Source organism: Blennius ocellaris (genome assembly GCF_963422515.1).
Source record: "Blennius ocellaris genome assembly, chromosome: 13".
NCBI classification, from domain to species: Eukaryota; Metazoa; Chordata; class Actinopteri; order Blenniiformes; family Blenniidae; genus Blennius; species Blennius ocellaris.
The window spans coordinates 6,625,155-6,769,333 of NC_137662.1; the positions used below are offsets into that span (position 1 = coordinate 6,625,155).

Sequence of the window (144,179 nt, forward strand, 5' to 3'; positions counted from 1 at the left end):
ATCCCCCTTTAGATTCAAACAGAGACATGGATTTTCATGGATCTTCACTGTGGCCGGAGTTTTCAGGAATCATCATTTGTGGTGAATCGTAACTGCGTTTATGTGTAAACGTTTTTGCGTTTATGTGTAAAAGTTTTTTCAGATAAACAGGCATATAGGCAACGTGGTCTGAGGCCATGTTTCCACGTAGGCTTAATTTCTAAACGAGAATCGATAAGAGAATCGAATCGTTACGTAGAATCGCTTCAGGAACCAGTCATGACTGTCCATTTTATTTCTATTGATCAACTGATCCAAAAGGATTTCTTCTTCTACTGTTAAGTAAACGTGAGATCAGGTGATTCTTGTGTGCATCTGCAGCACTTTTACCACCATGGAGAGTTTGGTTTTGGTTTATCGGTCCTCAATGTCTTTTTTAGCATGTGCTATTTTAGCAATTTAATGCCAGTGTATGCTCCCAGAGAGAGAAAAATGTTTGCACAAGCTTACAAAAAAAAAAACCACACATGGAGTAGACTCCAGAGGAGCTGAGTTCTTTTTTCTTTCTCTCACTCTCTCTCTCTCTGTTTTTTTTTTTTTTAAATTACAATCCTGTGAAAACACCAGTGTAACTATGCGCTTTTTGTTACTGGCCCATTCAACTGTTTCTCTGTTTTTGTACCATTTAACAAGGAGCATGAAGCGACAAGTCAAAAGGATTGCAGCCCTGCAAGTCTTTCCACACAAACTACAACATGAGAGGCTTTGAGAACCTTTGTGGCTTTAGTCTTCCGACCTTTCAAAATGTAATGTCAATGGGTGACAACAATAAAAAGCCCAGATTCACAGGAGTTCAACAAAAATGTGCGCCACAGTTTCTCTCTTTCATGTTCTTTGTTGTTGGGTTTATGCTTCAGTTCAGCCTTTGTTAAGAAGAATCCTCAGTCAGAAATATTGATGAAACAAAACTGCAACTCTTTGGATAAACACAGGATAATAAGACTTCCCTTCAGGCTGGAAGATTTAAAAAAAATTTAAATTCCACTTTTGATGCTCCGTGGGCTCGTTTTAAAAATGCAGAAAGCCAATAAGACCTGCTGCTTTTTTTTGACGCATTATATGAACTGACAAAAAACTGTGTTTCTCTTTTTTCCTCCCTGAATGTTTTTAAAAGACGAGGTAGCCACCGTTTTATGTGAACACATCATTGAAAAGTTTCTTTGCTTTAGAAAACCACAAAATAACCACAGAATTCTGCAGCTGGTTTAAGTTGCTTTAGGTGATTTTTAAGTAGTTTAATATTTGATACCTGTTTTTTTTTTTCTTCTTCTTCAGTGTTCCTTCCTGTGGCAGTAAACTGATAAAAACTGTCATTCGCATTCGCTCTTCCCTGAACCATCAAAAGGGAAACACTGCAGCTCACCAGTTGCAGTTGGAGCATTACGGAGAGAGTTATTTATTCTCGGGTGTTTGTGAAGATATAAACTGAACTGAACGCTTGCTCCAATAAATACGAATAAATGCTCCCCGTCTGCTCATTAGATTGCTATTGTGAGCGTACTTTGTCCCCAGCTAGTTTTGCGGTTATTTTCACACTTTGCGTAGTCGTCCCATGGGCCGGACCGATCCGCCTGGCGGGCCAGAGTTAGTCCATGTTTACACCCCCAGAGGGAAACATCATTGAGATCTTCAGGTCTTCTGCGGTAGATTTAAAAATATAAGATAGAATTATTCTAGTGCTTCTGCTCTCAAAACTCATCACACACAAATGGAGACTTTTGAATGTCTGTGATTTCAAATCTTTCATAGTTCCAACTCTTTAGTTTTCATCTTCATAGGTGCAGCATGCAGCAAATGAAGGTACTGTTTTCAAGTGAAAAAACTTTTGTGGTGCTTTTGGGCATTGTTTTACACCAAAAATGGTGCTCAGAACTACTGAAAACACAACTTTCGGAAAAACTGCGCACCATGGCCATAGTAAATGGTTCTTCTGCACGTGCATGAGGAGATGGACAATAACAAACATGGCGGACTCCAGGGCGTCATGCCTGCCTGTCCTTATTCTCCAGGGACTTTGCAATTTTTTTAGTTGAGTCACACAGAAAAACAATCCAGCTAAGTCTCCATTGTTGATGTTTATAGCGTAGTGTTCTCTGCATGTGTGTGTGTTAAAAAAAAACAAACAACCAACAGCAGCAAACTCACAGCTCCACATGGTAACTGGTTCATTTTCTTACGTCGAATTATGATTTTAAATGTAAATGAACAAACAGACAAGCAGTGAACATGAAAGACCTTAAAAGACGCGTCAGGGAGAAAATAGAAATATACATAAAGTGGCTGGTGAACACCTCCAGTGGTGAAAATGAACAAGAAATGCAGGAAATAGAGTGTTGAGGAAAATAAATAAATAAAAACAATAACGATCCGGTCTGGCGGTGGAGACACATGTAATCCATTTTTGCTACTTTTTTTTTTTTTTTTAATAAACACCTGCAACCTTTCTAAAAATGATGCATTGTCGTGTGAACGGGGTCTCAGACTTGAAACCAAAATGACCTTAACTGCGATTGTCGGACAACCTCACAGCTGAAGCAGAGAGCAGGATGAGAAACAGATCGGGCGGTGCAGCGGTGATCGGTGCTGGCAGCCTGACGGCCATTTGTCTCGGAGAAGTTAGAATTTCATCGGTCTCTGTTTGGACCGAAGCCAGCACACACACACACACACACACACACACACACACACACACACACACACACACACACACACACACACACACACACACACACCGCAGACGGTAGAGGGTGGGAGTCGGTGGGGGTCTGAACAGCCAAACAATTAGTGTCGTCTGCCCTGCGACACCCGTTAACCCCCAGAACTCCAAGCTAATGAGAGGCGTGTAATAATTTCTGTCTGGCAGACAGAAGCAAGGTGTGCTTAATAAAGTGAAGAAGCGCACAGAGGCCATGGTAATTAGATGTAGAATCACGGTCTGTAATGATTTTACCCTCTTCCCCTTTCTAAATCAACAAATCATTGCTGTTTGGTGTACTGAAGCAGAAGCATTATAAGAGATAATTACAGCAGAGGCCCATTTAAAGCTTTTCGCTCACATTGCTGACCTCTGCAAAGCGAGAGTTTAAAACAACGCCACGCTCTCGTGCTGCAATTACTTGTGAAAACAAAAGAAGAGGATGAGCTCATCAAGGTGAATCTATTTTTAGTACGTCTATGCCATATCTCTGAAACGCATGCAGCTAAAGTTAGTGGGTTGGCCTGTATAGTACTTGTAAGAGTGGGTGAGCTTGTGGAGCCCCGGGAGGGAGACGGAGGGAAAAATCCCTACAAAGACTCTGGGTTTGGGCAGTGAGCTAATTAAAGCGATGGACCAGATGGTGCAGCCTCGGTCCGGACATAATGAGACGGTGAGTGGCGAGACGAACCGGACATGGCAGGACAGCTGGGGGGGGGTTTGCGAGGTGACCAGAATTCAGGAGTCTCCCTCGAGTGACGCTCGATTCCTGCAAAGAAGACGAGAAAAACACAAAAAAAACCGTGACAAAAACATTCCTGTGAAAAGTTTGGAGCATATTTTTCTGAAGAAACCACCGACTCAGGTGGTGTTTACCTCCGTCTCCAGAGCGTGTTTGCTAAACAACTTTTGGAAGTGAATAATACCTCGCCAACAGTGCACTTCTATCTTTTTTTTTTTAAATGTTGCTGTTATTTTCTAGCACATGCTCAATCATTAGATCTTGGCAGGTGGTTCTTGGTAAACACCAAATCCTCAGCACCTGTTGGCAGAGGCTTTTCCTGTCTGCCACCTCTCACCAACGCTGCTCCAACCGACACACTGTTTGGCAAATGAAAAACAGCGAGTGCAACTAGTTCCAGATAAACAGTGACGGGTGTGTGTGTTTTTTTTTTTTTTTTTTTTTTTTTCATGAATGGAAGTGAAGTTTAAAAGTCCCTCAAAAGCAGACATTCAGGCGAAGAACTATCTTTCTGGAAAGATGATCCGTGCTCGTGCTGCGAGGAAGAAGCCGAGGCCGGAGGGCGCGGGCGACGTTCCCAGGCGTGAAGACACGAGGTTCCAGGGTGTGAGACTCTACCTGGTGGAGAGGAAAATGGGTCGCAGCAGGAGAAGCTTTCTGACCCAGCTGGCCAGGTCGAAGGGCTTCGTGGTGGAAGACGTACTCAGGTTTGGGGGGAAAAAAAACGCTTTGACTTTTTTGCTGCTCGCTGACTGAACCGGGCTCGGCTCCTAAAAGCTTGGCTGAGTGGAAGAGCACAATGGAGGTGGATGAGGGAGCATTTTGCTGTATTTTCGGTGACAGATAGAGCGGCCTGACCTCGTCATTTGACTTTCAAGCCTGCATTGTAATTATTGTGAAATGGGGGGCTAAAGTAGTCCAGCAGCCTGGCAAACACTCATTTCAGAAGCCCAAATAAACAGCTATTTCTGATTTTGGGACGCAGCGCTGTGAATTATATATTAGTATGAGGTTGTTAAATCTGCATTGACTTCCTTTCCAATTCAAAACAAAGCAAAACCAAAACTGGCACTGCAGACGTCTATCTGGTACAGACATACTTGACGAGAAGATATTCATGCACCTTGTCCACCGGCACATGTGACTACAAAAGATGTAACAGTAGCTCTGGTTACATGGACCAGAAGTTATGAAACTAAATATTTTTGACGCTTTAAAACCATCAACCTGATTACTAAATTCAGTGTTCACACAATTTGATCTCTCATTGCTGATGTAATATCATTAACACGGTTCACAGTCACTTTCACTTTTGTGGTACAGGCGGCTGTGGCTCGATTAGCCGTCTCCCAATTGGAAGGTTGTAGGTTTTTATACTCATGTCTGCCTGTCCACATGTCGAAATGTCACTGAAGCCCAATTTGCTCTCAATAGATGGATTAGTTGCCGTTTTACATGTTGCTGAGCCGCTGTCTCTCCTTGTTCTGCCCACCAGCAGTAAGCCTCAGCTTTATACAAGTTTGTTTTGTCATGACGACCACTGTTTTATGAAAGATGTCAAACTTCCGTTGCATTTTGGGTGTTTGTTTACGCAACAAAAATGCTCGGAGTCACTGAAAAAGCACTTTTTTGAAAACACTCCCACTTCGCCACGATGCAAATGGAGAAAAACACAACTTTTCAGAAAAAGCTGCTACTATGCATTCACAGCACGGTCGCAGAAAATAGTGCCACTCGTCTCAAAATGTAATTAACATGATTTTTCTACAATTTAAGGTTAAGTAATTGACAAAAACAAGCTGTCTAATAATGTATATTTATGGCTTCCATGTTTGAGAGAAATGAATGTATGTATTTCTATTGTGGGACTGATTAACAATCCATGCCTAATGACTGCAACAAAATTATTTATACCATGTTCTTTCATTGAATGTGCAATTTCTTAATTCTTAAATAAAGTCAATTTCACTGCTTAGATTTGAACTTCAGTTACCTTCCATCAGATCAGTTAATATTACAATACTGACTCACTTTGGATTGATTTCAAACAAACGTCCTGAAAAAAGTAAAATCAAATTGGCACTTATCCATGATATAAAAAACATGTAAGCAAATGTAAATTAGTACAATAACTTCCGTCTTTCAAAATAGCCTATCTATATATATAAAAAAAGGAAATAGCTGCCATTTGAAGGCACGGGCTTCTGTCTGGGATGTTGTTCGGACCACAGCTGAACTGAGCTCATTAAATATGTTTCACTTCCAAGTTCATGTTAGTTTTGTAATCATTCAATACAGTCTCAGTGTTATTTATAACTCTCGATCCGGATTCTAATTTTAGTGCACAGTGTTTAACTGCAAATGGAGAACAATCAGTTAATAGATACAAGTATCTCTGTGCACTGGTTTAGACGGCGTTTTCAAGTGAAAACAGAAAACTTCTGTTGTGTTTTTGTTTGCGCAGTGCTCGGAGCCACTGAGAAGGCAAGTTTTTGAAAATGACTCTGTGTAAATAGTATATAGTTCTTCTGCACATGTGCAAGAAGACGGACATTAGGAACAACGTTGGCCTCTAAAGTGTCGCGACTCCCAGTTCATATTCTCCTGCGACTTTATAGTTTTATAGTTGAGAGTCACCAATAAGTAAAGTCATGCTGGAAACAACTGTTATAAAGCCATTTTACAAACCATTATTCATACATTTAGCCTTTCCGATGGATTTTTTTTCTCCAGCGATGCATAAATTACCAAACTAAGTAGTGTTGGTGATTTCATATTTTCTTTCTACTGCACAATTATTATTTGGCTTTAAACTAGTTTGTAGCTACAGTTTGAATGCGGACCTATTGGAGTATTTTTGTGTTGTTTCACACATCACACATGAAAAACGAATGGAGAAGATGGAGAAAAAATAAATCCTCACAGAGATATTTACACTCACACTTCCATTTGCATTGAGACTTGTGCTGTTTTTCTAATTGCAGAATGTATTGTCCTGGTAGGTAATTGGAGAAGCACTACAGTCTTGAGAACGGATAATTAAGAAAGATTAGGACATTCATCCTGCCTCTGCCTCACCTCAGTGGACAACCCCCCCCCCCCCCCCCCCAGTCGTAATTCACAGCTCCAACACAAATATGTTTAAGTAAAGGACAAAGAGGTTCAGAAATCGTCTCTATGACAGCAGCGAGGAAGCTTCCGCCATTAGAGGAAAGGTAACAAAGCACACACAGAAACTTTTTTTTTTAATGAGATTGGTAAGAGTTTTTCTGTTTTCTTTTTGTTAAGTCGCACTTAAGATGTGATGTTCTGTATTGCTCGTTCTGCGCCACGATGAATCATCTATTGTGCGGTAATTATGGAAGCAGCGTGCAGTCTCTTTTTTTCCCGTCTCTAATTGGAAGTATCTTTAAAATCCCAAACTGTGAGCGCAGCAGAAGGTCCCCCGCTTGACACCGACGACGCTTCAGTGTCAGGTTCCTTTGAGGCCGGCGATACTGTTGACGCAACCTTTTTTCTTTAAAAACAGAAAACAAAAAGTTGACCTTTTTGCTTTTTTGTTCCAAGACATTTCAGGTACAAACTGTTTGAATTTTACCATATGATTTAGCTTCTCTCAAAACAAACAAAAAAAAAGGCAAATGGGTCTCACAAGCAGAAACCCTGTGTGTGTGTGTGTGTGTGTGTGTGTGTGGGGGGGGGCTGCCAGCCGTGCGCCAGCTTGGCCGTGGCAGCATTCCCAGAAACACAGCTTGAGCGCTCCTACGGTTACACTTGGCTTGATACAATTGTTTGAAACCAACGTCAGGAAGTGGAGCGTGCCCGCCTCAAACTGACATTAATTCTGCAAGCCGACAAAACTGATATCAGCAGCAGTTTGATCGCAACACCTCCCAGATCTAGTCGTACACAAGTCTTATGCCTTGAGCATGTGGTCGCACGCACACGCACATCCGCGCGCGCGGAGTTCAACACATGTGCTTTAGAGAAATCAAGTGTTATCCATCAGGCTTACTGGCAGGTCTCAATGGAATGAAACTCTCGCTTTTGAGCTCTGGGTGTTTCTGCAACGCAGAAGCTTTGGGACATGTTTGTTGAAGTTTATCAAATAAGTGTCTCTTGCAAACTAACAATCACATTGCAATCTCAACAGTAGAACATGGCAGCTCATGGAGTAGGGATCGGTTGGCCTTCGGAATGAAACGATCAATATTATTATTGTGAGGCAACGAAACAACGATTGGACAAACTTTGAACATGAAAGGCTAAACCCTACTGGTCAGAGTGGTTTAATTCTGTGTTCTTTTACACAGTGTTTCAGTTTGACACTTTGATTCAGAACATGCAACATAAAGGGGAGCCCCAATCGCATTAATGCAGAAGACACATCAGGGTACAGCTGGCACACAAAACTGGACTTAAACTGCCTTATAAGTAATTTCCTTTTGACTAATTTCTGTACTGGCATTGTTTATTGTTTTATTCTTTTCATGTGTGTTTTCCAGGAGTCTCTCACTCCTCAGTTCTCATCCAATCGATTTCCTTGTGCTGCTTGTTTCACTTTATGCACTATTATGCTGCGATGCTTCAAAGATCTTGACTTCCCTGTTTCTCTGTACTTTTCCATTCAGTCTTTGTGTGATTCCCTCCGGTGTCTGGATCGCCTGGCTCCCCCTGGTGTGTGTTCTTGATTTGATTAGCCTCGCCCCTGATTGTTCCAGCTGTGTCTTGTTTACCTCTCCTATGAGCGCCTGTCTCACCTTGTCTTCTCGTTGGTCCATCTGTCATTCTTTCTGTTGATCTTCCAGTAAGTCTTGCTTTTCTCACAGTCTTTTCACCGCCATCTGTCCCGACGTTTGGTTGTTATTTTGTTTGAGATCTGGACTCTGTCTTTGTTCTGTGAGTGAAATTTGTTTTTGATTCGGGATCTAGATTTAAGAAGGCTCTTTTGTTTATCCAGGTGTCTGTGTTTGTGTCCATTTCCTGTGAGGCTGAGAAACGTCTCTGGAGATCCTCCATACGATAGCATTTATTTTGTCCTGCTGAGTCCAAACTATATCGTTTGTTACAACATTAACACCAGTTGTAACTCCTGTTTGGTGAAAGAAAACAAGTACTTGGCAGTAAATCTGTTTTTTTAATCTCTTTTCAATAAATTGGTATGTGACTGTGATATTAGAGATGATGACTAATCCGACTGTTGCTCCGACAAACGTATCTGCTACTGCTGTATCACATTCAACTGATCAGAATAATGAATCTCTGAATTGATCCGTGCAGTCTTAACAAAATGTCGCAAAAAGAATAAAAAGCATTCACAATAAAATTTGAAATATATGATATACAATATTACTTCTAAAAAAAATCCACAACGGTAAATAAATATGTTTGAAATGTTCTACATTAAATTGAAAAGTGTGCAAAAATTAAATACAGTCACTCATTTCTGTACACATAACATGTGTGAAACTTATTGTTAAAAATAGCAACATGAACTCTGCTCTCCCATACTGTTAGGCGTTAATTAAAAAAAAAAAAAATCATGGATATGCAAATACTCAGGTATTTTTCAAACAATAGCTAGTGACAAACAGTGCAGGTTAAAGGTCAGGAAGATTGTGAGCGAGCCCAAACGGACTGAAAAGGGACGTCTCAGACATCCAACCTTAGAAGCAAGAAGAAAAACTCACTTTTGAGTGTAAATTTGAATATTCATAATAAATCAGCAGCAATTTGCACACTTTTGAGAACTTTGTGAATTATTTATTTGTTGGCTAGTTCACTTTATCAGGACAACATGGGTGTGGTTTTATCAGCTGCAACAGCAACGACACAGCTTCTAATCTGGCTCTGATTTTGAGTTCCATGCTGGAAATCGGAATGTTGCAGAGAAACACGAGGCAGCCCATTTCCAATGCAGAAAGAGAACTTGATGGTTAAAGTTGATAGAAATGATAAAGAAAATACTTTTTTTTACAGGCTGGATATATACACCAATTATAACATCGTGCAGGACTCTTTGCTGCAGAACAACCCTGATCCACTGAGGCATTGAGGACTCTTCTGGTTCAAACGTTTTCTACCAGCACACGCTTATTGAAATATCAACATTTCAGGGGTTCCACCATACAAACATACATATATACACACTCACCTATACCCATGCTGCACGTCTTTTTACCAAATAAAAATGACAATCAATCTGATCAAATTACATTCAGAGAGAAATGATCAAATATGTTCAAAAGAATTTCCTCTCTGTGTTAAAAAACCTCTTAAAAAGCAAGCGCCTCTCTGAAAGAGGGAATAATCATGGCTTGCTGTAAAACAGTTCCATGGTCAGAGCTCATCTCCTCACACAGCAAAAAAACAAGGTTGACCTTGGCAGGTCAGATTTTTAATGAAGTTCACTGTAACGTTGGTTATCACAAAGTTCTAATGCCTCAGTGTCTCTTTGGGACCCGCTGCTATAGAACACTGAATGTAGCTTTGGTAACTTGTAACAAAATGTGAGCAGTGCATCATTCAAGCCCTGAAAGATGTGAGACGTTATTTAATCATCAAAATTCTTGTGCTTGTCCAGCTTTGGAGAAAAATGTTTCATTGCCGTCTAATATATACTGACCGCTGATCCAGAGAAACTCAGTGTTATTCAACTTGTCAGTGGTCATAATGGTATGCCTGATGTTCTCACCAATTAGATTTAAAAGAGAAGACCAAGTTTCACGAAGGTAAAGGACGGACTTCAAGTTCTGAAGGTCTTCTAACGTTCTACCTGCCTGTCATGAGTTCAGATGAAGCCTTCTGGTTAAGATTCTCACTCACTTAAAATTATCTCCTGCTGCCAATGTGAAGGAATTAGATTTATCGTGACCTAATTGACTGAGGATCCTCATAGATGTAAAATCCTGGATGCTCCTGCAATGCCCTGAATTGTTTGATTGGAAGTTCTCATTAACTAGATCTACCTAACAAAAACTCTCCTGTCTCGACCTTGGCAAAGACTGCATGGTTGCAAAGTGGTGATTTTGTAATGCAGCTGGGATCTCAATATTGCAGCCATGCTTTAGCTGTTCGGGGATCGACAGGGTAAACAACAATCACTGCAGACCCTCAGTGCCTCTCTCCACCTTTTGATAGCTGAAGTCACTCAACCGGTGCCTCCTTCATCTCTGCTGAGACACTCGGAGCAGACTTTTTCTCACGTCCCTCCTCTGCTCTGCTTCCTGCCACTGCGTCTAACTACCGTACCCAATCAGGGCGCCCAGCCGTGCATAATTACCCTCAGCATGCCCCTCCTCTTCCTCTCCCGGCGGGAGTAAATCAGTGGAAAGACTCCTTAAGGAAGGTCCCAGCAGAGCTCAGGCTGAGGCCTAATTGGCCAAATCGCAGGCAAAACGAAGCCTCTATCTGCTACCAGTATGGCCACTGATAGTCCATGGCTTGAAAGAATCCTCCTAAGCATGAAGGCATTGGCAGTGAGGAACAATGAGATATCTAAGGAAAACAACCATTATCTCCAAATGCTTAAAAAGCTTGCGGTGTGAACAGTTGCCGGAGCACAGTCACAGAGATATGGCTGATGAATCCCCTCGAAAGTCATGAGGGTTTGAGTTGCTATGTTGGAACAAGACTGAAGATCATAAGGGAGGGGAATCAAAAAAAGAAAAAGAAACTCTCTCTTGGAGCAATGTTTACCTAGATATAATCTTTCCCTGAAATTTTGGAAGCTTATCTTAATGTGTGAGCGGCACAGAATGCAAAACGGCAGGCTGACATGCAAATGAGCAAGAAAGTGAGCCCAGCACCAGATTGTACTTCCCAGAATAAGTGAGACTCGGAGCTCAGACACAAGGACGGGCTAAAGTCAATGGGCTTTGATATGGAGAACTCTCTGGAGCCGTCTCTCTCTCTTGCCCTGTTCCTGTCAGTGATACCCTCCTTTCCCTTCCAAAAGTGAAAACCAACAGGCTGATCAAAGGCCGACTGTGTCCAGAACAGATTTTCACAGCATGGCAGCATTTCCTCTGTTTGACTGTTTCAGCTGCTCATCTTCATGTAGATGCTCAGGATAATTGCAAGCACTAAAAAGAATGAGGAAGGCATTATGATCACCAAATAACTTAAATAACTAAATCCTAAAGGCCTCATCAAATGAAGAATAAATTGCTCATATTTGTCTCTTGTGTCTTCAGGCTATTTGTTATCTCCTGAGCTGTGACAAATAATTGTTGAAAGGTTATTATTAAAATATTTTCACATCAAATTTTCTCCTTTTCTCTGATCATAAAACAAGTCAAGTGTCTGATTATTTGTTCAGTGCTCGAGGGCCTTCACGAAATCCACTGCCAATAGAAATATTAAGTCAAACTTTATGCCCCTCCCCTCCCTGTGGGCTACATCGTGGAGCTTCTGCCAAAACATCACAGTGAAGCCAAACGGACCAGCTTTTATGAGCATACAAAGCAGGAGTCTTCAAAATGAAATGTCGGGTCTGATCTAGATTCAAGAAATTCTGTTATAATATTTCCTAATTGTTTTTTGTTTTAATAAATTAACACCAATAACAAACAGAGGAGGCTGTATTATGGTTTGACGAACATTTGCAAAAAAAAAAAATACCAAGGAATTTGTGTTTTGGCATAAACATTTAGTGTTTACATGGCAATGTGTTGAAAACAGTGTTTGCTGAAATCGATGCAGTTTTCATGTAGGGCCACTAGTGGGTGCAGTTAATTGTTTTTGTAATGAAACCACATACACATACACACAGAGAACTATATATGCCATAAACATTAACAATGGGAGTACACTTACATTTGTATATATGGACGACAAAGTTGAATCGTTTTTATGAGTCCCTCAACTATAAATCTTCTAAGTCCCAGGAGAATATGGACTGAGAGTCATGACACTCTGGAGGCCACTACTGTCGTTACTGTTCATCTACTTGTACATGTGCAGAAGAACGGCCATGGTGCACATGCTCAGTAGCGGGGTTGCAGGCAAGTTGCATTTTCCTGCATTTACACAGACAGTGTCGGAACGGTTTTGAAAGAGTGTTACCTTGGTTGCTGCTCAAGCCTTTTCAGCACCATCACAAAAGAACATAATGAATCTTTTTGAACTCACTTGAAATATTTTGGGTGTGTAAACGGGTTTCCCTTCAAACAGTCATAGTCGTAATAGAGACAATACGAGACGTTAGTATCTGATTGCAAGAGCATGGTGAATTTTAAATGTTAGCTATTTGCTGGTTAAGTTGGTAGCAAACGGTGAAGCCTGAGACGCTTATCTGAGCACTTGGATGTGAGAGTTCACAGAGAGTCTCTCAGTGTCGGTTAATTGACTTAAAGTAAATCCAGACTCTTTAAACTAGACCCATACTTTTAGATACCCATAATCCCAACAAAAAAAAACAGTATTCTTTGAACCAGCCCTCTTTAAATGCATATATGATTTTCAAAATGTCTAGATGTAGTTTAAAGTATTGGGGTATGGTGATAATCTAAATGTTACAAACAATCCAACTGCTAGTTTGAAGATTCTGCGTCGTTTTGGAAGGATCTGGTCTCCTATATTATCCTTTATTATAACAACACAAAACACAAATTTAAAACTAAATTCTTGTTAGTTTAAAAAGTTAAAATACAGTTAAAAGTGTGGGTCTTTTTTTAGAAATATAATTTTAAAGATTACAAATTCGTTTTTAAAAAATACCAGACCCGTGTGAAGAGGAAAAAGTCTACTTTCTTAATGCAGGACTGAGAGAATATACCTCAACTTTAATGAAGACAACACCATCATGTTTGAAAGAGTCCTTGACAGCTCCTCTTCTCCCTTGTCCGCAGTGATGAGGTCACTCACGTGGTGTCTGAGAATTGCCAGGCTTCGTGTCTTTGGACGTGGCTGAGAGGACACGGCGTGAAGAATCTACCCACGATGCACCTGCTGGGCATCAGCTGGTTCACTGACAGCATGAGAGAGGGAAAACCTGTTGCTGTGGAGACCAGACACCTCATTGAGGTGTGTATGTGTATGTACGTCTGTGTGTGTGTGTGTGTGTGTGTGTGTGTGTGTGTGTGTGTGTGTGTGTGTGTGTGTGTGTGTGTGTGTGTGTGTGTGTGTGTGTGTGTGTGTTCAGAAATATCTCTACAGATAAAGGGTCAGCACTAGATGGCACTACAGCCAAACACAGACTCTGAAGAAACAGTTATTTAACACTTCTTATGAATTTACAGAGAAGCAGTACTCAGTACATTCTGCTGCTTGCCATGCATATCGCCTCTGTTTTTTGTTTTTGTTTTCCTTCTGTACATCTATAATGCCAGCCCTCCCCCCTGACAGGTGGCTCTTAAAAAGAGGACACATCTGACTCTCCCTTTCTCTGTCTCTGCTCGTCGCAGCACACTTCACCTCGCTGATAGCGAGAGAAACATCCTCCATATTGCGTGGGAGTGTCAAATGAACCCATCAGCTGGATGTCAGGGCTCTGAGCGGCACACTAACAGAGATGCATACACCAGCTCACAGACGCTCACATATTCTCCCCCATGAACGGTGCTACCAGGGCTTTCCAACATATGGATCCAAAATAAAGAAATATGTCGTCTTCCTTTTCCTTCCACAACAGAGAAAAAAAAAAATTCTCTCTAGTTTGCTCGAGTCAATCGACATTTCCTCAGAACAGCCTGGAACTGTATTCGCGGTCACAAGGAAAATTGCCTTCTCACCTTCCACACACACACACACACACACACACAAAAAAAAAATTGGCTGCATCATTAGCGGAGAGGGTTAATGATGCCATGCTGACATTTATCGACCCGTCTCTCCCGGTAACCGCAAGCCCACTTCTGTGCTTGTTTTGTGATGCGGCCCCTCGTCGAAGCCGGCGAGGTAACGCGAGAGTGGCATTTATGTGCGCGCCACTTCCAGTAGATTTTTATGAGAAATAAATCCATTTAAGGAGCTACCATGTAGAGATAAAAGATTCCCGAAACGGGTTTACTTCTTGGGCACATTTGCCTGCGGGCGTCTCATGATAGTCTGGTGATGCAATGTGTTTTACCATCATAAATATTCGACAGCAAGTCAGGGAAGGATTTTAAGTATTAAACCCATTGAAATGTAATGTTTTCCATTAGTTCTTGGTTTGCAGACAGCCTGTTCAGCCCGTTTAAGTGGAGATGTGGCAAGATGTAAGAATAGCGTGTGCCAAAGTAGCGAAAGTGGAACTGATTGCTGAGGATTTGGGTCGTGAAAATGCACCTGCTTTTAACTTGGAAAGTCTGGGAGACGAACGGAGAATTGGTGGTTATTGAGTGGGTGTGAGGGGACAAGAAGATTCCCCTCAGGAGGTGGGAACCTTGGTGACCTTTGCCCCGCTCGATGGCCCGAGTGGATTTCATTAACTCACTTGTGTGAACTCGTTGGCCTACGTGAGAGGCATTAATGTGGATGGAGGGACAGTGCAGGAGTGAGTGATGTCTTTCCTCTCTGCAGATGTGCTGAAAGTGCATCAGATACAGTCTTGAGTTCACCTACACTAAAAAGCACCATTGAGATGACGATCTATTTTGGATGGGAGACCTGGCAAAGGTGGCAGCTCATATAAAGAAAAGACCCACAACTTAAACTCAGCAAGATGTCATGGTAACAAAAGGTATAAGTGGAGATTAAAACAAATTATTTTATTAGAAGACACATTTTTAAAGCAGAAAGTCATGCAATTTACCTCTGTTAAACTGTTTCATCCAGTTTAGGATTACAGGGGGCTTAAATTGATCAGAGCTGACAATTGGAAAACCACTACGTCTACGATCAATTTCACTGTAACAGATCAACATCAATGCATATTCTTGGACCACCTTTAAACTCTGCACAGAAAAGTCCCCCCTCCTCCAGCCTGGGGTGAAACAGTGTGGTCATCTGTGTAGCTGCGGAGTGCTAACCACTACAAGTGTGGAATTAAAACTAGATTTCCCACAGCTAATTGTACCGTTGTTCGTACATTGAAACTAATAACTGAAGCTTGTTGCTTTTGTCTCACATAAAAACAGTTATGGAGCCGCTGTCTCTCTCTGCTTCATGAAGACTGTTTCGCATTAATGGGAGCATTTGTCTCAACAGTTTCTCTTGACTTATAACTTCGGTTCACGACTAAAAGAAAGATGGAGGATAAAAGCTGCAGAACTGACTTCCCTCTAAAGATCGACGGGCCTGAGGAGAGGCCAGGAGAGACAAAGGGCCAGTTCACACGACAACAATTTCAAGTGAAAATGCAAAACTTTCGTTGATTGTCGGTGTCAGTTTACACGGCAGTGGTGCTACTCCTACTGCACATGAGCACCATGGCTGTGGTAAAAGGTTCTTCTGCACATACGCAAGTAGATGAAGAATAACAAACATGGCAGCTTCCAGAGTGTCATGACTCCCAGGCCATACTTTAGTTTTATGGTCCATATTGGTAGTGTTGCCACTGAGAGTCACCCACCATAGCACTCACTTCATCCTCTGTCCATACGAATGTCGGTGTACTATCAATTGAAAATGTTTATAGCATATTGGTCTTGTGTGCCAATTCAACCAACAGTGTCAATTCACGGCCTGACATGCTAACTACATGACAGACATCATTTTCAAAATGTTGTGTAAATGTGACATTTTTCTGGAATGGAAACGCAAAAATAATGAATTTTCCCTGAAAACGCGTAAATTGGGCTTCAAGGCAGAGCTGCTGCTACTCTGCATTGAGAAATGGTTTTCACCTAATGTAGGCTACTTATGGAGGATAACCTGGAGAAGACCCAGGACTCGCTGGAGAGTTTATAATATCAATTGGTCTGAGAGCAACTGATCCTTCCAGAGGAGCTGGAGGATGCTGCCAGGGACAGACATGTTTGGGCTTCTTTGCTCTCCATATTGCCACTGCAATATGTTGTGGACTAAATGGGACAAAGTTTGGTTTACTATTGAACTGTACTCCTTTTTTCACAGGAGGAAAGGTCTCTTGTGATTTCAATCATGTGTGTGCTTTCTTTCATTACAAAAACAAACAGCACCCACTAGTGGCCCAACATGAAAACTAAACTGTTTTTCTGTGTTTCTGGAGTTTCCGTGCAAAGGGTCATTTTCAGAATGTTGCTGTTAAACACGAAGCACAAAAACTGTGTGTTTCAGTGGGGTAAACGGATGCCAAGTCATAACGACAATCAAGTGATCATTTTAAATGGCTTGCAGAACTTTTTTTTTTGTTTTAAACGGATGAGTGTTTTGAACTTAAAATTTCTTTGTGACTGATTTCACGATCCAATGTGGGGTATGAAAAGCCCTCTTGGCTAATTGCTTCAAACCTTTGGTGCATTAAATAGCATCCGCTTGGAGAAGTGAAGCGACACGCAAGCAAAGGTTGGAAAGGGAGTTGGGCGCGAGATCAGCCTGAGAGCTTCCACATGGTTATAATAACTGGGCCCAGATGGGGGGGAAAATCAACCTCTGCATGCTGATGCACAGACAGTTTGTCTCTGTGGGCCAACAATCCCATATTGGATTAAATAAACGCCAGACGAGGTGGAAAAGTGCTGGAGAAGCCAGCCCACACTTCACCGCCTGTTGTATTTAGATGGAACACAGTTAGGGAGTTTCTAAGGCAGTTGCACTTTTTGATTGGCAGAAAAATTGTGCCGTGAAATGTATTTAAAGTTATTCCATTTCTTCTTTTTTTTTTGGGGGGGGGGGGGGGGGGTAGAACAGAAAAGGCTCCTGGCAGAGAATAAATGATGAACATTTTTTTTGACTCCCTCACTGATTGATTCAGCCCAGCAGTGTGAGAGGTACGAGCTCTTTTCATTATCTTTTTTGAGGCACCTCTGTTCCTCTCGCCACTCCAGTACCAGTCAACACTGCGTCGTGGCAATCTCTCCATCTTCCTCATCCTCCTCTTCTCCCACCCTCCCACCCTCCCCGGATCGCTCTCCCACCCCAATCCATGGGTAATTTTATGGACACAATGTTCCCTTTTGTGATGTCTAATTGTCTGCGAGAATATTAATATTACATTGGTAATCCTTTTGACACATATATTACACATGGGGAACCATTTCTTCATAGAATGAAAAGGCAATTTACAGGAGGCAAATTGGATGATGGCAAGCAGATTTGTAATGCCACGGGTTAGCTAGCGTAATGGATTTGGATGCCACCAGACTGTGAGATGAGTGTCATTAGCCTGTTGCCCTGGAGACGCACAGTCATGAAAATAACTTCTCCGAGGCAAACAGCGGCATTTTTAAGTAATTCAATTTGAACTCCTTGCTTTGTCCTCGTCGGGAGCCTGTCAACAATTCAGGATCAAATAATAGTCTGATAGTCAGCGCTGTAGCCTCCCGGCAGGAAAAATCCCAGGTCCATTCGGGGCTCAGGGACTTTCTGTGGAGTTTGCATGTTCTCCCTGTATCTTACTAACACCGTCAAAGACGTCTTTTAAATAGGGTTGTTTTTAAAGGATGAGAGAAAGAATTAGCCTCTAAGCCACTCGCCGATACCAAGTGCTGATATTTACTTTATTATTGACTTATTAAATATCTGATGGTATTTTTTTTATATTTATTTAGAAAAAATAAATCATGTGGTCGAAGAACCCAAACATTAAATAAAAACACAGACAACCTGATTTAAAAAAAAAAAATGTTTTCGAAGAAGTTGCAACAATAAATGTAACTATCAGTTGTTCAAATCCACTTTCCATACACTTCTTAAATAATGTGAATGAAAACAAAATTAGATGGTGGGCTTTGATTATATAAGACTTGAGTTTTGGGTTTGTAATGTGTTCAGTGGTTGATGGGTGTGGACAGCGAACAGCTCATGAGCACCTGGATTCTTTTACTGGGAAGCCATGCTGGTGTAATACATGCAAAACGTGGTTGAGGTGGAATAAATAAGGGCTTTCCTGCAACAGATGTCTCCTGGATGTCAGCATATGTTGCTTCAAAACCTCCAAATATGGTTCAGAATTAATGGAGTCCACACAGATGTGCATCACATGCCAACTGCATTAATGCACCATGGCAGTCTCATGGATTATGGGTTTTAGAAGCCGCTCTCATTTAGAATAGAGGATCAATAAAATTCTCAAATTCTGTGTTTATATTTTTTACAATCCATTGTTAAGTTTCAACATTGAGCACCGTGTGATGACATGTGATCACAGACACTAGTTTTCCAAAGAGTTAATGTGGCCATGCAGTGGTTTCAATTTGAAGATTATGGGCCTGATCTACTAATTGTCCAGAAAAAAGTGTGCTACATCACATTTTTGTGCAAATACCTTGCATTTCCACAGTGCACACACTTCGCAGGTGATCAATGAAGAATGAGGGGTTTGCTGACGTGATACTCTGTATATATGAGAACAATCTCTTATCTCACCATATTTTATTAGAGATGCACCAATACCAGTGTAGCTAATGCAATTCAATGCACATTTTTTTTACATGATTTGTTTTGCTAACCAGGTATGGAATCAAAACAAATCCAGTGAGTTGACAAGAAAAAGGGTTAATCATCATTTTAAGTCTTGCCTGCTATAGATTATAGTATCATTGTAAGTTATAATTTGGCATTTAGTTTTTAAAAATGATTATCTTAATAAAGTAAATAGGTTTCATCCCTTTTTAAATTCCCCCTCCGTTTTCCGGTATTCAATATTAACAGCCTTTGAATATATTAAGGGATTTCTTGGGTTGAAGGACAAATTCACAATATGAAATGTAGAAAAGACAAAAACCACATGCTCATTCATAAAGTTCACATACTGTACCTGTCACTTTGCTTTAGTTTTCATACGCTAAACACGTTGTGACCTTGTGACCAATAAATATTTACCAGGTACCCTCTGATACTAGTTTTAAAAAGCTTATTTTTCTTCTAATTCTTATTTCAAGGTTCGATTCATTTCAGTCTACTTGTAAAAAAACATCTGGGCATTGCAGAAAAAAGGCAAAATGCATTTGGATGATTGTTTCTTTTTTTAAGACCAATTTGTTTTTCTGCAAAAAAAAAGGTTTTATCAGGTCCCATGTTTTTGAGGCAAATGCATGTCATGGGTTGAGCAGTGGACATTCCAAGTGACTCATGACAAACAAATGATTCCGCTTTTTTCATTGTGTCATTTACTGGACTGGCTGATTGAAATTTAAAGAAAAAAGTTCATATTCTTAACTTAATTTACCAAACAGCAAACCTCAGCTTCAGGATTCAATGAGATGAATGAATTTATTAAGTTTTGACTGAAAGGAAGAGAAATGTGAAGAGGAGGCCTTTGACTGTGGAAGGAAACCAAACCCACGTAGGCACAAGGGAGAACCTGCACACTACAAACAGAGATGCTGCACTGTGTGCTGCCATGTTTTTTATTTTTTACATTTGCCCTTCTCGTCTTCATCCTCCTTCCTCCTTGTGTACTGGGGTTAGGGTCAGATGTGAGCGCATTCAACTGGGGGATCGTGTCCACAACAATTTTGGTGTTCAATTTGGATGTCTTCTCTCTCCGCCTGACACTCTCCTCCTTCAGCCTGACCTCCTCCTCCAGGGTCATTCAGGGAATACCAAAACCACAAACATTCATTAGAAACTTGTCATTTCACACAGTACTTATGCAAACTAAACTAAAACAGCTAAAGTTGTGTGAAATGTTGGAATTAAACTAAAACAAAGTGTTGAAACTGGATCTCTACCTTGATGAGCTTGGCCAGATTCTCCAGGTTAATCTGGGTCAGTGCTGCCTTTTCACGCAGGTGCTCCTCTTTTAAACAGGCGACCTCTGCTGCCGCCTTCTCCTTCCTAAGCCTCCAGCAGCGTATTAGACTCGGCCTCGGTGTTCTGGGGTGATTTGAAGCTCCTGCAGAGAGCCTCCTTCTCTGCGGTCAGCTCGGTGACTTGCTGCTGGTGTTTCTTGACGAGAGCTTCCTCATGAACAGCCACCTTCTTCTCCGTCATATCCTAGCACACCTCCAAGTGTTTATTACTGTCGCCCCTCATCTTGTCACTCAGAGCTTTCAGCCGGCCGTATCTCCTCTCCTTTAAGTCTTTTGCCACCAGAGCTTCTTTCAGCGGGCGACCTTTCTCCTCCAGCTGGGAGGCCATGGGTTCGTTTGTTCGCTCTGCAGCACCTCTTTCACAGTGTTTGGCTCTGAATTCAGCTGGGCGACTTGCTGCTGGCGTTTCTTGTACAGAGCTTCCTTCTTTGCAGCTACGTTTTTCTCCCACATGTTCCAATGCACCTCCCAATGCTTGTTGCTGTTGGCAAGCTGAGTGCATTCAGCTGGCCCTATTGCCTCTTCTGCAAGTCTCTTGAGCTTTCTTTCAGCTGCCGGCCTTTCTATCAGTTGTTTTTGGGCGTCCAAGGCTCTCACCTGACTCTCCTTCTCCTGCTCTAAGCTGGTGAGGCACACTAACTGCTGCATGCTGACATCGCGATAACAGAAGAGTGATTCATGCAGGGACTTGATTTGGAGGGAAGTCTCGCTTTGCTTTTTGTTCTCCACCTTAAAACCAAACACTGTTCAACACTGGGAAGCTGTATCAGATGCTGTGGCGATCTCAGTCATTGTGCTCCTGACTGGTTGTGTGTTAGTGAAGGACTGAGTCCAGGCAGCCCTCTTTGGGCTGCTCTAAAACCTCGCTCTCACTGCACTGAATGTGACGGGAAAGCAAAGCGTACCCAGCACCCACTCTGTTGCTCGGTCCCACCACAGAGAATATGGTTAAAATGTAGGCGTGGTTGTGAACGACTCAGGTATGTGACATCATTACGTGACTGTAGTCTCGGCTAGGGATCGGTACTTTTCGCATATGAACCGATAAAGTACAGATAGTTGGTACCTGGGAATCGACACCGATATTCAAAAACAACAAATTCATGAGATTATTATTATTATTATTAGTTGTGTTGTTTGTTGGTAGCATCACTGATATCTCAGCTCAGGTCTTAGTGTGATGTGTGTTTTAAACACTATTAGTTTAAAAAATGAATGCTTTCTTTAAAAAATGTTTACCATTTGCTTGGAGGTTTGGTGGACCAGATTGGAGCCTTTTGTAGGCCAAATTTGACCCACAGAACTTCTGTTTCGTCTCTTAATGTCACATACACCCTTTAATCACATAATCGGACTGAAATTCTTCTGAATTTCCAAGTACTTTATATAATTTGCTAATTCTAAATTGCCCATAAGGGTGTGACTTTCTTTGTATTTGCTTGGTGACAAACTCTCAGCTCTATCCAATAGAGCATGTTTTGAAGATGGATGGTTATTACGGTTGGACATGACTGTGAACATGTGTTCATCATTTCCTGATTATTTCTGTTCGCAGGACACTTTGCCGAAGTTGCCAGAAAGTACTTCATCCGATCCTGCGCTCACGGTTTCTCAATACGCCTGCAAGAGACGAACCACCACAACAAACAACAACACGATTCTCACGGTAAGAAACCGCCTCTTGACAACAACTGCACAGTGAGGAAAAAAAAAAAGAAAGAGGCATCACTCCCTCTAATCTGTTCTGCGCTAATTGGACGGCTGGCTCGCTTCACTCACCGACACTCTGACACAACTCTTCCCCAAAATACATTAACCTGCAAATGAGCAGCATCTGCAGCTGCAGCACATCGGAGGCCCAACAGCTGACATGTGTGTGATCTCTGGCGCGGGGAAAGGTTTGGCGCGGACACGCCCCGGGGCGCCGTGAGCACTACGCCAAGATGGCCAACGGACGTGACACTCCTTGCAAGCGATGATGGATCCGTCCCCACCCTGCCATCTGGTTGGGCTGAGGGGGTGGGGGACGGGGCGGCGGAACAGCGAGCGGCTGGTTATGGTGCCATTCTAGAAGGGTTAGCCTCAGCACCCCGCTTCCCGGAATGGCAATGCAGGTAATTGGCGAAGGTGTTGATGAGCGTGAAAGAAAGAGAAAATGATGCTGCATCGGCACTGTCAATTAAGACGCAGGTGCAGAGGGAGTGTAAAAACAAACCCGTTGCCAACTTGCATATTTTCCAAACCAGCGTGCTTCTGAAGTTTGACAAGAAAAAGAAGGAGTTTATAACCACAGATTTTTGTAGTGGATGTGATAAGATATTAAGTGGAATTGACAGGTCTCATGGAGTTTGCAAGAAATTAAGCTCTGTGACATTTTCTCTCTTTAAATGCATCTTCTCAAGTAAACAGGATCTAGATACCATGATGGACTTTCATTTGATGTTGTGTAACGATTTCAGACCAAATGTGTTGAATAGTGCTGCTGCAACCTAAACAATCATTCAGTGTGTCTCTAAAGAGGAACAGGAAGTGAACGATGAAGACGCATCATGCCTCACTTACTTTTTTGTGAATGCCTTGGAAACACTGTCTTTTTGCTATTTTTGTCCATGAATGAGAATTTAAGCATTCTGGGATGTGCAATATTGCTGCGGTGCGTGTGTATGTGTGTGTGTGTGTGTGTGTGTGTGTGTGTGTGTGTGTGTGTGTGTGTGTGTGTGTGTGTGTGTGTGTGTGTGTGTGTGTGTGTGTGTGTGTGTGTGTGTGTGTGTGTGTGTGTGTGTGTGTGTGTGTGTGTATAGAAGCATGGAGACCTATTAAGCAGAGCTTACAAGAGATTCTGCGATGCATCTGTTTTATAATGACTCTTTAGTTCCTGGTGACGCTAAATGTTCATAATGGATAGCAAACACGTGTGCAGGTATTCACCCACGTGCACACACACAGACACGTGTTTGTCCACACACAGGAGCCGGTACAGATGTTACCCCCCCCCCCCCCCCACTAAACGCATGCGGACACACGCCTGCACACACACACACACACACACACACACACACACACACACACACACACACACACACACACACACACACACACACACACACACACACAAACACACACACACACACGCATCTCACCTGGGAAAGGACTGCTGCTCAATTTCTTATCCCCTCGCTTCTTTACACGGCATTAACTCCATAATTAGCAATCCCACTCAATTTCCCTATCCCCATGATTAACTCATTATCTCCACATAAAGCCACATCGGAGACTTTCTGATTAGAGCGAAAGGTTGTGCGTCGCTGCGGACCCGAGACAGCCGTGCTCAGGTAACACTTCACTGAGGCAGGCAATTACTCTAACCATTGGAGATGGGCAGGAGGGTAGGAAGTGTTGCTTCACTCTTTGACTGAATGGAACGTCTATGTTTAGGAGTTAAAAAAAAAAGAAAAGCCGTCAGCCAATAGACACGTGATATGATGCTGTCTTGTGGCAGCTCAGGTACTTGATTGTAGCACCGTAATGATGTAATCTCAGTGAATCCATAGATACTGACAAAAGCTTTTGAGGGGACCTGGTGTATTTAAAACATCCAAGTCTTACTTTGTGCCTTTTTATGAAGGTCCTTATTTGAGCTTCTGTTTCTTGAAAGGAATTTAGGAGGTTGGTAATCATCTCCCCTGTAATTTAGTCATCTACATAAAGCAAACCATGACTGAAATGAACAAAAAAGCAAGTGCTTCAAACAAAAACTCATTAGTTTATGTAAATGTGGCGTCTGACAATGGAAAGTATTTGGTGGTTGAGACTTTAGAGATGCAATGTTTCCTCCAAGTCCTGTACAAAGCAGGTGGGATACTTTTAAGTTGGCCACAAATTCAGGAACAGTTCCACAAACATTTTGAGAAAGAAACACTTCTGTATAGCACTTGCTACATGCCAAAGTTGCTGAATGCCAACAATACAAGTTCTCTTCAAGAGAGGCCAAACAAACTTAAAACCAAAAACATTTCAAAATCTTTGAACCATGAAAGACGGCTTCAATCGATGTCACAAAAATGTAACAAAGCACTTCTACCACCAAGAAAAATGACAGTTATGGCTGCCGATCCAATGTGAAACAGACAGCGAGCCTAACTGTATGGCTATTTTGGATTTCGGGTCACAGTGGGCTGGAACAGATCCCAGCTGATCCCAGTGCAGTACGCTACAACAGCTTCATTCCTCAGACCAGAAGACTCTTGAACTGCAGATAAGTCTGCTGTCAGGTCTTGAGGATGATGCCGTAATCCAGTACAATAATTATAAATCCAGTGCAATAACAATCATTGTTTGCATTGTTAGCACTTTATCCCTGCTTTATTTTGTGTGTGTTTCTATACCTTTACTGTGTTTTTTTGTTTGTTTTTTGGGGGGAAAAAAAAGCCTAGTTTAAGCCTTGTGCAGAAAAACGTTGTTCTTGTAAGCACCTGTGGGCATATGTAATGAATGACAATAAAGCGATATCTACCCACATCCTAGATGGCACAAACAGAGACAGGTCATCACATACACTCACCTTCACATCTATGAGTGATTTCAAGTAAAATCAAGCCAAAAAAAACCCCCAAATGTATTTAGACTATCGGAAGAAACTAGACATGTTTGCAACCAGGGAGTCATCAGTTGCCCAATCATATGTATTTCAGCACTTTTAAACTCTGCAGGAATCTTTGCAGAGTCATTGATCACCACTTTGAAACACTCAGCCTTTTCCTTTGTGCAGCTGGATGAGAGAGAGCTTCGGCTCATTGTCCTGCTCTCACAGTCTCACTTCAAGTCTTACTATGATTAACACTTCCCTTCCTAAAATGTCTTCGTTATCTTCCATCTTCATCAATCCTTTGTTACATTCAGTGCATTCAGAACCAGAGGCACAATCACAACATTCTGTTCGTCTTCTTCGACCTTGGCCCATAAAGTTCTGCTTTTTTAATGTTTGGTGTATGATATAGGTTTTCTCATGTCTCATTGTTTTTAGCCTCTGATTGAGAACAAGTAAGTAAGTCAATTGTAAAATTAAGCCTTTGGGATTGTGTTTTTGATGAAACAGCTCTTTTGCATTTAAAAAAAAGTGTAAAATAATCATGCATTGGTATAGCCACACTGAACTGAAGTATTGTTGTCTATGTTTTGGCTCTATTCAAGCAAATAATCTGTACATCATATAAAAAAAACAACGTAAACATGTGTATGTATATAATCTTTTGGCTTTGTGGAAAATCTTTTTATCAAGCAACATTTTATCAAAGTTTGATCTGAGAGAGTCCAATTATTTGGCTCATAATTGTGGAGATAATCTAAATTCTATCTTGAAAAAGGTCCATGTTTTTCACCATTACAAGATGTTGCATTGCTGGATGTATGGATCACTGCTGCTGCTTCATGAAGTCTCAGAAAGATGCTCAAAGAATTTGACAGTTAATTCTTTATAATCCAATAATATCAACACATACATGTATTTGTCAATGTACAAAATCCAACACAGCTATTTGTCTTTGACCAATCATTATGTAATTGTGATTGAAGCAGAGATTAGTCATTCGGTACATTGGTACATACAGTGTCGCAGTCACAGTGTCCTAAATAGGCAAAAAATAAAAGTCCAACATTTGCAGATGACTCAAGGAATCCTGCCTCGACTCCAGTAGCTTTATTCACAGTTATTCAATATTGATACAACTTAAGAAGCTTTGCAGAATGCACGCAGTAGCATGTGTGCCAACAGAGGAATGACATGACTATGGATGAAGGGACGTGGAACTTTTAAAAAGCTTCCACCGGCATTAAAACTGGATTTTTTTGATGATCCCCAGAGCTCCTTAGAGCAGGAGTGTCAAACATAAGGCTCGTGAGCCAACACCAGCCTGCTAGAGGCTTCAAACTGGGCCGCCACACTACCGAGCAAATTATCAAAATTTCACAGAAAACATTGATTTAACTAAATTTATTTCTCAAGAATAGCGGACGCAACACTGATCCCCTGTTTACACAGTAACGTTTTCAAGTGACAACGGAAAACTGTTATTGCATTTTTGGGGGGGTCAGTTTACAGGACAACGGTGTTTGGAGTCACTGAAAACACAACTTTATGGAAACGTCGTCTACGTGTAACACAGCGTAACGCTGTTACTGCACATCCGCACTGTGGTTGTGGTTCAGTTCTTCTGCACATGCAAGTAGATGGACAATAAGAACAATGGCGGCTTCTAGTGTCATGACTCCCAGATTTCTGTGTGAAAAAAAGTTGCCATGTGAATACAGAGCAAAAACAGTATGTTTTCACGTGAGACGTTGTGTAAACGGTGCTTTAAACTTGTGCAAAGATAGCTACTTCGTTGTGAAAATGCAAAAAAAAAAGCATCAGCCTCAAAGCCATGTTAGCAGGATGAGTTCGTAAAAACACCCATGATGCAACAGCTATAGGAGATGTTTTTCTGATATTTCATTATATTTTGCACCAGAATGTTTCATTAAAATTGGCTTTATGTTGAGATTGATTTGGGGATAAATTCAACATGTTCATCACAAAACTTCTAAAGTTGAAATGTAAAGGTTTATTTTTAAATCTAAAGTAAAGATGACATTAACTGTACGTGTCCTCTGAAGTAAAATGTGTCTCACGGCCACTAATCTTGGGGAAAATGTTTTATTTGAGAGGTTGTGGCGTGAATACAGACCTTCAACCATTTTGGGCACCATCTGTACGAGGATGTGTTGTTGTTATTTCTTTCTTTTCTTCATGTTCTTTTTAAGAGCAAAACCAGATCTGAAAAACAACCTCCCTCTACTCGGTTAAAGGCAATTCCTAACTTGTACGTCAGCAGAACTATTTTCAACTGAAAACTCTGGCTGAGAAAAGAGAAAAAAACAATTTGGCATTTGAAAATAGAAAAATTACTACAAATGCCTGTATAACCTTTCTCGCCATTAGTAACTGCACATTACAGCAAGAGAAAAACTTACTACAAAACAGACTACGGTGCATTATAGCTGCTAACCCTATTATATACCCGCTAATCAAAGCTTTTATTCAACACGAAGCAAAAAGCAGAGCGACTCATTAAAGATGTTGAATTGTAGATTGGTCTTGTATTTATGAAGCACGTCGAGGTGCCATGTAAACACTGCGAAAGTGTCAAAACATCCAACACTGTTGAGGATTTCACACAGCGCATTTTCGCAGATGTGTCTGCGGCCATATCGTTCAGACTGTTGTGACTTTGTGGAGTGGGAACCGTACGCAAACCACCAGAGTGTGATTTATTAAAGAAGGAAAAAAAAAACACAAAAAGCTGAATGGTTTCCACAACGAGGTTGAAACATCGGAAATAAATTACAGTTGTAGTTTCTGACTTCATACGTTCGAAAAAAATGAATCATGGACTCCGACCAAAATGAGATACTGTGTGATAAATCTTGTTTACAAGCTGCTACAATCACAGTCAATCACAATGAAGAAACTAGAACCAAGAACAAACTTGGACTTTCAGTTGCAGCAGGAGGTGATAATTAAAGGGCTTTTTGTTCAGAAGTATCTACATCTCTATACGTAAAGGTAAAACCAAAAGCTTCTTCACTGTCCAGCCTTTCACACAGTTTATACTGTATCTATTAACCATTGTAAGCAATCAGTCTTGTAAATATTAATATTTTCTTATTGATATTTAAATATTCTATCTTATTAATGTCTTATTCTATTTTGAGGGGAGCAACTGTAAAGAATGTCCTTATGGGATTAATACAATTGGGCTGCATGGTGGAGCAGTGGTAATACTCTCACCTCACAGTGACCAGGTCATGAGTCCTGTGTGGAGTTTGCATGTTCTCCCAATGTGTGTGTGGTTTTCATCCGGGTACTCTGATTTCCTCCCACAGTCCAAAAACATGAGGTTGATTTGTGATCATAAATTGCCCCTCGAATTTACACTGGTTTCCTAAAGTTGTTCACTGTGCTTGTAGACATTTTTAGGAATCCAGAGGGTGTTTATACTGGTTTTTTAAAGTTTGGACAGGGTTTATGAACATTTTCGAGAGTTTCCAACTGGGTTTAGACTGGTACTGTATAGTTTTGGATTGGATTTGGACATGTTTTCAGGAGTTTAGACTGGTTTTCTATTGATTTGACTGGGTTTACACATTTTTTTTTAGACAATACATATTTGTCATAACATTTTCTTGACTGGGTTCTAGCAAGATGTCAGGAGGGATTTTTTTTACTTGGTTTTCATACATTTTCAGGAATTTTGGCTGGGTTTATATAGGACTTCAGGAATTAGTTTTGGACTAGATGTAGACAAGTTTTCAGGAGTTTTGTTACGTTGTGGTATGGTATGGTATGATAGGGTTAGTATTAGTTTGGTGTGCAGTTTGGCTAAAACTGATCGAGTGGGAGTCTTTTAGAGTCTGTGCATCGGCTGTTAGATGACCTCCCACAGAGCTGAGTGGTGTAAACATTCTATTTCAAAAGGATGAGTGGATGAAACCATATATTGGATGCAAAGGCATTCATTTAGAAAAGAAGACAGAGATCTCACATTATCACACCAACACACACAAGAAAAACAGGCAGACTGCCTGAACCTCCAGGCCACCCTCAAATTGACACCAGCAACTCCCACCCCCTTTAGGCAATTCACTCATCTATTTATGAGAGCCAAGGTCTGAGAATGAAGCTGGTTGGAGAAAAACAAAGTTGTATATCCTTGAAGACAGCTTTGACACTTGTACCAGCAGAGTAGAGAGACATATATAATCGGTCACACACCTGCACTCAAAGGTCACAGATTACAGGCAAAATGCATTAACAGAACAGAAATTAATTCCATCCTCAGTCATGTCTATTCAATGACATTTGTAGTGTGTAATAAAGACAGTTACTGAATAACACCAAAACATATGCTTAGTAAGTCCTGAAAACTATTAACAATGTGGATAATTACAATGGGCACTGAAAAACCATTGGTGGTGCTTCCGATAATCAGGCAGTTGTTAGTGCTTGGTGATTATTATGAGAAAGATATTTCAAAACCCCCCTTTCACTTGTTACAGGCATTGCGTATTAGTACAGTCATTAAATATGTGATAAGATCATGATTATATAAGCATTTAAATGAGCAGAAATGACAGGTTTAAATCACAGGCACTTGCCGTATGAGTTAGTGAAGTAATTCTTTAGCACTTCGGGCTTTCAAATGATGTGATTCATACTGCCGGCTGCATGTGTAGGGGATGCATGAGACAGGCAGAGGAAGTGTCAGGAGGAAACCTGCAGTGATATTCAGGAAGGAGGGAGCATCCGGAGGACGAGGAGGAGGAGGAATGTGGTGCGGAGTGGCGTCCTCGGCAACATCTCAGCACCCCGGTGAGGTGTCAATCACACACCGGTGGCGACGCGTCCCTTCACTCCACAGCTATGCTCTGTTGATTTATTCATCCCATCTTCCTCTTTGTCCCTCAACATCTTTGGCCATGTCTGTTGTCGTCCACCACCTGGATTCTTCCTGCCTATTTCTTTTTGGGGTTTTTCCCTCCCCCCCAGACTTAATACCTTTTCCTATCACCCTGTACATACTGTGATCTGACTCATTCTCCTTGTCACGTTGCTCTCTCTGTATCTGTTAAAATCCCTGCTGTATTTACAAGAAGAGCTTACACCCTCTCCTTTTTATATGAAAGAAAAAAAGAAATCTACTTAGCCTTGAGTCTTGCGCTGTCATCATTTTACCGTAAGCCTGGCGCACGCTGACACAAAAATTGACATTTCTGTCTTGGCTGATTGACAGGTGGCCTCAAAACGCTTTCCTCTTACAAACACAAACACAAACACAAACACAAACACAAACACAAACACAAACACACACACGCACGCGCGCACACACGTACGTTGACAGAGAGAGAACACATTGACAAGACTAATGAGTGCACGGGGAGAAAGAGTTGGCGAATGGAAGTGGTCTGGGAAGAAAACAAGCTAAAGGTCCTCAATTTGTTTCCCTGCAGCACAACTTCTCCGATGTATCGATAAAAAAAAAAAAAATGCCATGGATGAGAAGACTGGAGCGCTGAACCCTAAATATATCAAACCCATTCCTTCCCTCAGTCGGTCGAGTTAACTGGAAGAGGCTTACAGCAAACACTTACAGGATCAAGAGATAGATCAAACTGTTGCGTTTGTTGTTTCTTTGTGGGGGTTTGTGATGGTGTAGTGGTTTTCACTCTCACCTTACAGCAGAATCGAGACAGGTTCAATTTCCTGCTACAGGCTACTTTATGTTGAGTTTACTTACTTGTTCTTTCAGTATTTTATTTTATTTTTTCACGACTTCAATTTAGTGACTTCAATTTGCCTATAGGTAGGAATACGTGCAGGATTGTGTCCTTTTGGGCTGGCTCTGGATTCGATTGTTGACAAGTTGCTTTGGATCAAATCCAGCCTACTGCAGATCTAAGTAGGATCAATTGTTTAGAAAACTATTGAATATAAAAACTCGGGATGCACTAATTAACAATGCAGTGTGTCCAACACTGCATGGAGTAGCCTACTATGGAGTATTTGATGTAAGCAATGTCAACAGTAGGTAGAAGAGAGATCACGAGTGATGCCCGTGGTTTGAAGATTCTTTAATATTAATGAGAATGACAAAATTAAGATTGTCATTCAAAAGGCGAGATCTAGTTTACAACTTAATCACCATGACTACATGCTATAGAGGTTTGGAGCTCACTCACCTACATGTTACACATTATAAAGTATGCCTGATACACATTGAAAACAAGATCAGTCCATAGTCTATATTACGCATAGGGCAGTGTGTAGATAGACGCTTGACACTGCCCTGTGCGTAACATGAACGCAGTAGTACAAGATTATTGGAGCTTCACATAGGTGGTTCAAGGCAAGGCATGGCATTCACATATCGTTTGTGTGTATAAAATAGACAAAGGCATTTACAAAGTACTTATATCGGTATACTGAATTGACAACGGTTAGTATTCATACTTGTGCTCGTCATTTTAAAAAGTGTTATTGGTGCCGTCATAAAAACCTTTCCTTGAATTTCTTTAAAATCTAGTTTTCAGGAAGTGGCTGGGGGGGTTGAAACATTTATATGTGTGAAACCACACATACACAGACATAGACAGGAGCACACCTGTACAGGTGAGCACCCTCACATTAGTGAATAGAGGGGGAGGAAACCTTGACAAGTAAACCACCTAAAAAGCAGCCCAAAATATCTGCCTTTGTAAAATGATGGCAAAAGTCACTGCACCGTGGCTCTGCTGCGCCGGGTCCAAGTAGAGAAAACAGCTTAAATACTCCAAACACACAGCAGACGTCCAGTCACCACCGGATGAAGTGGCTGTACAGCTGAATATATACAGAGATACAGGATGGCAAGCACAAAAAGATGAGGAGCGATCAGCCACAATGCAAAGTACACAAAACAAGCCACAAAACAATTCGTGGACTGGCCCACAAGAGGCTCCAAACTGGCCCTGGAAACAACCAAGCAAATTGTAAAAACTGCAAAGAAACTATAAAAGGACATCGTTTTCAAAACATTGCTGTGTTAATGTGAAATGCTTCTTTAGCAAAAATGCAAAAACAATGCTATTATCGTGCGCAAGTCAGGATGCTTCATACAGACCCTTTGTCATTTTTTTGCAAAAGTCTTCCCCAAATTAGCAAAACAATAAAGCCCAAACCTTATAACACATATGCATTGTTCCAAAGTTCAGATATTATGAGTATTTCTAATGACTTTCATTAAAAAATAAAGACACACACAAATTAGTTTGCACCATCTATTACAATTTGCTTTCAACATTTGACAAATGGCCCGACTTTTTGGGAATTGAGGTCGAATCCAAAGTAGTAAACGTTCCAGAACAACGTTCGCTCCTCCATCATTAGATATGGGACAGATAAAATCCATCTCCGGGATGTTAATAGTGTTAAAACTCTTCTCAGTGGGTTCTCTGACCTCCTTTCATGGTTTCTCTTTGTGCATGCAGCGAGGCGGGCTGCTGAGTGAACATGACTCGCAGGCATGTCCGTGATATCCGGTGGTGGGGGGTAAATCGCCACGCTATATCAACCCCCCCAACCACCAGCACCACCCCTGCCACCCCCACCAGCAGCCTTAACTCCTCATTAATTAGTTGGACGCATATGAGGGGTGGATTTTTGAGCCTGCAGCACCGACACCACACAGCTGCTACGACAACGTGACAGCTGACAGGACTTTTACAGGACTGTGTGTGTGTGTGTGTGTGTGTGTGTGTGTGTGTGTGTGTGTGTGTGTGTGTGTGTGTGTGTGTGTGTGTGTGTGTGTGTGTGTGTGTGTTCTGTTTTTCCACAGGTGAGTTGATTGAATGTGACAGTCTAAACTTCTTTAAATTCAAATAAGTGCATTAGCATTTTGGGATATTTTCAGATTTTTTTTTGCCACAAATCGAAATCTTTTTTTAATTAAAATAAAAAGCTATTCAGGATTCCATCTTCCTTTTAAAGACAATACAGTGTTTCCTCTTCTCTTCTCCTCTTCACACACACTGATTCCTGAAGACAATCTCCTTTTTATCTGTATAATTTAAAGGTTAAGGGTAAATTCTGAAGTAAATATTTGATGTCAGATTGTAGTGAATTGGATTAAAGAAACTGGCACTTAATGCACGGCTACAATAAGACTGTTAAGATGGTTGAGTCAGACTCAAAATGAAAAAAAGTACTTCATGAAAACCAAAAAATCGAAACCTTCAGTTTAATTTACGATTTCTGCAGATGATCATCCAGGGTTGCTGTAATCCAGGCAAATATTTAAAATGTAAGTGAATATTGGGGCTGTTGTTGCACAGACGTCCGGGATGATCAAAAAATGGCAAATAGCTGATGACATTGCACGACAACATTGTTCGACTGAGCTGTTTCGTTAGCAGCACTTTGAAATCTTCATCTGTAAACACGCAGTGAGCTGAGTGGAGGAGTGACAAGCAATTTGTATTTCAGCAGAAGACTTTTATTCCCTCCGTTTGAAGACAAATATCTGTACATCCTCTTCCTCATATGAATGAGGAAGATTCAAAGTTGTGAAGAAATGATCCAAGCAGCGGCTGTGGGAGCAGTGATCAACACTGAAGCTGCAGCAAAAGACGACTTGAAGAGTGAGGACGTTACATTAATAATGGCTGAATGAAACAACTAATTTATTTATTTACAAAATATGACATTACATCATTCAGTTTTGTTAATATTAACTTGTTGTTTCTATTCAAATGATAAAATCATTCCAGAATGGCCCACCAAGGCTATTACTATCTTTTAAAGACAAAATGAAAAAAAAAGTTTGCTTCAGAGTTAAAACTTCAATACAAGTTTTTATATCTTTGTTTCATAAAAATATTGCGTTTACAAGATTACATTTTGAAAATGATCTCTGTTTACATGGAAATAGCAGAAACGCTGAAAACGTAGTTACGAGTGAGTGAGTCACACGCACATGCGCGCAGAGGACAATACGCTATAAACATTACAGACGACGAAGTTGGATTGCTACCCCGGGTGACTCAACTAGAAAACTATTAAAAAAAAAATCCCAAGAAAATATGGACTGGGAGTCGTGACACTCTGGAGGAAAATGTTGTTGCTGTCTGTCGAGTCGAGGACGTGAAGAAGAACTGTTTACTACGGTCGCGGTGTGCATGCACAGTAGCAGCATTTCAGAAAAGTTGCGTTATCCTTCATCTTGACGGAGTTGGAGCATTTTCAAAAAGTAGTGTTTTCCCATTTCCACGGAGACGGAGGTTTTTTCGACAAGTTGAATCCTGATCCGTGTTAATTCTTAAACTCATTTATTCACAACAAGCATGTTTTTTTTTAATGACAATATTTGTTGGTTATGGCACCCACCACTAGTATGCCGTAGTTCGAGTTGCCTCATTGTCTCATTGAGTAAAAGTCTTTCTTTATATGAACACATATCATAGGCATAATTCTTCTAGAGTAAAGAACTCAATCAGTTTTTTGTTCCTTTGGTGGCTCCAGCATTCATTGGTTCAGACTAGATTTAATAACCTGACAGTAAATACAGGATTAGCACCTCAAGCACTTGGTGCTAAAGAGGACTATAATAATGAATAGAGAACTGAGAGCATTTCTGACATATCCTTTAAAACCTCCTACCTGTCTTGATTGAATTTTCTGTCACCTCACCGCCTCTCTAAAGTTTGGAGGTCGCTGCCTTTTCACATACTGCCCATCCTTCCAGCAGCTGTCTACATTGTGGAAAATAATGTATCTGCCTGCGCTTTCACTCTGCAAGAAATCCATGTCCGCCTCGATGTTGTGCTCTGGATAATCTCATTATGTTTGGATAATCCACATTTTACAGTGTGGCTGTTATTTCCCGGGAGTTTCTCGGAGCATTGAGCCTCTGGTGCAACCTCTATTGCACACACACAGCCCTGCAACACATTCTAGACAAGTGTGGCCTATCACCTTCGTAGTAACAAGCTGTGCGGAGAGCCTGGCTATGTGTGTGGGTGTGTGTGTGTGTGTGTGTGTGTACCCTTGTGTGATGTAAAAGGGTCATTTCCTTCCCGTGTGCTGCTGGAAACGGGTCAGCGCGTCTCCTGGGTGAGCCAGGCTAAAGTCTGCTGCTCACTGACCCGAGGCTCAATGCCTGTGCGGGGCTGCGGGTGGCGCAGTGACCTCGAATCGCGGCTTGGCCGGAGGAGAGGAAAACGGAGGCAGGGGGATGTTCCGGGAAGACTTTGGTTAATGCTCCCCTACTGCATTAAGTTCAGGTCCTGCATTCAGCATGTCTCAGCTGTTCGACCCCGCACCGTCTCCGGGCTCCGTGTGCCGGCAGGTCGGTCTTTCTGCTGCGTGACATTTCCCTGATATCAGTTCTTATTATTGTACTCGGAAACATCACCGATTCATGAGCTACAAAAAGGGCAAAGTGGAGACACGCTGGAGTAAACATTATATGAAACGCTGACCCAAATGCAGAATAACAGACTAATTTCTTAGCATGTGGAGAAGAAGGCTCTGCACATCCAGAGGCTGAGAGTGATGTTGACTGGAAATAATGAAACAGTAGCAGCAGAATCTTACTAAACAAATACGTGCTTGATTACAGTTACAACTTCTTTAAAATAGTGGAGCTGTGCACTCGCTGCCAGTGTTGGAAGCATGTTACAAACCAACTGCCACTACTTTTGTCAGTAAGCTGCCATTAATTACCATTGTGACAAAAACTAGAAACTTTCAGATGAAATGTTGTGTGTGCCTGCCACTCGCTGCTGACTAGTATCCCCTCCGTTTTTGTGTTTTTACCAAAATCTCATCCACCTTGACTTGACCACTTTGATATGTTTGTTTCTGTCATGGTCATGTTGTCTTCTGCAGCGTGCCAAAAAAAATGCCTCCAGCTTGCAGAACAATGTAATTTGACACTTGCAGTTGAAATTAGGTCAACAAAACAACAACAGTTGACAAAGTCTGTGCACACACCATTGTGGCCAACTACATTGTTTCTGTGTAAACAGGCGTCGTTTTCAAAGCGTTGCTTTGTGAACACAAAACTTTGAGAACCCCCAAATTATGCGTTTTCACTTGAACCATAGCATAAATAGTGTCTAAACTGTAAATAGAGTTTAACACAATATGAAAAGCTCTTGAGGGATAGTAAAATGAAGGTCTTTGATCATCCCCCTTTTTTCCCCACCATGATGCATTGGTTTTTTCCAGTTGCTGCAGTAGTTAAGTTCTCTACATGTGTTTGTTTTTTATGCCTTAAAGCTGGTGTAAGAGTAGAATAAATTATACCTCCAACTTTATTCCAGATTGTTCTGATTTATTTGTACAGTGTGTGCTGCCTATTATAAATAATGGTCACTCTCATATTGTTAGCGCCTCCTGCTGCTCTTTGTTCCTCCAGCCCGCTCCGTCTCAGAGCTGTTTGATTTGTTAGTCATAAACCAGAAAAAAAGTGGTGCTTGTGTGTCTGATGAATAGCTGTGGTGACGACCATCCAACTTTTTCCTCAGTGACATGTTTTTCTTCTCCGTTCTGCAACAATAGCTCTTCACTTCAGCGGTCCAACCCAACACGGTGCCAAGTGTTCCGCCACGTGCCAGTACGCTCTGCTATTAGAGAGTGTGGCGTTCAAGTTGTTTCGTCGACTACTTTTCTCTCACTTCATTCTCTCAAAGTGCAAAATTAGACTTTGAATGTGAAGGCTGGAGGAAAGTAACAAAATGAATGCAATTACTTGTTCTTTTTTTCCTCACTCGGAGAAAAGTCAACAAAATCTAACACGTTGAAAAGACAATGAAGCAACTACTTAATGCCTGTTTACAAGGGCAACAAGTCTTTTTCAGTTGGTGAGGGAAGAACCACAGGGTGGCTTTTTAAAAAGCACAAAATAATAAGAAGTTACATTTTCATCAACAAAACGTTTTTTTTCCTCACTGTTTGTCAGACCAGTTTTATTTATTCTTTGCCAAGCTGTTTTTGATAACATTTACAACCACTAAAGGCACTGAAGCATCCCTGATATGACACAAACTTTGACATCACGGCAACTGTAACTGTAATAAATGTGTTGCTGTACCAGGAGTGAAGACTAAACTGTGGACCACACTAAGGTCCTGTTTAGACAACCACCTCTCCATGTGCAAATGGAAACGTTTGTTGAATTTCGTCCACGACTCGGGAGCGCTGAAAACACAACTTTTTGAAGACAGCTTCCAAAGCGGAACTTTTTGAAAACGATCTGACTTTTCTTAATTGCTGCTACTGTGCATTTGCACTACGGATGGAGTGATTACTTCTTCTGCACATGCACAGGTACCTGGACAACAACAACAATGGCGGCCTCCTGTAGTCCTAACCCATTTTCAGTGTTTTTGCTGGTTTCATGTGAATAAACATAGTTTGACTAAATGATGCAGTGTAAAAGGAACTTTCTGAAATGTTGATATTGCACATGTGCACTGTGCTGGTCAGTTGCGTTCAACAGTTCTGCAGCTGCAGTTGAACTCTGGTGCAGTACAAATATGTTGTGAAATCAATTGTAGTAGACTGTGGATCGGTTTGAAGCTGTGAACACGCTATGCAGATTCTGTTGCACAGCTTTATGTTCATGCTTTCTTTGAGAAGGGCTTCAATTGTTCCGTAGAGTAAAGCTGCATAAAGGAAAAATATAAATAAAAAGATCACGTCTGTATCTATGTGGTTTTGGCACCATATTACTGCAGCTAATTTACAATTTGGTCTCCACCAATTGCACACTTTGATCGGCGCTAACTGGAGTGGAACCAGCCTGGTCAATTTGATGTGATTCTAAAAGTAAATCGTCTGTATACGCTGCTGCCATGATAACTGTAGGTTGCATTACTCGTGAAGATGGTGGCTGATGCTGAACACAGTTGTACTTGAAGTTGTTTCCCGTTAAAACAGATTTTCTTTGGATATGCTTCCAACCTGTGATAAAATTGCCACAATTGATTGTTGGAAGTTCTTTCTTTGAAATTCTGTTAAGTTTCCATCACAGAACATTGAGTGGCATCAATTCCCATATGTGACATTTTTTATAATGTAGAATCGAGTGAAAAGCAGGGAACTGACAAGAATGATACAGAGCTGATGAATTCAAGCAAAAAAAAAAGATAAAAAGTCTCAATATTCAGTAATTTTCAAAAATATATGACTATATAAGAACTGTGTGTGTGTGTGTGTGTGTGTGTGTGTGTGTGTGTGTGTGTGTGTGTGTGTGTGTGTGTGTTTGGAAACAGGCACTTGCACCACTTCCAATAGCTCGAGCAAAATGTTTTTTTTTTAATAAGTTTTAAATTTAAAGCATTAATCAAATGTACTTCCTGAAGTCGCTTAACACAAAAAAGCAGCACCTGTCTCAACGTTCAGCAGTCTCATTGTGTTGTTTTGTAATGAGGAATCAGAAGAAATGTTACCAAAGAAAGGGTTAATCTATGGACAGAAAAACAAACACTGGTTAATCTTTCTGTGCGTCAAACAGACTGAGAGGGTCTGAATCACATGTCTTGATTTAGTTCGAAGATAAATCTTTAGTTTGATTTCATTCATAAATTATTAGAATATTAAAGCAGCAGCGTCAAATCATTGTACCACATATGTGTGTGTGTGTGTTGCTGAGTCCTATTAAATAATGTCGCTGTATCTCACTTATACTGTCTGGAAGTTCTCACTTAAATAAAGTGAACGGCATTGTTGAGGAGGGAATGTACAACCCAACCAAACATGGCTGCTGCTTTTGGTTCCATGGTAACACATCCACAGCTTTTCATCCACAGCCGCCGAATGTCAAAGTTGAGTAGAGTCAGGGTTTGAAACAATGGTTGAACTCTCCAGTAGATTCGTACATTCATCCTGCGTTGTGGCTGGAGCCCGTTAGAGCAACCCCTCCCCCCCCCCCCCCCCCCCCAAACCCCGCCGGGGCATCCCCTTGTGAAGAAGTGGAAAATGACAGGTTCGTCTCTGGTGTTCACCAGCCTCTAATGTCTCTGCCCGGTCATCCAGAAGGAAAGCAACATGCAGCCTGTTCTTACTGTATGGGAGCGATGGCGGGGACAGGAGCAGAGACGCAGAGGAGTGATGGAGCATGGAGGAAGCTCCATGTCCCTGTCTGGTTCTCTCTACAGGTCACTGCCTCTCACATGTGAATGCACACCAAACACACTTTGCCCACCCGATCCTTTCCTTCTTTTCCTTTGTTTGAATGCAAGTGGTTCATAAAACCATACAGCTTTCACATGCTACGTCTTACAGCTGGACAATCTCTTTTTCATGTCTTCACCACCACCACCACATCATTGTTCTACCTTCCATGACCTGCCCTCCTCTTCCTCTCCCTGCAGGATGCTTTTGAGGTGCTGGCAGAGAGATACGAGTTCAACGAGATTCAGGGTCGATGCCTGGCCTTCAGGAGAGCCTCGTCTGTCCTGAAGAGTCTGCCCCGGGCCATACGGTGTCTGGGGGACACAGAGGGTCTGCCCTGCCTGGGGGAACACTGTAAGGCTGTGATGGAGGCAAGTCCCAGATTGTGCAATTTTGTCATGAAACATCATTTAAACCAAGAAAGCTGCACGATATGGAATGAATTCATGTATTTGAAAAAGAAAAAAAAAAACTTTCAATGTGGTGTTTGCCACCAAGAAATGATGCAAAGGTTAATTATCTAGCTGTGCAACCCAAGACCTTGAATTTATTTATCTGAGATGAATGAAACACGAGAAAAAAAAATCAAAGGGTAAACAAGACTACAGACAAGAAACAGTGGGAAACTCAGAAAGTAATCATGTAATGAAATCTTAAATCAGACTTGGCATAACCAAACACAACTGGAAACTCATAAATATCAAAAGCAGATATAGGATTAAACCTATGATTATAACAATATGGACAACCAGTTAAGAAGGATGTTATTCGACACGTTGGAAACAAACTGGACAGTAATCTATGCTTCAATGTCCCATTGTCTGGTTATTGCCGTTACTACATGGATCCAGAGAATCCAGAGGGAGAAATCAGAAACACGAGCGGCAGTCAGGAACATTTGAATCTAAAAACACAAAGAAAGTACAGGGAACACGAGGAACTGCGGGACGTCTGATTGACGATCTGACAACAGACACACGAGGGAGAAGAGATTCAATACACATGGAGGAAGTGACACCGGTGGAACGCGTTGAAACAGTCAGACACACAGACGAGGGGAAGAGCAAGTGAATGGAGATGTGGACAAAACAGTGAGTAACTAAATAAGAAAGGAAGTGGCAAACAGGTCAGTGACGCGGATTTAACACAGAGACAGAAGGAGACCTGATACGACCAAGGATTATTATCAATGTCTTCTACTATTAAGTAGAAAGTATTAATACAACCTCCTGAATCACCACTTTACTGATGTTTATAGTTAACGCCATTATATCCAGTATAAAATAGAAAAACTGACAGATCACAAGGTCATTTAAAGTTGAGGTTTTGGTTCGGAGGTGTATATTTGGAGTATCAGAGATTAAAGGTGATATTGTCAATGAAATGACCAATAGAGTACAAGTCAGAGAAAGTGAGGACCTGTTGAGAGTTGAAGCTTATTGTGACTATCTTTGACAACTGCAAATCTATTTTTGACAACCTCATTGCAGACAAAACCTCAGACCACCCCCAGAAATCTCTGGTGCTCCACCCAAAGGGGACCCATGCCCCAGATTTGGAGCCACAGCCTTCATCAATATTTTTTTTTTTTTTGTGTGAAACCACCTCCGTGTGTTAGAATTTGCACTTTTCCCTTCTTTCTTGACACAGTTGTGCGTAACATTCAGTCTGCCATCTTTCTGATTGGACTAAGGACAGACTAGATGCTAGATTAACAAGACTGGACAGGCAGGGGCTACCTTGTTAGCTATTTCAATTCAGTACCGATGAGCAGTGCCCAACACATAAACATTAGTGGAGTGACAACATGATTTATTTCGAAGTTTAATGGCTGAAATAACAACTTTTTTTTCCTGAAAGCTTTCCAGAAGGAGACTCCAATGTGAAACTTCATCTTGTATGACACATTGGCTGTCACATTTGAAAGTACGTTGAGTTCAAGCTTTCAAAAACACATATATAAATATATAAAAAAACAAAAAAAAAACCAGTTCTATCATAGACAGACAGGCACGCAGAACATGCTACAGCCTGACAGATACCAGACACATTTATTTTTCTGCTTTGAGGAGGTAAAAAGTCTCATTGGGTCACTTCATCCTCCTCGCCTAGAGTGGAGCTCAGGGCAGAAATCGTGACATGCTGTCAGGCAAAGTGTCGGGAGATGTTTGCTCAGAGAGAGCGCAGGGTCCCTGCAGGATAACAAGGTGAGTCTCTGCCACAGTCAACCTAACATACACGCCGAGCGACTTCCCGAATCTGTCAAAAGTGCCTGCAGCGGACCGGATTCATTAAACTAAATAACATACATTTTCTCACGTATAGAGGCACGCAGGCTGACCTCGGCTCCACGTCTCTTCCTACACAATCAGGCTGCCGCCGGGTTTGTCTCTTTGAACAGATCGCCGCTCAAAACAAGAAAATAACAAGACTCGCAAAACAAAGTGAAACCAAATGGGGTAAAAACTAAGCGCTTGATGTGCCCGTGCACATTGGAGTGACACTGTCGGCGGAGAATCAAGCGCTCGCTACTGACTGAACATCCAAAGTGGGGTTTGAGATATAAGCCTACTGACATCAAAGTCTGGGAGCGCCCAGGCAGAGTTGGGGATGAATAGTCACAGTATGTGTGTGTGCGTTTCTTTTTTTTTTCCTCTTCTGTGTGTGGGTTTGGAGAAAGACAGAGTCAAGGCAGCATGTGAAGAAGTGAGTCAGTCCCCAAGCAGGAAGTGTGTTGAAGCATTATCGCTGCGTTTTGAGGTTGGCCTTCGCTGGAGGGTTGAAAAGCAGAGGTGGACGGGCGGACGCATCGATGAGCAGTGGAAGAAGCTTCAGACTCTCCTGTACTCACAGTTCACCGACTCGTTCTTACAGGGTGACATCTATTTGAACACAAGCACATGATGCTGCCAGATATCTGCTGAATGAAGCGGGTGCATTGTTTAAATTATACATTAAAAATATGATTTAGAATGATTTCTTTCAACATATATTTTACAAAGCCATCACGATTGATTTCCACAAATGTAAATAAGCAAATGATCAGATGGGAAACTCACTGAGACAATGTGTTATTGTTGGTTCATTTTAAAGATTACTTGCTTGTGTGAGTCCAGAAGACCTTTGAAGGTGTGCTGTGATACTGATTTTTAATTCCTTGGACCACTTTTGATAAATACTGACAACGACAGCTCATCAATCAATGACTATCAATGACATGCTAACTACATCGTTTCAGTATTTCTGCCACTTCCGTGTAAACTGACGTGGTTTTCAAAATGTTGCTGCATAAACGTGAAACTTTCCTGAAACGAAAATGCAAAAAGCAATTAGATTTTTCTTGAAACGTCGATGTGTAAATGGTTCCTTATATGACATCCAGTTCAGACAAGAGCAGTTTGACTTTACTGTTTCAACTCTGTTATTAGTTAGAATATATTTCATCCATCCTGATGAAATGAAATGAAAAAAAAAATACAAAAAGAGTTGGGATTGATGAAAACAAACTGGTGAAATCTTGCGCAGTATGATTACTTAGCAATAGGTCAGTAACAGTGAGTCACTGTAAAGTATCAACCACAAGACTGTGGGAAAAAATAGATATTTGACAGGATCAGATAAATGTATTGTTTATGTTACATAATCTTTGGGCCCACATGCGGCAATGAACGTGAAATCGACACAATTCTCACTGCCGACGACTTCGAACAATCCTGAAAACATTTGTTGGTAAACACAGTCTACAAATGCAATTTAGAACTCAACTATGCAGGGGGAAAAAACATATGTATCATGAATCTCCTTCAAGGGAAGGCTTTGATTAAATGAGTTTCAAACCACATTCTGCATAGATTCTAACAGGTTTAAACATATTAAAAGCTACGATCTGGTTAGTTGTAGTGTTGTTTTGCACCTCTTGGCCACCGTAGGTTTAGGCCTGTAACCAGCTGGAGGCAATGCTCTTGTCCCAAATAATAGAGTTTGTGGGATTTGCATTTCATCACTCTGTTCTAATTTACATTTACACAACTTCCCAACTTTTCTGGAGCCGAGGTAGTAAAACACAAACACAGAAACTCATCTTCTTCACTTTTACAATTTCCCCCCATGGAAGATATTAACCAGATAACTGCAGCCTGATTTTACACCTTCACGTAATGAAGACAGTTAAAATGTGACCAGCAGATTAGCAGTGCTCTGCTGAGAGCCGCAGACAATTAAAAGAAGAAGCAAAGTTGTTTCAGAGCAAACAATGGAATCGAGGGAAAACAGTACCTTGGGCTTTTTATGAATGCCATAAAATGAGTATTAATCCCAGGCCCCGCAACAACAAAGTCGTTATTTTCTTGAGGAAAGGAATGGAAATGAGAACACCTGATTTAAGTGGAAATGGTTTTAAAATGTGCAACGATTTGGAGCTATTTGTTAATAGTTGATGGAAAAGACACACGGGAGGAGGGGGAGGAAGAAAAACATGCCAACGCTAACACAGACATCACTCCCCTTGATAATATCGTCTGCTTTAATGTTTTCTAGGAGATCCTTCAATGTGGCCGTTCTTTTGACGTGGAGAAGATCCTCTCTGATGAACGGTATCAAACTCTAAAGGTCAGTGGATGAAAAACAATTCTTGTCCTTTGTCCGCTTTCCTTACTCATGAGCTTTAAAATGGGTCTGATAAATCATTTGCATGTTCTATCTGTTAAGGAGAAAGAGCTCCTAAACAACCTTTGAATGCATGTATCCCGCCACCCCCTCCTCCCCTCGTTTCTGAGAAAAAAGCCTGCCATTTGGAAACATGTCTTCTTGATTGCGTCCTTACCTCGTTTCCTGCCAGCTGTTCACGAGTGTGTTTGGGGTTGGACCGAAGACGGCGGAGAAGTGGTACCGCGGAGGGCTGCGCTCTTTCAGCGACGTCCTGGCGGCACCCGGCATTCATCTGAACCGGATGCAACAGAGCGGTACGTCAACATCTCACCATCACCACTCTGCCGCCGCATAAATTACACAAGAAGAAAAAGAAAAAAATAATAATAAACTCTAGTTTTTTGTCATTAAATTCCTCCGAAGGGGGAACGGCGTCTCATTTGGGACCTTTTCATTTCAGTTCTTTCTGGTCCCAAACTGGGCTACTTATGTGGCTGTAATGTGTTTTCTCTGAAGTCAGATTAAATCAGCAGGGATTTTAACCCCACTAAAAAATACAAAATTCAACCATTTGAGTGTGTGTGTGTTTTTTTCTCTCTCCCTAAATCAATGCATAGTGACTGCCATCATCAATCAGGGGAGAGCGTTCTATCACAGTGAATGCCACCAAAGGTCTCTGCCTCCCAGTGGGGGGGGGATTCTGATTGGGTTGTCATGTCCGTAGTTCATATATTGGAAAAAAATATATATTTCGTCAATATTTTTGTGGTGACTTTAGTAAGTTTAGGTTTAGTTTGGACAGAGTTGGCATGATTATGAAAACTACACTATTGACTTTATTACACCTAAAATGGTCAAATTTTACACATTATTCAACATTGATGAATTAACGATTGTGTCTAGCAATTATTTCTTCACAAAAAAGGTGATTCGCTGAAAAAAAAGATGGTTAGTTAAAAAAAAAAAGTACTCTAAATACATATTTTCTGAAATACTGAAATGATAATTTCCATACAAAGAGTGCTAAAGTGATGCAGAGGAACAGTAACTCAAACAAACAAAAAAATACTTTCTATCAAGAAATTATTGTTCTTGAGCAAAATTCTAATGAAACTTACATCTCAGCCCTCAATAGTAAATTTCTTATGTGGCCCTTTGGGAATATTTGCCTCAAGGCATGGTGACGATAATATGGCAGTAATGCAGGATGGCTGAACACATAATGCCTCCAACCTCCAAGTGTTGCTGGGTTAAAGGCATTAAAAGGGTCTGAAAACTGAAGGAGTGTGCAGAAGAGGAACTTCTGTGATTATTCTCTAAGATGATGCAATGCTCAAATCTGAAGGAAACTAGCTGAGTGCACAGAAACACGGAAGTACATGAGCGGCCAGACGTGTAGATAACACCCGCTTCAGTTGTTGCAGTGACAGAAATCCCGCAAAGCGCCTACATGCTTAAATGAAAGACTGACACGCTGTTTTCATTTTCCTGCATCATTTCTCTGCCTCCCGGGACGTTGCAGGATGCGCATACCCTGCACAAGGTGGTAATTGAAACATTATACTGCGCTGCTCGCAGGTTTCCTCCCTTTCACTTTGATACTGAATCCGATGATGCATTATTCTGACAGACTTCTTCATCACACTGGTCACAATCCATCATTCAGAACACTGCGGTCTCCACTCCGTGCTGAGAATTAATGCAAGATTTTGACACAGGAAATGTGTTTGAACCCCAAATCTCTCTGCCGTGTGTAAATCTTAAACCAGGAAGTGGTTAGTGGCAACGCGTATCATTTGCGTATGGAGTATGAATTCGGCTTTTTGACATTTAATAAGCACTCGTATCGGCAAGTAGCTAAAGGTTATTACTCATACTTGTACTCATCCTTTAAAAAAGTAAGCAGGCTATCAGTGCATCTCTAATTAACCGTAACCTGCCGTAATAAATAGGCAGATTGTTTCTGTCATACATGGACAGAAAGGAGAATTAATGCAGCACAAAGACAACAGAACATACAAAGCGAAATGCCTGAAATACACCAGACGCCCATCAATCCGTCACTTTTGATTTAGCGCACTTCCCAACAGTGGCTGGGATCCTCCTGTGTCTGCGGCAGGCGCACACTGGTCGTCGCCTCCTATCAGCCGGCAGAACATATCCCATTTTTACCTTACTTTTAATTCGCCCTGACTCTCCACCTCCCCAGAGTAAAAGGCAATGATTGATGGCTGGCTGCTCGACTAACAACCACGTGGTCCTCTCCCCGCAGGTTTTCTGCATTATGGAGACATCTCCAGGGCTGTCAGTAAAGTGGAGGCCCGAGCCCTGGGGAACATTATTGACGAAGCTGCCCATGCAATCACGCCGGACGCCATACTGGCACTGACAGGTGGCTTTCGCAGGTACAAGACTTGTCTTCTCCTTTCAGTGTTGATATCGGAGATGAAATAGAACAGCAGTGCTTTTTTTTTTTTTTTTTTTTTTTCACCCCCACTGCTGTTAAGTCTATATTGGCGATGCACAAAGACATTAGATGAATCTCAAGTGGTCTGCTCGTCTCCCTCGTGGTTATTCCTCATTGTTATCTACTGGCAGAGCGCGGGAGTCACACGGCGAGCGTGAGGGAAGAGGCGTTAAAGGCAGAGGTGTCTAACTGCATCCCGCTGTTTGTAAAAATAATTAGATAAAGTGGATTAATTTGACATTTAACGCAGCAGATCAGCCCTGCCTCATTCGTTTGTTCTTGATGGCACCAGCAAAAGGCCTTGATGGCGCCGGGCAATAATGCTTTGCATTTACACGAAGGCATTCAAATGCATTCAAATGCATTACGCTGAGTGCTCTCGGAAAACTACCCGCTGAGTGCAACTATTTGCTCACAGCCGGCTCCTCCCTCCTTTGCGACTTCTTTGTGTTGCTCTTTTTAATGCGGACTGCTTTGTGCCAGAGTAAGTGTGCGGCACTCTGCTCTGTGGCGTTGTAAAATTCAGCCACAACCCGTGGCGTGTGAGGTAAATAATTCAAAGCAGCCTGGCAGTGAGGACAGGCGCTCGCCTCTCGACTGGGCCGACGGAGCCGCCGCAGTTTAACTCAGGCTTTTTAATGGCGTCCGAGCAACAAGCGTTACATGGTGCCAGAGGTCTTCTCAAACTTACTTCTGTTTGTCAAACTTATTTGTGTTTGCCAAATTTGTCCGCAAACCGTGTCCGTAAAGGGCTTTTGAAAAAGTGGTAACTTGCTGTTTTTATATTTTTCAGTCAGGAATTCACACGGTCATAACCTTCATGATTTGACTTCAGGACTGTTCCTCTTCACAAAGTTTTTTCATTAGTTATTCAAGGTCAATGAAAACAGTATTTTTATTTTACTATATTAAATTCGTTATTTTGACGCTACAAAGAAAAATTTACACAAATGTCATAAATGGACTCTTTTCTTAACTCTGCAAAATGATAAATGGAGTCTGGACTTCAGCCAAAACATGAACGGTTCTCAATATTTGATGATTCAAGTAATGTGTGTACATAATTTATTTGTTGAGCCAATGACACATTTGCTCTTTGGTGGACTGTAAAGATAAAACATTTTTTTCTGTATAATCACACCAATCTTCTATAGCTTGTTGGCAACAATGTTCAGAATTCCTAACAAGTCCTTTATTGCAGTGATTCCCAGCCTTTTTTCTTGAAGGACCCACATTTTTACATCTGTAAGTGTGCCCCCCCCTGTCTGTCGCTACAATGAGAACCATCAGTTCACTGGCCTTATGATTGACATCCTTGCCTTAAATTCTGGAGGGCTTTGCACTCCCCAATAAATGTCAGGTGCCCCATATTGGTGGATGATTGTATGTAAATTTATGCAAGATTCTCACAAAGAATTGGTCCCAATTGAAGGATTGATCCAAATATGTGTTTAACGCCATAACAATTGACTTTAGAACAGGTGGTACTTCAAGCAGTTCCTCCATGAGGACATACTGTATGTGACCTCTAAGAAGATGTTAACTCATTATTATGAAATATTTATCTGTCAACAATGAAATTCACAGTATATCCCAAAGTGTATTCATAAATAATCTATTAAAAGTCCACTCTAGACTCAATTAATGTAAAGCCTGAGTCGTCACAATAGGCACCTAGTAAAATTTTTAGGAGGCACTTCTCAAATGGCTTTTGAACCTCGAGCATTGAACTATTTATGTGATGTCCATTTTCAATATTTGCGTGTGTGTATATGTGCATGCTTTGGCATTTTGGCTTTTTGTTTGTCGAGCTCTTGTGTTCCTTTCATATGGTATAAAATAAATCTCACACACACAAACATATGGTGAACTGGGCATAAAAGACCCAATTAACTGAAAACCTTCTCCTCAAGGATCAGATAAAACGCTCACAGTGGCTCCAGAAAACATCGATCAAATCTCAAAAATGGTGCACTTGAAACGAATGAAAAAGTTGACTTTGTCTGAGCACCATCTGTGCGGGTTTCGAGAACATTTCAAACAGTGGGTGGCATATTAAACATTTTTTTACTGCTCCCAAATATGTAGTGTCTTTGAAATATTTCCTGTTTCATTTTACTGATTCAGAAACTGCAAAAGTAAAGAAAAAGAATCTTCTTGCGAAAAAAAATATTTTTCCTAGAAGCAGATCTAACTCCATATTCACCGGAGTATCGCATTTTACATGTAGTTAAGAGAAAAATGTGATCCTCTGCTTTAACCAACAACATTGTTCTTTTATTTTGTGCTGAGCTTTGTGAGATCGCCAGATACCTAAAGCACCGTTTACACGACAACATTTTCAAGTGAAAATGGAAAACTTTTGTTGCATGTTTGTGTCTGTTTCCATGACAATGGTGCTCAGAGCCATTGAAAATAGAACTTTTTGAAAATGGTCCAACTCCCGTCTCTGTGGAAACGGAGGAAACACAACTTTTTCCTTCAGGGCCTAAAACACCAAATTATAAATGTGGAGTTTCCTTGAGTTGTAACCATCTCCAATGCCTAATCTGCATTATGATGCTTTAACAGTGGTTGTTTTACTAATTTCACTACTTTGACTAATATGTTTTTCTGTTTTTTATTCTCCTGTTAAGCACCTTGAGCCATTGTTTGATTTTAACGTGTGCTACACAAATATTATTATTATTATTATTATTATTATTATTATTATCCTCTTGTTTCCACCTCCTGCACCGAGCCAATACAGACTGTAGTGTGTAATCAACCATCAGAGACACAACTCCCATCAACTCATCAACTAATGATTAAAATTACATGTCAGCACATAATTTTCAACACGTATTAAATTAGCAATGAGATTCATGAATATGCACTGATTACACACTCTTTGGTTGCTTCAGTTTAATCTTTTTCTATCTCGTTTGATTATTTTATTTGACATTTATTTAAAGACTTTTCAATAGTTTAATTATTAGCATTTAATACTAGTTACGAGTACATTTTGTGTGTACCTGTGACTCTATTGTCACATTTGGGAAATTACAATATTACTTTTTGTTTTGCATCTCTTTTTACACCTTGTTTTAGTCGCATCTCTCTCCAGGGTATCATTTCTTATTAATTTGTTGCCCTCATATATATTTCGCTCCCAAAAGTTAGTCACACTCTAAATCCAACATCTGCACCTTTTTTTTTCTCAAGAAGAAACAGTCTAGCATTTCTCCTTAAAGATCAAACAGCCTCACGTTAATGCTCACACGTCGGTGTATAATATCTCATATACTATATCTCAGTGGATGTGAGGTTCTTGAATAAAGAAGGTATCAAACAGTAAATGGGGAAAGGAAAAAAAATCTAATATGTTTTATCTTCAAAAGGATAAGTGACAGCTGGAATTATGTCTGATTATGTAAATAACATCTCCTCAAGGGGTAAATGTAGTAAGAGAGATGAAGAAAGTGATTAGAGCATCGTGGATAGTTAACATCAGGAATGAAGGGGAAGAACTGCTCGAGATTTATGGGCCAGGACTCTGCAGCAAAGTGTAAAGGGGGCCTGCGAGAGAGCTTTTATGGCTTCAAACTTCAAGCACACGTCTACTTCATCTCATATTTGGCGCAGACTGTGGGAGGATTATGTGAGACTTAATTGGAATCACGCGGAGCCATAATTGAAGAACGATGACTTGTGCATCATCGGCCTGTTAAGTAAGTCATTTACCTTTATCTGGTTGAAAAGCAGATTTCTCCAGACATGGTTTAGGCGCAGCGGGCGGCCATATAGCTCCTCTATCACACCAAAATAAGTTGAGTTAAGATGCCGGCAGCACTACTAATAATCTGCTAATTCTCCTCAGTGTCACATATTTGAAAATGTTCCCTCCTAAAGTCCTGTCAAAGCTCGATTTAATTACCTATAATTTGCAATGTGATGTTGAGTCTCTTATTAGTTTCATCTTTTGCGCGCACAGACACACACGCACACACACACATATGTACTCAAATAGATGTACTCAGTTTGGGCAAGTCTTTCATCTCTGTGTGAGATACACAAAGACATATAACTTGGCACCCCAAAGTTTCACGAAATAGGCGCTGCAGTAAACTCGAGTTTAGTAAACACTGCCTCAACTTCAGAGGGAGGCAGCGTTACGAGGATTTGTTGATGCCACTGACATTAGCCTCATTGAAAGGACATTTGTGGAAAGGCGGGTGACAAGTCTTAAAGCAGTTTTGTTGGGTGGGGGAAGAAGAGGGGTGGATTAAAAATAGGTTAGGCTTGGAAAAAAAAAACCAAAACCCCTCAAAAAAACAAAACAACCCTGCTTCTACCTTCGCCACGCGTGAAAGACTTGCACGGTGTCAGCAGAGCACCGAGTCACCGCTGCAAAACTTATTTAACATTAGATTTTGTGGGAATATGACTGAATGTGACAGCCTGAGGGCGGGGGGTAGTGCCTCCTTTCAAATGTTCAAGTGTGCGTGTGTGTGCGTGTGTGTGTGTGGGGGGGGGGGGGGGGGGGGGGGTGTCGCCATGCATTGTTTACTCTGAGCAACAGCTGAGATATTCCTTATCAGTTCAGTTCAGGGTGTCGTGGTTTTTAAGATCGACTCTTTTATCAGCTCACCGAGGGAAAGAGCGGAACAGGCCCACAAATGCACACTGCTCTTTTCAATGTTTTTTTTTATCTCTTATCTTCCAGCTTATCACCTTGATTCTCTGTGCTGCTGGAGACATTCAGATCAGAGGGAGCTGATATTGTGTGATGCACAGCGACAAATGAAGTTTTCCTTTTCCCCCAGAACAGAGACTCTTAAGTGCTGCTCTTCCTCATGCAGATGGCCACATTCAATGAAACCTTCCAGCAGCAGCAACACTTCCCACATCTGCATTATTCATATGCATGTCACCTTGTCATATGCACAAATTTGTAAATAACCATGTATATTTTATGGCCTTTTGTGCAGAAAGCCTCAATAATTTAACATTTTTCCACACGCAATAAAAGAGTGGACGAAGGCTAAATTCACATCAGGTGTTTGTGCGATGTGCAGCTCAATATAAAGTAACACAAGTGTGTTGTTGTGCACATTGTTATTAACAGACCTATGAGAGCTTTGTGTTTTTTTTCCCTTTAAAGGCGCACCTCCTGCTGAGCGGCAGCAGAAGGTTTAATGCTAAATAAAAGCAGTGTTCTGAAGGTGCACCATTAATGGTGAGGAACAAGACGAAGAAAAACAGCCTCTTTGCTGGAGCGAAAGAGCCTGATGCGCTGTCGTCGGCTTTTCTGCTGAGTGAGGGGGAATTAAAGGTGCCGTGTGCTCTGACCTGACAATGCTTTTTAACTCCGGTGCAATCGGGAGGAAGCTGAGAGGGGAGAAAAGAAGATATCAGCATTAACAATGACATTATTTAATATCAATCTGTTTTCCTGTTTTTATAAGTTCTGGTTTGGACTGAACTGACTCATCCTGAGAGTCATCTGTGGAAATCACACCGGGGACAACACATAATGCTCTCTGGGTTGTGTCAGGGAACTTTTACGAGTATGAGCACTCTGTGCAGTATCGGACCCGATAAGAGATTGTTCTCATATAAACAGAGTATCACGTCAGCAAATCCCACGTTCATCATTGATCACCTGTGAAGTGTGTGCAGGGTGGAAGTGCAAGTTATTTGCATGGGCATGTGATGAAGCACACTTTATTCAGGACACAAGTAGATCAGGCCCATAATTGTCAAGTTGAAAGCACTGCATGGACCAATTTGGAAAACTACTGTCTGTGAACACGTCATCCCACGGTGCTCAATGTTGAAACCCAACAATGCATTGAAAAGAATAAAATGTAAATAAATAAAACATATAACCCTTCTAAAAACCATAATCCATGAGGGTGACGCGGTGCATTAATGCAGTTGGCATGTGTTGCAAATCTGTGCGGACTCCATTAATTCTGAACCATATTTGGAGGTTTTGAAGCAACATATGCTGACATCCAGGAGACATATGTTGCAGGAAAGTCCTTGTTTATTTCACTTCAACCACGTTTTGCATGTATTACATCAGCACGGCTTCCCAGTAAAAGAATCCAGGTGCTCATGAGCTGTTCGCTGTCCACACCCATCAACCACTGAACACATTACAAATCAGGAAGATGAACTCAAAACTCAAGTCATATTAGGAGAGATTGAAAGCAAAAATAAATCCCAGTGTCTCATTTTGGTTTTATTCAAATTAGTTAAGAAGTATGTTACATTTAAGTTCCAAAAGCGTTTCAGGATTTCTGCATTTATGATGCACAATATTTGGGTTCCATACCCACATAATAAAGTTTTTTCTCAATAGATAGATACAACTAAAGAGCATCAGATTCTACTGAAACAACTATTTATGAATTGCAGTAATGGAGAACACAGATAATTCAGATATACCAGTCAAATAATTTGACACAGTTTCTCATTCAGTAGTTTTTGTATATTTCATATCACACATTACACTACAGATTAATAGTGAAGCAATGGAGCTTGAAAAAAAACCTCATATGGCAATATGTAGTAAACAAAAATTATTTTTTTTTGATACATTAGATTCAACAAGCTTTTACGCAGCAAAAGAAGGATTCATGTCTAATTTTGTCCATTGCTTTTAAGAAGTCATATTCGATATAAAGCTCTCAGTAATGTCCTGCTGTTTTCTCAGCGAGTTTGCCTTTGTTAGTCACGTTCATCCTGCCCATATCATCACAACACTTAAAAATTATTAATTGGTCATTAAAAAAAATACACATTTTTGAATGAATAAATATAAACCTATGAATAAACCTTTCGTGACGTACATCAATTAAATGCTGACACACCCAGGGTTCGAATTACAACGTGGCTTTCGGGGAGCCCTATTTTCCGATCAGACTTCTCAAGTTTGTAGAATAGGTATGCCGCATGTTTTTAGAGCTCCCCCTAAATTTTTCAAATTAGGCTTTCAGGGGAGCTCAGGTCCCTTTCAGGGGAGCCCAGCTCCCCTTAGCTCCCCCGTAATTCGTACTCTGGACACACCTATTCACCTATTCAAACGTTAAAACAAAAGTAATGCGACTTCATCTGTGCTGACTCCCCTTGGATCTCTGCTGTATGACAAGAGCCAATCAATCTGGAAACTTCTGAGGAAATTTGGGAAATATTGTCAGATGTAAACACTGATCACACTCGCTTGAGCCGTCCTCATGAGAAAAGATGTTGACTGGTACTGTATGTGTATGTATTGCACATTCGATTTTCCCATAGTTAAATAATTTTTGATAGTTATTGTTATTTATTGTGCTAAGCCCCCTCCCTACCACCCCCCCAAAAAACTATGCTTGCTGTCGATTTTACTCCAGCTCTGTTTGTTCTCGCTGTTATTTTTTGCTATTCATGGCATACACTTATGCTGCACACGCGAACGAGATTTGCCAGCGCAGCAGAGGGCCGAGGCAGTGAGATTCAGCTTAACAACTTAAGAGCACGCTACAAGCTGGAAGTGTAACGGAATCTCGGCTTGGCCAATTAAAAGTGTTTGGGAGCTTCGGCGGGAACTTGCTCACTCAGCAGATGGAGATCTGTGATGCATTCTCAAACAGCCGTGTCCTACCAGTCAACTCATTAAAGAAGCGTTTCCACATAAATACCAGCGAGGATAAACACGGCTGTGAAAGCGAATCCTCTCACCGCGTCTATTATTTTAAAGGGAGGGTAAATTATATACAGCCGCGATGCAAATTAAATGACTGCAACTGGAAGCGGCATCTGCCGGGTGAACCTGTGAGCCAGGCACTCGTTCCGTTAATGCCACAGGGGTACATCCTCTCTGCCGCTAACGCTAACCATTAACATTATCATGCCTTGCAGAGCTCTAATAGCTGTTTTCGAATACTTCTTTAGCTCCCTGAATTAGCCACAGTGACCTTTGAAGCTTTCCCACGAGCCATCTGTGGCCTCTCCCCGTTCCTTTAATGTCGCTTGCTCTCGCCATCCGTCACTCATTTGTTAGTACCAGCGAGGAGGGATCAAGGCGCCAGGGCCAATGTGGCTGCAGATGCTTCACCCCCTCCCCAACATTTATTGTCTAATTTGCTTTGTTGTTAGCTGTAAGGCCAATGGTTCGGATTTGGCCTGTAGTTTATCAAAGGGTTTGTGTGTGTGTGTGTGTGTGTGTGTGTGTGTGTGTGTGTGTGTGTGTGTGTGTGTGTGTGTGTGTGTGTGTGTGTGTGTGTGTGTGAGTTGGTGATTGGTAATGATCAGTTCGAAATGATGCACGGCCTTTTGACAGGTGGCGGCTGGTGTGGGCCTAATCTTTGCTTGCAGTCAACATCAGTGCTGCAGGAGGGAGGATGTTTTGTCCTTTGAGGGGCCACACCAGCACTGGTAGTTTGTGTGATTTTGCTTGTGTGTGTATGTGCTTCTTTTGCAACGGATGGAGGGGAAAAGAACTGTCATGGGAGGCTCTTCCTTTAATCACAGGAAACCTCTTTCAGGATTTCCTTCTGACGGCTGCTTTGAGGCGTCCTGCATGCTCTGAGTCGAACGCCTCTGGCAGGAGGTCAGCATATCACCGAGCCCACACACACACACACACACACACACACACACACACACACACACACACACACACACACACACACACACACACACACACACACACACACACACACACACACACACACACACACACACACACACACACACACACAAACACACACACAATGCTTTTACTTCTAAATATTACACATTTCCACTTTGGAGCAGCTTCCCTTTCACTGCTTAAACAGTACCTGTGTGTTGCTGCTTCTTTGAAGTAACTTTTTTTTAACCTTGCTGTTTTACTCGGATGCTCACAAGCATAACAAACGAAATCTTTGTGATCATTCCGGTCTTTTTTAAGCTCATCATTTTCAGTCATTAACAAATATGAGCATATCTAAACATTTATAAACCATAGCAAACCCGTACACATTGGCAAAATTCTGAACACAATTCTGTTTGTGTGCATTTACAATGACTATAATGGAAAAATATTAACCTGACCTGGAGCATTTCTGCAAAATATCCCCTTTCAAATAGGTAAATTAGAAGACCTGCAACAGAGTTGATAAGCAGGGACTCACCGCTTGTTGTCTCCATCACTCATATCAGACATCACATCACACACTCCCGTCTCTGTTTTTGCCTTGCCCAAGTGTCCTTGGGCAAGGCACTGAACCCCGAACTGCGTGGATGAATGTAGAGTGAGTGGTTGGTGGTAGTTGGAGGGGCTGATGGCGCAGTTTGACAGCCTCACTTCCCTCAGCCTGTGGCTGTGGCTACATCTGTGGTTTACCACCATCGAGTATGGAGTGAATGAATGGTGCAATGTAAAGTGTCTTTGAGTGTCCTGAAAAGTGCAGTATAAAACCTATGCATTGTTCTTATTATTATTATTACAGTAATACTGACACTTAAATTGGACTCAACAACAATTCATCATCGATATACAACACAGTTATATTCATGTCTCTACATCGTGATGTGGTGTAAAGAATTTGTTCCAATGTACAAATGTTATTCAGTGATTAGATCAAATTCAACCCTGTGGTGACATGCTACCATCCAAGCTTTTTTGGAACATGTGCATTAATGTCCAACTGAAATGTCATTGTTCTCAATATGGAGACATTTCTTAGAATTTATTTTCCAGAAAATAACATTTATCCTGATGAATCAAAGGAGACTTGATATAGGAAGCATGTCAACAGGATGTTTCTGTAAGTGTGAGCGCAAAAGCCAGCTCATAGACTAGATCCACGTAGGTGTCGCCAACTGCTTTGGTAATTGTGTTGACTGGAACTGCGTGTGCAACCCCGGCACAGCATGGACCAATCTGAACTGGCTGAGAAAACTGTGAACATAACGCAAGTAGGAGGAATACATTATCAGCAGGTGGAACGGGAGTGCACTGAAACAACCTCTCAAATCAGCTCATCTCTTGACCTCCGCAGCGTAAATGTAAAAATGCTTTCAGAGACCAGAGATCATCTGTGGATGTTATTCCCATGAGGACATTTACTGTATATCACACCTGATATGTTGGTCTGTGTGATCCCCGCGTCATTCACGTCATCAGGCATATTCTAAAAAAAAAACAAGCAACAGTATACATAAGTATATGTAAATGTCTGTACACCATTATAAGCACAACAGATGTTGTGTCAAATATAAGGTCCTTGGGTCAAATCCAGCTTGCAAGAGTCTCTAATCCAGACAAACCACCAAGGAAAGTGTAAAAGTGTCAAAGAAAACATTGATTTCTTTTTAAACATAATTTGACACAACACACTGCTGAGACCCGAGCTGAGATATCGGCCACAAGGCCATGAAAGAAAGCTGCCTTGTTGCCATCAAACTAGCTTCCTTGCCATGCTGTCAGGGTAAGTTTGTAAAAACATGCATAATGCAACAGGAGAAGTTTAGGCGAAATTCTTTGGACATTTCATTGTAATTTACATCAGAAGGTTTCATTAAAATTGGCTTCATGCTGAGACTTCAGACATTTTCTGTAATACTGCAAAAAATGAGACAGTTTACCCCGTGTACTCCACCACAAGGAAAAACTGTAAATTGTGAAGGTTATTATGGCACTATTTTACTCGAGATAAATGTGGCCACTTAACTAAGTTGTGTTTGACACCCCTGCTCTGAAGTGTAGGTGATTGTGAGCGCCTGTTTGTTTGTCTATGTTCTGTAATGGACTGGTGATCTGTTCAGGATGTAAACTGCCTTTGCTCATACTCAGCTGGGACCAACTTCAGCACCCACCATGCTAAATTGGATATATAGCGGTGTAATGATATATTTGCATTATAAGCAGTGCGGTTGATTAACTAGCATAGTGATTCAATAATATCATTGCTCACAGTCTGGAAGTCGTTGATTGTGTTTGTATATATTTAGGAAGGGGGCATAATCTTTTGTTTATTTACACATATTCAAATATTGGATTTTAATAACAACACAAATGGTATGCATATTGTCATATGATAACATATGCAATGGAATACAAATGAAACTATTCATACTTAAGTGACAACTGGGGAGCTTTGTTGTATTTCCTAAGATTAGGGCCATTGTGACTTTTTTATAATTTCCCCAAATATATGGTGTAGTTCCAACAAAATTACAAATATTAATAAACACAAGAATTAGTTGAAAAATGTAATTTACACATTATAAAAAATAGATCTTGTAAAAACGTTGTCTAGAATGTAGAACATTGGAAAACCGCTTATTGCTTTTGTGTTTGTTAGTGAGAATGAGCATGTCCATATTGTTTTGATGAATGAGAGATGGGGCTTCGAGGAGAGAAGGTTACATTAATCTATTACAAAGCAAAACAGGCAGAGTTCTTAGTGAATCAACATGATTCAAAAACATACTACTTATCCTGTAGTGGAAAGAGGGAACACAAAAATTCTAACTTGTGTGCAGATAATGCCTTTGGAGCAGGTTTATGTAATAAAATACAAACTTTGTGTCCTTGTGGAGAAGGAGATTGATAAAGGTCTCTGCAGTGTTTTTCCTACTTTGGTGCTGCACAAAAGAAAGGAGGTTCAGCTGGAGGTGGCAGAAGTGAAGATTCTGTGATGTTCATTGATAGTGAGAAGATAAAGAATAAGGCCGCATTAACACAACAATGTTACAAGTGAAAACGCATCGTTTTTGCCTTTTCGTTTCAGAAATGTTTTGCATTTACGTGTCACAAACATTGATATTTACAAATATTGAAAACTACGCAGTTCTCGTTTTGGGCCACTAGTGGGTGCTGCTGGGTTGTTTTTGAAATGAAACCACACACGCACACACACACACACACACACACACACACACACACACACACACACACACACACACACACACACACACACACACACACACACACACACACACACACACACACACGTTAAATTACTACGTTGACTGTCCACAATGAAAACTACCCGGTCTTAGGAGAATATGGATTGGGAGTTATGACACTCTGGAGGCAAACATTGTCATTGTCCATGTTGTTTTCGGCCGTTTACGTTGTGCTGGAGCCTGATTGTTATCGATAACTTCAACTTTGGGAGTCGTTTTCAAAAAGTTGCATTTTCAGTGGCTCTGAGCAATGGAAACGGACTCCCAACGCAATGAAAGTATTCAGTTTTTGCTTGACATCGTTGTATAAACAGGCCCAGATTTCACAGTACCTACTGTAGATGTTGGATGAAACATTCGAAATCCAAAAGTGTCCATTCATGGTCAATGTTAGACACAGTGGGATGGATTTGCTTACATTTTTTTAAAGAGGCAAATTACTTTGGTATGCAAGTTCTTTCAAAATTCACAGCAGTGTCCTAGGACAAAAAGAACTATTTAGGTGTTGACGGAAACTCAAAATGCAACTTGCAATTTGAAGTCGTTGCCCCATAAACGGGTCCTCGATATTATTGAGCAGTTCAGAGTTGGAGCTTGAGAGAGCAGGATGAGATACTTCAGACACTGGGAGACAAAGTGGATATATATTGGGCAACGACTGTACCTCTACAGTCTTTAGTTTAGAAAATTTGTGGATGTAAAGATGAAGGACATGAACAGTCGAGGAGGCAGGGGAGGTGGATTATGTTTTCCTCAGTTGAGTCATGGTCAAAAGCTTAAGGAGGCTCATAAAACATCAGTCTTACCATCGTGACTGTTGCAGCAGGAGATGGCAAAGAGAAAATCTACTGTCATTACTAATCCGGCAGCGTCTGTGCTGCATCATGATGTGTACGAGAACAACTAATCACATCGGAAAAGGCCAATGACAGAAAGTAACAGCCCCCTTAGGCATTGCAAATGCATACAAATTCTCACATATATTACTTTTAATATACCCACATCAAATGAGAATAGATGTGACACGTTGCAATAAATTGTATTCGCCAGGAAAACATTTAGCCAATGATACTATATGTGAAAAATAGAACGTTATGGTGAGACACAGCAGGGAAAAACAGCCCTAAATGCTCATTTGGATGTTTATATGACAATAGTCTCGCTAATGTTCTTTGTAAATTTCCCCTAAACTCATCAAATATTTGCATGCATAAAATGTTGTATAAACCAGGCCATAAATGATATATGAATCTTCAAATATTGAGTCGGATCTCAACTTGATCCTGCCTGTGTAAATAGACATCAGTCCACCGCTAAAGCATTCAGTATTACCTAACTGTTATTGAAGTGCTAAACAATCTTTAATTTGACATATTTGGGCCCTTTTCACAAGTTTCGATTTTTTTTTTCTTTTTCTTTTCAGGAATCTGTGCTTCCACTTCAATTACATTCAGTAAATTGTCCAGGTTTATTGCTGGATATGTTCTGAAGGTTGTTGCCGAGCTCTTTTGACCATATATCATTCAAAGCTTGATTCATTGTACATTTTAATCCAGAAAAAAATCTTTGATGGTTGTTGACAGCACTTCTTCACTTCAACCTTGACAAATCTAAACTATTGATTAGTTCTCATGTAGTGTTGATAACGCATAAATGCAAATCGTACAGTTAATTTTTCCGAAATGTCAGCATGATGGTGTAGTTACTAGCAGGGTCACAAAACAAAAAAAGACTGGGTATTTCATCTGATATTTTTCAAGACATTTTGTATTTTGCGTTATTTCATCGCCTGTGTGGGTTTTCCTTAGCTACTTTACTAACTTAAATACTAAGTTAAATTCCCTACAGGCATTAGACGAGTGTTATTTATTCTAAATTCGACCACATTTCAAGTGAAAAACACAAAGTTTTTGCGTTTTCTTTTCAAAACTGTTTTGCGCTTATGTAACAACATTCTGAGACTAAAGTTTGTTTCTGGCGCCAGAGAGCACCTGTCCTACATGTTCTGGTGTTTTCCCTTCTTCAACACTCCTGAATCTAATGATCACTTCTTCACCAAGCTCTTAGCAAACGCAATCTGGTGTGCCAGGTGTGTGAGACACTTATACCAAGCAGGCCAGGTGCTCCCCAGGACCCCTGCAAGAAAAAGGCAGAAGCACTGAAACAAATGTAGTTTTCATGTTGGACCACAAGTAGGTACTGTTGCTAGTTTTTGTAAGGAATCCATACACAGGCAGGGGACAATATGCTATTAGCATTAATAATGGCAAGTACATGGACATTGGTATAGAGAGACGACCAAGTTGCGTTGTTATTAAGGTGACTGTGAACTATAAAACTACCGAGTCTCAGGAGAATATGGATTGAGAGTCGTTGCACTCGGGAGGCAAACGTTGTTATTGTCCATCAACTGGCATGTGTGCAAAATAACCATTTACTACAACCTGTGGTGCGTTGTTGCAGCGTTTCAGAAAAGTTATGTTTTCCCTTGTTTCCGCCATGTTAATGGAGTTTCAAAAAGTTCTACCTTAGGAGCCATTTTCAATAGTTGTATTTTCAGTGACAAACACCCATAACACAATGAACGTTTTACATTTTTACTTGAGAACATTGTCAAGTGAACCTGGCTAGCTGTTTTGTAGGTTCCTTTTTTTAGGGTGAGGGTTATTTTGCTGCCTTTACAAAATAATCTCTGAATTGGAATTACACAGACTTCAGTATAAGCAATCAGCTGAATCCTGTTTGGTGCCTTTAATCCATTGTGAACTGCCTCCTCAGTAATGGTGACTGGAGCTGTCCTGAATAACTGCAGTCGATTTGAAATCTGTCTGCTGTAACTGATTTAGGGCGGCTGATGTCGGACCGACACTCCAAATGGCCCTTTTATTTTGAGCACATCGTCTGTGAAGGCAGCGTTTCTCTCCTCAGCTTTTTCTTGAATCCGTTCCTGCCAGATAATCACTTGATAATCACTCAGCGCAGGAACACCTTCGCTCGCGGATGTGCTGACGGAGAAAAGGCATTGTGCGAGCCAAGTCGGACTCCATATGGTTCTGCTTTATGACACTGATCTGAGTGGAAAATGATGATTCTCATAAAAGTTATAGCTCTGACAGCTGAGGCAACAAAAAAGGAGCTTTTATGCTTAACAGCTGAGGACAAATGACTTGTTTGAATAATGAAAAAAAAAGTCAGAGCCATTAGCTTGGCCTGTGCTTTTAATAGCCCCGTCTGCCACCTTCCCTCTTCATCAGTTAAAGACTGCGAATAAAAGGTAATTGATCTTATTGTTTCATGGATACAGTGAGAGGGAAACTGTGCTCTTTTTCTTCAGAGGTAAGGAGTTTGGCCATGACGTTGACTTTATCGTGACCACAAGAGAGCCGGGAAAGGAGGAGCGTCTACTCACCAACATCATCCAAATATTCAAACAACAAGTAAGGATTTTGTTTGTTCACTTTCCCTCTTTTGACATGAAAGAAAGTGTTATGGCTGTTGAAACACCCGATTTATGTAATTACCAGACATTTCACGTCATCAAAAAGCTGCAGAATTTGCATGTGCTTAATTTATTGGCATGCGTTTGCCCTCGCAGCAGTGTTGAGCACGGTGCAATCACTGCTCTGAAGATAAGCCATGGCAGTGCAATGACACGATAAACTGAACATCAGCTTACTAAGTAGCACCTAACCATGTGTCACACAACCACAAATTGCAGCCAATGGGAATGACTACAGGACTTTGTATCACCACAACTAGAAGCGAGGTAGCTATCAGATTACATGACCAGATGAAACTGCTAAAGGAATGAGAAAACATCCGTCACTGGTTGTTCCATTGTTGTTCAAAAGTTGCCTGACGAGTGACTCTGAGCACCATTGTGCAAACGCACACCCAAAATGTAATAAAGGTTTGGTCGTTCATTTGAAATCATTGCAGTATAAACAGGTCCACGTTCAGAGTTCACAGCAGTACTTACTGTATATTTTGGGTGAAACCTTCGAAATCCCAAAGTATCCATTCATCATCAGTTTGACACAGTAGGACGGATTTCTTAAAGAATCAATTTACTTCAGTTTGTCATCTTTTCAATAGTCCCAGTGGCGTCCTTGGAAACAGGCAGCTGGCTTTTAAGTTTCTGTATTTTCTTTCATAAATCTTCAAAAGACATGTGACTTGATTCAGATAGTTTAGTTGCCTGCAGTGGAAGGAGGTGAGTGGATAACAGGTAAGTGAATATAGTCAAAGAAAAATAGCAGAATTTAACCAGTGACATTATAAACCTTTAGCAGGGTTGTTATGGACCATAGATAACCCTTTAAGGAAAAAAAACAAAACAATCTTTAATGGGTAAAAGAGGAGAGGTGTCTGAGAAAAGAAGATAATATAAACAGGATAAATGCGGAAAAGAAACCGACTGTGGCTGATTAAAGCAGTGAATGTAAGAACAGTCAAAAACTGTGTGAGAGCGACGAAGCAGAGACAGACAATGTTAATGGATGCGTATGTTTACAAAGACACAACGGTTTAATTATAGCCTGCACTCCAATGACAATTATTTGTTGTTAATATCAACGACACAAGTGCCTAATTTAAACACAGTGGATAAAACACTTTAACTAATTACATCAAACTCTTGATCACTAATATGCAAATCAAAGCTCTGTGGTGATGATATACAGTGTACAGTACGATGTGAGTGAGTGAGTGAGTGAGTGAGTGAGTGAGTGAGTGAGTGAGTGAGTGAGTGAGTGAGTGAGTGAGTGAGTGAGTGAGTGAGTGAGGATGGAAAATGCTTGTTGAACTCAGACTGTCAGGATTTGTTGTTCTGTTTTCTCAGATTTACTTTACAGATACATTCTTTTATTGCATCTTTGGAACTAAACCAATGATTGTGTTTGAATTTAACATCTGAAGGTGATTGATCAAATAATGATATAAGCAACATTTCATTGAAATGTGAAAATATTTCACATACCACAGCAGAGTTGAGCACTTCTGGTCCTTGTGGGCCATATTTCTAGAATTATTCTTAAAATGGCTTTCTGCTCCAACACACATGAATGGACCCAATGTGTCATTGGAGAAACACTTATATCTATGATGTATTTTCATTTGCACATAATTATACAAAAATTAATCACTTTAACCATCCATCTGTCCTTCCACCCACCCACCCATCCATCCATCCATCCATCCATCCATCCATCCCTCCATCCCTCCATCCCTCCATACATACATACATACATACATACATACATACATACATACATACATACATACATACATACATACACAGCTTGTATTGGGACAAACTATAACAACTGATAAATCAATTCATTTCCCTTCTTGGACCATTCTCTATCAGTCCTATGTGTATAGCCTTTGCATGAAACAACAGACTTAAGGTAATTTGTTGGAAAACATTTTTTTTAAATAATTTAAATAATAAACACAGATAAAAGTGAGCCATTCACCAAAGCAAACAATCCAGCTCTGAACCGTAATTGTCAAGAGCAAAGGTGTCTACAAAAGACTTTAATATAAAAGTGCCACTGCTATTTCACTACCTTTCAAAATATGGTAGAAAATGATGCACAGTGGATTACTGCCTTTTGTTCAGTGCATGGGTAATGAAATCTATTATTATTCTTTTTGCCCAAAGGCAAAGTCTTTGTTGTCTTGTGTGTCTTTCATTATGATCAATGGCTTGAACGTAGTTGTGTAAAGAAAAAAAAAGATTGGCGTTGCTTCGGCAATGTGTTTAATTTTCTTTGAGAGTTTCATAATGTCTTCGATAGATATTCTTTTTTATGTGCTTGGCCCTATTGTCTATGAAGGAACTAGCAGATACCAAAAACAAAACATAACAAAAAACAAACAAACCCAACAATATACCACTGCTTCTTCTTTTAGTGTCCCAGTTCACACACAAGTGAGGCTGCTATGTCAGTTTAACCTTACGTCTTTGATCCATTGAACTACGCTGTTTGATTCTCCTTACTAGACATTTTTTTTCATATTGTCAAAACATTGTCAACACACATTTCTAAGTTGTGTTTGTGGTTTGGCGGCTTCAGAAGTCTGTGTGGGCTGAATCGAGTGTTAGTGCTGATGCTTTGTGTTTTCAGGGACAAGTAGTACCAGACGAAGGAGAAATTTCATACTAAGAAGACAAACTGAAGAAATAACACATCAATATGTCTGCCTTCAGATCAGCTTCACCTTGAAAAAAAAAAAGTCCTTTTAAAAGTAGATACTTTTCTGCTGAGCATGATGTCGCATTCTATAGCATCCATTTGATCTGCAATGGATGCTACACAAAACACATTACAGGTTGTCTCAATTACACAGAAATGACATAGAAATGTATGGTACATCATGTTCGGTAAAGAGAGAGCTCACAGAGGGGTGGAAGGACTTTTTTTTTTTCTTTTTGTCAACCCTATCTTCTCCCTGAGATAAGTACACAGTGAGCGAGGGTCACGGGAGGAGATAAGTGCTCGCTGAAGAACAGGATCACGCCGTCCAGCCGAGCCACCGGCTTCTTTTTGTCATTGCTGGGTTTAAAAATAAATCCCTCCACCTGCCGTCCCCCTTCCATCCACACCTCCGCATGCCCGTGCTCCTTCAGAGGTCCAGCGCGATGATAATTACCTCCTACTTACTGCATGTCATTGTGGGGAGATCTTGCCACTCAGAAAAAGGAGAACAGGAAGGGGGAAGCAGGTGAAAAGCAGGAGAGTATGTGCAAATGTGCGGGGACAAGGAGTCAGGACGGATGCGAGACAGTGATTTAGGCCAAGCGGGGCAGGTGTTAAAAGGATTTCGCAATCGAGAGAATGGGACAGCACAGTACGACCGGAAGCTTTTCTTCTCATTTTGGGGGGTAGAGAAAGGGGCCGGTCCATTGGGACAGTGATTAAGTGGAGGTAGCAGAGGTTGACTCTAAGTCGTGTAACCTTGTCATCTGCAATCGGGCCCCCGGGGGCCGACGTGTCTTCACTCAGGCCTAATATCACAGGCAGCCCCTGCACCCCTCGGCCCTCGCATCATCCATCCAAGCACCCCTCTTCAGCCTGCAGGGAGTTAAAAATACATCTATCTCCAAACGTCCTTGTAAAAAGGGGTTCATCATTTTTTTTCTCTCTCTCTCTCCTCCCTCTACTGCTGATATTCTGAAAGCATAACTTGGGGGCAGAAGCAAGGTCAGCCACCAGCTTCGGTGGCAGACGGATGAGATCCAGCTTGGCCCTGGTAATAGCAACTGAGAGACATAGAGAGCCGCATTTCATCCCACGTCCATCTATCATCTCTGTCTCTAAATACTGTAGAAGTGCTGCTTTCTGAAGGCTGAGCTCTGTATGGATCGCTGTCATTACAATGCCATTCAGCACAGACTTTATTGTTCCGCATTTAGTCTGAGTCAACATGGTTAGGGAATCAGAGGGGTTTCTTTTTTCCTTCAGATGAATAAGTGATTCAGACAGGGCTGGTTTATATAGCTGAGGGCTAATTCCCCAATCTCTCGCAGTTAGTCACTTTGAAATCTGCAAAAAAAAAAAAAAGAAAGAAAAATGAAGCCACAATGGCTATTCTGACTGACACCAACAGGACATGCATGCAGATGCACAAAAAAGTGCTTTAATTTCAGCAATCAGTCTCTTTAATTCCAGCGGAACTGTGTGTCAAAGTCAAAGCTTCAGTTCAAATGGCCCGGGCCAACACAAGTTAATCTGCAACTTTAAGGTCGGAGCTTCAAGTCACATTGTGTGAACCAGACAGAATGCTAGATGAGATCAGAGCGGCTGCTGCACCCCGACAACTTATCCACTTGATGCAGGTGGCTGCTGCGACCACCTGTCAAAAGACACTAAGTAAACAAATCAGGTAGAAAGAAAAGACAAGGCATTTATGCAGTATCTCAATTTTAAAAAGGGGAATGCTCACTTCATTACTTTTTCCCCCCCAGCACTCAGAGGTGAAGCTTTGGGGGGAAAGATTATCTTCCCGCTGTCCTCCTCTGTAATTCTCTCTGTAAACAGTTCTGCTAGAATGAGCTTACTCTCAGATGCTCGCTGACACTACCTGCTGCGTGGGAGATGATTAGAGAGCGCTATTGGGCTAAACAGCCCCCGGCGACACTGAGACGAGGGAACTTCACGACACCCTGTTTTCATGGTGGATTTGTGAGCGTATGTGTGTCAGTCTGACAGAGAGAGCCACGCCGAGCTGCAGCGTATCAAATGCGCGTGGGCAGGAGGGTCGCAAACCTCATCCGGCGAAGGGCATCCGCTTCCAGGTACTTAATGATCTGTGCAACTGTCACCATAACTCATTAATACTTTTCTCGTAAGGCATCACTTTGATTTAAGACTGTAGGAAATCCACTTCCAGAAGGAGATGAAACATTTTCTGGAATGGGAAGTGACCTACATTCACAGCCTTGTGTATCAGAGGAGCCGCGGACCTCCTCCCAGAACTTGTCTCAGCCGTGGCTCAGGGGGATTTTAATTTCAGATTAGTCTGTATTTAAGTGCTTTTATACTGTCATTCTGGCCTCATTATCTAAGTAGGAACTGTCACTGCCCAGAGCTAAGATATAAGTGAGCGTGAAAGGAACTTTAAGAATCCAAATTTCTGCCTCCTATTGGAAGGTGAACCTTTCTTTATCTGTAATTGCGGCGTACAGTCCAGGGGTTCAGCAGCAAGTGACATCAAGAATTTTTGCCTGCAGTTGCACAATAACTGAGTCCACTCCTGTAGATAATTGGAGGAGGAACACTGAGAAAGGAGCGTCACAGTTCTTTGAAATCTTCTGCTTCAGTTTTTTTCCCCCAGCTCCAACACCTTTGATTGGCTCTTGAATCCACGATAAGCCTGACAAATGTGACTTTTTTTTGTCAACCACTGACTGAGTTGTGTACGGCGCGGTTGTACATTTCTGTGGTTACTCATCAGTGAAAATATAGCCTGTGCTTCATTCAGTGAAAAGTCCCTTTTCTTCATCCCTAGGTTCACTGACAATTGGCATACTATTAATTGGCACATAATTGTTAATAATAACATCACAAAGTGGATGAATATCTAAAATAATACAAAGATCAATCAGACAAACATTGATCTCCTTTCAGACAGGTTTGCATTGCTTTAAATGCCTCACAAATGATCGATCAGGTAAGTCACAGCAAGTGACAAAAAAAACAAAAAAAAACGTTTTTTTAATGTAATCTGTCTTTCAAAGATTGTGCCAGTGATTTGGGAATTTGAAATTGGCTGTAAGTGATTGTGGATGAAATTCCACATTTTTGGTGGATGAACTTTAGAGTCAAAGATCAAGGCAACTCTGAGCATTGTTGAATATAATCCAACACAGTGAGGACAGGCCTCACTGTGTTGGATTTCCCACTAATGTTTTCTTCAGTGGACTCTGGGAAATGCTGTCCTGGTCTGATTACTGGTCCTGTTCGATGGCTGACCAGGGCTGTTTAGGGGCAGCTATTGGGGGAGTCCTGACAAGGTGTTTAATGCTTTGTGATTAACCTCAGTCATCAGCTGGACGAGCAGAGTGTCTGCTCACTGCACTCACTTCCCCAATTATCGCTCTTTAAGGAGAGCGAAGCAGATTTATGGCCAGTGAGAGGAGAGCAGTATCCCAACAATTACGCCGGGCACTGGAATTAAATTGACAATTTGTAATCTTAATCGTCTTAACACTCCAGCATCCAGGGAGAGGCATAATCAGCCGGGGCAAGGCCCCGAGGAAATCAATTCATGGACTATCGGTCTTTCCCTCCGTCCTCTCTCTGTAGATCTGTCTTTCTTTCTCCTCCCTGCTATCTCCTCATCCACCTATGTCACACTTTCTCGTACGGGTCCAGCACCATATTCTCTAACTCTCTTGCGCTCACTCCATTTCGCTCAGCTCCACTCTTGTGGCTTTGTTTCTCATCAGTGACCCGCTCACTGTCTCTCTCTTCAACACGCTGACATCTTACTCGGCAGAGATTTCCATTATCTAAGGAGTGCAGCCATTTACCAGCGAATGGGCTCCAGCCATCAACTACAGCTGACTGAAGGCTCGTTTCTCTGTTGGATCTTACTCTGCTATCCCATTTTCTTACACCACTCCAGGCTCAAATCGGATTGATGACACATGTTCACACAGAGTTTTTTTTTCTCTTTGCAGGCACACAACTCCTGTCTACTACTACTCTGTTCTAATGTCAAATTTTCAAAGCTTTTATTTTAACCAGCTGCAACTTTAAAAAAAAAAATCATGTTTCTGCTTGTATTTATTGTACAAGTTATACCACGTTTTCATTTAACAACTCAAAAACAGCTCGTTTTATCGCAGTACTGCTCACACCGTGGAACTTTTTGAAAATGCCCCAACGCTCTGCGGAAACGGAGGAAATGCCACTTTTCCAAAATGCTGCTTCTGCACACCACGGCCAGAGTAAATAGTTCTACATGTGGGCGAGTAGATGGACAATAACAACAATGGTGGCCTGAGCATGTGCAGAAGAACCATCTCCAGGGACAGAGACCATTGGAGCGTTTTCAAAAAGTTGCGCTCTCAACAGTTCTGAGTGCCATTGTCACATTAACACACTTTAACACTCTTTTGGGATCAAAAGCAAAAGGTTTTTACAGTTTTCACTTGAAAAGGTCATTGAATAGGGCCTTAAATACGTTCATAAACTGTATCCTAAAACTGGCTTTAATGGTTTTATACAGTACCCTTTTTCCTACATTGCAAAAAAAAAATAAAAAATGAATGGGAGCAATGGGTTTTTAATGTAAACTAAAGAGAAGACACTTTAAGGTAGAACTTAAAAGCAACGTCAACAATAAAAATTCTGGTTAATCTTCTACAATCCCATGACCATAAGTAACGTGATAACTGTCAATGACTGCACATTGTTTTCTTACATGGTCACATGTCAACAGTTGCTAAACTCCCTACCCCCCCAAAACAAAACTTTGCCATTGTTTCTGAAAAGAAATTACACACATAGAAAAAGTGTGCTTTCTCCAGCCGACAAGTCACTTCAGAAAATGCCACCCTTTCACTCACTTTTAAGACGCCAAAAATCCAGCCTCGTCTGAAGAAATATAACCTTGACTGGAGCACTTCCAACACCTTCAGGCTTGGAGGTAAGCTGTCTTTTATCTCCAAAGATTTTGAAGATTCAACTTTCAAAGCAAGTCGCAGCGCTCGTGGCGGAGGGTAATATTCGGTAAGAGTTGCAGTGACGGTTTGTGACGCAACCAACTGACTGAACCTACCTGGATTGAGACATTATAGGGACTTACATGTTGGTCACGATTGAACCCACCGACGTTTCCAAACAAGGGGGCGGGCCGTGCAGGAATACACAGGACTGGTGGTTGTTGGAGCTTCAGAGAAAAGCAATCACTGTCCATGGAAATCTAATCAGTTTTGTTACAGATGAGCAAGATTGAATGTCATCAGACTTTAGGTAGCTTTTCTGTATTGAGCAGAGAACTTTGAATTCCTGGAGACAACACTTTAAGTCCACTAGCAAATGACATCACGGTAACATTTACAAAAGACAAATTGAGATACTGAGACATTTCTGCCAATACCCTGCACTTGCATCAATGAAAACTTCCTTTACTCACTGTTGCAAGTTTGACATGACAAGAAACCCTTTGGCCCAGCGACAGAATCAGGTAACTGGTCTTGATTAGCAGAATTGTGCTGTAAGTGTTTAATTTGTCAAATTAAGTTTCAATGATGCTCCGCAAAGTGAATTTCAAAGTTAAGGTGAAGAAAAAAAAAAATCTGATGAACTTGCTTTTGGATTACATTTTAAGTATTTTCAAATGAAGCCACTCTGAAGATTTTGCTCATTTCTTTTTCATAGAGCTCCCTAATTATTACTGTAAGTCCAGGCCAGCCATGGAAGATGACCAGCTTTTGTCTGTCGGGGCCTCTGGGTCTTGAAAAAAAAAAATGCCTGGCTGCACTCCTTTAACTAACTTGTCAAGAAAATGCTTTAATCACGATTCTTTCTGAAAAAAGACATTCTATCATTTTAGAAATATTTTTCATTGTCTGGAGGCACTGCAGTAGTTTCTTTCTTTTTTCTTTTTTTATGAGTCACTTTTTTCTCTTGCACTTCCCTCTAATGTAACACTAAAGCAACCTTCACTGACTGCTGCTGTACCTTCAATGTGCTATATTTACAGCAATATATGACAAGCTGATGGTCTTCTTGAACATGTCTGACACAAAGTGTTCATTGTGGTTTATCTCAAGACTTTTTCAGACATGAAGTTCTTGTGAATATTTGGACAGAGTTGATGTATTTTATAACACCAACATTAAATCAATTGATCCATTCATTCACATTCTATACATATTATCTCGAGGTCAGAGTTATGGGCCTGAAGCCTATAGCCACACCATTACAGAGTGAACAGAGAGCAACAAAATCATAATAATGTCCAATAACCAGAAGAGCTGTTTTGGTGACTTTCCACCAAATCAATTTTAACTGGCGCAGAAACACGTTTAACTTTTTATGAAACTGAGATGAACACAGCTTATAAAGTGTCATATATAGTTTTAGATCTTATGTTCCTTTTTATGAAGCTGCAATTACAGTTCATGATGGTAAACATTACATTTCTAGCTGTTTTTGTAACTTATTTTCACCCTTTTTCCCCCATCATTGTTCGGACAATATTGACATTTTAGTTGCTATGGACTGTTTTTTTACAAAGTGTTTTTTGCTCCCACTTTTTTGTTGCTATTTTAAGCTTCTTTTTAATTTAAGATATTCTTGTCATTATAGTTTAGATTTTTTTTTTTTTTTAATTTCTTGTGGATTTAGTGGTTTTTCTCCATTTTACTAGTGTGATTCTTTTTAAAGCTCTTTTCAGCAAAGAAGTATAAGTCCATTGGAGAAATACTGTGTGTAAATAAGATACAAAATGTTTAATTTGGTATAATTTTCTGAAAGCTTTAGGAAGCCACTACAGTGGAGACAAAAAGCCACATGTGGCTCCAGAGCCGCAGTTTGCAGACCCTTGGTCTACGTAGGTTAATACCTAACAAGTATGTCATTAATTGCAGCAGAAATCTGGACCATCCAATGTAAACTGGCAATGACAAAACAGCTTCTCAAACAAAACGAACAGTCACACGACATTTATAACAACATGTAAACAGAAGCATACATTATCCACTCATATGGTTCTGTATTCATTGCTGTGCATCGAAGCTTCTATTTACACGACGTTTCAAGTGAAAAATGCATCATTTTTCTGTTTTTGTTTCAGGAAAATTTCGCGTTTATGTGGCAACATGCTTACATGTAAATGAACATCGTTTTCAACAGTGAAAAAGCTGAGAATTATGTCATTTTGATGTTTGGCCACTAGTGGGTGCTGTTGGCTGTTTTTGTAATGAAACCACACACTCATGCACAGTGCACAATACCCAATAACAGTGGGAGTGATTCCGAGTGTCTCTCAACTATAGAAACGTCAAGTCTGAGGAGGACATGGACTGAGAATTATTTCACTCTGGATTATTGTTCATCCTCTGGCGCTAGTGCTGGATAACATTTTCAAAACGTTTTTTGTTTTACAAAACACCATGAAAATTTTCCATTTTCACTTGAAAACGTTGTAAAAACTGATCCTCAGACTTCTATTTGTGCCCTATTTTTTATTCTCACCAGGGTCTTCTTCTGTACTGTGAACACAACGCCTCCACCTTTGATAAGTTGGAGTTCCCCTGTCACCAGTTTGAAGCCATGGACCGCTTCGCGAAGTGCTTCTTGATTCTGCGGCTGGAAGGCAGCCAGGTGGAGGGGGGTCTTCACAGCGCTGAGGGGGACGACCGGGGCTGGAGGGCCGTTCGTGTGGACTTAGTGTCGCCACCTATGGATCGTTTTGCCTTTGCTCTCCTCGGCTGGACTGGCTCCAGGGTAGGAATGATTCCAGACACCGAGGACTTATACCCAGATATTCTTTCTACAAATAGGATTGGTTATAGTATTATTATTTCCAGGCTGTGTCATAAAATGGACAAGAACAGAAAATCAGAGTGGAATTTAGATTAGATTTCACCACACACAGACTGTATTTCAAAGAAATGGCATGCTGTAACAATTTAGACAACCTAAGCATAATGAACAGAAGATATTCTGATATACAAAAATCCTTCTTGCTATTAATATTAAAATAATCTTGAGACCTCCAGGAAGATGCATTTATACAATGCCTTCAGGCTTGGTTATTTCCTCTCAATGCAAGAAAACTGACAGGCTAAATAGATATTTGATACCAGAATATTGATCGATTCTTTCTTTCACAGCAGTTTGAAAGAGACCTGAGGAGGTTTGCTCGAGCAGAGCGGCAGATGCTTCTGGACAACCACACTTTGTATGATAAAAATAAGGTATGGTTTCACATGCAGCAACATTTTGTTTAATCATATACTTACTTTGTGAGCTCATAATTAAAAGAGGAAAAAAAAAAGCATTCTGACAAGGGCACGGCAACGTTAGTTCAACTCCGTGGTCAAGAGTTTCTCTTCACAAATTAAATGGGTTTTAATGAAATGCTGCAGACTTTTATACATCTGAAAATAATCAGTTGATGAATGACAAATGACTCAGAATGTGGTGAGAATTCTCCAGGTGATTCATCATGCTGGCAGTCTAAAGCTGCAAAATGTATATTATTAGTGTCAAAAACCTATCTGCTGGAGACTTGAAAGGAACGTTGGTGTTCTCTTGTAGAGGTCGTTCACTTTGGTCAACGTCAATCCACGCTGGAGCTGCAAAGCACCCGAGCCTTTATGTTTTCACTGAGGATTAGTCAAATGAGAGGAGAAAGGCACTGATGTGTTTCGTTTCTTTTACAAATTTAATTTGACAATTTCTTTAGATGAACGGAGTTCTGCTGTCAGTGTGGATTTACAACAGTCGTTGCAAAGCGACGATGTGTCACTTTGTTTTGGGAAGGGAACGTCTTTTGGGACTCGGGCAGCTAAATCAAGTGAGTCGTCGCACTGAATCATCAAGCAGAGTCTTTCAAAGTGGCCAGCGAGCGGTTTTGGTGCTTGTGAGTGACCTGTGGATGTTTGCAAGCCAAGCAAAGATTCCCAACTTGAAGTCAGTCCCAACTGACATCAATATGACAACGCCTCACTCATTCACACACACACACAAGCTAATTCACAGTCAACAGTTAAACTCTTCACATGCTCTTAGACACTCAAAGGAAATACTCAAACACACACAAAATGCTGGACACCCCCCCATTCTCTAGACGAGATAGAATGCGCACGGTCCATGGTTTGGAGATTCTTTCACATGAATGACAATGACAGAAGTTCGACAGACTGTAAATTACGTTCTAACAAAATATCAAGAGGAGCACCAGCAACTTCATCACTAATGACATTTGGACCAGCAGAGTTGACCTGATGCCACTCAGTTTGACTGCTCAGTGGATCCAGGAGGATTTAGCTGTGCTCCCTGTTACATGCTAAAGGGTTTCAGGGCTCACACACCAGCGATCCTACATGACTACAGTAAAACTGATACAATTATCAACAGCAAGCTAGAGCATGTGGAGGCATACAGCGAGCTAAGCCTGTAGTACACAGAGGGCAATGTGTAGACAGACACTATGCACTGCCATATGCGCACTATAGACGCAGTGGTATACTGGAGGTGCAGGTAGTGTCAACACAAAAGCTGAATGTTACAACATTGTCAGTTTTATTTATCTATTTTTTTTAAATATACAGCTTTTATAAATAGTTTCATTTGGAGTTATTGCTCAAGATATTTACAATTCTGTACTTAAAATTGAAAGGAGTCAGCAATTCTGACCAGCCCTGCACCTTTGTTGGCCTCGTTTGGCATAGAGCAAATCACAGCGGACTCTGCTGTCCTCTCCTATTTAAAGCTGCTCACAGGGCTCTCAATAGCAGAGCGGTTTGAGTCATAACAAAAATCAGAGACAGAGGTGAGGATTTAGAAAACTGGCATCAGGCTAGTGTGATGGTGCAAAACAAAATATTTTTCCTTAAAATTTACTGCTATTGGAAACTCTAACATATGCAATGAAATGTTATCTGTAGATGTAGTAGTACATTATGAGACCAAAGCCAGAGAGAGAATTCACTGGTGGTTACATCAAAATGCCACCAAATCAGTATCTGACACAACATTTCCGCTGTTAAAACTTTCCCTTCGAGGATATATTTTAAGATTCAGGTTCAGAATCGTTGTTGGTAATTTTCTGATCCTCAGAGGTTTTCTGAAAGGAATGATTGGCTTTGGTGCGTCTGACTGCCAAAGCAAGAAGAACGTATCTGACGTTATCGGCTGCAATGTGTGTTTCCTCTTCGAGTGAGCAAAAAGTTGATACTGGAGCAAGATTTTAATTATAGTTAAGTACTTAGTGGGGGTTTGCGAACATGTTGTAGATGCAGATATTTCAGAAAGCACAGAATAACTGTGTTGGGGAGTGTTGGGTTAATTTATATGTTTTCTTATTAAATAAAACACATTTTGCCTTCAAAAGTGGCATAAAAGTGCAGCAAGAAAGACTATTTACCAAATAGCTTCTGCAATTTAACAACCAATTAACTCTTTTCCTACCCCGGTGCAAGATCCAATTAGGTTTTGTTTTAGAACACCTCATGGCCTTGTTGGAATTTTGTAATTAATTGGTTCCGGCTAGGATAAGACGGCAGATAGATGTGTTTCGTAAGATTTTCACCCTCTCACGTGGTCGTGTTAATTGCATGGGCTGCCATAATGAGGAACCTTTGACAAGAGCCTGCCATTTTGGTACAAAAGGTGTTTTTATCCCTGTGAAGAAGTCATTTTCCACGTGTTGAGATCAGCCTTGACAGATTAAGTGACAAGTAACAGGTTCTTTACAAGTTTAGGAACACTTAGGAAAGTGACAACAAAGTAAGTACTTAATTACAGTTAACAATTTAGTATTTGAAACTTGATAAGTTATTGAGGATAAAAAGAAACTCGTTACTTTGGAGAGTAACTCCTCTGTTATGTTTGCCTCTCTCTGTTTGGCCTGTTTTCACAATATGCAGATACTCACTCATTAAGTACATGGTTGGAGGAAGATGATCTAAAACATAGTTATGATTATAAAATAAATAAATGAGAAAGAGAAAGAGAAGAGAAAGCTATATTAATTAAGACTTCCAAACTATCATGGGCTCTGTGAATACAGGCTAATATGTCTGTATCAATCTGAATTTAGGACAGAAACAGGCCTTGTATTCTTATATTAAGGGTGTATTTTCGGCTCTGAGAGTTTTGCAAAGCAACAGTACAAGTGAACATGTAGAACGGGATTGTTAGCTGGACTAAAACCAGCAGAATGAGGACACTTGAGAATACTGACTGTATGTAAAACTGCTTGTAGCCAGGAAACATCTTAGAATTTGGCAAAGTTGCACGGTTAAAATGTGCATCACTTATTCCAAAAATATTAACAGCTGTGAGTCAAGAGCAAGCTCTCACAAACACTTAGCCTCTCTGAACAACAATTGCAGTGCGAGGTGATAATTAAACAGCTTTTCTATTACTCACATTGAAAATCGCCAAACAGACAATATTGTTATATTGGAAAAATAAAGGCAAGATATCCACAACTCAATGGTTAAATCAACTCACCAATGATTCAAACCCTGAAAAACTATCACCATTCTCAAATAACACCTCTGAGTGACATGAGGTCATCATTAATACAATACCTACCATGATGAACCCTCTTTACATCTACAGAACTCCTACAAACTGCCAAACCAGACTGTTGGCCTCAGGCTGTTGTAGTCACGATTATATACTGTATAAATATAATGGCAACAGTACGTGTGTTTCTAATGTTATACCACCAATCCAGTGTTGCTGCCAGAGGTAATGATATTACAGGAAATGTAATAACACATTACTACCAACACTGGTGATAATAAAACAGTCAGCTTATCTTGAATTGTCCCCAATAACACAGTAAAGCCAATCACAGCCTTTGAAGTAAACCTGAGCCATTTGTATGTTGCCAGTTTCCAGTTTCCAGTTGGAAATGTACAACCTCGGCTTTCTTTTATCCACACAGCTCTTTGATTTACAGCGATCAGAATCAGAGAAGCACTCCTGAAAGCATAAGAGCCTTGGTGTAATCTTCGAAAAGGATTGACAAGGCTTTTCAGCTGAAGGACTCAATTATTCAGCAGGGAAAAGTTTATCGTACTGACAAGAAGACAACAAAAATTTCAGGGAACCATCAATCTTTGTGACAACTGTCTTCTGAGCCTATGTTTATCCCATCCCTGTGACTCTCTGCTGCATCCTGTACGGCGGCCTGGGCTCATTCCCCATGCACACGCTTCGAGCTGCGAGGCGCGCGGGACAAGGGTGTATGGCGTATCAGTGCTCCGATCGACAGGAAAGAAACCCTGTCACCGTAGTGTCCCGTCGGCCGCTCCCCGGGGGACGGGGTCACACTCCCTGGGATCACCGGGTGGCAGCTCACTGACAGATATTGTACGCAACCAGCCGACTCAGATGGTGTTTATTCAAATGCAAGGGCAGTGCTGACGGGGCAGCCATGCGTTCACAGGAGGGGATGGGGGGGGGGGGGGGGGGGGGGACTGAGGCTGGAAAAACTGCAAAAAAAAAAATAAAGAACAATGGATTTGATCAATTAAGTAGAGAAGGACATAGAAGCTGAGGAAGAGATTTAGTGAAATGAACTTCATTGAGGACTTTTTTAAGCAATAAGCAGCGCCTGTTGTCTCATTCTAGCGTCAGTGGAAGGACTCCATGAAATTGGAAAATGTGACATTTTAAGCTGGATGAAAAAAAAATCAATGTTACATTATTAAAAAAAGAAAAACACAGAATTAAATAAACCCAAAACAAAACATAGAAGCGAAAGAGAAATCAAAATGCCAAGGATTTAGACTGCGTGGTTGAGGAAAGTTGCTTTATATTTAAATAATTGTAGATCAGACCTTACTGAAAGCTTTCATATCCCACAGACCAAAGAAAACAGAAGCTGAAAAATGTGTTTGTTGTTGGGTTCATTGTTAGTTTCATCAAATATTAAGGAAATCCAATGAGGTCAGTCTGAATGGAAATATAATCACAATCACTTCTGGATCATTATTAGAATATAAGTGGTAAACGGACTTCAAAAATAAAATGAATACATGAATGAATGAATGGTGTTGGCTATGTTTCCATTACTTCAAATCAAAGTTTTCTTTATGAGGTGATGGAATGGAGTTGTTCTTCTTCCATCATGAAGACAACACATTCCTCAACCTTGATCAAATTGCAATCTTAGTCCTTAAACCACATCGTAATGATTTAGATTATGTAAACAACTGGGGTCTTGCGTTTCAGGCATGACACAGTTGATCGGACCAGACAGAAAAACAACAACAGAGAAATGCAAAACTACACACTCCCTCAGTAAAACAGTGCGAACACTCTGGAGTCTAGAGTCTCAAGGTCAGCAGAGACCTTAACAGAATATGTCCAGAAAGAACTGTACAACAGCGTGACCCATTTCTCATTCCACACACTCCACATCAGAACCATAATTAATGTAATGAAGATCAATTAACTGTCTCTGCGTCTGCCTCGTCGCCGCCTTCGCGTGACGCGAACTGCTCCCTCTGTTGACTCTGCCGTCGCCTCGGGCAGCCGAGGAGGAGCAGCTCCGTTTTCCGCTTGCACTCACCACAGTTAATTGGTTCAACGTATGGCGAAGGCCCCTGCAATAATGGCGCTTTCATCTTTTTCATGTCCCTTCTAATTGGCGAGCAGTTTTGGAGGTTTTGTGCCGCTCGTGTGACAGAGAGAGACAGGGGAGCGACGGGGACCGATGCCTGATTAAAGGGGAGACATCTCAGCTCAGGACCAAAGGCGGTCATTTAGAGGACTTTCATCTTGTGGGCTTCATAGAGACTCTCAATGGACACAAGCTGGTCTCTGTCTTATTATAAAATGCTTAAAAAAAGATTAGAGGGCCATACTGTTGCTAATGATCTCCTCCCAATTAGGAAGAGGCTCAGGGGAATCCACAAACCACTAAGGGAGGGGGGGGGGGGGGGGCGTCATGCCTGTCACAATGAAACACAGTGACTTAGGGTCCATATACAGCAAACATGGCTCGAGTCTCCAGCATTTACTGTATTTCAGGTTTATTGTGGTGGGGGAAATGAAGTCATTTGGACACAGGTGACAACCAAGAAACAGCAGTGCTGCTCAGAAATGGCTGAAAGTGCAGCTTCTGGATCATAGTGGGAACATAATCCATACCAATTACAGGAAACAACCCCACAACACCAGGTTTTATGGGTATAAGGAGATGGGTGTTGACAGCTGGAGCTCCTCATGCTCATAAAGCCTCACATAACCCAATAAACAGAGCTACGACCTGGGTTGAGTATGTGGGCTCAAGGAGCAATGTTCCTGCCTCGTGAAAGAAAACACAGCTATATTGAGATGTTAGGCCATGTTTGTTCCTCCATCTTCGCCTGTATTTTCCCCCGGCCCTGCCAAAGTTCTGTAAACTGGCAGGATGACAGAGGGGGCAAACATTTGCCCCTTCTGTTGCCAGACAGTCCAAAGAAAAATAATAAAGAGCTGCAAGATACCAAGTGACACAGTGTTTTCATCTTGTGGTATCTGAAGAACGAAGAACAGCAAGAACGAAGCAATTATTTTACAAAATAATAGAGTTGCCATGGTGTGTGTGTGTGTGTGTGTGTGTGTGTGCGTGCGTGCGTGCGTGCATGCGTGTGTGCGTGTGTTAGAGTTGACTATTGGCAGCCTTTAATCTGTTTGATGCCTTGTCAGACCATTGCACTTTCAGTTATTCGGCCACTTTCAGTTAAGTTGCTTTTATTTTTCGTTTTGTGGGAATTTTTTCCCTGCATTCCTCCCACCCTCTCCATATGCGCAATATAGGTACCGTGTACTTAACGGTGGTGATCACCATCGATATTTAAGCTGTTGAGTTGCGACTATTTACAAGCATGTGTCGCTGTGTCTATGCTGAGACAATACCATGATTATCTTTGAAACTCATTGCCTTTTTGTACTCAAGTCACATTCATGAGCAAACCCCCCCCCCAACATCCATCCTTTAGATCTACATTTTGAGGGAAAGTAAACACACGCAATCTGTTGTTATTGTGGCTGATTAGTGGATGAAAGACTAGACACATGTTCCATCTACAAGCTTTCAAGTGGAAACAGAAAACTCATTGTATTTTGGGTGTCCAGTTGCATTTGAAAACAGCTTCCAAAGTGGAACTTTTCGTAAACGCTTCAACTTCGTCTTGGTGGAAATGGAGGGGAAAGGCAATGGCACAACGACAGCCTCCAGAGTGTCATGACTCCCAGCTTGTATTCTCCTGGGACGTTGTTGTTTTATGGTTGAGAGTCACCGGAAAAACAGTCCTACTCCGTCCTCTGATCATACAAAATGTCCTTTTACTCTCCGTTGTTAATGTTCATAGTGTATTGTTCGCTGCGCGTACGTGTGTAGTTTCATTACAAAACCAAACAACAGCACCAACAAGTGGGCCAACATGAAAACGACACTCTGTTTTTTCTTCTGTGTGCGTGCATACATCGTTTTAAAAACGTTGCCATATAAACGTGAAATTTTTATAAAACAAAATTTGATGTGTTTTCACTTGAGCCTAAATATTTTCATAGTGTTTGATGAAAAACCTCACCCTCTACAAAAGCCCTGTGCTAGTTAAATGCTGTTAATTACACATAGATGGTCTTTATATTTAGTCTGCAACTTTGATAACTGTTAGATTAATCATTTAATTTGTCACCATTTCTCATAAATTCAATTGTTCAGGGATCAGGGATTTTCAATCAGGGATTAAAAATAATAATTCAGGGTAAAGAACACGCATCGTATTGGATTAAAACAAATAAAGCAAGAAGCTTTCTTGCTTTAACAGGTTTTACAACAACAGTTATGTGACCTGTGCTTTCATTGGGATATGAACAATTATCTGCAGGATAAATATATGTGCTCAGAAAATCTAAGCAGCCTCAATTATGTGTTTTTGCAGTCTTTTTCAGTCGTAAATACTACCACCACTTGAGGTCACCTTCAGCCCTATTAGTGAGAACCAAGAACAAAACGCCCCCAGACACTAATATTCATGATATCTGTGATGTGAAGAAATGTTATGCAAATTTTTTTGTTTTGTTACTGTAGGCAAGACTGCTTTAAACTGAACTGTTTTTCAGCCAGTCATTAACTGGTTCTGTCTATTGGCTGTTTGTGTCTGGGCACATACTTTAAAGCAAATTCGAGAATGTTTTTATTTGTTGAAAGCTGCACACTGTGGCTGAAAACATCATTTTCAGAGCAGTAAAAGTGTACAAACACAGTAAAGTGTTGTACCAGACAGCAGACAGCTAAATAATGAGTGGAAATAAAGCTCAGTAGGGGTAAATGGGAGGTACTGCGGATAGTTGTCTTTACAGCCCGCTTTCCTCTGAAAATTGATCCAAATATTTTTTTTTCCTTGCAGACATTTTTGACAGCCTATAGTTAGATGCACTGTAACTAGTAACATCTCTTAATAAGTGAACACAGTTTGCAAGCAAACCAGCATGAAGAACCCCGATGTACAACTCCGAAATGCATTTCAGTAATGATTAACGTCGTCATCATGAAGTCTTGTGCTTTTCCTACAGTGAAACATCAACAATCTTTCTGGATTCTGGCTTTTAAGAAAAGTTTTCCTGCGTCCAGCAAAGACGTTTTACATTTACATTCAGTCTTTCAGAACTCACTGTAAACACTGCCCATTTTGCAGTCGAGAGAAGATTTTTATTACGATATTTACATCTTCAAAGGTATAAAACATTTTGGCCACATGCAGCTGGAAGTCAAAAATATAGTTGGTCAGTTCATATTATGATCAGAATGACTTGGGAAATTCAAGAATCAGCACATTTCGACATCTGTGCAGTAATCCTGATCACATGATCCAGCCTAAAGAGCACCTCTGGTGGTCAAAATAAGTATATTGCAGTTAATGTCATCATTTGTCACAGCTGGCAAATTTGCTCTTGTGGGCAGGATTGGGCTCTCTTGTGGTCCAGTTCTGGCCTGCGAGCCATATATATGTTTGTCACCCCAGAATTAGCAGGTTTGCTGCGATGAGGTGTAATGTTAGTGTGACGGCTCACTTTATTCCTTTTCTTATTACAGTTTTTGATGGTTAACTCCTTACTCAAAGCTTTACCCATACAAGAAACTGGTCATGACCTGTCTCTTTTGTTGTGCCTCATAAATCGTTTCGTACCTTAGTTGTAGACTGTACTACTGACCGACCATCTTTTGCCCCCTCGTGTGATCGATATGACTGTGCCCACACTGTCAGGTCTGTGAGGTCTGGGTCGGGACACCCTCCTGGCCATGGCTGACATCCAGCCGTCCTTTTGAAATACTCTACTGGCTTGTAGTGCCACAGGCACTTACAACCAGCATCAGTGGCTGGTTATCAGTGTTGAATTTTAACTGAAATGCGACTGTGACGTGGGGGAGTAGGCTGTGGGAGGTGGCTCTGAGTGTGTGTGTGTGTGTGTGTGTGTGTGTGTGTGTGTGTGTGTGTGTGTGTGTGTGTGTGTGTGTGTGGGTGTGTGTGTGTGTGTGTGTGTGTGTGTGTGTGTGTGTGTGTGTGTGTGTGTCCTTTGCTGTAAGTCTGAAGGTTTGTGATAATTAATATGTGTAGCCAGCTTGATGAATGAGGACAGGTGGAGGATTTCATCATACCGAGACAGACTGACTCCCTCCCTGGGCAGGAGGGATCCATGACCCTGCCCAACACCTCAAAAACACACCTCTGCATATGTGGCAGATCTACCCTTGAAACCCCCCCTCTCTTTTTCTATTGCGTGCGTGCATGTGTGTGTGTGTGACAGAGAGAGAGAGAGAGAGAGAGAGAGAGGGAGAGAGAGAGAGAGAGAGGGAGAGAGAGAGAGAGAGAGAACTGTGCATGTGCAGCTCAAAGATTCCCAGACTACACACTAAAATACACTCCTCGAAAAAAAACATGTTCATGCAAATCAATTGTATTGCTGTTTGAATTTGTATACATACCTTTACATCTGGCGTATGCAAAATGTGTTATGTACTGCGAGTGGGAGTGGGAGTGTGTGTGTGTGTCGTTCTTGGAGGGTAATTATTCTATGTCATGTGAAGGAGTATGATTAATGAGGTTCCGGTCAAAAGGCTGTGAGCATAGATGTCCTGGCTTTGGTCCTGAAGCTCAGATACGAACATAAGAGCAGTGTTCGTATTCTTTTCTCTATCTGACTTTAATGGCTCTACATTGTGCTCCCGCGTGGGTCGCAGCTCAATGTTGGCCTGAAATAAAAACGCCATCCCCATGTAATATCATAATTGAATGCTAATATCTGCAGCAACGTAGTTAAAGTTATGTCATTGATCCCGTTGGCAACATCATTTCTCTACATTTACCCCGGGATGAGTGGGGTATTCAAAGTGACCTACAGGGGCAGTGAGCGTGCTGGGAGCTTTGTAAAGTCCGAAATAACATTGTGGAGGATTCCTACAAAAAATGTACATGCAGCTGAATGCCGAAAATGTTCAGATGGTTAAAAGCGTGCATACGCACATCTGCACCCACTTTATAGATCACTTTATAGATCACAGTTCATCTGGAATATTGTGCAGTAGAAGATAAAGATGGAGGAAGGAGAAGGAGAAAGAAAAGAAGAGAAAACATTTCTAGTGAAAGGATTTGAACATTATTTTCACCTGCAACATACGATTACATCAGCAGCATATTTTATACTTTATACTTAATTGATTCAGACGCCTGCAATCTGTTTTCTATGTGCTTTCTGCTCTCCCACCTTTGATATGGTGGCTTTTTACTTTACAGAACTGTGCAATTTGACCTGAAGGTAGTTGATGTCCTGCACTTGGATAGAAATCATAAAGTCCTTTCAAAACTAGTCTGTGTGATACAACCAGCCTGGGAAATCAATACTTGTCTTCTCCTCATCATTCATCATTGTAATGGTCACAATTTCCCCACTTTTCTTTTTTTTTACACTCAAGCGGACAACATATTCCATTGAGACTGAACTCATAAAACCCTCAATGTTTAAAAGATGAGGAGGAATGGTCTTCCTCAGCCACACAGCTGTACATGTGTTTTTTCTGTTGTTATTATTATTTTCATTTTAGTTTAATACCAAACATTTATTCATATTTTGTTTGTTTGTCATGTATTGTTACATGAGCATTCCAAAAACAGCTTATATTGGTTAAGAATTAATTTCAAAGCACTGAGGTCTGCAGGTATGTTGTCCATCTTGGATGAGATGCAATGATACCTGTCACATCTGTAAGATCGTCTCCTAAGTGGGCAGATGCACTTTGAAGCTTTATAGATATTGCACATTTAAAACAACATGTTAATCAAAACAAAGAAGACAGCGCAGTGTTTGGCGGTGCTACTTCAATGCAAGAAAGAATTGGTTTGATCCCAGTGTGTGTTCTTCCTGTGTGGAGTATATACATTTTATATTACTAGATTTGGGTTTTTTTGGTGACTTTATTTTCATGAGGTGTGAGGGTGTCTGCTTGTGTTTGTGTCTCTCTGCCATGTGGTGGCGTTGCCACCTGTTCAGGCTGTACTCTCTTTTGTCTGCAGTCAGGTTGGATAGATTCCAGCCCCGATGACCCCAGCCTGGATAAACAAAGTATTGAAATGGAAGGATGCATAAAGGAGTGGTAAAAAAACAAATAAAAAAACCCAACAACAATCCACATGCAGTGCCTTTTAAATAAAGTTCTGAAACAACTTTGACACAGCTGCAGTGTAATTGAAAATTCAGCCTTCACTCTTCACTCAAAAAAAAAAAAGCCTCAGGGAAACATAACGTATTCACACTTATATTATTTTCCTTTAGGACATTTTTCAAGTATGTGTTTATAAAAAAAAAAAAATCTCTCCGAGCTTTTGTTCATTCATTTAAGCACAAACTGTGCCACCAAGGCCGACAGAAGATTTAAGGTTTCCCTGAAGTGAGAGAATTTTGCAGATTGCTCTCAAAATGTTTCCTTGACAAGCACAAAATGCTTTACTAAGTAAAGATAGCTCTGTTATCAGCGCTGGCTCTTTACCCTGCTGTCCACGAGGGTAAAGAGCTGAATTTAATATGGCGCCCACTGTCAAATTACAATATCTTGGCTGTAGAGTGCTCAGAGCTCCTTGGACCTCCCTCCTCCACCCTCCTCCACCCTCTGAGCACTGGATGAGTGGACAATAACGGGGCAATTGCACTGGGCTTTGGGGAACAGCGGTTTCAAACACTACCCCCAGTTGGCTGAAGCTCACAGGCGATGTTTGCAGTGAGGACGGGGGAGCCGCCTGGAAAAGAGACCCCTCTTTGCGAGGGGAGGGGAGGTTTAATTTAGCGGATGGTGGCACGGGGACCCTCAGGGTGACACACACATATACACACACACCTGCTCGTACTTCCTGATAGACATGTGCGCTGAGGAGTGTGGAGGGGGTGGTCTCCGTCCTCTAAACATCCTGCTGGCAGGCGCAGAGTGTTGGGAAATTTGCCATTTATAAAAGGAAGCCATGTGTGGAGAGCGTGGAGCGGTGGGTCGTTCCCTCACCGTTTGCATTTGCAAATGTTTCTTCTCGACCTTGGTGCCACGTCTGTTCTTATGAATTTTAATTAACAGAGGTGAATGAATGGACCCGGTGTAGCTGCTTTTGAAAGAGGTCGGCGGCATCGTGGCGGTTTAGTTGGCAAGGTCAAAAGTCGGTGGAGTTCTTTCACTGCGTTCCTCTTGGCTTCTTGGTTTGTGGTTCTGTAGTGAATAAAATATTTGTTTTCTTCTGGTGATCAATAAAAATGGGTGATTTTTTGCTGCACTGTAGTGTCACTAGTTAAATATTCAATCATGGACAGGATACGCCTGGACAGGTCACCAGTCTAACACAGAACAAACACACACACACACACAGACAAACACACACACTCACTTTCCTTCCCAGGAGCAAATCAATTAACCTCACATGCATGTTTTTGGACTGTGGCATGAAACCCCCCCCCATGCATTGGGAGAACATGCAAACTCCACACAGAAAGGCCCTGGCTGGTATTTGAATCTTGTGAGACGAGAGCGTGAACCACTGTGTCACCATGCGCCCACTGCTTTCATAACTGATTTCTGTTGTTAAATTATTGAGGCAGCTACAATTACTGAAGTGTCTCTACAGTTCACTTTTTTTTCCTCTTTTTGTCACACATTCAAACTTTTATAGAGCTGTCCTGATCACGACTGATCTGAAGTTTAGCTTAAAGCTGTTGTCATAAAGCTGTTACTATTCCACAAAATGTATTTAAGTCAACTATTATGTTCTACTACGAATTTTCAATAACTTGCACATCAAGTGAATGTAGGACATTTTCTGTCTGTATCTTCAAGTGTTCAGTCCTCTCTATAACAGTAGCGGTGGTCACATGGACCAAAAGTAATCCCATTAAATGCCGACCTGATCAATTTTGCACTACATAAACGCTTCAATCTAATTATGTTTGCACCATCCGATTGAAATTACAATCGAATCATAGGGGGTGGTGCAGTCTGGTTTTGACCTGATCATAGTCCATGCACATATTAAAAGACTTCAAAATAGTTGAAAGATTTGACGGATGTGAATTTTGCGGGAGTCACAACGGCAAACCTCTAAGTGCAAAGCATTATGGGTTCAATCCAATGAATCAGGTCACATCTTGGGACATATAAACCATAACCTCGTTGATTATTTAATTCCGTGTTCATGTAAATGGGACAATCTGATCCTCAAATCGGAAAGAATTTCATCAGATTGACAATATAGTGACAATATAACCGTAGCCCATGCCTATTTTCTCATGCCTAAGTCCAACATTTTCTCATGAGTGTCATGGCACAACTCTCTACAAAACATCACGGCTACAAATCCTCTGCTTGTAATTGTGGCAATTTCATGCTACTATTTCCTTTATAAGCTCGGAATTTAACACAATTCAATTCATCATAGCCAATTAACTTGAACATATTTTTCTTGTGTCCTGTTCACATTTGAAGCAGCCAATAAGGGGGAAAAAACATTAAAATAAGAGAGGCACCCCAATTTTTATCTAAAAATAGTTTGGGACAACTGGTCGTAGGTGAGGGAGTAAAAGCCAGAAGGAAAGTTTATTTTATTCCTAAATGGGTACAAACCATATGTAGCATTTCATTAGGCCCACTAAGTGGATTACAGGTTGAATTGTTGTCAATGTTTATTATCGCTGCTGAAGTATTCCAGGAACATTACTCTGGTAATTGCTGTGCTGGGTGTTCTATTTTCAGGAACAGAAATTGATTTCAAGTTTTTGTTTTTTTTCACCCTCCTCCTTTCTTTTCGCTCCTTTCCTTCCTTCCTGCCTCTCATTCGTGGACGGTCTATTTCATTATGAGCTGTGTGCGGCTGGTTGGCGGTTGGCTTTACACTCTGTATTGGATTGTGCTAATTTTTTTTTTCTTCTTTTAACTCATTCTCACCCTTAATGATTGGAAGTGAAAAGCTGCAGGGTTTGGAGTGTGAAGGTTAGACATAAAGAGCAAAAGCACATGTGTGGGCAATCTTTTCTCAATGCTGCTTACAAATTGCAGTCATTGACTGACACGTGTAAGTTATCTTTAATGGTAATCTGAGCTGGAAGATAGATAATCACTGTTGCACCACATTATTAAGAGCAATCGGTGCATGATTTTTCAAGCTCAGAACTCTGCTCTTATAAAACAAAACACTTTGAAACACATACTTGTTGGGGATTTTTTCAAGGAGTAAACTTTAACTCATCTCCCCAAAATATCCCACCACCCAAATGACAATTTCTGGAGAAAAAAAAATTGTCAAAACATTTTGAAGCATGCAAAATATTTTTCTTCACTCACAGGTTATTGCCTTTTGTGCAACTTTCATTGTGTTACTTTACCAGTAACCAAAGGAGCCTGCAGCCTTGGAGTTCAAAATGAGATTATAATTTTGTATCACTTATCAGTTTGAATATTCCCGAGAATCACAACTAACAATTGTTTTGAAAAATTTGAAATTTTCATCACGTATGCTCTGTGCAACACCAGAGAAAAATGTTAGTTTAAATTTAAAGCTTATTATAGCACTATTTTACCTGTCCGGTCCAATCAAGACTGTTTTTCTTGGTGAACATTAGACAGCTCAGTTTATATATCGGGTAATTTTCCCACTTGGCAGTTGGAATGTCCCCACTTCCTAGCTACTCGTGAATGCACCATTTTCTAAACAAATAACCAATTTTTGCTCATCTGTCTATTTTCAATAAAACCTCGCCATGACAAAGTGAATCGTGACTAGCAGCATGTTTGACAAGATGGTTTGGGAATCGAACATCACAGTCTCTCATTTATTCCAACCACTTGTGGTTCTGCTTTATAATTACATCCATTCATCTTTATTTAATGTTTTGTCTCCAACCTGAATGGGGTTCACCTGTGGCAGAGTGCAGACTGCACACACTTTAGTGAAACACGCACCCATGCATATAACTCCCATTGCTGCCAGGACAACAAACCAAGCTATGAAGTACACCTAACTCTCTGCAGGCCTCCACAATAAAACTATAGTGAAGCATAGATCAGGCTGAGGGTATGACTGCTAAAACTCTGGAATGTTCCCGCAGGAGCTCAGCAGCATCCATCATTCCTTCATGGATGAAGACCTAAAGTACCAATACTCTTCATGGCGTGGAGTTGAGCAAGCAGGCAAAAAGGATGGAAACGTGTCCAAGAAGCTAATGTTAAGTTAAGCGTTAACTTGGATGACATTCCTTTTATCAAACATTATAATGACATGAAAATCACAAGGAAAATGCTACTCTAATGCCTAATAAAGAATATAAATAAGGCAAAACTTAGAGCACTATGCTTTCTCACACCTTTATACTTCTTGAAACAGTACCAATATTGTCCAGAAGATTTGTGGAATCATTAGTAGTCAGTATTTTGTGAACCTGTTCATGGCACAGACTGGTCAGAATCTTCGAAAAAGGGGAATTCAGCCAAATACAAGAGGCATCATTGAAGAGAGGCAAATTGAGAATGAGATAGATGACTATATTGGTCCACATTTCAAGATAACAATGAAACATTGCGCGCAGCTAAAACAAGACTGGGTTGACAAATCTCTCGATGTCCTTAGACGACCTGAAGTTCAATATCTCTGGATAGACTTCATCATTGCATTGCAGTGTTTTGGGGTTTGGACTGACATAGATTGAAAGAATGAGTGAATGAAATGAAATTGCTTGAAGGTAAAGCTGTCTGTGGTATCCTTGTTTTGAAAAACTGTTGAGGATGTACTTTGACTTTTCACTCCTGCCAGTCAGGATATGCTCCAAGCCTCAGCAAACTATCAATCTTCTATACCACTCTTTAGAAAATATGTAGGGTTCTTCAACCAATTCTAGCCCATCTATGGGCCAAGTTTGATTATTCAAGGTCAAAGTCAAGGTAAACTTTATCATCCTAGAGGGGCAATTTGTCGTAAAGCCAAGAGTAAGCAACACATAAAACAAAATCCAATTTGTACACTCATAGTACACTCATTGACACATCTTTTACAGTTATTAAGCAGAAACACTAAAAACGAAGGATGGCTGCAGTCGGTCAAGATTGGCTGAGCTTTTATCAAGGTTTTTGTCTTGGTTGTATTGGTTAAACCTGGGCAGACCACCAGCTCATCACAGGGCAAACGCAAAGAAACACACTCATATTGGACAATTTTGAGTCGCCACTTCAGCTCAACCTTTTTGGACTGTGGAATGAAAGAACTAGAAGATAAACCCTTGTATGCGCACCAAGAAAGGGGATAACATGCAAATCCCACACAGAAATGGTGCAGTGCCCAACTCAAGTCCCATTTACATGTTGTTTTCAGTGAAAATGCTAAATTTTAGCATTTTCATTTCAGATTCATTGCACATTTACACAGCAACATTTTAAATGTGATGCCTGTTTACACCCAGATGGGAGGAATGCTGAGCACGATGTAGTTAGCATGTTGGGCCATTAGTGGTTGCTTTTGTTTTGTTTTGTCATTGTTGTGTAAATGGACACCGAAAACAACAAAGGTTTTCTGTTTTCACTTGAGAACATTGTTATGGAAACGGGACCTCAGAGTCAAACCAGTCATATTCACAATGAGGTGACTGGGCTAACCACTGCTCATCTTTTCAAATCCAACTCTGCATAATTGCAGTATAAACATTGGTGTCGTTGGTAAACACTGTTACGAACAGAAATTGCTTGTTTTTGTAATTATTGTCTTATAAATGTTCAAACATTATTCAAAATTATGTTTGATACTAGCACCATAACCCATCCCAGTGTGTCTTCCTATATCCTCTGGTTTTAACTTGTTCAGTGAAGTATGTGCTCATTCTGAAAATATATTCCTCAGCTGTTGCTGATTTCAAAGCAAATATCACAACAAGTTGTCAGTGAAAATATAATGTGCATGGCCCTTTAAAATTAGGGCAGGTTGGACATTATCTTGGTTGGAATTACCTCTTCACCATGGGTAGATTTTGTAGTTATCACTGTCGGTGCGAAAACTATCCCCATGGATAAAAATGTCATCACCACAGGCAGAAACGTCATTTCATCATCTTGGGTAACAATAAAGCTTCGATTCCTGGTCATACAGTGCAAAATGGTCGATTATCATCCTTGGAGCCGACAAACCCACAAAACCCTCACTCTGTGATGTGACAGCGCTGTCCAGGAAAAATTGAGTAGTTATAAAAATAGACCAATATACTGCATGAAGACATCTTGGAGCGGAGCAGCGCCAGATGAGGAATAGCTCCTTAAGCTGGGATCAGACAGCAGGATTTAAAGAATCTCAACATATCTCATATTTACAGGCCGTCCGCTCCACATTTCTCACATAAAACCTTGTCTCACGTTCCAAGAGAAGCTCCCACCTACCGGCGAGATAAGGGTGGGAAATGACAGATTACAAGATTCATTCGGATTTTGTAAATGGGATTTGGAAAATTGGAGCATCTTAAATGTTGCAAGCACATGCATCCTGCAATGTGCACTGACAACCCCAAGACAAGCATGGAGCGGGGCCAGCATTTGCATTTAGAATTCTGCCAAAGTGAAAAGACAAACTGCAGGTATGGAGGGACTCTTTTATCAATGTGTCCACTTACGTCTTTCATTTTTGGTCTTTAGAATATTAACTCATCCTCCAAAGCTTTTGGTTGTATCGGTGCTGTCACATTTCTTTACAGCTCATTAAGCAATTCGGCAGTTTAATAAAACACCTCTTGTTGTAAATGCAGAGTTAAAATGTCTGTGTGCATGATATCACATGCAACCAATGTCAGCTGAAGCTCTCTTTATTCCGATTTGAGGCTCAAATTTTTCGTTTCAGGACAGTTTTACGTTTACATTTTGAAAACAGTTTCCTTTTACATGGAAACAGCAGAAACGCTGAAAACTTTGCAATTCGCCACAGGCTGGCGCTGTTGGTTGTTTTCGTGATGAAACCGCACGCACATGCATGTGTTACACCACTCAGACGACATCGACGTGGCGTCGACGACATGAACACAAGAACAGACAATAGACTCCTCACATTGAATGAAATGTCAGCTCAAAATAAAGTAATACATTACATACAGACGTTTTCTTTCAGGTGCTTCACATGCAAAGATTACATGGGGGGTTTAAAGAGCCACATCACGGGCCCCAAGTTACAGCTCACTATCTCCACAGAGATGCTCCAGGTATTTTCAGAGAAATATCCCAAAATATTGTCGGCACATAAATCACTTTACAAGAGCAGCATCAGTGAACAACAAACAGAATCAGTTATGAACGCAGTTAGAAAGTGACATGAGATGTCACTGGCTCACCTCTCACATCAAAAAGCCTATTTTAGAGCACTAGGATTTCTAAATGAACAAAACACGGACCAATTTATGGACTGTTCATGATCTGCATTTTGGACAGTGATTTATTACCTGGAAAAACATGCATTTTGAATGAATAGTGTCATGTAATCCCTTGGGATTCTCTTGATTTACGTAGTCGGGGAAACTCCTTGTCATCCGCCATTTTGAATTTTTAACTTTCGTCAACACTCAGATCATCACCGGAACGTATTAAAAACTCTCTCGACTTCAACACATATAAACAACTTCAACAGATGAAGTAACACTTTTGAAAGGTAAAACGACATATTTTTGATTATTTCGACTTCCTAATCCCAAAGTTTCATAACTTTTTATGGTTCAGAAAAAAAGTTGACTGAGCAGGAAGAGGAAGAGGAGGAGGAGGAGTAACAGGGACAGTATTTGATTTGTTATTGACCAATATAACAAAAATACATAACATACATTTACCATGTTATTAAATAAACATGTATATGACTAAAAAGTGACTAATACAATAAATATGGTGTGGTAGTATTTAGTAACATGGCAGTAGGGATGCTTCCTTAATGCTTATAACTTCCTTAATGTCCAAAATCCTTAATGTCAAGCCCTGGAACTATTATGCTACCTTCAGAAATGGTGGACATGACCAAAATGGAACATCAGTATCGAATCCGCAATCTCTCCTGTGTTTTTGTATCGCTTGTCTCTCGTGCAGTGATAGATTCTTTATCTTGCTTTGACTCGTGGACCCAGAGCCATTTGTACTTTTCTTGATGTGCTCCTACAGTAGCAGATGTCTCTGTCAACAGACAGCACAGACACGTGTGCACGGACACACGCACACGCACACGCACACGCACACACACACACGCACACAGCACCGAATGATTGCCATCCCCAACCGACTCAACACCTAGATTGTTTGTCTGAGTTTCGCAGCCTCGGAGAGAAGTTGGGCTTTTCAAGGTGGCTTTCTGAAAATGATGCTTTTGTTGCGCGCTGCCCTTGGAGCCTGAACATGATAGATGGCTCTGGCAGCTCTGGTCATAAGAACTAAGATAACATCACAATATCATTGTGGGATATAACAACCAGTCTGACCCGGCCGCTGCACTTGTCTGATGTCACTGCCGTCGCACAACCGCGGGAGAACTTTTATGGAGCATTTAGCTGTCAAATTTGACATCTGCATTACAGCGTTAAACAAAGGGACACTCCGGGGTCCCTTTCTGTGACACTGCAATGGCACATGGAAGCATTTGTCCGGGCCAGAGTTGGACAAAAGTAAAATTGAGTGAGGGTTTGTGTTTTTCAGTCACAATCTCTCATACTTTTCTGGACCCTCTTGCAGGACTGTCAAACAAAAGGCCCGTGGGCCAAATTTGGCCTACAAAAGGAGATTCCAGTCCAGCTGGAAAGAAATTTAAAGAAAACACTGATTTAAAAATTTTTAAAAAAATAATCATAATAATTAGCGACCACAACAAAAGACAGAGACCTGAACTGAGATATTGGTGATGCTGCCATGAAAGATAGCTCCCTTGTTGCTATCAAACTCGCCTCAAAGCCATGATGTCAGGGTGAGATTGTAAAAACATGCATAATGCAACAGCTGTAGGAGATGTTTTTGGGACATTTCACTCTATTTTGTACCAGAAAGCTTTAATAAAATTGGCTTTTTGTTGAGATTGTAATCAATTTTGGTAGTAATTATTTAGTTTCACAAAAATATAGACATTTTTATCAAATATACTCACAACAACAACAACAACAACAACAACAACAACAACAGCAACAACAACTACAACTACATTTTAAGTTTAAAAGTTATTATGGCACACCTTTACGAGTCTGAACCACTCAAGATGAAATTAGGTTTTATGTAGCCCCTGAACTAAAATGTGTTTGATACTCCTGCTCAACTTGATGATTACAATTGGACTTTCCGACTCATTTTCTACTCATTCACTTGAATTGCCAAAGATTTCATGAGGTTATCTGCAGTTTAAAGGTTTAAAAAGAGTTTTAGAAAAGCATTTATAATGCAGCTTGTGTTCTAAATGACCCTCCGTAACCATTTTATCTGCCTTGCAAAGTCCAAAAAGGATCCAATAATCAATGCAGGCAGAACAGACGCCGCAGCAAATATCATCTCATTGCTCATTGTTTGTATTTAATATCCACATTCACTCTGCATTTCCAGGTGAAAAAGTACTATTTTCATCAAGTGCTTTGTTCATATGCACTTTTTAGGAAGAGAACTGAGACATCAATCAATACTCTTGGTTTGTTCATTTATTGCTGAACCCTGGTTGGCTTGTTGCCTTTGATTGGTCCTCATTTCCCCCCTGTCTGAGTCCAAATGCTCTAATTGGGATTTCCTGACTGTCTCGGTCTATCCGCTGTCCATATCAATGCCTCGGCTCTGCAACAGGTCTGAGTGTGTTCTTGCATATATTCTGATGAAGAAGTCTGTTCTTGTCCAGGTGAGCTGCCACTCAGTATTATAAAAACTGGAATTTGCTGGTTTATAATAAAAGAAAAATTCAATAAAAAAAAGGCACAACTTCCCATTTTTTTCCTTCTCTGCCAGTCAAAAAGAGGGTTCAAGTAATTTTGCATTTTAGGGATTTGCTTTGATCTTGGCAGTTTGGACGTGTTTTTGCTATTATGTCTCCAAGTTGGTCTCAAATGAGTATAAGGCAGAATGACTCCAGAAACGTAAATCGGCATAATGCAGGATAAATTATACAGTGGCAGCACTCACTTTATGTAATGCAAAGGTTTTCGTTTTTGTTTTTTTATACAAGGACACACAACATTTTCATAATTTATTGCACTGTGGGATTTTTTTATTAATTTTTTTGCCACAAGATTGAATGTGGAACGCGGTGACATTATTCTACCTTTTTCCCTATTTCAATAGAAATAGCTACTGCATGTACATACAATATTATGTCTGAAACTTTCCACCAAGCTTTGGAAATAATTGCATTTGCTGAGCAGATAAAATTAATATTTTTTTTTTCTTTTTGACCTCCTTCCCCTTCAACAAGACGCCTGTTCGCTTCAGCCACCCAAGTAATGATACCCCTATGACAGGTGAACAATGCAAATATGGACATTCATTTCAGGATACAGTTACCATGTGACTGGGTCGTTCCACATAGAGGTCAGAGAAACAATTAAGGGACTTTAATGGGAATGATTGGGGAGTGTGAAGTGAAGTGGGAGGGCGGCTGTAATAATGATGCACAGTGATGGAGTAAGCCTGCTGGTGCAGAGCCACTTAAATAATGGTTCACCAGTTTTTTCTTTCACCCGCGCTGCTTTCATGGTGATTTACTACTGATCACGGATATGTTTTTGTACGGTGACTTAATGGATCAGGTCCCAGGCCGACTATCTTCCAGCTTTGCAATGTAGAGAGGAAACAATTAAAGTATGGATACAAACATATGGCCTGTGGGCCATTATAGGCCCGCTTTGGGCTTCAGTCTGACTAAACCAGCAAGTGAATGCTGAAAAAGTTAAAGAAATCAGACACAACCACAACACCAAGACTGAGAAATCAGCGATGCTGCTGTGAAAGATAGATACGTCCTCACTACCAAACTCACCACAAAGTCACGCTGTCACAGTGAATCTGTCACACCATGGCCTGTTAGGTGAAATGTGATGTCAGCACTGCTTCTATTAGCAGTACTGAAGTTACCAAAATCAACAATATTAAAATGGATCTGGGCAGCTCAATGATTCTGGTTGAACACTGACATTTTTCATACGTGCCATTTTTAAACACCCATTTGCTTTGTTTGCTCCAGAAAAACATAACAGTTTGTCTCGAGCAAGTAGGGCAAATGTATTCATAAAATGTATTCAGAAAGTGAACAAATTGGCAAAAAAAATACCAATGTTTGATGCTTCTGCAATTTGGAAGGGCTAATGAGAATGGAGACAGCAAAGACAATAAAACGATGGAAACATAAAGATGGATGACATTCAATGAGAAGGAAAGAGACGGAACGGTTCAAGAGTCCCTGACAAGGCTGGATCAGCAGGATGGTCATCTAATCAGCCTTCACAGTGGGACAACTACATCAGTTAGCATCAATGATAAATCATATTGACAGCTATCGCCTGACAGAAGGGGGGTAATGATAGAGGAGGGAATGTGGAAGGGGTGAAAAATAGACTGAAATTAAGGGGAATTAGGGGGCAAAAGAAGAATGATGGACACTTTTAGTGAAAGGAAAAAAAGAATCTAAAAGCAAAAAAGCACATTCAGGATAATAGCATGAATATTATCTGTTCACTCGCTGCACTTGAATTCTAACACCTATCTCCCCCTGTCACCCATTTTGCCACCCCCACCTCACCCACTGCACCTCTGCCTCCACTTCTCCAGCATCACATCCGCCCACACAGTGCCTGCTAACTGCGCTTAATGGCTGAAAACACAAAACAAAACAAATAAAAAGTATTTATAGTTTCTATTCAGTCAGTATTTTGCATCAGTCGAAAAATGAAATTCAATAGCGAGCGATTATAAATCAGACTCCTGCAACATGTAATCTATTTTTCTGGAATTACAGTGTGAAGAGAAGAAATGAGTTGACTGGATGAACACAGGGGAACAAAGAAGAGGACAAACAAAGCATAATGAAAGGGAAGGGGCTGCCGGAGGCGAGGGTCGGGGGGCTGGGCTGAGCCGGGGTATGTCGGCTCACTCGCGAGACAGAACTCACTGCATTATTGATAAAAAGGGAAAAGCGGGAGGTTTCAGGAAGGCTCGGTGTTGGCTTGTGTTTGCTTGTCTTGTAGCATTAATTGACACAGCCTTCGTGTTTGCACAGTCAGACGTCCATCCGGGGCTCCTGTTTCAGTTTACCCCATGATTTATTTACAGGAACACTCAACTGAACAGTCATTGGTCTGGTTGAAGTGGATGTGGTCTGTGTTGCCCTCTGAAAGCATAGGTGGTTTAACTCTATAGTACCTGGAAAAGTAAGGCGGTGCATCACATCGTCTGTACGCTTGTGCGAAAGAACTATATAGAGATTGGTTAAGGGAATGGCATGAGCTGATGGAGCAACTTTGATAAGAAGGGAAATGTCTTCAAAGACATGTGACCAAGTCCAGCTGAATTTTGATGATATAAAAAAAAAAATGGATTTTAACATTACATGAAAACAAATGTTTCAAAAATCATGTATCAGATGTAATAAAGGGAGGATTCCACCTGTACCTTGTAAAAAGAGCTATTATGAACAGTGTTCAGTAATCGAAGTCTCTGCCTGCAGAGGTGATTTAATGACTGTTTGCAGACCCAACAGTTTTGACTCATTTTAGCATAATGTGAGACGGCAAAGCAAAGATCTCAGGGTGTGATTTGAAAGAATTCACTAATCAGGTGGCGCAGGCCTTCGCATGAATCATGGCAAATAAGATCACTTCTTCCCATTTCTTTTGAAAAGCCTTCTGCGTTTAGCAATCACACTGTGCAACAAATGTGTGATGAAGTGAGGAAAAACACGTCGCTCCAGATCGTCAACCTTAAACACAAGGGATTCTGAAGTACATACTCTACATTGTACTTTAAATTAATCTCATCTTAGTGGGGATACCAGATCTGGCTCCAAGTTGCTTGAGTCATAAATGACTACTTTCCTGTATAGAAACCCGATACAGAATAAAAGAGAAGGTCTTTAAACCTTTGTTGCATCAAGTAAAATGTGTATTTTGGTTTGGATGACAATCTTTATTAACAAAACCAGCAACAGTCAAGTGCTGCAGACTGAAAAGTGTTGTTTATTTTGAAGTCTGAGTATCTTTTCGACTTGTACACTGCTTGGTGAAGCCAAAGAAATAACAGAAAATGAGGGCCTTCTCTTTCATGAAACTCGCCATTTCCAGGGTCCTGACAGCAAAACTACCCCAGAATGTGTGATTATTACCGGAACACAATATAGGGCACCTTTGACCATCCAGTGGTACACATTCACTATCACAGTCAGTTACCAAAAATACAAAATGAGTGCTATCAAGGAAATACAGCATGGTGGCTCCATCTAAAAAAAAATATAATCCACCATTGCACTGTCATAAAAATAGAAGAGCAAGTGACCTTTTGTCTGATTTACACTGGGTGCTGGTTTCTCACAACACCCCATACAGCAGTCACTAAATCACAGTACAAATATTCTTGTCGATCACAGCGAGCAATCCTGTGTTGTTGTTTTTTCCCCCGCAGAACTTAAATGTGACATTGTCCAACATCCAGACTGGATTTAAAAGTTCTACTTGCTTGTAGTGGTGTTGGAGTGTAGAAGTGTGCGATCTTGTCCAAGCAGCATTCCCAATTTGATTACTGGCTCAAAGGCCTTTCTCTATTGAGTTTGCATGTTTTAACTGTGCATGTGCAGCTTTTCTTTGGTGACTACAGTTCCCTTCCACAGTGCAAAGAACATTATCCACCTTGTCATATGGGTTTCTACCGCGCCACAGCTTCATGTAAAGAGATCTATGGGTACTGTATAGCATCAACACAGAGGCTGTGCAGAGGTGGTTCGTGGCAACGGATAACTTTAGCATATTGTTTGCATATGGACGTAGATGCAACAGTATACCAGAGCCGTCAAGGCTATTGGAAGTGCATGCATATCAATCATGCATAGCGATGCATAGTCATAGCATATCAATTAGGCCTAATGGTATTTAATAAGTACTTATCAGTAGTCTGTATCAACAAGTACCTAAAGGTTAGTACTTGCTTTTTAGAAATTGGTATAAGTGCATCCCGAGCATATACCTACTTGTTTCTTTAGTCACTTTTAGTAACTTTTAAATCAGGGGTGTCAAATGTGTGGCCCGCCAGAGAATCCAATCAGGTAAGTGGGATGAAACTTTAGTTTGTATTATGTGGAGAGTCAGTTCAGTTTACTAGAATTATGACACAGATGCAGACATCTATAGACTTTACAGATCATTTCGAGATTTTGACATGTTATTCTGACCATAATGTGAACTCACCTACCATATTTATATTTCCAACTACATGTGGCCAAATGTTTTATGCCTTTGAAGATGTAAATAGATGTAAATATATAGTATATATATATATATATATATATATTTTTTTTTTTTTTTTTTTTTTTTTTTTATTGAAAGATCAGGTTTGTCTTGGATAATAGTTGATTAAATGTGAACTCTTCAAATAGCTCTCAAATAGTTGATGACCAATATACATTGTCAAACCAATTACAATTTGAAAAGAGGAACCTCAAAAAAATGGTTATCATAAAAATGTATAAACCTTAAATGCACTGTGTTCTTCCCATTTTTTTCACTTTGCTGTATCACCATTGCTGTGACCAAAAATATGAAAATGCTGAAAACAAAGCTCATATTATTCCAACGTGTCGTTTTAATTGAACAGGGTGAGCAGAGTGCTGAGGTAGCAGCATCTGATCACACACCGTCTGAAGCAGGAAGTGAATTGGTCACGCAAAACTAGCCCCTCTTCAACAAACCAATTAATTATTTATGGACTGCAGTGGAGCAGAGAAACTTAATTTATTGTTATCATTAGAAGAACGTTGTGTTTGGATCCATATGAGGAAGAGTTCAGATGCAGTTACACGCTCCGCAGAAGAGTGAGACGTCTGCAGCTAGGGACTTTCGTGAGACACCTGCAAACTTCAGGCAACTTCCGATTAAACAAATGAAAATTTAATGAACATCAACAAATAAATATCTTGCAGGGAAAGTATTCAATGGGATATCAGTAGACATATTAAATCTTCAAATGGATACTATGATTGCTTTTTGTGTTGTCAGGTTTGGAGAAAGTCATAAACAAGCCTGATGTGCTCTGTACATATTGAAAACTTGAGGCACCAGAAAATAACAGTGCTTCAGCTTTTTGGACCCTTTCATGTCAATACATAGTATGTTTTTACTTGTCAAAGAGCTTTATCGACTCAACAGTCCTCCATAGGGAGCAATTCAGTTTTCAGTGTCTCGTCCAATGATACTTTGACATAAGGACAGAGTAAGACGAGGACGGAACAACCAATGTTAGGGCTGAATAGGATCCCACTGAAACCAGCCCAGCCCATCAAAGCCTGGACACTTTCTAAAGTGTCATATATCCACAGGCCACCAGATATTAGCAGCAGATCATTAAGAATCCTCAATTATGATGTAGGTCTTCTATGGTTTATGTTTGATAACATCATACACAATCTGTTTGGTGACACCTGAAAGAGGTCGATATTATTGTATTGAGTGTTTCTTCTGTTAAGGCATTGCACCAGCATATAGCTGAACTTCTCTATGTACATACACGTATGAATGCCAAATGTCCCAGCACAACTTTAGTCTAACCTTTCGGGTGGCTGTATGGCTCATTTGGGAGCGCATGTCAGAAGATTACAGGTTCAATTCCATTTCTATGCCAGTGTCCATGAGCAAGACACTGAACTCCTTGCATTGCATCCACCTCCGCTGGTGTGTGAATGAGCGAATATGACATTGCATTCGGTACTCTTCTAAAACACTGTATAAGTCAGATCCATTTATCATTTTAAATCACAACGGTGCCTTCATCAGCCTGACTTTCACACAAGGTTCCTTTCGCTGGTGTCAATTTCCCTTGGTAAACAAAACACATGCTGCGAGCACGCCACATAATGACCTTCTGTCTTAAATCAGAGGTCCAGAGTTGACGATCATTTAGTATTTCTTGGAACTGTTTGTGGGAGACATTTTTAAGCAGGGACATACTTTTCACCGCTTTCAAGACTTTCTCATCAGCCAACTCAGACCAGACAATTCCTTGTACAGTTTCCAAAAGTATCGCTGAGCATCGAGTATCTATTGGCCCCATTGCCACTAGACTAGCTTTTCAATTTACCGGTACTAACCACTGCAGAGCAGCATTTTCATTAAACTGCTACTATGTTCGGAATGCTCTCACTCAATTGTAACGTTAAGACTTTTTCAAAGTCATCCAGCGTCTTACACTCATTTATCGTGGATCCAACGCTTAGTGCCGGAACTCTTCCATTACTGGTTGCCTAACATCTCCCATCCCTCAATACCTGCCATTTCAGTTCATTCCTAGCAGTAGTTCAAATTCCGTGGCAGTAAAAACCTATACTAAGCTGAGTCCTATTCAACCGATTGATAGTGATGAACGTACCCACTTTGTGCCCTCAACATATGTCATCATATGTAGTACATAGTTCTGTGAAAGTTTGAAAACAAGTAGGGTTGTAACAGTAAAATCATTGAGTGGACAGACTTAAGAATCAATTTGTGAATGCATTATTGTCTTTCAAAGACTGTATATTCACATTGACTTAACAAAGCCATGATTTTCTTCTGTCATTGCATGAATATGAATTCCCGATGAACGGATGTTTTGTGACAAGCAAAGCTACAAGGCCACTGAGTTTGATGCTTGAACCCAGCCGGGGTCATTCAATTCTCCAGATTGTGTCCTTGAGTGAGACAATTGACCACATTTGCTTGCTTGTTGGGGAACAAAACTGTGAAACTTTAAATAATTTAGGATGCACAATCATTTGCTGATGGTATCTGATCCTCTTAGTCACTGAGTACCTGATTTGCAGATGCAGGATTTTAACTGTTGATTCTTTTGCTTGAGATTGATCATGGTGAAAAACCGAGGAGACGGAAGATGGGTGTTGGCAGTAATGAAGCCATCGACTGCCTGCAACTCTTTTCCCTTGGAGGTTTGAATGGAAAAAAAAATGAGGGTCTTACGGCAATTCCTTCAGATTTAACGTGAATTCGGTGACACTTATCCAGCTTCATGAGTACATGTTTCATTTTTTTCTGCAGCTTTCAAAGTGCTCAGAGAAGTTGTGTAGACTGAAGAGGAACGTACTTAAGTCCTAAGTGACCACCTAGCTAATCCTTTCAATCAGAGCGTAAGAAGAGCTGTCACTTATGTCACATTGGGTTTTTAAGAGGTTTCATAGACACCATGCCTGTTCAACTACTTGTTAATGTAATTGGATAATAAGCCAATCATAGAAAAAAAGAACTGTGGTGGTTCCCTTTTCACTTATTCATTTTGACTGACCAACCAGTATTTAGTTATTTTGGGATAGGTTTGATTTAGCGAGGTTCTTTTAGGTTTCTCTTTGGTTTTTATGTTGTTCACATTGATTATTTACAATACTCAAGAAAAAAAGACATGTTTATTTGCAACGCTTGACTTATCTAACTATGTGCAGCCGCATTGGTATGAGCTAATTTAGGGGATGGTAATAATTATCACGGTGCTAAGTTTCAAATCGACCATGAGAATGAAAAAGAAAGGTGATTTAAGTGAGTTGGAACGTCTCCTAGTATTTCACAAACTGCTGATGTACTGGATTTTTACATCAATAAATCCATAGATGTTCAATTGATACATTAACAGGAACAAAGTGATGTGATCATGTCAATATGGACAGAAATCTCCGGGCAATGTTTCCAGCATATTGTTAATTGAGGCGATTTGTAATATATTCAAATCTATTCCATATATTCAAAGCGATTTGTGTTTAAGCTTGTTATTAACAAGTTGTACCAAATAAAGTGGTAATTTAGTGTATAATAAGTTAAAATGTCCCTGCAAAACTTTTTTTAAAGGAAGCAGTTGCACCACAGCCAAAATGCAACAACCTGCAGAACCATCCCATAATTTGTCCTTGTTAGTTTTTAGTTCCGTTTATCAATGGCAAGATATGCAAATAGGAAAATATGAATTCTGAGATGTCAAACTATTACTTTGGCAACACTAAAGAAAAAGGAAGCAGAGCTTTTATTACACTTCTCCCAGACTCTTTGATATGGCTGTTCATTGCCTTTGGGCAGCCTAATCAACTAAATAACTTTGATTTGCAAATGTTTACTCCTCCACGGGAGCAAAGAACCATAACACCGGGGACGTGGAGTGAGCATCCCATTGTTTCTGATTAGGAATTCATTATTTTCCACCCGTCTGCCTCTCTGCCCAGTGCACGGGCTGATTAGCAAGCCAGGGAAGGATAGGTAATGACGATAACACTCAGCTCGATAGCTGTTTTATAGGCAGCAGTGCTTTATGATGCCTGCGCTAATTGCTGGTGTGATTAGTGAGGTGTCTGTGCCCTCTCTGGTTGCTCAGGCTGTCCTATGAACCGAACTCTCGCCGACCGGAGCACAGGGGATGTGTGGGTGTTCACCGGATCGTTGCAGAAGGAAGACACTGGGGCATAATCGACTTCCCACTTTTTCTGCCCGTCAGCCCTTTCGCGTGTGCTGCAATAAAGACAAATTAACTTAGAGGCAATCACAACATATTTTTCCCTAATCTCTTGGCAATAAAGTAATCTATTTTTTTAACTGAGAAAAAGAAAGCCCAAATAAAAAAAATGGAGACTGAGAGCATTACTGGGTTTGATACGTTTAAATATTATGAACGAAGAATAAAACTGCATACTTTCCTTTCTTTCTCTGAGTAAGACTTCTCTGATGGAAGTGTACCTTGCACTCCTCACACCAAGGTTCATGTCTTCAGTCATACAATTACCCTGAATATGTTCCTTCAGCATTAAACCCCTTGAGGTATGGCATTGTGAAATAAATGCCTTTGAAAGCTTTATCTGTGTCTGCCATTCAGTCTGACCTCCACACTCCAGTCCTCGATACACGGTCAACACAGTCTGCACCGAAAGTGAGACGACAGCCCTCTGAGGGAAGTTTCTGTTAATTTTTCTTATGAGTGAGCTTGTGTAAGTGAATTTGCATGGATTTCAGGTGGTGTTTGCATACTTTACTGTGTGACCTTTTAGCTCGGTTCTCCTCCAGACTTGTTTTCTTTTGCCTCGCTGCGCTTTTAAACATAGATCCCTGTCTCTCTCTCTTCACATACGCTAAGTGATAATGCATAGTTCAACACTTAACCTTGCCAAGAAAACACTGTAAATATAACAGAATGAATGTGAGTAAAAATATGCAATAACAGTCCTGTAAACACAAGAATTCAAGCTGAAATACATGTGTGGTGAACTTGGAGCACCAAGCTATAAAACACTTGACACATTACAGATTCAGGAAGCTGTTGACTATTTATGCATTCAGCTGTAGAACAGAAACAGTCAGACTTTAAACCCCTTTAAGCCAAGTTTATATTTCAGGTTATCCTCGAAAACTACACACCCAAAATGAAAACACTATATCTGTGCAACCACAAGGTCTATTTGTGGTGTGAAAACTTGTGAAACTTCTCAAAATGATGTGATAGATATTCTGATATTTCGCATTTTATTTGGTTGGTGGTTGCAACATGTAAATATAGTTTAGATATTTTTATAGCTGAGGTTTTCCTGTTTAATTTCATGCCTAACAATTTCCAATGACCCCCCAAGTTCTCTTTTTAAAGAAAAAGAAAAATCACTGTGGAGAATTACTTCAATACTTTGTGCGCAAACTACAGTGAAATGACTAAATAACTTCAACTATCCTATAAACATTATTTATGCTTATACAAACTCATGGCACTGGAGCTTAGTGAGCAACCCTACATTGTCAGAAGTATGTGAGTTAATGTGATTATTTAGACATCCACAGATGAATGATGAGGGATTGATTCCTGTTTCTATTTAAAAAAAAAAAAAAATCTTAATATTGTATTTCAACTTTTTTTTTCCTCTGTAAAAAATGTTTCTTAAGAAGTTTTCTAGAAACAAATCTATGTTTTCTTTGAAGTGTTTACAATTTGCTTTGGTTTGGAGCCTCATGTGAGCTGGTTTTGCCGACAGGTCTTATGTTTGTCACATATTGAAATATTGACATATGCCCAGTTGAGATTTTGTTGATCGATCAGATGAAAATGATCTTACTGAAACTTGCTCCTCTATTCTAGTTTACCATATGGTATTTCTTTGTGAATGTCAATCAGCTATGACCACTAAAGGTACTAAATGCACTATAGCGTTGCCATGAATATGTGAATAACAAACCCACAACTTAAAAAAACAGTTGGACTTCGGATCCTGATAACTATATTTATAATATTGCTAATTTAAAACTTTGTAGTGACCTCTTAGTTAAAGGTGGGGCCATTGTGTTCAATCATTGTTGCTATAGCCACGATCTGAGAGAACAAATTGTACACTCTGGCTATAGTCCTACATTAAATCTACAACAGAAGAAACAGAAGAACAGAAGAACAGAAGAAAGTCAACAGCATCCATTCAATATGTTTTATGTTTAAGTTTCCTGTTTTATCTTTTAGATGTTTGTTGCTGATCGTGTAGGGCTTTATTACTTTTCCAGTAGTTGCTCACTGAAGCTCAGAGACAAGATTGATGACAAACCAAAGCAATAAATGAACAGACTGTAAAAAGTGAAACAATGAGCCTAAAGAGGATAAGAAATAATGCCCATAACTCATATCAGCACTGAAGTGAAATGATAGAGATTATTATTTAGAGCAGCAAAGGCCTTTTTTTTAAGTTAGGGAGAAAACTATTATTGTCTGTATAGCAATAAATATTGGTTCTGTTTGTCACATTAAAGATAAATGTGGTAATACAAATCAGGCAGATACCAATGATTCAAAATACGCAGGTATGTAAATATCAGTATCAGCAAATATCATCAACTACCGGCTGAAAATAATCAAGTTAGTCGCTATAAATACAATACACTCATTACAATACCAATATTTGTTGGACATTATAATATTAGAAGTTGCCATCATGGTAGAGTTGGTTCAGTACAAATGCAACAGCAGTAAATCCATGAATTATCCTTTCTGTAATCAAAATCAGTAAAATTCACCCATGTGAAGTGGTCATGGCAGAGCCAGGTGTACCTGTTAATTTGATTGACATTTCAACAGTTCACACCCTGAACTGACAAAAAATGTCATCGCATCAAGCTCCTAAGCTACAATCTGGACGTGATACATTCTGGTTGAAATGCAGGCAAGGAGTGGACGTGTACACCAGACAAACCTGCAGGTGATTGTTCAGCCACTATTAGAGAATGTGAGCTGGTACTACACCACTGTGAGACAAGTTTTATGTGGTCGCAAATGATACAGAAGTAACCACAGGTTCAGACATTTTATGTTATTTTTGATGGTGTGAAATCACCATCTGTACATTTATGACTGGACAATCCTTAGCCCCCATTTACACATTTAAATGTTTTCAAAGTGAAAACGCAAAACCTTAATTGCATTTTGAGTGTTTGTTGGCACAACAAAAGTGCTTGAAGCTGTGAAAAATGCATCTTTTTGAAAATAACTTTCAAGGTTGAAATGCAGCAGACAACAATGCACTATAAACATTAACAATGTACATGGACATTTGTATGGGCAGATGACATTCAATTGCTATTCCAGGTGAGTTATCTATTAAACAACAACGTCCCAGGAGAATATAGACCGGAAGTCATGACACCCTGGTGGACACTATTGTTTGTTATTGTCCATCTACTCACGTTTGAGCAAAAGAACCATTTATGACGCCCATGGTGTAAATGTGCAGTAGTAGAATTTCGGCCATCTAAATTGAAACGGAGCCCACGTGTTTTTAAAAAGCGAGTGTGTGTGTGTGTGTGCGTGCGTGCGTGCGTGCGTGCGTGCGTGCGTGCGTGTGTGTGTGTGTGTGTGTGTGTGTGTGTGTGTGCGTGCGTGCGTGCGTGAGTGAGTGAGAGTGCGTGTGTGTGGTTACATTACAAAAACAATGTTTCTAATGTTTCCATGTAAACAGACATAATTTTCAGAAACAAAAATGCAAAAATGATGCATTTTCTATTGAAACAGTCTCAGGTAAATGGGGCCTCATTTAGATTACCACTGGAACACAATAATACTTTGGTGCCACAGAACTCGAGTTGCTCTTGATGGACGCCCATCTTCCACCAGATTTGTGTTAGTGGTCAGTTTTGTGGAGAACCTGGTGCTAAATCAACTGCAGAATACCTGATGTTTGGCAGTGCAACTCTTTCTGCCATCGTGTCAAGATGTTTGAGTTTCTCCTGTCTTTCTGAAAAGCGACTGCTATGCTCATATTGAACTTCCTCCATGTTTCTGTCCTTCAGATGCTTGGCTGGCAGAGAGGCTGAACAACAATCCAGGTTTTTTTTTCTCTCTGTCTCTTTGTCTCCTCCACTCTCGCTCTCTCTCTTTCATGTGTCAGTTGAGTCGGGCTGGCGCGTTGGGCAGGCGGCCATGTCCATCAATGCCATCCATCAAGCGCTGGGCCGGGTGGCAGAGAGGGGATGACGGGCAGCAGAGAAGGGGCAGATGTTTTACGGGAACTGATATGTGTTCGCATCCACGAGGGATGTCATTACATGGCGGACAGAGAAACATGTAGCTGATTAGCGCCTTATTAAGTCAAGGACACTGGCTGGCTGTAACACACACCGCTGCCATTCTGGCTCGTGGCGCTGATAGCATGCCAGCCTCTGACAACACGAGTGTCTCACACAGATAACCTCACATTCTAATTAACCGCTACCCTCTTCTTCCACTCTAAGCCCCCTTTGATACACCAAAAAGCTCTGGAATAAGAGCAGCTTTTTGCCATTTCGGGAACAGTTTTCCTGTGTATGCCTAAAGGCCAGAACTCAGAGGTACATACGGTTTGCGGATTTATTTCTCAGAGAGCACAGACTGTGTTGTTGTAAGTAAATAAAGTATTGTCTCCCTGAGGGCATGTAAGGATTGCAGGAATTGAGGCAAGTGGACAGTGCAGTGGGCAGAGAGCTTTAGCCCTGATCCCTAGCCCTGGCTAAAATTGGTAATGTGGAGAATCTCATCTATGCTCTGTGTTTCGTTGGCTCTCTCGAGTTGTCTTCTGTTTCCTCTGAGCAATAAGCTCCACAATGTGTTGCTAGAAAAAGGAGTTTTCTCCAAATCACATCAGCCTTGTGAAGCACTCACCTTTTCCTTCACTCTACGACTTATCTTCGTCTTCCCCTACTTCTACATTCACTTTTTATCACCTGTATGTTTAATACAGTATGGCTCGACAGCATAAATTGCAGAGACGTGTGTCTGCATTTCATGTGTTTTGAGTGGTCAGACCAGCAACTGGGCTCAGGGTTATGAGAACAGTTAAATATAGAGGCGGCAGAGGACCATTTAATGGACCTTGGGATGGTTTTGTGGAGAACCTGGTGCTAACAGTTCTTGTGAAAGAAGGAAAATATTCCTCAGGAAAAAGCAATTTAATATGCTTGTGTGAAAGAGAAAATTGAAGCATTTGTAGAGACTAAGTGAAGATTTGCATTTCATGTCAAAAAGCATTAGAGTGATTATTTTCTTTCTCCATTGTGGGAGCATTTATACAGAAACAGAAACTCAAATATGTACATCTGATCAATTTCAATCCAAGATTAAATGGGTCAAGGTTGCCAGATACTTGTTATAATTACTTTTCCTCTCTTGGGTTTGGTGAGCTGTTTATATGAGTCAGGCCCCATTTACACAACATTTCAAGTGAAAATATGTCATTTTTGGGTTTTCATTTCAGAAACGTTTCATGTCTATGTCCATTTAGACCGAAAAACAACAAAAACATTGAATACACTAACTATCATTAGCATACCGGGTCATGAGTTGGCGCTGTTGGTTGTTTTTGTAATGAAATCACCCAAACACATACTATATGTAAACAACAATGTAACAATGAGCAGTATGTGGACATTAGTATGGACCATTAGTATGGACCATTAGTATGGACCATTAGTATGGACAGACGATCAAGTTGAATTACTATTAGACATTACTCTGAACTATAAAAGTACCAAGTTTCAGAATATGGACTGGGAGTCATGAGAGTCTGGAGGCTGACATTTCTGTTATTGTCCATCTCCTCGCGCATGCACAGAGGAACAATTCACCATGACCATGGTGTGCATGCGCAGTAGTTGCATTTCTGCCATCTACACAGAAATGGAACCTGAGTGTTTTCAGTGGCTCCAAACAGCATTGTTATATAAATGGACCCAAACCACTATGAAGGTTTTCTGTTTTCACTTGAAAACATTGTCATGTACACAGAAGCTGAATTTGCCTGAATTTTGTCTACTTTATATTTTCAGAGACATCTCGTAAACCGTGGGGATAGTTCAAGTTTTTTCTTTTCTTTTCAGTGATCAATGTCATGGTTTACAATTAGAATCATTAAAGAAGAACCATAAATGTACATTTTCAAAATGAAAGATTTTTTTTGCAAGTTTAATCAGTGTGAATGACTTCAATCTCAATTCCAGAACCAGAAAAAGCTCAACCATCTGTTAATTTCAGTAACCATGCATATTTGAATACTATTGAGAATACACTGATACTTTTGCTTAAGTTACTGTCGTGCACATATAAAAACCTGATTATGAAACAACACATGAGCTGTTCAGGACAAATACACCTAATAAAACTATGTTTATTTCATCACTTTCCTGCATGGTTCTTACCCTGGAGGCTGTGAACATCCATGGCAGGGTGCTAAATTAAATAATTTGGAGAGAAAAAAGCCACACACAGATTGATATTGACTTTTGTACTTATGTCTTTGTGGCCATGATAGCCAGAGGCCACAGGACCAATGTGTTTGGGTTGGGCCTCCATCCATCCATTTGATAATCTTGTTAAAGTTGTATCTTTAAATCTCTTGAAGGTTATTTCTTCATATTCAACTCGCTTGCTCACAGTCATACAAAGTTGTACAGATGAAACGTGACTCTATATTTACAGTATATCTGTAGAACGCATTGAGAGATGTTCGCTGCTTCCACCTCAATGTGGATTCAAGAATTAACTGGTTGTAATGAGCCAATCCTTTAGAACTCATATGACAAGATATGAAAAAAAGAATCCACTGTAACAAAAAGGTTTGTTTTGGAAATCTGTACAATTGTAAAATAGATATCAGAACAACATAGCGGTACTTCCATTTTGTCAAACCATAAAGAGATAGAAGGAGATAAAATAAAGTGCAACTTCAATAGTTGATATACGCATATTACCACAAAAGGAATAACATTTGTTAGTTTGTATTATACGTTTCTCGTTGTGGAACTTTTATTATTATGGATGTGCCTATACCACTTTTATAAAGGACAAGTACAAGTAGGAGTTCTAATCTTTAGCTACTTGCCGATACTACTTATTAAATGCCATAAAAGCTAATTCAAACTTCATAGGGACATGAAGGCTGTGCGTTGCTGCAAACTCCCTCCACTCAGACTCTGTTTTGACGTTATGCAAACTTGCAACAGCCTTGAATATTGTACTGCCCAGTGCTTTAAATGATCCTAAAATGAGTTGAAGTACTGTTGAAGAACTCAGTCCAGGTTTTAAGCGTATGTTGAATATTTTTTTCTCACTTCATTTAGTTACATTTAGCAGTATTCAATACACAGACATGGACACACGATCAACTTGGATTGTTATGACAGTGACGCTAAAATATAAAACTGTATTTTAATTTTAGATTTTAATCACTGAAAGGTGAATTTTGAGTATGGATATGAACTGGGAAAGTTCTGAAAGCTGCTATAAAGCTGCAATCCTGAGGCTGTAAACAATGGCAGACATGATGTGCAGGGAGTGGCAGGGGCAGAGATGGCTACTGTTGCATAGATTAGGTAATATAGGTTATATGTGAATGAAATAACACTCAGATAATTCACTGAACCCATAAAAAGTCTTCAATTTGGAGGATGACGTTTGCCATGTGAGACAGGGAGCACCTCCGTCTGGTCTATGTCTTCACTGATGCTGGATCCCTTTTAATTCAATTCAATTTAATTTCTATCGTGCCAAGTATAACAGAGTCATCTCAATGTAATTTCACAGATGAAAACACAACAATTCCACATAAGCAAGCAGAGAAGACGGTGGAAAAGAATAACGTACATTAAATCACACCTGTTTTGGTAAAATAATAGCAAATAGGTGGTCAGATGCACCAAATTTAATCAACCATTGTGACCCCATGTATTGATTTGGTATGAATACTATGATTTTACTAAAACATAGATCTTCCATGTGGGTGACATTTGCAGAAAAGCCTTCACAACAGCATCATCCAAACTTCTAATACGGATAATACCGATATTATAACATACTTTAATTGGCTGATTTGATATCACACACATAATAATTAATTACTGCTTCAAGGTAAAAAGAAAGCAAAGGTTGCATAAGGCATACATCTTTAGATCATTGGGGGGGAAATGGCCTTTAACGATACAATTGGTGGCAATTTAGTGCTGCTGCAGTCAGGAAAACACGGGCAGGGACGGTTTAAGATGATGCAAACATCTCCAATCTTCCGAAGCAAAATTCGCCACCACCTATTTGCAAGTCCAACGAGTACAAAGGTCAATGTCGTTTTTACACAGTTCCCATGAATATTTCCAGTGTGTCAACTCTCATTTTTACTTCCAAATGATGTGGTCAGCATGAACTGGCTGCACTGTGGGCTTGCTTCTTAGACGTTGTACTTTGCTGCTGTAATGTAGCCATACTTATGTTGCCGTATGACAAAAAAAAAAAAAACAAGCATGTTAAATGAAGTAAAGCATTTACTTTAAGAGAAATTTATCCTGAAAGGGGTTTGAAAAGGTGTGATAAGAACAGAGATTCATGCATTGTGCACTCAAGCCTCCCTTCGCCTGGCTAACCTGTCATTTGCATTATATATAACAAGCCAGTGTGGAAGGAGACATGCCTTTTGGTGTTTTTCCCCTTTCCTCGCCGCCTACTAGTTGCTTTCAGTTATCTCAGCCTTTGGCTGGCAGTGGGTGCTGACATGCTTGTGATTTTACTGCCATCTCTTCGCAGCATGTCAGGTCCAGTTTAGCACTTGAAGGCAGGACGTGTCAGAATCGCAGCTCTCTCTCGCTCTCTCTCTCTCGCTTGCCCTCTCTCTGTCTCCAGGCTGTCTCACTACCAAGGTGAGTCAGGCCTCGTCACCACTCCTATAGAGACATAACCCGTCACATTGCTCTGGTAGGCGGCCAGCAGTTAATAGCCCTGTCATGATTTGTCGGGGTAAATACTCATCTGCTGAAGAGAGCAATCACTTAGAGCAAGGTTAGAGTGTTTATGGGGTGGAAGGGAGGTGGATTCTCAAATGTAAATCTGTGTAGTCACGGCATGCCCGAGCCTTGGCACAGACTGAGTGAAGAAAATCTTAAATTGATATTGACAGCTTGCAGTTGAGATGGGAGTCAGAGTAAGAAGCAGATCTAAGGCAGTGAGTGCGAGAACGTGAACAGTTTCCACAAGGGTAAACGCTGAAGTTGAGGAATCTGCGCCAGCATCGGAGATGAATTCCTGCACAAGTCACTGATTTTCTGTTTGCTTGTCCTTTATCTAGAAAGAGTTCCTGGCAGCCACGACTGAAAGGGACATCTTTGCCCATCTGGGTCTCGAGTACATTGAGCCTTGGCAGCGAAATGCGTAGGCCCGCGCTTCTCTCTGGCTGGATTGATACCCTGCGAGAACATCAGCGTTCATCCCATCTGCTTGCTGCGCTGCGGCTCTTCTGTGATTCCCTCTCAAACGGCTTTTGATTTCCGTGCACTTTTGCACTGCCGTTGCCAATATTGTTGTTGTTGTCTGGATTACATGCTGATGTATGATTCATAACGCTGTTTATTCACCATTGTCTGCATGCAAATAAAGATTCTCCTATACCATTCACATCCCGCTTGTCTCTGAGTGCTGTAATCATGAGCGGGACAAAAAGACAAATCAGTCAGAGTGCGAATTGCCTGTGGTGCCTTCAAGGTACTGAGAGAGAGGGAGTCTGAAAGAAACACAGCAGTAAAGGGGGTGACCACTAAAAGGAAAGGGAGGGCGAGTGAGGAGACAGGAAATGATGAGAAAGCTGAGGAGGAAGGGTGCTGCTTTCTTTTTTTTTTTTTTGTGGAACAAAATGTTGTAATCACCCTCCTCCTGGCAGGAAAGTGCTCAGCGTGAAGCTGAGCCAGGTCTCGGGGGGAATCGAGAGGCGGGTAATGAGCTTCAGATAGAGGAGCATTCCGTGTCGCCATTTAGCCTCTATTTAAACCTGAGTCCACTGGAGATCATTTACCCGGCATCCCACCCCTCCTTCCCTCGTCCATCCAAAATACCCGTAGAGTTGACTCTTTGTTCCCCCACTTCCCCAGATGCTCGGCCAAAATTAAAGGCAATCTACTGCACGGGGGGATCGTGAGGAATTCAGACGGAAGGTAAATGAGCCCACTAACCACATGGATGGATCTTGGCAACGAAGTAAACTGCAGCGCCAGTGCATCCATTATCTCATTGTTTTTTAACTGTGCTTATGTTTTTTCTATAATGGCTGTTTATGAAGATTTGTGTCCTTATACTATGACCCACTAATTAGAGACACCATTGATCCCGTTGGGCAGCTTGGGCAATAGTAATGACACGGCCTGCTCTTACGTTCCCATGATGCTCAGCTTAATCCCCACCCTTGGTTGATGTCGTGCCTCATTGAGCGCAGAGACATTTGAGAAGCAAGCATTTTGGCGAATCACCCGATTTAAAGATCTTGAAGTACAACAGTCTGGCACTTCGAGGACATGACCCAAGCCTCCTCCTCCTCTCACCGCTCTTTCTTTTTCCTCCCATCTTGGTCTTGGTCTGCCTTTTCACTCCCGCTGTGATGCTCTTTCAACCTCACTGACACAAAACAAACTTTAAAGCTTCTGAGTTGCAGCGGTAACCAGAAGGAACAACCTCCGCAGCCCTGGGTTATCCAACATTTTCACTTTAAACGACGGTGCAGTATTTTTTTCTTTTTTCACTTCAACAGAAAAAGCAACAGATTTCTCCAGAGTACTCAAATAAAATTCTATCTGACCTCAATAAATTTACATTTGTCCTGCTCTCATTTTCCTAATTGTTTTTCAAGTGCAAATGGAATCTCTTTCTGCTTTCATATTAAATATTCACAAGTGTAAAGGGATTAAAAGGCAGTTGCTCCCAATTTATACATTCACACATTGTTGTGCTGGTGTTAGAAAACTGCTCACAAAGTCAAAAAGCAAACATTTAAATGCAGCGCAGTCACGCTATCTACTCAACAATTATCCTGTTGATTCCCAAATGGGAACGCATATGCTGAATGAGGCCATCTTTACTCTCAGTAACTTTATCCAGATAAAGTCTCATTTCACCACAGATAGCTGTGAGTGCCCAACAAGCGATTAAAGTGGAGTGTTTCATCACTTAACTGCAGTGAACTAAGGTCATTACCAATTATGATAAAGGAAATTCATTTGGAAACACTGTAGAAAGACTGCTCGCGCAGACCTCCACTTTCAGTCCTTAAGTCAACAAACCATTAATGCAGCTTTAAAAAAAAAAAAAAAAGGTTGCCGAGTTGCTGGCAATCTTCTTGTATTATCTCCTCATTGAGTGTTAAAACACAGGAGCTTGATGCAGAGCAGAATGACACTTGGCCTGATGTTGACCATCCACCTGCAATAACCAGTATCTGTGAAATAAATGCACGATAATGACTGTGATGAAAGAACCTTTCAACAGGTTGGGAATGTCATGCTAACAGGAGTATTATCACTAACATTGATGGACTTGTAGCAGTTGAATTGAGTATGTTAAATGAGAAATCGATGCAGGAACGATAAAGGCTGCTGCAGAATCTGCATTTTAAAACTTATCTGGTGGATTTCTGTGGCTACTGCTGATTTTTTTTTTTTTCTTTTTAGAAGACCCCTTGAACAATTTCAGCACATTGCCACATGGTAGAAATGCTCTGCTGGGTAATAATCTGTGAACAGGATAATATGTTCAATTGGCAAAAAAAAGAAGTAAAAATATCTTTTTCTTGTTGTTTTGTTGATTTTTTAAACTTTGGTTACACCAAATGGCACATTGGTACACCAAGTGGATTCAAAAATGCTTTGCCACCAAGGAAAATTGGCGAGAAAGTTGCATTTCCTTTTTTTCCTTGCCTCTGTTGGTTTTATCAAAGAAAGCACTCCAGGTTTCAATAATGACTTCACTTATATAGCGCCTTTCTGCTGTGTGAGCAGCCCCAAACCACTTTACATGGTTCATCACATTCACACACCATTGGAGGCTGCAGCCACACAAGGTGCTGACACTCCAGTGGGAATCCTTATGATTGAGAGACAACTGCTCTCCCAACCAAGCCATGCCGCCCCATGAACAGGCAGCTTCTCCTGAGAGTGCACAAAGCAACAATTGAAGATGGGAGGATACATCGGTGAATAAAACTCCATTTGACCAGAAAAGTTATTCCATATAAATCAACTACAGAATGGTGAACTTAAAGAACAATGATGTACCATTATTGAACAGTATAAATACTTGATTGGTCACATTGGTGCAAAGAAAATATATATTTTGTATAGTAATTTAATAAATTTGTTATTTATAATAACTCACTTTATTAGTAAATCAAAGATCATTTCATATAATACAAATCCAAGCCAATCAAAGATACAGTACTCAGGTAAATTCCACTGATATGGAATATTTGGAATCAATATCATATTTAGATAACAAGTTTCCTTGAAACAGACAGTACCGTTAGAAGAGTCAAGCTGCCTTGATATTAGATGAATTGTTGAAGCGTCATAAATTGATTACTTGACTTCCCCAGACAATAAATGCTGAGGAAGACCAGAAAATGACACATAGGTACAAATCTGCTCCGCCTTGTTGTCAATTGACTTGTTTGTATTCTCAGCAACTGTAATTAAACATCCTGCGTGTGTTGGAAACCCTAGCTCCTCATCTTTGGCTCTATCTCATAAAAATCCACAATAGTCATGTTTGGGATATTCCCTCATATACTCAGACAAATTTATAGCAAATGATACAATGGTTGTAATAAGCAGACACTTTGTCAGCAGGTTTTCATTAAGATGGACAGAAGCAGATTCTTCCTCCTGAAACTGAGTTTGCATTTTCTATAGGTTATAGAAAAGTATGGTATAGTTTTGAGTAAAGACAAAAAAGAAGCCACAAATGAAATTAAGACCAAAAATGAAAAAGGTCAGCCTTTTCTGAACTAAACTAACACATTTTTACACAATGACAGAAAGTAAAGCACATGCACAAGGGACACCAAATAACCTTATGGCCTTGAGGCCACATTTACACATAACTGGGTATCTGAAAAAACTGTGATATTTCTCTGCATTTGAGCCATGCATTTACACATAAACGCAGCTACGACTCACCACAAATGATGATTCCTGAAAACTCTGGCCACAGTGGAGATCTGGATAAAATCCTTGTCTCCGGTTGCACCTTGCCCGAGCAAAGTTTTTACGAGCCCCGGACGTTCGGCCAAGCCTTAATGTCGAGCCCTGAGTGATAAATGAAAAATTCCGACATGAACCGGTTTTAAGAGGATATTAACTGGAAAAAGGGCATTTTTATCAGTAATTACCGACGGTCTCACATATTTCGCGAACACTGCCTTATTGCAAATAAATTTGTCGTGTTGTTTTGTGTTCTCCAGTGCTTATTTCTTGTTCCCAAACACTCAACGTTCGGGAAGTAATATGATTGAAGATGTTTTAATAACTTCTCATTGTGCAAATTTCATCCTGAGACTATTTTTGTAAAGGTCCAGCTTTGAAACCTTAGCTCTAATTTATTTATTCGCCACTTTCAACGAATCACGTGTGTCCATTTTCCATGCAAATCATCGCCTTTGGCTCCTCGCTGTCTGGCAAACACTACCTTTTTTTTTTTTTTTTTTACAAGCTTGATGTCTGAGGCCTGACTGAGATGACAGATGTGTGAATAAATGAAAAATTGCTTGGACAAATTTGCATAAAAGTGCTTGATTTGCTGACAAAAATGTATTTTGCCATCCAATCACTTTTCATGTCTACCTATGCAATCATTTCCAATCCGCAGTTTTTTTTCCCCCAGCAACATCCCAACACTAGAAGCCTTCAATCATCACCATCTGACACCCATTCTTTTAACTCAGGAGATCCATCATGGCGCACGGGCTTTGTATTGACATTTTGATGGCATACGCCAGCTCGGTCTCACTCATCTATGCCATTGCAAACTCACTCCTGACCTTTTTATTTACCGTGAGTGCAGTGATGCATTCATAGATGAATTACTGATAGGATCTACTGGATACAGGCTTAAAGCCCATAGGTGTCATTCCAAAGACACAACAAAGGAGCAATTATAAAGACAGAAATGTGAAACAGCCACAAAGACATCAGGAATAAATGACAACAATTAAGGAAAGGTTTTACTCAGTGCAAAATAATGCAAAAACCATAAGAAAAACTCAAGTGTTTTGCAGTTTTACTTTCAAATATGCAACTTGCTGAGCAATGTATAATTTGTGAAACAACCCTTAATCAAAGATTACAGTAGAATAAATAAAAAGAAAGTAAAAAAAAAAAAAAAAAAAAAGATTACAGTAGTTTCTGTTCAAACAGCTCTTCTGGGCCCAGACACTTGTATTACAAATTCAGTGCCGCCATCTGCAACAATTCTGAAAAAAAAATAAAAAATGCTGAATTTTATCATGCTTGAGGACCAAATACTGCATCCAAATCTACAGACGATGTTTGAAGACTTATTTTCATATCTTCATCACCACCTGGTACGTGTTTGCAGTAAAGGTTGTGTTTACTCTGAAGTTGTCTCATTAGATTTGCATGTATGAAAGAAAGTTCTGACAAGAAACTTCATAGAATCTATAGCAGATCTAAAAACCTGTCCATTGTTGTCATTTTGAGTTGACGAGAGAGATGTTTCATAGCCGTACTCACAGGCAATCTGCTGGGGACTGCTTGGAATAAAATGTTGTAAACCAAGGTTCTATTATAGAATGGATTCAATCTCAAAAGTTTTGAAATGCTTTTCAAATGATGTATGTATCTTTATTATAAGTTTGTTTTCAAAATTACAGTTAAGTTAATTCACCTTTGCATAACATGCGAGCAGCTCCCTCCCTTGGTTTGTTAATAAAGAAGGGTGGCAAACATAAGGGGCCAAAATTGGCCCACAAGAGGCTCCAATCCTGTCTGACAAACCAAGCAAATGCTACAAATTTCAAATGAAAAAAAAAAAAATAAACATTCAAAAAAAAAATCCAAAGTAGTCGACACAACACAATCTGAGATATCTGTATTGATGCTGTGGAAACTAGCAAACTAGCATTACCCTCAAGGCCATGCTGTCAGAGTGAGTTTATAAAGACATCCATCATGCAACATATAGTTTTTTTGGGATATTTCAATGTACCAACATTTATCTTACATTTACTCTGCCCCGTGTCAGAGAAAACTTTGAAGTTGAAGTTGAAGGTCATTATGACACTATTTTACCAGTTTGGCCCAATCAAGATGGAATCGGACTTTTTGTGGCTCCTTAAAATAAATTTGACACCCCTAGTATACAAGATGGATGAACAGGCAAATGGACGGATGGACAGACAAACGTGCATATAAGAAAAATTCTCTTTTTATAGTACTGTGGTGAACATTAAAAGTGATGCTGGAACTCAAGATCTATAGAAACCACTTTATACCTAAAACCTCTGCCTGACTGACCACTTGCATGTGCTCATGCAAAACCAGTATACTGACGGTACTAACAACATACAGTAGATGTCTTCTACAAAAATGTCCAAAGTCAACCGCCTGAGTGTTCAGGAGTCAGTTAAAGACAATTACAACACAGTGAAGATCTCGGAACTTCAGATTATTTATGCCTAAAACTATTTATCAGGAGCACTGGTCCAAGAAAGCCGTCTCTATCTCTTATTTTGCAAATATTGTAAACATTTTCTAAAAAAAGTGAACAACAACAACAACAACAAAAAAGATGTGGTCAATAGTATTTTCTTTCAGTGTCAGACCTGAACTTGGTCTGCTGTTGTAAATAATTCATGAGCATATTGAAGGACTATTGCCTCATGCATCAATGTAGATAAACAGAAATGCCCATGAAGGTCCATCCATCTGTCTTGTGTATCTTGTTTATCCAGATGAGGGTTGCGCATGAATGCATCTATCTCGATCGACACCAAGTGAAACACAGGGTGAAGCCTGAACAGGTTGTTGAATCAACAACATTGGAATTTCGTTAAATATTAAAAACAGTACATCGCAGATGAAGTCACAGTTACTACTCGCAAATGCGAGCTCATGTCATGAAGGGAAAGTCTTTGATCTGTCTGTATGAGCACAATTTGTAAAAAAAAGTGGAGCAAGTAAGTGAGGGAAATGACAGACTTTCTTCACAATTAGGGCTTCAAACACAGGCTATGGGAACACATATTACTGCTAGATAACCATTATAAATTGAATTTTGCAAAACATGGGAACTTCAAGAGTGATAGACAGAATACAATTGTGACTCACTGAGATCTATTGGCTTTAAATCCATGATACCAGGGTGAGTTTTTAAAGACATGCACAATGCAACAGCTTTGCGAGAAGTTTAATGTATTTTGCACCAGAAATGTAATGACCTGTTGTCACTTTTGGTATTTTTTTGGGGGGGTTGAAAATATACTTTCCTCACATATCACAAAGCTCTATTTAACCGGTCCGACCCATTCGAGGTGAAATTGGGATGTATATGGCCACTGAACAGAAATGTGTTTGACAACCCTGATCCAGATGTAAGTTCGTAGTTTGAATCACTTTATTTCCACCTTACACCAGACAGAGATCATATTGAAAAGAGTTACAGAAAAACTCTTTGGAATCACCCCCAACAAAACATCTGGAAACAGCCAAAATGACATCAGCTCCTCCGAGTCTTTTATTGAAACATGCGTGATTAACAAGTGATGTGTATAAATGTGAGGCAGCTGTCTCAATATCTATGTTGAGCCTTTGAAGGAGACCTTGAAGAGGTTTTTGCTTATTGATGTCTTCCACTTTGTCTCTATGTACATTCCAATGCAAACTGCTACAAGGACAAAATTCTATCAATTTGTCACTGCCTATATGAAGATGTTCGAGCTGATACGAGAGGACAACGTGCTATGATAGGGAGAGCTCAAAGATTAATGGATAACTCTTTGAGGGGGACATGTGCATCCACAGTGGAAAAAGCATCAGCTGTAAAGTCTCCCCAGAGACAGAATCTCAAGTTCCACTTTACTCTCCGAGTTAGGTGACAAAAGGTCAAGATGAACAATCTGCATGGGCAACGTGAATAATCGCATTTGTCAGAGGTGACACCGAGCGGCTGTGAATAAAACGCCAAAAAGGAAAGAGCAACAAGAGTGTGATTATAATCCAGACCATTAATGCAGTGAGAAACATCAGCTTTCATCAGGGTGTGAGCCACTGGCATATCTATCCTTTTATGTCAGCCATCCAGAATACTGAAAAAGGAGAGGACCAAAATAGATCGGGACCGAGCACTGATAACGTCTGAGTCGAGCTCCTTGAGCAAACTTTCTCGTGTATTGTACCAGTAGACAGTGATTTATTGGATGTGCTGTAGGGGCTTCAATGCGAGTGTTGGGGGCCAGTCGAAGCCAATGGGGGAAGGTGACAGAATAAGGACACAGTGTATCCTTGCCTCTCAAGGCCTGTCACAACGTCAACTCAGGCGGGGAGAAGTGAAGCCGGTGCTAAGGTCGACTTTGAAACAAAAGAACGGATGGCGACGAGAATACTGAGGATTTATCATGAAACTACAACCGATAAGACTTTGAAAGGCTTTTAAGCAAGGTTTTCATCATGAGAAACGTGCCATTATTGAGTAAATACCATGGCAGAGTACAGAAAGGCAGGTTGGAACTGGAGCATAATTTCCACTGAGCTCTCTTGATTTGCCTTGAACAAATGGGAACAGAGATATTGGTGATCAGCAGAGGTATTTGAACTGGATTTTAGGGATATTTTGTTATCAAAGACAAATTCCCGTCAGTGTCACCGTGACTTTCAGGCTCATTCAGTCTGCCAACTGAAGGAGTGATGCACAGAACTCGTGGAAAAAAAAAAAATCCTGCGCTCACGCAGCAAACTTTTCATTGTAGGTGACCCAATCGTCTTATGACAAATGACCTGCAGCCTTGATGTTAAGGAAGGGCGGACAATTTGGGTGAGCGTGTGTCCTCCTCCACAGGTGGCAGGGTAACGGGGAGGAAGAGAGGAGGAAGAGGAGGATCAGGAGGAGGAGGAGATGAGCCATCTGCTGCAACATGTCACCGCGCTCCTTTTCTTTGCACTTTCTGCAGAATGTGATCTGTTTGTCTTAGCATGAGAATGTGTGCACACGGCTGAAAGTCTCTCCTGATGGCTGCGTGTGTCGTGCATGCATATACAACTCTGTGCCTGTGTTAGTTTGTCTACTCTTATATGATGCTTAGTTTTGCTTTTGTTGATGCCTTGAAAATAGTTCCAATTTTAATTGAGTTCAAAATCACAGTCTCACTGTGAATGTAAAGGAAATCAAATTATAGATCTTCATGGTCATTTGTGGAAACAGAAATGTTATAAACTTGCAGGTTGTACGTAAAATGGAAATTACACCTAATTAGCAATTTGACATATCTTGCAAATTGCCATATATGGCAATTTCTGCCTGAAATGTTCTTCAGACAAATACATTTCAAGTGAAAACACAACCTTTTTGCGTTTTCGTTTCAGAAAAGTTTCACGTTTGCAAGACACCGTTTTGAAAACGATGTCCATTTTGCCCGGAAACGGCAGAAATACTTTAAATTCTATAAATGTAGTTTTCATGTTGGGTGATGTCTTTATGCAATAAAACTGCCTATGTATGTATGTAGACAGTACAATGTAAAAATCAAAGCTCTAAGTGACACGGGATTTTACAGTAAACAGTGTCTGTATGTTAATGAGGCAGTTTGTGAGTGTGTGTCTGCCCTACCAGCCTGAATAATAACTTCAGATACACAAACTGTCTCTTCCTGTAACCAGGTAGGATTTGTTGGTTCTAAAAAAAAAAAATCCAACACATGCACAAAAAACCCTGGAAACATCGAACAGGAATACATTTTCATGGTCATAAATTTCACCAAGTGGAAGACAGTTTGACAACTATGTAAAACTTCTACACTGTTTATTCTGCTGATTTGGAACTAAAAATGTTTTGAATGTCTAAAGTTTCCTCACTCAGGAATCTGAAGTGTGTTTCATTGAATAAAGTGTTGGAAACTTTCTGTATTAGTGTGAAAGTGTTGAAGTACATCAACCTTGTCTGGATGCTTTTTCCTTTGGATGTTTTCTTACACAACAGCAGGTTTAGAGAAGTCCATATAATTCATCTGACTTTGACATTTACTCTGACTTAAAGTGTGTGTCGGTTCTTCTTTTAGCTGTTTCCAGCCACCGCTCCCCCTCCCCGTGTGAGCTCAGTCCCATTCTCTGCACTTGATCTTCCCACACGATCCTGAGCGGACCCGCTTCCACATCAGGCCGCTAATGAGGCGGCGCTGTTCATCCTGTACGGCTCTCAATGGATGGCCAACCATTTAACCTCACCCAGTGCCCCCTTCCTGAACCCCATGTATTTTTAGGTTTCACCTCATTTCATGCTGAATAAACACCGCCGCCCGCCCACCCCTCGGGGACAAAACCACATGCCGTCCTGCTGGATGGGGGCAAAATTGCAAACATGAGTGCACGGCAACAGCTGGTGTCCTGGTGTATTCCTGATGTACCTTCACCACGCCTTTCTTTTTTAATTACACACATACACTCGAGAAAAGTTCCTAAATATGAAACCTACAATGTTATTGTTGTTTTTCTACTTTTTGTTGATTGCCAGATAGGGTGGCCAACAATTTAAACATCAGTAAACTGTAACTTCAAAAGTATTTTTTGTAAACAGCTATTATTTTAATGACTGGCAGTTTCTCTGCAGTTAAATATATATGTGTTGAATCTGTTTGGAAAATCTTTGATTTTTCAAAGACTGTCAAACTTTATTCCGTTTACACAGTTTACTTGCCTTATTTTGTCGTCACGCCATCAAAAACTGGCATTTCGATCGACGTGAACATAAATACACTGCAATTGGTTTTTATTATTGTTTATTCTGACAAAGAGAAGCCAGGAAACCAACCACTTTACTGTAAATCCTGACAAGAAATATAGACGTATGCATCCCCCCCCCTTTTTTTTTTTTTTATTAATTCTTATACTTGTTTGTATCTGTATTGAAAATCTTTCAAAATGTCTGGAACAAATGAATAATAATACAAGCTTATAATAAAAATAATAATAATAATATAATAATACAAACTTTTTATTGACAATTTTGTATTGAGCCTGGTTCTGCTGGTTTCCACCGATTATATTTTTCTTTTCATTTTTCACTCTTATTCTTGCACATGCAGAATTGTTAAAGTTGAATTGAATTGAACATGTTTTTATAACTAAGCACAAACTATTACTAGTGTGCTAAATTGTTTATATTAACCCAACAGTATAACTTAGAGTCCTCATAGACTGATCATACCAACTGCTCAGCTAAGCTAACCATTATTAGCTTCATACTGCAGTCATTTATTCACAAGTGGCATTTTTATTGCACCTACAGGCAGGACAGCAGATCAGCCTATTTTTTTAAGGCGACAAACTATTCCTTTGGTGAAGTCAGAGTTAAGTAGATTATTGAACATTAGCTCGAGCAGACATGTCATGATCTCCTTTTTCACGAGCACTCATTGTGTCAATCTTGTTGATTGCTGCCTGTTAAACGGCGTAAAGCAGAGAAGATGGATGTTATCTCTGGGCAAATCCCAAGGCATGTTTAATTGTCAGTCTGACACAAAATGAGTCCCTGTCCTAATTTATTTGATTTAATTCATCAACAAGCTGCCTTCCTGTTCACATGGGAGCCTGAAGCCATTCCATTGGTTTAATGCTGATGTATAAAGATGTCTCTCCCTATGCCATCTTCTACATTTGATCTTTATCATCAGGAAAAACGTTTATATCGTAGATCAACTAAAACAACATTCGGATACTAAAACAAAAAAGTATTATAATAGGAACAATAACGGCAGTCATATGTTCTTCCTATCGGGACCTGCTCTTCATCGCATCACTGCTACTGGTTAGCATTGCCAGAGCAGATATTTTTGCTTGATGGTGAGCTATAACACTATCTTTGAGGGATTGCAGAGTGCTTGGCTTTTCAAGAGGGCCGAGCCAGTATTTCCTGATGAGTGTTCGTTTCTTTGCTTTCGAATTCTCCAAAGAAACTGCATTATGGAAGTGATTAACAGAGTAAATGGTATTTGGGGAATTACTCAACATTTCCCCTTATGTCGCTGTGTTTTTAACCATATGGAATGAAATTGGATAACACCGCACAGGGGGCATGAGCTGGGAACATCGTACAGTCTTACTGTGAATCTATCTTGGATATAACGATCAAAGTGTAATAAAATGGAAATCAGCATTTTGGAGTAATGCTGGAAGACGCTTCTACTATTAGTAATATATGGTATCACTTCGTGGATGGAATCTATATTTTATTTAATTGTACTTTCACACCTGAACTGCTGACCAAGGTGTAGATTTGGTGCAGAATGAAATGTTAATTCATTAAATTAATAAAAAAAAATATATTTCCCCGATATAGTCCAAACAACAGCAACTGGAGAAATTGGTCGTGTCATGTTCGTGCCTTGTGCTTTGCTCACTGCAGCTCAGTGAACCAAGAGGAATTTATCTTTCTGTTTAGGTGCTTGAATTTATTCCACCCCAGGTTTTTTGGCTTTCAGGCAGCGCAGTTCCACAGAGCGATCAAATCCCCCTCCTGGAAGGAGCTTTCTAAACACAGCATACACATCACTGCTCCTGTGAACTGTTAGTTGCATGTTTATAGAGTTACTGGACCAAAAATCAATGAGATACTGAATCAGGGTAAACACTCCCCATGTTTTCGCATATGTGATTTCCTCAGAGGACAAAACTCCTTGGACTATAGGAGAGTTTTCGGTGAAACTTCTGAGATTTCTCTGGTTTTGTTCACATCTTCCCTGCTGCACCACAATCTCCAATCAAGCAAAGTTTATACTCCAAACCCAAAGGACACGCAAAGGCTATGCAGAGGTGGTTTATGGCAATATATGCAGCACAACACACACCAGCAATTTCTGAATATCCGTCAAAATGGCACAGAAAACAAGGGATAGGTACGCAGACCATGAGGGCCATGATTGGTCTGCTCCACTACGATGTGGGGCTTTTTAAGAAATTCTATGTGAGCCGGGTACCAAATGTATATTTTATTGGAGAACAGTACACATGATCCCGAGACAGGGAAAACAATTCTGGTTGTGGTGCCATCCACAACTCTTTGCACACCTCCGATAATATGGAGGACACTGTGCAAGAAGCCAGTTTGTAGCTCACGGCTACAATACGCAGGCTTGCACCTGAAGCTAAAATCCTCAGCACTGCTGCCAATCATAGTGCCAAATTGCTCATTATGACTGGAGAATTAACACTGTCAATGGGTTTTGTGCAGTTTCGCACCTGATCCTTCCACACTACACAAGTGTTATGGCAGTGAACAACTTCATCCTCAGATTCAAAGATCCCTGGTCAACTGCTGAGAGTCAACATGAAATATTAGAAGGAGTTCACGTAGTTATTGCTTTTCTACGCATTAACAAAGTCTCCCATTCACATGCGCATACTTTACACCAATGCAGGTCACTGCCATACAGTACACCCACTGGGATGCTGTTTTAAGGTCAAGTTTGAGGACACAACATGTGGACAGATGGGGGATCAAATATGCAATATTCCAACTGAGACATGGTTACCTCATAGATCAAATGTAAGGAATAAGACAGTTGGAGAAAATGTTGAGAAAAATAATACAATTATAAGATTACATGACTTGATGACAATGTTGTCAGTGTCTATGTCCACCAACTGACAAAAGTGCACTTAAAAGTCAATAGATTTTTGGAGTTTTACATTTAAAATATGTTGAATAATATAAAAAAATCTATCTATCTATCTATCTATCTATCTATCTATCTATCTATCTATCTATCTATCTATCTATCTATCTATCTATCTATCTATCATCTATCTATCTATCTATCTATCTATCTATCTATCTATCTATCTATCTATCTATATATATATACACACACAGTTCTTGAACTAAAGAATGACAAAAAAGAAACAAAAAAACCCCACAAGAGTCACGTGAGGTCACAGCGACCTTCCTCTTTCACCACCGAAGATTTAAGTTTATTCTTGAGTGAACATGACCATGTAGCCAACTTTGGAGAACTTCCCCAGACAATTCTTGACACATTGTTAATGAGAATATGACGGACCAATTAAAAACCTGATAGTTAAAAAAAAAAGAAAAAGATGTTCACGTGGTCCATTAAAACAAAGCCCTGATATGTAATCATAGGAATGTATAACTTGATCTGGCACAATTTTCATCCCTGATGTCTCAGATGGTATTCACATACAATCCACCTAATATAAACAAATGGAGACTTAATATTATTAAAAGCACCATCCATCATATCACTCTTGTTACTTTGATAATTTATCCACAAGTGATGTACATTACAAGCAACTTCTGGGTTGTCCAGGATGAAGCGTCCATGATCAACAACAGATGATTTCAATACAGCAATATACAACCCTGAAGCATTATCATATGATGTGCAGGCAGCTCATTGCCTGCACATTGTTTTACTGATCATGACAGTGTGTTTAAATGATGAATACAACTCAATGAATAAATTGTGCATGCAATAAAATAAACCACATGACTTTTTTTTTCTTTTCTTACAGTAATAAAACACACTGAACTGACAGTGATTCTCTCCAATAATGACAAAAGACCTTACAGGGTTCTCACAGGAAACAATGAAAACTTCCCACCTCAGTATCATTGTTATTTCTTTGTTTTGTTTTTCTTTTTTACAAAGGCCAAATATGCCTTTTGTTGACTCCAATCTGTCATTCTAAGCGTCCACAGCGCTCGGATCATAACTGGCCCTTGACTGTGGGTCTGCTGGCTACACGCTGACAGCTGGAGGTAATTCACTTTGCTTCGTTTTGCTCGCCGCTAACGGCTCATGGGATGAGAACGCCAGCGCCAAAGCCTTAATCATATTCCTCTGTCTTCGGGAGAGATATTGCTTTTTCTCACAGTTTATTGAGAGGGCAGAGGAGGTGTGTGTGTGTGTGTGTGTGTGTGTGTGTGTGTGTGTGTGTGTGTGTGTGTGTGTGTGTGTGTGTGTGTGTGTGTGTGTGTGTGTGTGCGCACAGAGTAAAAAGGCTTGTCAGTGCAGAGCAATGTGTGTTTGTGGGTGTGTATGGCTGGTAGGTGTCATGGGTAGCCAGAGGGACATGTATCATCGATCTGCAACACGAGGCTTCCTGTACACAGGGTGGCATTAAAATGATCCATGGCCACTCTCCTGGTCTAATACCAGTGATATTGAGATATCAGACCTCTGTTTTCAGTTTTTTGCAGCAGGGGGGCATACGCCCACGTGAGGAAAACACACACATGAGACAGAAGAAGGGAGTTTTTTTCCCACTGGGGCTGAGGTGATAATCTAATAGGGACATTTGTTTTTGTCTCCTCCTCGCTTCCTCAGTCCTAGCCCTGAAAACAAAAGCTGCCTTCGACGGGGCTCGCCACCGCCTCTGTGGCGAATAAACAACAGTCGCACGGCAGCACAAACAAGTGTAACACACACCATCTGGCCCTCCACCGGCATGTCTGCCTCAGTCACAGATAGGCAGGAGCAGCAGATAGACGGGGAGGTGGGGATTAAATGATCAGAATGGCATCTCATTCTCACCTCCAGAGGGATGCCACATGGATTCCAAAAAAGACATGTATATCTTTTAAATATAACACGAGAGTGCAGATTATTTCTTTTTTTTTCTGGAGCACTACAGAAATGCGCCTCACTTAGCTGAATTTACTGTGATGGAGGGTTTATCTGAAGGCGCAGCACATATTATCTGCCATATGTATAGTCACCTCTGGCTAAAAATCAAATGACTCATTATGAATCTGTTCACAAGCGGGATGTCAGCTGGAAGCAAGCTGCCCACATACAGTAGTTTTTCCTGCACATATAGCTCCACGCGAGGCTTTTGCGGCGTTGGTTTCCCGTCGCTTCTTTTGGCAGGAAACAGCGAACTGTTGGTGCGTGATTTCTGTTTATTTTTTGCTCCCGTCTCCCTGCGGTCCTCTCATATCTGTTTCTACTCTGTCAAGTTGTGACGGCCAGTAAAGGCAGGCGCTCATTGCCCCCCTGTGATTGTCCTCTATTTCTCTGATATCAGCCGGATAGTTTTTCATCACTTCTATGAGACGCGATCGATTCTTTTGAGCAAAGCATGTTCCATTACCAAGGATTACTCATCCATTGATGTGGTGGACGGGATATTAATCAATGTAACCTTTGTTACTAACAACCTTGTTATGTGCTCAAAGGCAAGCAAAATGATAATTTGGCTATTTTCGAGGCTCATTATTACGAGCGGTGGAAAGCAGATATTGTACATTTCTATTGATCATGTGTGAAGGCGGGGATACACAGTCAATACTCACAGCCAATGAGACATTTTCTTTATGAGTGCATCCAGCAGGGAAGGCAATCTTTCATTGCAATGTGACGGCAGCAGATTCAGTTTGCCCTCAAAATGAAGAAATATGAAAAGCAACCAATTTACTGAAGTTGGAGGTTTCTTTTGCTTCATTGTGCACATTAGTACAGCACATTAGGAATTACATTGGAATTCATGCACTTTGGTACTGGTAGATTTCGAGAGGACAAACACTTGAGTTTTAGCTCATGTATTACTATTATAACTATTAATAGACTCGTTTACACGTTTCAATTAAAAAGGCATAATTTTTTGCGTTGCTTTCAGAAAAGTTTCACGTTTACACTGCAACATTTTGAAAACGATGTCCATTTACATGGTAACGGCAGAAACGCTGAAGTGAATGTGGTTAGCATTCTTGGCTGCGAGGTGGCGCTGTTGATTGTTTCTGTAGCCCAATGAAACGCCACACACAAGCATGCAGTGAGCAAGTTAGAACTGAAAACACGATGAGTACACGGACATTTGTATGGACAGACGACCAAGTTGGATTGCTTTTACAAGTGACTCGCAAGCCAAAGTGTTTTTGCCCATTTACACAGCGACGGAGACCGAGTCTTTTCAAAAAGTTCCAAGTTGGAAGCTGCATTTTCATTGGCTTCACAAAACATTCTTGTGGAAATGGACACACAAAATGCAACCAAAGTCTTACACGTTCACTTGAAATCATTGCCGTGCAAACAGGCGCTGAAAGCAACCCACCGGCTGTTTTTTGTTTTTACAAATGTTTTAGCTAAAAACACTGCTGCCTGTCAAGTAAAACCAAAAACGCCCCTTACATGAAGAGATCTCTGATAACAGGGTTTCTGAGCCGCCGCTCTATTTGCCAGCTGTCTTTCACAGAAGACCCCTCCTCCCCTTCATTTCTGAGACATTCAGCCCATCTGAGAAGCTCTCTGTAAACCCAATTATGTTACTGACCTGTTGCCAATTGACCTTAGTTGAAGATTTTCCACCAGTCCACCTTTATTTATTTTTTAATTTTTTTCAAATGCAGCTTCAAATACAGCAACATTAATTATATATTCTGTGTTCTACTTTTTAAGTCATGACTGTACATAATCTTAAAATTAACATTTTCTGAAATAGTTTATGTACTATATGTAGTGTTGTAATGGAAAGTAATCCCTCTCTGAGCAGATGCTGGCCTCGTGATCTGTAACAGTTTGGGGTTTAGTGTCTTGCCTGAGGACACTTGGACATGTGGGCAGGAGGAGCCGGGGATCAAACCGCCGGCTCCGCCATCAGCGGACAACCTGCTCCACCAGCTGAGCCACGACCACTCCACATTGAGCTGCTTGCCACAGTGGATGATCGGTCATGTTTCACTGAGATGCACACAAGTATCCAAGTATTCAGCACGAGTCACAGACCAGAAGACACAGAAATTAAATTCAGTTCTGTTCTTTCTTACAAAAAAGTTGCAACAAAGCATTGCATGTAAAAACAAAGCAATCTGCAAATATCACGATAGGAAGAAAAACATTTTTTTTTAATCATTTTTATTTACATCCTTTCAACCACTTATGGTACTTACGGTTGTACATAAATACATTATAGTACATTCTACATAAAATGATTGCTCTCTTTCTCTGGAAAGAGAGCAATCATTTTTCAAAGTAACCAAACTACATATAACAATTATGCGATGGTAAATTTGTGTTTTACTGATCTTCTGATCAGCCACCCTGAACATTACAGGTCCATAGCAAGCAGTGTTTGACATTGATATTTGCTAGTAATGTCTGATATAACAAACAAACATGAAGAGAAAATAATTTTCTTCATTCAAAATATAATCATGAAGACACAAGCAGGGATCGCCTTTAAGCGTGGTGTGGCACGGATTACTCTGCTTCCTTTCCGACATGTATCGTCACGTCACATCATGACGTCGGGTTAACTGACGTCGTAGACATGCGGGTTGCTTCCTCTGTCTGTAGGAAGCAACCCGATGTTCCGTTTACATGGACTATGATGGGATAAAAAACCACACTACACCACCTCTTATAGTACAAAATTTCAATATTATGGTACAAATTTAAATAGATTGAAGTGTTTATACGGTGCAAATGTAATCAGGTGGGCATTTAATCAGATTACATTTGGTTCATGTAACCACGGCTAGTGTTGAAGATACTGGCAGTTTTTATCCGGCCACCGAGTTATGGGTGGATGTCAATCTGCTTTTATTTAGTTTGTACCCTGTAAAGCACATTGTGTTGCATTTTATTGTACAAAAAAAAAAAAGGTATAAAAATAAAGTTTGATTGTGTAAACAAATTCGTTGCAGAACTTGATAAACACTAAAGAAGCATGTTGAAGGTGTGAAGAAGCATGTGCTTCTATCTCTCTTCCTTCTATTTAATTTAATTTAATTTAATTTAATCTTTTTCAGATGGGCCAGTATGATTTTGATCAGACCTTTTTAAAAGCAGATCAGTCGCCACAAAAAAAAAAGGTAGACTTGCTCTAAATGTACCTCAAACATTCCATTTTACGTTTCACCGATGAAAGAAATAGACATTAAACGGTATAAAAGATTGCAGTGGATAAATCTACAAGTTCTGCTGAGCTGTAAACATCGTCTCCGATTTCTGTGCGCGGTTTCCTCTGAGTGTATCTGCAGCCGGCAGCTGAGGCTCCATCAGAGTCATTTATGTGAACAGCAGGTTATCTGTTGGAGGCTGAAGCTCTGTCAACTGAGCCCCCAGCAGCTGAAGCACCGTCATTACGTGGCTCTTCATCAGTTGTGGATGGAGGCGACAGAGCTGTGACCTTCCCCTGCTGATTCCACCATCATAAAGACACTTGTGGGGGGGTGCATGACACCATGTCGCCGGATGGAAAATGACAACAGACGGGCAAGTGGAAGCAACAACAAATCAATTGCCCAGTTATTTGGCTGCACCAAATATCTGCTAATAAACACAGAAACAATCATTTAGTTTTAGAACTGGTGTCTTTGTTGAGCGAGATCAACAATGTATGCTTGAATCGAAGCTGATGTGGTGTAAATCTTCCTTTTCATAAGAAGCAGCAACATTTCAGTCTGTCAGGAGGCTGACAGACTGTCCACATCTGGACACCACTGCATTGAAACACCCTTCTGTCTACAGTAGCTACACAGTTTTGTGAAACATTTCTTGACTTTGCAGAAGAAAAGGTTAAATGCTGCACTTTGCAGAGTAGATTGGGGTTAAAATGGAGCAGGCTGTCGGTGCCCTCTGTTAGTCGCTCATTTTCTGTGTGACCCGGAGACAACACAGTTTTTATTGAGAGGAAAAAAATATGTCAGCGACTTTGACTGCTTATAAAAATGCTCCTCTATAGAACTGCATTCAGCTGATGTTGCATCATTTTATCAATATCAGTTCATTTTATTTGATATTTTTGCTGACTTTGTTGCTCTGATTATCGTTTCTGTGCTTTTCATTATTTCCTTTCATTTTGCTTGTTTGCTTGCCTACTTGTTTTTGCCGAAGCATCTTTTGATCTCTGCCACCGAACCAACCAGACCCCAGTTCTGGCCGGTAGCCACATTTTCATGCCTTATCGTGGCATTGTAGCACTTCTCATGACTCTAAAGCCCAATTTACACAAGAATGCTTTCAAGTGAAAACGCGGAAATTCTGTTGCATTTTGGTGCTCAGAGCCACTGAAAATGCTCCCAAGGTGGAACTCTTTGAAAACGTTCAAAATCTTGAAAACAGAAACGGGGAAAACAGAAAATACTACTACTGGTCATGTGCATCTCGGTCGTAGTGAGTAGTTCTTACGCACATGCAGGAGTTGATGAACAGAAACAATAATGGCGGCCTCCAGAGTGTCGTGACCTCCAGACCATATTCTCCTGGAATTTGGTATAGTTAGAGTTTAAGTCACAGCAATAACAATCCACCTTGGTTTATGTCCCTACGAATGCCCATGTACTCATCATTGTTAATGTTTATAGTGCATTGTTCTCTGCACACTTTTGTGGCCCAACATGGAGATTATGTTTCAAGTATTTCTATTCTATTCCATTCTATTTTATTATTTGACCGTTCTCAAGATAAAAGACTAAGACTAGTGATATTTCAATATTTTGCTGAAGAAACCTATGAAAATTGGATTAATTGAGTTGGGGATATGATTGTATGGGAATTACACCCCAAATGTCATGTCCTATAGAATAAATATAGGACATGGATATAGGATATATATATATATATATATATATATATATATATATATATATATATATATATATATATATATATATATATATATATATATAGAGAGAGAGAGAGAGAGAGAGAGAGAGAGAGAGAGAGAGAGAGAGAGACACACACACACATATATATGGACTGTCAAACACATTTTACTTCAGGGGCCCACTTTCATCTTAAGTGGACAGACTGGTCAAATAGTGACATAACCTTTCATTTTCAACTTGCATAGTATGCATGAGGAAAATGTCTATACTTTTGCAAAAACCCAAGAATTTCTACCAGAATTGACCACATTCTCCACAGTAAGCCAATTAAGCTTCTTGGAGTCTGGTTTTGGCTCACACGTCTAATGTTTGACACCTCGATATAGTTGATTTTTAATATTATTTTGCTGGTTTGGGCGAGACACGGTACATGCATGCTGCAATTTAAAAGTGTGTTTCTGTTTCAGTGAATAGCTCCACTCAGATTTTGAAATGCATTTATTCGATATGTTGTGTCCAGTATATGGCAGCAGGTAGGTTTCCAACGCCCCCCATAAACTTATATCATGGAAAAATACTACATTTCCAGAACATTTGGATGTGGAGTCTTCTACATGATTCACTGTATCCAAGAAAAAGATCAATGAAAGAAAAACAGAGCAGCCGACTCAACATAAATTATTGACACTTTATCAATTTTTCATTGTTGAGTCTCATCCGATGCCACTTTCATGCATCTGCGCATTTAATAGAGGTCCTATTTTTCTCTCTCTCTTGAGTCTGACTTCGCTGTGTGTGTGTGTGAGTGTGTGTGTGTGTGTGTGTGTGTGTGTGTGTGTGTGTGTGTGTGTGTGTGTGTGTGTGTGTGTGTGTGTGTGTGTGTGTGTGTGTGTGTGTGTGTGTGTGTGTGACTGGCACTTTGATGGACAAACCTGTGTTGACTGGGATAGGATCAAGCCCCAGGGACACCGTACAGACTGAAGGCAGCTATCTATGATTAATAGATGTGCAGATTTATCTTGAGTGAAATGCGTTTGTACTTATGGCATGTTTTCAGCATTGTGTCATATATGAACATGGATTCCTCTCTTGCTCACAGAAAAAAATGAGTATGAGAGACTCCTCTTGTATTGTTGAAATTGTGTGCATAAATTATACATTGTCTGTTATACCAGATGTATTTATAAGAATGAGTATTCATTCAACCTTTTCTTTCGTTTCAATATAATCCCTCCTTGAAGAATATTAATGAAGAAGTGGATCAGTCATGCCACGAGCACAACTCTGTAAAATTCAATATTGGTTCAATCACTTTATCAAGCTAATAGGCGAAGGTTAATGACACTTTTTGGACCGTTATTTAAAAAAAAAAAAGTCATTTGGATCTTTCACATTGGGACTCTCTGCTTGGAGGGACATTTATTACAGCGAGTTGAAATATTCATGGCTAAAATGACAATAGGGTAGAAATAGAAAACATCCAGCTCTACAAAACATCTTCTTCCTTACTGAGACCTTTTACTTTGTATACAATGACTTAGCTTTTACAGTCATTTTAAACCCATGCTGCTGAGCTCTATGCTGCAGTTTTGAAGATAGATCATCTTTACACGCCTCCTAATCGTTCGAGAAAATGTGCGGGACCTTTTCATTCTTCACCTCGAGATGCCGGCTGGATCTCATGACTTCTAAGGTCTCTATACTAAGGAGTTAATGGGCATGTTGGCTGGTCTGGTGCAATAATGTTGATGTGTGAAGACTTGTCAGTAGGTAGAAAATCAATAAAAATGTGATGGTGTGAAAGGCCAGTGGGGTAGGTCTTGTTGTTGCCAGTTGATTTAGATCGCTCTGAGCACATTGTGTCTTGAATGGAGCTGACAGGAGGCAGTCTATTACCACTCACTGAGTTAAGACAGTTCTCCTGTTCTCGCTGGTCGTCTTGGAAGCCGAGATAGTTAACAATTGTGAAAGTGTTGAAATACATTTCACACGTAAAGACGTAACTTTGTACCAGAGTGAAATAATTACATAGTTCACATAAAGACTGTAACCACTTAGATACTCTTATTCCCTGTCAGATAACATTTATCACTTCAATAGAGATAATAATAATTTAGGAAGCTCTACAGAGACGGAAAAATATTATCCATAATAATATATGGAAATCCAAGCCTTTTAAAGTATTTAGGTTAAAGCTCTGTATATCAGCAAAGGGATCAGAGTTGGAGCCAACATATACAATGTTGAATAAAAAGCTCGACGTGCATGACATTTGCAATCAGTCATTAGTAAATCAAAAGATCAATTTTAGGAAAGCTACTGTAAACTTTATACCAAGAGTTACAGAAGTCCCATATAGGAAAGCTTGTGTTCAAACTGTGTTGCAATATTAGTTTAAAAACAAAATCAGTGAAGCCATGGAGGCAAATGAATAGGTGACTGTGAAATTTTATTTATCTGCTGTAACCGTTCGCAGCCACTTCCTATAGGACACAGAAGAAGAGTGTTTCACAGAGTAAGTCACATTTTTAAGACTCAAACTATAAAGGCATTTCTAAAAAAATATATATAGTCAAATAAAGCTTCTATTTCTGGAGATCTATTTTATTTTCCATTCTCCACATTTATGTTTTCTAAAGAACTTTTTCAGAATGAGTATCATTTGAATGAATGAAATAACATTATGCAAAAATAACTAATATTTCGAGGCCAATGACCCAGATTTGGGGTTAATGGGTGGCAAGGGAGAGTTTATAAAATGTCCATGAAATTAAAATGAGACAGGGAATGCCACTGTGACTAAGAGCAACTGATTTTCTTGTGTCATCCCCGCTGAGTTATTTCAAAAAGAACTTGTTGAACATTCAGAAATTAATGTGATCTTTGATATTTTGGAGCTACTAAACTGTACCACTGTCAGTTCATGACTAATGGAGATTTCACCATTTTGTGGCTGCAAGTATGGGCTGAGGCAAACTAACTCTCCAAATGTAGAAATGATGGATGCACTGATACCACTTTTTTACTAGCTACTTCATTATCAGCATTTCTGCTGTTTCAGTGTAAATGGACGTTGTTTATAAAACATTGCCATGTAATCTCACCGTAGATTAACATACATTGCACAAATGCTTTAATGGTCAGAAATTATCATCATGCAAACACAAATTCAGATACACACATCAAAGTCCACATGCATTGATCTAAGACACCCTCTGTATGGGAGCAATGCGAAGGTGCAAGATGACTTTCCTTGAAGAACATAGCACTCGTCAACATTTCAATAAATTGTATTTATTCCTTTCAGCTGTGAGAGATCTTGAACAGCATCAGAGATAATTACGCCTCTAATTCATTGCTGATATCAGTGATTTGGACTAATTGTGCCGATATGGGGTTAAAAACATGCAGATATTTATATTCACCAGTGTGAAAAATCCATTTGGTGCTGCAGCGGTTTGATTCCTTTGGGGATGCCTGTAACCAGTAAATGCTGCTGTAGCTCCTGCGCTAATGAATAACAAATTTCTGCTTCTCGTGTATTAATCAAAGCACTACCACCATTCACAGCTTCCGCACACTCACCTCCTGTAATAACACACACACACACACACACACACACACACACACACACACACACACACACACACACACACACACACACACACACACACACACACACACACACACACACACAGGGTGAATATGCAGTCTCGATCATCCAGAGGTGTGTTTACACACTCCTGTTCATACAAAGTGAAGTGATGGATGAGCAGGGAAGAATTTACAGATGGGTGCTTGCAGGAGGAAAATACCTCATGTTTGGATACGGCAAACTCATAATCCTCGATAGACAGTGTAAACTCAGAAAGTCAAATATTTATCAGCGATACCCCCACACTTCTGATCCCCACTGTAGTGCGCGGAGTTGTGGATGAATAAACTCTCATATTACTGGAGAGAATTGTCGATAAAGTTAATAACACAAGCTTGAGAACTGGATCTAATAATCATGTACCACCCCTTAAAAGAGAAGATAGAATAACAGTATGGTATGACCCCCCCCCCCCTACCTAAGTATTATCTCTGGATAACTATTAAAGTCCTGTGGTTTCGAGTTGGAAAGCCCAGTGTGGGGGATTGGACTCCAATTTAGTTCATCTGATGATCTACTCACGCTTTGTCTCGTCCTTTGTGATATGCAGCGAGGTGGCTCCCTGTCCTGTCCTGCACACATCTTATCTTACATCTCATGCAGCATAACCCATTAGCTTGGCTCAGCTGTCGTACAATATCTCCTCTCCACTCGTGCATTTTGTTCTTTGTATTTTAAGGACTGTGAAGCCACTCGGTCTCTTGCCTGGAGGACATCATACAAATATTCTTGGTATTAAAAGGATAGAATTCAGTAAGTATATGTTGTGGCATTAAGCTCCACCAAACATTTGATCCTAAAAAATATACACTGGAATATACTGAAATAGTTGGGTTTCTTCTAGGTTACAATATTTTGGATTTGTTGACCTTTTAATATCATACACATAACTCTTGGATAGAAAAAAAAAATCAGTTAATGCTCACAGTGGACTAATGTTTGATCAATCATTTAAAGATATTTTTTAATGTCTGACTGGACATCCATAGCTTTTCCTATGATGACCTGAAACAGAGCTCTTTAGGTCACTGCATAATGACTCCACACACTTCAAGGGCAAACACAACATACACATATCTTCCATATCAAGCATGGCTGCTACAGCATGCGCAAGTACTGGATGATGGAACCTGGAGAGGCAGACCACAACACCCTGTGCTCCTCCAATAACAGACAAACAAGAAAAACGCCACTCACTATTTCAAAATTTGATAAGACGAAAGGAATTTGTGTTAGAGACAATGTGGACAAAGTGTCCAGAACTCAGAGAGGGAATTTCAGATATCCTACATGTTTACATCGAGTGGAACCTGCTTGCCTTTGTCTTTGGAATACTCCAGAACGATTTGCTCAATAAAGAAAAGATTGATCTTTTTTAGGGTTTTGGTGCTGGTGGCTAAATAAATGATAACGGTATCATGGTATAAATCCTCGACCTCCTACAGTAAACCAATGGAAGAACAGTGAAGATCTATACATTGGAAAAAATAACAGCAAAGTTAAACCTTACTATAGATAAAAAAGAGGTGGTAGCCTTTGATAACATATATGGACTTAACATCGTAATATGCTTTGGGTTGGTCTTATATATAAACCCGACTAAAGCACACCATGAATAGGCCTTAACATGGAGGGGGAAAACAGCCAATCTGGCAACAGCAGCCACCAGAGTCGCACCGCCAAATGCGTCATCAACATGCGACGCACACCTCAGACTCTGCCTCCACGATTAATACTTCATCTTCGTATGATTACTTAAAACTATTTTATGAAAATGTCAGCGATGACAGGAAAAATCGTACCTTTTTATGTAACTTTGCCTGTCTAAGCGCTGTCTCATTATGCTGACTTTCTCAAATCAATAAAAGTTGTACTGTGTCGCTAAACAAATGTTCATGTTGAGAATTAAAGGTACCCTAGCCCGAACCAAAACCTGATATAATTTAATTGTGGCGGCTAACACGATTGTATGGGAAACACCACTTTATAAACAAAAATAGCACCAAATGCCAACAGAAATGCCAATCTAATCCAGAGAAAGTTAAATAAATAAATAAAAAATATCACTCACCCATCACTTGTAGATGAAATACATCATGCGATCCTTTTTGATGAATCGCTCTATGAGGCTGCTAAAGACACTGCTGTTCCATGTTCCGGAGCTTGAACTGAAGATTAAACATCGCCAGCAGAACAACTTGTTGTGCTCGCAGCTAGCTGTCAACCTTTTGGTTTTTCTCTTCTTACAATTTCCATTTCTTCTGCAAACGGGCGTCTTGAAAAAGGCCCCCGAAGCAGGTCCACTATCATCATCGGTTCTTGATGTCAAAATCGCTGCCATCACCTCCAGAGTAGCAGATAATAACAGTGCGTGATCATTTATCAACATACACCTGCCCATGGGCCAATCTGTCAAACTCATTTCAATGACGACAGCAAGACCAGCGCTCGAAACTCTGCTTGCCCTATGGTGTTCCGTCAATAATACATCAACATTTGATTGGCTGATGATACTGTCACTCAATATTTTAACCCAATAGCAGCATCCAGCTTCGATCAGAGGTTAGCAATGCAGTTACTGCTGGCCCCCAGCAGAGGAAAGGAGCTGTGATGCGTTTATAGGACATAGGAGATTTGAGCTCCACAAAATATAATCATTTGTTTTCTGGATAAACTTGCATGCTGAAAAAGGAGCCTGATTGATTCCAGACACAGAATTCAGAATACGTTTTTAATGATAAAAAAAAAAGAAAAAACGTGCCTGCTGCCCCTGACTGCACACCACTGCTTGTCACAAAATGTACCAGTAATTCACAAATATTGATTGTCTTTCAAATATTTATCTATTGTTCTATATGAAATTCCTTCTAAATGCCTCATCCCCAAAGACGCAAAAATGGCATTAGGGGAGAAAGGTTCATTCAAAACACCAGTGCGTCATTACAGACTATTTAAAATCCCTACAGTTTGCATTAAAATGATTGTTAATATAAGCTCATGCCAGTGGCAATCTGGAGAGCTGCCTCTGCAAGAACAGCATGGATGCCTGACCCACGGGGATGTAACTACAACCTCCCTGTCTTCTGCAAGACTTTTACATTTTCTTTAATGTTACAGACTTTGAGTAATGTGTTTCATACCACAACATAAAATAAGTACACGTTCATCCATTATTGTAATATCTGCTAAAAGCAATACCCTCCATTACTCCTGTCTTTCTTGAACAACTTGTGGAGAACAATGCAGATTACATCAGTGTTGCAGCCACAATTGTCAATTAAGATTTTCATGACTGTGTCCTAAAAAAAATAACAACACCCTATTATACACATATCTGCACGTGCTGACGGAATCTTAATAAATTTGATCCCAAAGTGAACCAGTGATATTGACTGAAAGAAAAAGGATGGCTGTAATTCCATTTCTGCAGACACACGCAGACTCCCAGAGAAGACACCAATAAATAACTCCGGTCTCTCTACGCTTCACATTCAGCTGATATTAATGTGTGACAGGAAGAGCTTCTTCCACAGTCATTGTCTATCTAGACTTAAATTCAACTGCTGTAATTACATCTCTGGCACTCATTTTTACAGGCGCTAAGCCGTCCACAGCTATTTGTTTTGCCGCTTCTGCGCCCGTCGATGACACTTCAGATTAAGGTGTGAAGGAGGCAAACAAATGGCACTCTCTGTAACAAACGTGTCGGCGAGGTTGTGCAGCAAATGCGTGAGATTAAATCGCTTGAAATCGAAGCTTGCTTTGACTCCATCTTGATGAAATTGTGGTCTTGAGGTATTAAAGTATTGTTTATCTGTGAATCATCTGACTGGTGAAAGTTGGAGTATGAAAATCAGAAACAGGAAAAAAAAAACAAGCTTTTGGAACAATAAATTCACAATTGTATGCACTTCCTCAAACAGCAGTGTGCCAATATAGCTTCAGACTGTCAACTGTTTAACTATCAAGCAGGCTTCCAGTCTGTTCACACTTTGCAGGACAATAGCTGCTAAGCCAGGACATCAAATGTCCAATTTGCACAGGATGACAGACATAGAAAAGTCACAATCAAACTGGAGCGGAGACTTCGGGTCATCTCTCCCTCTCACTTTCACATCCAACCCCACTGCCAATGGCAATTTGAGCAGATGGTCCACCACCATACAGCAGCAATGCTTTCCCAAAGGAAATGACCCAATATTTGGCAACAACCTCAGAGATGTCTTGTGGAACTGGACTCATATTTCCCCCGGTTATTTTCAGAGGGTATCAGAGAGCAAGGTGAAATGGACAGAGATTTTACTGGTATGTGCATGAGCCGTCCATAAACTTACTACCGTGGCCGACTCAGATGGGACTAAAATTGCAAGACATGCTCGGGTAATGATTACATCACCCTACATCTATTTGCTGAAGTAATCCTGTCCAAAAGGGAGCTACATAAAGTGAAGGCTTTTGGGAAATTGCAAGGTGGTTAGTGATGGTGGGAGCGGTTTTAAAAATAAGACTCTAAAAACCCACTTGATTTCCATTAGCAATAACAGATGGTATGAAATGACGCGATTATTAAATATTAGCTTGACGCTACATGCAGCAAGTAAAGATAAGCTCATCTTGGAGATCTCATTACATTTCATTACATTCAATCAACTATTACGATTAGTTTAATCTGTCAATTTCATGATGGGCCCAGTGTGTGACAAGAGCTGATTCCATTAATCAAGCTGTGGTTTTGGTTTGATTCCATTCAAGCTTCATTTTTAGGTTGACTGTCCTGATGAAGACAGAACAGCTGAAAACAGTGAGAACATCCATCATATCTGCAAACAAATGTGACAACAAGAGAGTGCAAACACAACAGTCAACACACAGTCAGTTGGGTGCTTTGGGTATTCAACACACATTTATATTTGGAGGAATATCATTCTGAAATGAGTTTTAAAACTTTGTCTATTCAGAATCTAATGGTTTGGTCATTTACATCTCTGACCCTTACTGACTATAAGCCAACCACATCCATCAACCAACTCCTGGTAAAGGACTTCTGGCTGTGCTGGGGATATGAGCCAGGAATTGTTTGTGTGTCTTCAGCTATTTTCTAGAATGTTCTGCATGTTGTCCTGAGCTCAATCACAACTGGGACCACAATTATCTCTAGAATAAAATCATGTCTTTTTTTATCTCAGCATTATGTGTGTGTGTGTGTGTGTGTGTGTGTGTGTGTGTGTGTGTGTGTGTGTGTGTGTGTGTGTGTGTGTGTGTGTGTGTGTGTGTGTGTGTGTGTGTGTGTGTGTGTGTGTGTGTGTGTGTGTGTGTGAGTGCGAAAGATAGATGGACAGACAGACGGACAGACAGAGAGACTGGATGTTGCTTGCTTTGCTTTGCAGTGATTGGTTGATCGTGGAAAGGGGAGAGGACCCTGCACAGACGCTAATTCAGGCCCTGCTTAAATGACAATACAAGTGAAAAGACATTGCGTTTTGGGTGTCGGTTCACACGACGGCTATGCTTGGAGCCACTTGAAAACACAACTTTTAGAAAATGGCTCCCAATGTGGAACTTCTTGGGGAAATTGGGGAAAACGCTACTGTGCATAGTGAGGTAAATATTTCTTTTGCACATGTACGAATAGATGTACAATAACAACAATGGCGGCCTCCAGAGTGTCATGACTCCATATTCTCATCAGACTTGGTAGTTTTATAGTAGAGTCACCCGGAATATCAATCAAACTTTGTTGTCTGTACGTACAAATGTCTGTACAGTCTCCTTTGTTAATGTCTATAGTGTATTGATCTCTGCGCGTGCGTGTGTGCGTGCGTGCGTGTGTGTGCATGCATGCGTCGGTTCCAATACAAAAAGTATTGAAACGTAGAAAGTAGACAAACAAAACCAACTCATAGCTTGGTATGGTGACTGCATCTTTTTCATAGTTTTTGCCGTTTCCTCAGAAGAGACATAGTTTTCAAAAATGTTGCCATGTAAACAAAAGTTTTATGAAACGAAAATGCAAAAACAATACTTTTCACTCAAAAAGTCATTGTGTAAACAGGGCCTTAGATAAAAAAAAACTTATTGTTTTGTTACAGCAGGACTTCAAGACACTGATGATATATTGAATTACTCTTTTTTTTCCTTTTTTTATAGCACTGTCAAATAATCTATCTTTGTGGCATCATCAAAGCTTAAGTGTCCTTGGTCCTGGCATCAATGGAAAAAAGGCACTAAGGGAAGTTTTACGCGTCATTTTTGGATTTGGACCTGCCAGCCATTCTCACTGGTTTCATTTCACAAAACGTATCTATATCTTCAGTCCCTTCTCATTCACAACACTAATCTTCGTCTGTCTTCCAGTCGATTCATCAATCTTGCCATACAAAAAGCCCGTACCTCCTTTGCTCGCTCCTCATTTCAGTTTTCTGCAGAAAACAGCTGGAATCCTCTGTGACAGACCTTCAAACTTTCTACCTTTATCCGGCTCTCCTGTTTTACAAATACCATACAACCAATAATGAAGAATTGCTGCACCTGCTATTAGCTTTTATCCATTTCATATCAGTTTCTCTATTATATATCACTGTAAATACTGTAAATACTACTTCCTTTCTTTTAAGATTGTGTGACACTGTTTTATTGTATGAATGCAGATATTTGTTTATCTGTTTTTCTTTGTGCCACCTCGCTGCCACTTGTCCAGCAAGTTATTGTAAATGAGAACTGGTTCTCAATTGAACTAGTTGTTAAAATAAAGGTGAAATTAAAGAAATGGTGATGCAGCGACCTCTGGGTTTTAAAAGGCACTGTCTTTTGGCGCATCCCTTTCAAAAGTACATTGAAATTAATACAATTACCACTAGATCGGCTGTTAAATTTCACAAATGTCTTTTTCTTCTTTTTTTCACTACATGTGGCAAGAATCCCAGTGCCATCGTTGCCAGACGGAAATAGACCTGAGAGCGTGGGATAAAGAGGCGAATGAAATCGTCAATATAACCTACAACAGGAGATTCAGCAGACATCTGATTGTTATCATGTTGGGGCTGCATCCAAGTACATTCTGATTAAATATCACATTTGAAAAGATCCCTGGAGCCCACGCTCAGCAGGAGGTCAATTTGGGCCTAGTGGCTTACAACTCACAGGGGGAAACCCTGCTATTATAGCAGGAGCTTGGTCTACTTTTAGGCTGCAGCTGCATTTCCAACACTGGAAGTGGTATCGGAAAATGCCCAATTTACTCATTTCTTTTAAATGGTGTCTTGTAATTTGACATTTAAATTGCACATTTATTTCAAGCTTGTATCACTAATTCCGCATGAGGCAATTAAACAGGACCCTCTTAAAGTCGACCAAGGCCAAATAGCATCTGAAGGTAGAAGGCTGGCTCAATGCATCAAAAGGATGGTTCAACAAACAAGTGATTGAGCCAACAACATAATAGGAACAGAAAAATAAGTATAGTTTTTTTTTTTCTTTTTCTGTTTTATTCACCATATTCTGTCAAATACCAAAGAGTTAGAGATCTTATGTTGGAACACTGAATGTGAAAAAGAGCATAGCAGCTCAGCTAACGCATCCGAAAGGTGATATAAAAACATTCTCAAGGGTAACGGCTGAAATGAGCTCCTCACTGATGGAAAAGACGTGGCTCACATTATTAGGCCTATCTCCACTTTCTGCCTAATGTAGTGTGCAGAAGGCTCATGCAAATTTAGTATAGATCCACTTCCTGGCACAGTGGCTGTCATCTCTTTGCTTTACCTACTTCCGGCTGCCTGTATAGACAGTGAGCAAGCTTTCAATGCATATTCTTTTTTCCCCCCATGCATGAATACCGAAACCCCACAAGATATTTCAAACTCTTAGACGTGCTGTATTCGTGTGTGTTATTTAACCTTGCGCTGTCTTGACTAAGCCTGTTGGGGGACAAACACCAGTTTAACCTGTACGAAAGCAGTCTGGAGGAGGATTTATCGATGCCGCTTTGATTTAAACAATCTTCTCTGAGGGTGTTGAAGATTGTTTTTCGGGATTAACAGAGAACTATTTCCACCGCGCATCAGCCAAAATTGAGTGTAATTATTGCTCCGGCTTTCTATATCTTTGCAAGTTTTGCACTTCTAAAACTGGGGGAAAGATAAGCTATGTTCAAATTAAAGCTGCTTTTCTGCTTGCATCCTTCAGCCTGTGATCTTGGGACCACTCCCAAGCACTCTTCCACCTCCACACAACATATACGAGCTCTCTTATTAAAACACTAGTATCTTCGGTCTCCTCGTCTTGTTTGACATTCTGCTGCCGTCGTAATGCAAACTGGGCTCAGGACCTTGGCTGACCAAGAATGCACCATCCAACTATCCAGTATGATCCACACATCATTAAATCTTCAAAACACATGAATTATTCACAGCTACAAATATGCTTTAGTGCCATGTGATTGTCATAATAT

The 144,179-nt window shown here is 40.4% G+C and overlaps 1 protein-coding gene across 1 annotated transcript; it reads left to right on the forward strand.

Moving 5' to 3' along the window:
• Positions 1-3,995: 3,995 nt before the first annotated feature.
• dntt (deoxynucleotidyltransferase, terminal) lies at positions 3,996-111,676 on the forward strand (the record flags this gene model as incomplete). The annotated part of the gene is made up of 11 exons (XM_080507387.1): positions 3,996-4,183; positions 13,328-13,502; positions 21,852-21,962; positions 39,245-39,415; positions 43,581-43,652; positions 43,882-44,005; positions 45,964-46,096; positions 61,418-61,520; positions 71,802-72,050; positions 72,440-72,523; positions 111,590-111,676. 11 exons carry the CDS (start codon positions 3,996-3,998, stop codon positions 111,674-111,676), a joined length of 1,497 nt encoding a protein of 498 aa, XP_080363513.1.
• Between the last annotated feature and the right edge of the window lie 32,503 nt (positions 111,677-144,179).